This window comes from Sciurus vulgaris, assembly GCF_902686455.1.
Source record: "Sciurus vulgaris genome assembly, chromosome: 17".
Lineage (NCBI taxonomy): Eukaryota > Metazoa > Chordata > Mammalia > Rodentia > Sciuridae > Sciurus > Sciurus vulgaris.
In genome coordinates this window covers 3660171-3789430 of record NC_136478.1, presented here as the reverse complement: position 1 = coordinate 3789430, position 129260 = coordinate 3660171, and the positions used below count along the sequence as shown (strand labels likewise).

The following is a 129260-nucleotide window of genomic DNA, read 5'->3' as shown; positions in this document are numbered from 1 at the left end:
TCCCATCTCTTCTCCCCTGCAGCCCCTTAGCTTAGTCTCCCCCAGCTCTTCTTGCGCATCCCCACTCTCAGCCCCTTCTGCCGCCCCTCCCCTCCCCCTCCCCCTCCCCTTTTCTGCTTTTCCTTTCCTCCCCCTCTCCTCACCCCTCCGCAGCCTCCTTCCCCCTCACTCCTCCTGCCCTCATTCTCTCCATCCCCTGCCCCCAAGACCGCAGGGCCCTAGAGCTCCCCCGCCCCGCCCCGGGGGACCTCCAAGTGGATGACATAATGCAGCCAACCAGAGGAGACAAGCTGGCCACTGCCCCCACCCCAGTGTTTAGTTCTGTGGGTTCTGGTGGGGAGGAATTGGAAAGAACTAAGCATTTTAAATAGGAGGGGTAGAAAATGGACTGCTTCCAAAATGCTGGTGGGATCACTGTTTACTTTGTATTCTGGTCATTTGCATTCATGACTTACCTCCCTCTCTGGCGCAAGAGCTGACTCATCCTCTCTTCCTCATTCCTTCACTGACTTGTTCATTCACTCCCTCACCCCGCCATTCCAAGAAGACCACTCACAGCCTGCCGGCAGGTGAAAACTGCACCTGGAGACCAGGCTCTTGAAGTGCACCCAGCGCTGGTAATTTCCGGCTCTGGCCGCGGGTCAGGCTTGATACCTCTCTGGGTACTTGCCTGGAATGGGAAGAAGAGCAGAACCACTATCACTGGTGCGTTTTAGGGTTAACTGAAGTGACACAGGTAAAATATATTAGAAATTCATTTTTAAAAATCATTTTGTTATTGTTACTAAGTAATTAAAATAAATCCCAGAGATCCAGAAGGTTAGGGACAACATGCAAATGAATATTATAATTCTGAGGACTGGGGGTGCAGCTCAGTAGTAGAACACCTGCCTACCCAGCACCACAAGAAGAGAGGGAGGGCGGCGAGCTCAAAGCAGCAAAATGTTCACCACTCAAATGGCAGCATATTGATCTTTCCATCATAGAGATAGATCAACCTAAAAAAGGAAAATGGGCACAAGATGTGAGCAGACAGACCTAAACAACTCCTAAACACATGAAAAGATGCTCAGCTTCGGGCTGGGGTTGTGGCTCAGTGGTTGAGCACCTGTGTAGCATGTGTGAGGTACTGGATTCGATTCTCAGCACCTTGTATAAACAAATGAATAAAATAAAGGCTCATCAACAACTAAAAATAAGTTGATTTTTTGAGAAAGTTGTTCCACTTTATCCCTTAGAAGAGAAATGAAAAGTAAGCAAGACTGAGATAACTTGAAGATAATTCTAGGGCTGGGGTGCAACTCAGTGGTAGAGCACTCGCCTTCCATGTGTGAGGCCCTGCGTTCTTTCCCCAGTTATAAAAATAATAATAATTATAAGTTTGGCAAAAACCAAACTCTGACAAGTCTTGCTGGCGAAGAGGCTGTGAAGACCCAGACCCTGGTGGACGCTTCTGGTGGGAGTGTGAGTGAACACAAGCCCATGTGGAGGCCATTTGGCAATTTTGGGCCCATTGTTAAATCTCTATGGCCTCAAGCAATCATTTTGCCTCAGGGGTCAGTGCCACCCAGCCCCGGCTGGACACTGGAATCACCAGGATACTCTGGTCCCGTGCTCAGAGATTCTGATGGTCTGAGGTGTGCCCTGGCTGGTGGGCCATTGTCATGCACACTTGAAGCTGAAGATGCCTTGGCACACGTGCAGAATGCATCCAAGGTTTGCTTTAGCTCTAAGAGCAGAAAGGGAGGACTAACCCAACTGCCCATCAATGGCAGATGGATGAGTGCCATTCTGGCACAACATGGACGAGTATGCAGCTGGGGACCCTCTCCATATGCCAATATGGAATGTTCCGCGGGATCTCGCACATAAACAATGCCAGGTACAGAACGGAGTGTTCAGAACACTGCTACTTTGGAGTAAAATGGAGCAAGGGAAAAAAGATATTCATACCTCTTTATATGTAAAAATTCATACCTCCCGGAGGGCACTCGAGAAAAATCACAACTGTACCTGCGTAGGACGTGAAGCAAAAAGCCCACGGAGGGGGGCGGGAATGTTACTAGTTATCTTTTTATTTTATTTTGTTTGGAATCTTGTGAATGCATTCTCTCTTAAGAACACCAAATTGCCACCAAAAAAAAAAAAAAAAAAAAAAAAAAGCTTGTATCGTGAATTTGACACCCCCAGTATCTGGGCGGGTCAGCATCCCTGGAAGACCACTGTGAACCGGACAACCGGAAAGCCTGGCTTCTGCCCCACCTTCCGTTGTTCTTTCTACTCGTTGTTGCCGGCGCCCTCTACTGGACTGAATATGTAAAAGCGTCAGTTTTTGTTTAGTGGGGGTAGTACTGGGGATTGAACCCAGGGGTGCTTTACTACTGAGCTATTTCCCCAGCCCTTTTTATTATTATTATTTTTTTTATTTTGAAACAGGTTCTTTCTTTCAGCCTCTCTAAGTTGCTGAGGCTGGCCTGCAACTTGTGATCCTCCTACCTCAGCCTCCCAAATCTCTAGGATTATAGGCGTGCAACCACCCCACACACAGCAAAATCATTGATTTTAAACAGAAACCTGCTTTTGAGCATCTTCCTGTCAATTTGCCCAACTAAGGTAAAAGAGAAAGAGAAGAGAGAGAAAAGGAAAGAGGGAAGGGAAGATAGAGGGAGGAAAGAAGGAAGTCACCAAGGAACTGCACACTAGCAATAAATACTATGGCCACACATGGTGGTTCTTGCCTGTAACCCAAGTTACTCAGGAGGCTGAGGCAGGAGGATCATAAGTTTGAGTCCAGCCTTGAGTCCAGTAACTTAGCAAAAGCCTGTTTCAAAATAAAAAAATAAAAAGGTCTGGGGCTATAGCTCAAAGGTAGAGCACTTACTTACCATGCATGAGGCCCCAGAGTCAATCCCTTGCACCTCAAAAAGAGAGTTAGTGGGTGAAAAATTCATCTGTGGTCTCATTTCTTCATTTATGTATTCCTGGTACTGGGCCTATGATGCCCAAGCAACTCACAGGCTCACACACCTGTAAGGACAGGCATGTCAGGTAAATGAACCAGATACATAGCCTGTAAGAAAGACTTTTCTGGAAAAGGTGGTCCTCTCTGTTCTGCCTCCCTCTGGGGGGTAAATTCCCCTTCAAAGCAGTTTCCACACCCAAAGGGGGATTCTAATTCAGTTCTGCCCTGGCTACCATGCACAATGGCACCAAGCCTTCCAGCTGGGGTCCTAAGCAACTTAGCGACACCCTGTCTCAAAAGAAAAAGTAAAAAGGGCTGGGGATGCGACTCAGTGGGTATGTGCCCGAGCCTGATTCCCCGTACAAAATTTAAAAAAAAAAAAAAAGAAAGAAAAAAGAAAAGAAAGAGAAAGCAGCCTGACAGTTTCTTAGAATATTAAGCAGTTATCATATGCCTGAGGATTTCACTCTGAGGCATATGCCCAAGAGAAATGGAGACGTCCATGTAAAAGCTTACATGTAAATATTCATAGTGACACTCTTCATAATAGCCCATGGGGGAAAGCCCAAATGCTATCCGCTGAAGCGGATGAACCAAATGTGACACGCCCACACAATGGGATATTGCTGGGCCACAGGAAAAATGTACAGATGGCACTACGAGGCAAGGAACCTTGAAATCGTGACACTGGACACAGAAAGCCCAGCGTGGTCTGTCGATCTGAAACTCCCAGAACCAGCAAGTTCGTAGGGACAGAAAGCAGATTGGCAGCTGCCGCTGACTGCGGGAGGGTCAGGAGTGACTTCCCACGAGTGTGGCGCTTCTCCGGGGGTCGGTAAGAACCTCCCGGGACTAGGCAGAGGTGCTGCTTGCACAACTTCGTACGCTTGAAAATGAATGTTCGACCTAAAAAAAGGGGTCAAGGAAAGGTCCCAGGTTTGGGGCCTGAACCTCTGGGTGAGGGAGAGAGGGACAAGGTAGAGGGGGCACTTGAGCCACTCCTGGGACCTGGAAGTGGACATGTCCAGCAGGTTGAGACCCAAGACAGAGACTGTGCCCAAGGACAGAGTTGGATGCCAGGTCTGCAGTGGGGAACAGTTGAGATGGCCAAGGGTGGTCCCTCAGGTGGAGGAGGAAGGTCACAGCATTGGTGGGAAGCAGAGAGGGAACCCAGGAGGGGTGGTGCTTTGTCTGAACATGGTCTGTCCCCTCAAGGCTCATGCTGGAACGGGGTCCCCAACGAAATGGTGTTGGGGGGTGGAGTCCTTAAGAGGTGATTAGGTCATTAAGAGGATTCATGCTCTGCTGGCAGGACTAGGCTCGTTCTCCTGGGACAGGATTAGTTCTCACCAGGGCGGCTGTAATGAGGCAAGGCTGCCCCCAGTGTCCCGGCTCTTCCCGGCCTGCCCGCTTCCCCTCTGCTTTCCAACAGAAGCCAGGCAGCGCCAGGCCCTCAGGCCACTGCAGACACTGAGCAGGTGCCAGCGCCCTGCTCTGGACTTCCCATCCCCCAGCACTGGGAGCCGCAGTAAACCTCTTCCCTTTGTAAATCACCCGGTCTCAGGTATCTACCGCCATAACAACAGAAAGTAGACAAGACAGGCAGTATTTCAGGCAGGGGGAGGTGATTAGCATCGGTCAAGATATGACCCAGGCGTGCATGGGTAGGCCAAGAGGAGGGGGCTGGGGAGTGGCCCTGGGACGTCATAGAGCACCTCCAGAAATCCTGCGTGCACACGCAAGTGTGCGTGTGAGAGAGAGGGAGAGATGCTGGCATGAGCCCGGGCCCTGTGGATGCCGAGCACACATGGTACCACAGAGCTGCACCTCCAGCCCCCAAATTTAAAAATCTGCTCTTGACCCAGGAAGTGCACAGCGAGCAGAGACTGGGCATGCTAGCTCACCTGAGCGCTCTTACACTTACCTCCTCTCTAAGCCCCATGACCACACCAGATGGACCAGACACTACGTGTAATCAAGAGCGATGGGAGGTTCTGTGTCCTGTGTGTGGTGCAGCAGCTGTATTGCAGACAGCGATAGGAGGCTCCCTGCGCACTGCCAAACGCTCGCTTGCACCAGCCGGGGTGGCCCTGCTCCTGGGCCGCAGGGACAGGAACTGCCATTTGAACCCAGGGGTTTGGGCTCCACGCCAAGCAGCTGAGTTCAGACACCTTGCGGTAGCTCACGGCAAGCTCTGAGCCACCCCTGCCCTGACTTTCTCAGGATGCTGTTTTTGCACAGGTGCAAAGACCTTGCCGTGAATGTCCTAGTTCCCATATTTTCCTTGCAACTACGAATTTAAAGATAAATAAATAAATAAAATCCAGGCTCAGCTATAAATAGAGATAGAATAAAACGTAACCCTGAAATTTGCTTTCTCAGCAAGGCGGGTGTCGCTCGGAAGCAGGTGCCTCACCCGGAGTGGATATTTATAGAAAACACTGTTTATAATCAGAGTTGATCTCTGAGAAGACGCTCCTTGAAAGATCAAGCTTCGGCGCGGCAGACCTGAGGCACGTGAAAGGGCCTGACCTGGGATCCAGCTGCCAGGTGGGGCCCCAGGGCCAAGGGGCTGGGCAGGCAGCATGATCTAGGGTCATGATCTAGGGCGCTCCCCGAGCCCTGGCTCTGCCGCACCTTCCTGAGCTTCAGTGTCTCTCCTGGGAAATGGCTGCCCACGAGAGCGTGTTCGGGACCACACGCGGCGATCCACGTGGCAGTTACAGTGGCAACTGGTATTTTAAATGCCAAAAGCCCCGAATCTGTACATCTGTGCACCATCTGAAACTGCGTTGCTAGACGCGGCTTGCACAGTGTGAGCCGCAGACTACAAAGCAAGCTATTGATATGCATTCAAGTGTATAAAAGTGGAGAGAAATCAATGCAGAGTATTGGCCACCCCAGGATGAGAGGACTGAGAGACAGGCACAGATTAGCCACCAGTCCTGGGCTGGAGGAAAGAGGCGACGCCACAGTCCAAGGTGTGTCACCTGGGAGAGCTCCGGCACAGGCAAGGCTGCTGGAAGTTGCTCCTGAGAAGGGTAGAAACACCTTGGCCTTTTCTTTCCTCCTTCCCACCAGTCTCCACCAGTGTAACCCATTGGCCAGACCCTACAGGAAGCCATTGACAGGGAGCCCCTGAAATGTAGCCCGCAGCGGCCAGAACTTCCCCACCCAGCCCCCAGCAACTCCGAGCTGGCACAGCAAGGGGAGGGAAGCTCTCGCAGGTTCCAGAGGACCCTCGTCCAGAATGAGGGAAGAAAACATATGCTCTGGGAGCTTCGAGAGGAATCCAGGAGGGGACAGGAACCTGTGGGGCCAGCCATGCTGAGGACTGAGGTGTTGGGAGGGGCCTGAGTCGTGGGAACTTTCACTCTGTTCCACGGGAGGCTGTCTTGCAGCAGAGGTGACCCTCCAGGGGCTCCACGGGGCGGTCACAGGAGCTGGGAGATGGCGTTGGCTCAATAGAAAGTCCTCCCCAGCGGCGACAGCATGGGCTCCGCTGGGAGGCAATAAGCTCTCCACCACAGCCAGGGGCTCAGGAGAGTCCGTTCTTGACCCAGGTCTGCTGCCATTCTGAACCAGCTTCTGCTCTGGCCATGACAAAGAAGGCCCAGTAACACAGAGGGTCTTGTGTTTCTCCTAACAGGCTGTGAATTCCTCCCAGGCAGAAACGCGTTGGTGCATCTGCCTGAGTTTAAGCAAACAATTCCTTTTTGTTTTATAGAAACCAAACAAAAAACAACAACAAACAACAACGACAACAACAGAAACCTATTGCCGAAGCCCTTTAAACAGTAATTTTCGCTAGAACACTTAAAATATGATTGCAGGCACACACGATTTTCTCTGAAATGTTTATTTTCTAGTAGAGAAGGGAGAGAGAGATACTAGGAAGGCCCACAGCAAGGAGAAATCAGTGGGGTGATATGTGAATAGAAAGCTGTGCAGGTCTGCAGCGTTTGCTCAAGAGGACCGCCCACGGCTCTGAGCGGCTCGTGACCGTAGCACACAACGAAAGGAATATCCTCAATTAAAAGAGGACACCGCGTCATCCAATGACCATACTCAGGCGGAGTCTCTGGCTGCACGTGGGGACACCATTCCCCACGTTACGCTTTCCCTGGCACACACGAGGGCCCACTCCTTCCTGGAGAGTGAGCCCACGGAAATGGGCTTTCTAGCTTTCTTCAGATCACACCCGTCAACTCTGCTGCAACTTCCTTTTCCTGGTCTCCACAGGAGTTGGCCCGAGAACGACACTTCCAAGGGAGGAATGACTCTCCCTGGGATTCACAAGCCCCACCCCCACCCCACCCAAGCCACCAGTTCCCACTGCTAATTCCACCTCCGTGTTCCAAGGAAACTTCTTCAAGTCTTCTCATTTATCTGAGCCTCATAAGGACAACGTTCGCTCTTTGCAACCTCACGTTCCATGACGTGTGTGCCATTAATTAAATCAATGGATGATGATAATAAGCCCAGCAGCCTTCATCTGAAGGGAGCTCTGGAGTATGAGGAATGGCACAAGATTGGGGGCCAGGAGCCAGTCCTTTGCACCCTGGTATTGGCTGCAGGCTGCCCTCAAAGGGAAGGGACTGGAAACATCCAGGCTTCTCCAGGATAGGAGGTCACTTTCCCAGGGCCCTGGTATCACAGCAGCTGGGGACCAGTGTGCGCGCCCAGGACTGAGGCTCGGACGGTACATTCTACTCGTGGATTGCGGTTTACTGGACAAGGAGCTGGAAAGCTACAGAGACTTTGGAGGCTGACCACGGTCCCCCGAGTGCGAGAGCCAGGACTCCCGAGCTTCACCTTGACAAAGGATCCACTTGTGGAATTCAAAATCTAACTATTTCAATCCCCCACACCAGATACCCGGCTCAGGGATAAGCACTTTCTGCCTCCTGGTGTCCACGGTCACCCCATGTTCCGGTCAGCCGGCTCTTCCTGGACTCAGAAGCCTTCCCTCCTCCAGACCTCCGCACACGCTGTTCTCTCTGCCCGGGTCTCCTTCCCTCCTTCCTGGCAGGCTCCCACTCATCCTTTCCCATGTCCCTCTCTATAGTTATGTATCCCGAGCAAATATGTTTTATCCCAGGGATGCCAAGGTGGCTTATCATGGAAAAAAAAAGAAAGAAAGAGAAGAAAAACTTCATGGAATTTACCACACCCATCGAGTACAAGTGAAGTCTCTGGTGTGTGTGAAGCTGATAGTAGCTGCTAGCCTGGGTCAAGCACTTATTTACAGTACCCCAGTCACGTGCTAAGTCCTCTCCAGGGAATAACTGACTCTCAAGGTAGGCTCCATTGTAACCGCATTTCAGAGAGGAGGAAAGGGAGGCACAGAGAGGATGTGTGAGTTACTCAAGGTGGCACAGCTGGTAAGTGGCAGAAGCAAGAGTTGCCCTCAGACTGTTCTTGCAGCGCGCGTTGTTTCAGCATGCTGTGCTGAATGAATGGTGGAAGGAGCAAAGCGAAACCAAGATGATCCAACATGCGGACGGGGCAGCTCCTCTCAGCCCCTCCCTGGGTGTAGGCTAGTCAGGGGCGGGGACGGGCAATTCAAAGGGTCTGGCTGTGGATGGTAGGGACCAGGTCTGGGACAGGCACCTCCTTGGGAAGCAGACTCCCAGGATCCTGTGTTCCTCCCTCCTCTGGGTTCCCACGCTGGAGGCCAGCCTCTGCCCCCACCCCTTTATCTGACTATATTGCAATCACGGGCTCAGCGTTGTCTCTCCCACTTCAGACCAGGGGTTGGGCTCCACTCAGACCTTTTTGGCCAGAACTGTTTTCCCAGCCTAGAAACAACCCGTTTTTCCTGAATAAAGAAGGACAGGATTGGAGACAGCGGGAGCCCTGGTGAGAACCCGGCCAGAGTCCACTTTGGAGGCAGCCAAGCAAGAAGCCAGCTCCTGGCAGGAGCAGCAACTCAGCTGACAGGTACTGAGCATGCTCTGACTATGTCCCCTCGGAGAGGCAGGGAGGCAGGAGTCTGAGCTTGAACCCTGCAGACAGGATCTCAAGGGTCCTGCTTCTGGGGTTCCGTGGGCCGCAGCTTGTCAAGGAGGAGGTGAGAAGTGTGCAACTGAGGTCTGAGAGCAGCATCTGTTGCTGCTGACCCCTGTGCAGCTCCCAGAATGCTATAGTGGCCTCTGAGCTAGGCAGTGGCCAACCAGCAATCTCTGCCGTGGGTCCAGGGTTGGGACTGGTGCTATGCATGTTATGCATTTACCATCCTGAGAGAGATGGACTGGGCAGAGTACTAGTCAGGTTAGCAGCTACTCTTTCCTGAGCTCTGAATGTGCCAGGCACCACAGTAAATACCTTTCCTGCTCTTTCTCCTTGAATCCTGGAAAGAACCCTCAGAGATAAATGCTCTTGTCCCTTCCCTAGAAGGTCAGCTCCATGAAGGTCATGATTTAAAATCTGTGTTGTTTGGTGTTGTGTCCTGAAAGAGGACGGAGCCACGGCAAATACTCACCAATATTGGCTAATGAGTTGATGGCACTCCCATTTTGAAGGTGAGGAAACTGAGGCTCACAGCAGTAAGTAGCTCGCTCATGGCCACACAGCTGGTAAGTGCTGCCCTAAGGGCAGGGTGCTCAGGGGAATGTTCTGTGATGAGAGAAATGTTCCACCGTCTGAACTACCCAAGGCGGCAGTCTCTGGTGGCCCGGGGTGGCTGCCGAGGACTTGAAATAGGCTAGCACAGCTGAGAAACTGAGTTTATAACTTTATGTGGATCTTGACCAAAATTAAAGTTGAGAGCTGGGGTTGTGGCTCGGTGACGGAGCACTTGCCTAGCACGCATGAGGCACTGGGTTCCATCCTCAGCACCACGTAAAAGTTCATAAGTAAAACAAAGGTATCATGTTGAACTGCAACTAAAAAAGAAAAATTTAAAAATTGAAATAGCCACGTATGACGGGTGGTGACCATTTTGCGTAGTGCACTTCTTTTCTGGAGACGGTGAGCTCTATCACCCTAGACTAATGCATGATCCTGGATAGAGAGAACGCGTGGTCAAGGTTTCCCACAGAGTCACACAAATACTTTGGGACATTTACTTTTTTATTTATCTATTGCCATACTGAGAATTAAACCCAGGAGTGCTCTACCACTGAGCTATATCCGCAGAGGGTTTTTTGTTTTTTTTTTTTTTTGTTTTTTTGTTTTTTTTTTTAATTTTGAGGCAGGGTCTTGCTAAGTTGCCCAGGCTGGCCTTGTACTTGTGAGCCTCCTGCCTCAGCCTCCAGATTACAGGCCACCTTGCCCTGCAGGACTTTTACATTACTGTACCAGAAAGGAGCAGAGGGGTGGGGAAGATGGGGGACCCCAGCGAATGGATCTACAGCAATTGCATTTGCATTTGTGTTGTGCCCCTGGGCTCTGGGGAGCTTCTGTGCATTTGTCCATGTCCTCTCATTTTAAGTATGAAGAGATTTGAGGATTCCAGAGCAGGCAGGCTCACACACTGTTGAGCTTGGAACGCCTGTTGAGCTTGGAATGCCCAGCTTGCAACCTCCAGAGCCTAAGTCTCTGAGTCACTTCACCTCTTCAGTTGGCAGAAAGGGAAGTGTGAAGTCCCCAACTGGGGATCAACCTGGTGGTGGCAGTGCCGCAGGTTAAGGACCTCAGTAGTGACTCTGCTCTCAAGAGCAATTCTGAGCAGAGGCCCCAGGGACAAGACACAGGTGCACGAGCCCCCTGCCCAATGCCTGTCCCCTCCCCGCCCCTAGCCCCTGTCCTGCTGGTGGCTTCCTTTCCCGCTCACCAATGCGTGGTCTGAGAAAGTGACCACCGCCGCTGACCACTGCAGTGTAAATGACTACCTGGGAGCTTCCATTCCCAAAGGATGTCTATTTTAACAGGATCGAGAACTTAAGCCAGGGCTGGGGTGCAGCTCAGTCGAACTTAAGGCAAAGAACACCCTCTAACCGCCGGTGCCCGCCTCGTCAGCACAAAGCTAATGCTTCTGGAACTGCGTAGCAGGCAGTTTGAAGAGGTGATCACGTGTTCATTCATTTACCTCTTCAAACAACACCAGGAGGGAGGAACAGGTGCTGCCCACTTGGAGGCGGGGAAACCACGGCACCAGGAAGCTAGGTCCTAGTAGGCGAAGTTCAAACAGCAAGGGGCTAGGCGGCCAGGGCTCAGATTCCCAGGGCAGAAGGAAGGAGGAGGCAAGTGCCACCAGAGCGAGGTCTTTTTCTCTCATGAGATAAGGGGACCACCCAAGGACTGGCCCAGACACCACCCTGGCTCTGCTCATTTGCTGGTCTGCCCTCTGGAGGCATCTGTGGTGCGCTGACCTCTGGTCTAACAGTTACCACTTACAGAACTGTGCAGGCCAAGAATTCTACGTGTGGACGTGATCTGGGTTGCCCTGCGGGCCTGCTCCTTGGTGTCAGCTGCGAATTTTCTAGATTACTCAGCCTTTGGAGGCAAGCTGGGCCAAGGACAAACCTCTGGCTGTCAGGAAGTGGTGTTGAGAGCGCAGCTCCGCCCTCTGGACTCAGCCTCCTGCAGGAGCTAAGGGGAGGCCAATAGGGCCCAGAGCTGCAGCACCGGGTCGGGAGCATTGGCGTGGGCCTTGCTCCTTGCACCCGCTGGTCTTGGGGAGCCTCCCTGGCGCTGCTCTCTGGCCTCCACTCAGTGATCACAGCACCCTCCCTGCACCAGTGCAGGCACAGCCCAGGGGTCCTTCCAAGGTGCCGTGAACTGTTCCCTGGGACTGACTGGGTCCCTTGTCCTGGTCTTATGCAGTTACCAGCTCAGTGTCCTCATGTGGAAAGTGGGGGTAACAGCACTAAGCCACCAGGTCACCTTGAGGGTTGCAGCGGTCTGCATGGGGCTTGCATGTCAATCATTACCTGGGCTCACCTTGCCCACCTTCCCCCACTGACTGTTCCATGCATCCAGCTGACAGGCTTCTTTACCCCAGGTCCTCTTCTGTGACTTTGTGTGCGTGTGTTGCTGGAAATGGAACCCAGTGCCCTGAACATGCCCGGCTAGCACTCTACTGCTGAGCTGCACCCCCAGCCCCAGCATTCATTTTTGAACTTTTGAGCCTAAAAATAGCATGCACCTCTCTAGAGTGAGCCTCTCCAAGGACAGTCCTGGGCCATTACAAAGAGCCCCCCACTTGGAAAGGCCCTGACTTGGGGTTTAGCACCGGGAGATGGGTGTCTTGGGATTTGGAATGATCTGACCTTGAATTTGTGCAGCGTATGGAAAACAGGATGGCATTGCGGACCATGTTTTGGGGGCTGGAAGCTTCAGCTCACACTGGGCCCCACCTCCCATCAGTTCTCTGTTTCCCCAGGATGGTTCCCTTGTCCCCTCTAGCAATCGCTGTCACCTGGTGGGACCTAGGCATGGGGTTGGGCCTATGCCTGCTGCCCACCAATCGCAGGGTACAGACCAGGTGCCAGTGGGTGTGTTCAAAGAAGCCGAGCATAAAATGGGAGCAAAAATGACTGGAAAGAGGGAGGCTGCAGAAGAGAGGAGAGGCCTTTCCTTGCCTTCTTATTTCTTTCACGGCACTAAGGCTAGAACGCAGGGCTGTGGCCTGTGTGCTAGGTGGGTGTTCTGCTGCTGAGCTACATCCCCAGTCCCTTTTCCAGCCCTTGAATGGGAGGCAGGGCACAGTTTCATTCTGCACTGCAAATTGTGGAACTAGCCCTGGTTCCATCTGACAGTTCCTGCATCTCTAAAGTGGCAGTGTGGAGCCGCTGTCAGTGGGCACCCATGAGGACCCTGCTTTAGGGAAGGAGCATGGTTTAGAGCCTCAGAGATATATCCTCCTTCTGACCCAGCAATTCCACTCCACCGTCGGAGAGGTGGGAAAGGAAGCATGTGCAAGGACGCTTACCTCAGTGTTGTTACGACAGTGGGGCTAGCTGGATGCCCAACGAGGGAAGGTCACGTGCAAGATCCATGTTGAACGATAGGCCCAGTCACCAAGACCATAGCATAGACGCCTAGTGACGTGAGAAAAGCTCACATTTGCTAAGAGGGGTCGGCCATCAAAGAGCACGTAGCCCCAGATACGTGCACGATGAGGCGTAGGGAATGTACGAATGGGAAAAATATGGCATGGTTTACCCTCGGGCACTGGGAGCTGCTCTCCCCAGGGGCCATGTGTTCCCAGCCCTCGGCACAGAGCACGCATGCCTTTCGCCAATGTACAGAGGCACTGATGCAGGTGCTGTTGACTGCTGACAGGTCAAAGCCCAGCTCTGTTCCTCAGGAACTCTGTGACCTCAGGCAAGGCATTTAACTTCTCCGGGACTCAGCGACCCCATCTGCAAACAGGGAAGGCTCCCTCCATCACAGGGTGGAGGAGACGGAAGGAGGTAATAAGGGCAGGGAACTCAAGGTGATGCCCAGTGCACAGTACACGTTACGTACCTACCAGTATCATTGTCATCATTAAATCATGTAAGGGACCATGTGCGGTGGCACAAGCCTGTAATCCCAATAACTCAGGAGGCCAAGCCAGGAGGATTGCATGTCTGAGGCCAGCTTCAGAAACGTAGCAAGGCCCTAAGCAACTCAGCAAGATTCTGTCTCAAAATAAAAAAATAAAAAGGGCCTGGGATGTGGCTCAGTGGTTAAGCCCCCTTGGGTTTAATCCATGGTACCAAAAGAAAAAATATTATGTAAGGGGAAAATATTGAGAGACAGCATTAACCACTTTTCCTTTGGATGATGTAGAAATAGGTAGGGTGTTTTTCTTATGGACTCTTCCATATTTTCCAAGTCAAGTGAAGCATGCATTACTTTTATAAGTAGGAAGAAATATTACTGAAAGAAAAAAGTGAAGGGCTATTTACTAAGTGTTGGGGAAAACAGGATGAAGTCAGGTGGATGGAGGCTGCATGCTTTTTAGGCCAAGGTCATGTGTGGATTCCTGAACTTGTCCTAGGTCTGTCTCTATTCCCTACCTGGGCTACATGTCTTCTCCTTCATTAACAACTTACACCAACTAGGTGCAGTGGCTCAGACCTGTAATCCCAGAGGCTTGGGAGGATAAGGCAGGAGGATCCAGGTTCAAGGCCAGCTTCAGCAACTTAGCGAGGCCCTAAACAACTTAGCAAGACCCTATCCCAAAATAAAAAAATAAATAAAAATTGCTGGGAATGTGGCTCAGTGGTAGAGTGTCCCTGGATTCATCCCCAGTACCAAATTTAAAAAACAAAATCAACACTTTTAAGGCAGATATCAATACCGAGTTATAAGCTCTTAAGATACCTTCAGCAAATATATATGGACACACATGCAATGTGTACATATATGAACTTCAGCTAAATCTTGATAGACTTCCATATAAAGAGATTCACATATTTATATCTATTAATGAATCTATGCTTACATATATGTGTGAATATACAAACATATGTATCTTTACATAAATATGGGGGGAGGGGAGAATCTTTAGCCATAAACAGATTAGGTCCCATTCATAGCACTGAGACTAATCTTATCAATTGCTAAGTCACTCGTTTGCCTCTCTTCTTCATATCCCTGGCACCTACCACCGTGCCTGGAATACAGCAGGCGTACTCTAAAAGTCTGTTGAAAGAACGAAGTATGTGAATTCACGTAACCACGGAGACGCATACGTGGGGTGTTGTGCTGTGGAGATAGAACAACATGGGGTGACTTTGTTTGGAGGGGCGTCAAGGAAGGGCCCAGTTGGGCAAGGAAGGCTCAGAGAGGGTGCCTGAGTAAGGTTTCCCAGGGAGAGAAGAGGGGAGCATTCGTCCAGTCAGGGATAGCATCACTAGAAGGGTCCTCTGTGAAGTTCCAGGGTTAGTTTTACCCTAACTTGTCTTAATTTAAAGAGGTGATTTTGAGATTTGATATCCGGCACCAAGAAAGAAGAGAAAGAAAGGAAAGGAAAGGAAAAAAATCATAAAGAGATCACATCTAGGGCTGGGGTTGTAGCTCAGTGGCAGAGCGCTTGCCTAGCATGTGTGAGGCACTGGGTTCGATCTTCAGCACCACATTAAAAAATAAGTAAATAAAATAAAGGTATTATATCCATCTACAACTAAAAAAATATTAAGAAAAAAGAGATCACTTCTATACCTTTGTCTTTGTTTTTGAGGCAGGGTCTCTCAGTGTTGCTTAGGCTGACCTTGAACTCCTGTGCCCAAGCAATCCTTCTGCCTCAGCCTCCCCAGGGGCCCAGATGACAAACACATGCCACCAGTTCTGTTTCTAAACAAATTAATGATAATTTAATAAAAATCCCAATCATCAAAAGTGAAAAAACAAAAAGTCCCATAAGTGCAAGGTTTTACAGAGAGAAGGAGGGTGTGATGGACAGTGAGCAAACCAGGAATCAGAAGACCAGAGCAGGCTGGCCCTGCTCTTACTGACCCCATTCACAGATGAGTATGCTGAGGCACAGGAGGCAAAACCACTTGGAAGAGAGCCACTGAGCTTGCGCCAGGCCACCCTGCTGTCCCCAGCACTAGAGATCATGATGATGTGTCCACCCTGGCAGTGCAGGAGGCAGCCTCTGGGCAGAGGTGGCCTCTGGGGGGAGAGGCTCAGGCTGCCCACTGCATCTGGAACAGCAGGGACAAAGGGAGGCTTTGCAGGGTGCCTGCCTGTGCTTGCTCCCCTCGTCTCTTCCTTTCTGGCCCACACTCTGTGGCTGCATCCGGCCATGTTTTATGCAATCCTGAAAGAAGCTCTGAACCCTTTCCAGAGAACACAGGGTATCAGAGAACAGGCAGAAATACATTTTGTTTTGTTTTTATAATAGCCTTGAGTCATATAATTCACACACCATAAAATTCACTCTCTCATACCATTCAATGGTTTTAGGACAGTATGTCAGAACTGTGCAATTATGAATACTACCTAATTTCAGAACACCTTTATCACGCCCCCCAAAAGAAATCCCTTATGTTCACCCACAAAGAAGAATGAAATTATGTCATTGTCAGGAAAATGGATGAAACTCGAGAGCATTACGTTAAGCAAAATAAGCCAAACTTAGGAAGTCAAAGGTCGTATGTTTTCTCTCCTAAGTTGAAGCTAGAGAGGAAAAGGAAAAGAAAGGGGGGGGGGGGATCTCATGACAATGGAAGGAGATCAGTAGAGGAAAAGGATGGGGGGAGGAAAGGAAAAGGGGAAATACTGGGGAATGATATGGACCAACTTATATTGTAATATCATGTGCATGTGTGAATATGTAACAACAAACCCCACCATTATGTATTGCTATAATGCACCCATTAAAAATGTGGGGGGAAATCCCTTATTCTTTAGCAGTATCCCCCACTAACCCCAACTTCCCACCCTGGCAACCACTAACATACTTCCTGGCTTTAGGGATGTGCCTGTGCTGGACACTCCACACAGGCAGGATCACGTGATATGTGCCCTTTTTGTCTGCTCTTTCACTTAGTATATTGTCTTCAAAGTCATCCAGGCTGAAGCATGAGAGAAGTCTGACAATTGACAGATGGATGATGATGGAATTGCTTTATTCAACAAATATTTACCTAGTCCTATGTGCCTGCCTTCGGAGGACGCAGCTAGGAATAAAATCACTGTAAACCCTGCCGGGAGGGTTTCAAATGGGGATGAGAGACAAAAACACACATGAGTAATTTATGCAAAAATATTAGCGGTCTGGGGATATAACTCAGTGGGTAGAGCCCTTGAGGCCTTGGGTTCAATACCCAGTCCTGCAAAAATAAATTAATTAATAAATAATAATAGTCACTGGTAAGAAAGAGCTAAAGTAAAGGAGAAGCTGGACAAAGGGCTAAAGGAGGGGATATGACTCCTACAAAATGGTCAGCAAAGACCTCCCCACAGGTGGGCGCGTGAACGTTCCTACTGGAAGGAGGCGAGGGAGCCCAGTGATCATCGCGCTGCCCCTCGAACGCAGTCTGTCCCATGAGGCCCAGGACCTGCATGCAACCGTCCACACCGTGACCTAGCGCCCAGGACGCTGGTGACACCGAAGGCATTCTGCGACGCTAGTCCGCGGGTGGCCCTGGTAGGCCCTGCGAGCAAATGCCAGGATCGCGACTGGTGGGTGTCACAAGCTGGCCCCCAGCTCCCGCGGACCCTCTGTGCACAGGCCGCGCCCGGCCCCCGCGAGGTCCCGCCCCCGAGCAGGCCCCGCCCCGGCGCTCCCCCGCCCGCCGCGCAGGCCTCGCTCCGCCCTCTCGGAGGCCCCGCAGCGTAGGCCCCGCCCCCGCGCTCCCCGCCCGCCGCCATTGGCTGCGCTGCTCCGCCCCGATTCGCACTTCCTGGCGGAGCTATGGCCGCGCAGCGGGCCAGCCCGGGGTCTCCCGCGCCCGCGCCCCGCCGCGCCGCGCGCCCGTCGCCGCCGCCGCCCGCGCCCTAGCGCCTCCAGGTGGGCCGGCGCCCGCGGGCTGCCGGGCCGCGCGCCGTCCGGGAGCCGGGAGGGCGGGGTCCCGGCGCCGCTCTGTGCGGGGTACGGCGCGCGCTGCTGGCCCGGGCTCCGCGCGGGGCAGGAGCTGCCGCCCCCGCTGGTGCGGCTCGTGCGACAGGTGCGGCCTGCGCGCCGGCCCGCGCGGCGCAGGTGAGTGTCCGCGGCCCGCCGCGGCCCCCGCGCGTCGCGACTCCGCCTCCTCGCAGCCGGCCGGAGCCTGCGGGAAGGCGGTTGTGTGGCGGGTGCCGGGTCCGAGCGAGCGACAGCGGCGGCTCCGCAGGCCCCCAGGAGACCCCGCACGGTGAGTGCCGCCGGCGCCGAGCCATTCCGGCTCGCGGTATTTCCTCCGGCGCTGCGGCTCCCCCGGGACCTGGCCGTCCCGGACGTGGGCTCCGCTCCCTTGTTTACTGAAAAGACCTTTCACACGTAATGAGATCCTCGCTGGGAGTGCGGATGGCCTTGACCCTTCACCCGCTTCCAAAACGCTTGGGAGACTGTGGACGTCCAGCACCCTGGTAGAAATGGGCCCCAAACCTCTTGCACGGAGACAAAAGGGAGCCTCCAACGCCGGGAACTCTCTCTAGATATCTTGGCCTAGAAAAGAAAACTGCTGGCTTTTGAGGGCAAAACTGAGCCTTGGTTGGCTGCCCGCGGTGGGGGCCAAGGGAGTGTTGGTGTAGAGAGGCACCTGTGTTTTCTGCTCTGTCACCTTGCGTGAGCCCCTCAGCCACCTGGGCACCGGTGTCTTACTGTGGAAACCATGTCGCAGAGAGCCAAGGTGGCACGAAGTCAGAGATTTGCAGGAGACACTGTAGGAACGCTGGTCGTTCTCTCAGCCTCCCAGCCTAGGAGCATCAGGAAGACAGGGTATGATCACAAAGTTGCTAGTTTGTGCAGAGAGGTGTAGTTGCCCCTTCCTTACCCCCAGGGCATTTGGACAGGATGGAATGGGTCTGAATTCATGAACGCCTCCTCCCATGGAACAGGCAGCCCCCTCCTGTGTCCCCATTTATCTTGGAATAATGCTGACTTCTTGATACATTGTTCTTTATTAGCAAAAACTGTTCAATAGGTAACAAAATTGATTCCTTAAAAATTCCTCCTTAAACCCACAACCCCATTATGTGACAGAGTTCCCACATGGTTGACTTAGTCTTCCTCATTGTGCCCTCCCAATCCCCCAAGGTCCTCCCGAAACCTGGCTCTGGGCTGTCAATGAGTCGTTTGGCATTTCAGCACCGGTAGAAACCTCAAGGCAGTGTGGTGCACCAGCCCATTCGGAGTTCGATCACCAGCACACTTGCTCAAGTTTATGTTCAAGACAGGGCAGAGGCCCTAGCCGAGGTTTCCTGCCTGGGAACTTACTTTCCCCCATTTCCAAGCAGTATAATGGTGCTGGCTTCATGGGGCTGTATGGGGACCGAGTGAGCAGAGACAAAAGTCCAGAGAACAGTGTGTGTCTAGAATGTGCTTTATACATGCTCATCATCACGTCTTCCACGTCATTGTGACGTTTGAAAGTGTGATCCTTGAGTTGGGGGCCTCGTTCAGCATGCTCCCATGAAGGACCTAGGTTTTGATGATGATTGTCAGCTGTTAGCTTTGTGACCACGTCTCAGTATTATCTGCAAAATGGGATAAGTGACATCATCCTGACCAAGTACGTCTGGGAGTTCAGTGTGAGATGGCATGTGAAGGTCCCTTGGTTTGGTTCAGGGCCATGGTCTGGGCTCTGAAATGACAGCTGTTATCATTGTAATTTTTATCTAGCCAAAAGACTCTAGTTCAGATTAAAGATCAGAAAGTGGAGGCTGGGAACATACCTAGCTCAGTGGTCATGTGCTTGCCTAGCATGCGTGAGGCCCTGAGTTCAATCCCCAGCACTCCAAAACAAAAAGAAAAAGATCAGAAGGTGGGTATTAGCAGGACATGGGCTAAGTGACATGACGTCAGATTTTAGATGCCATAGGAACACTGTCAAACAATGCTGACAACCTGATTCTTTGAACTTGTATGTCGGGGAGTTCTGTGTATTGCTCTGCTCTCTCCTGCATTTCTCCCTGAGACAGTTTCTGCACTTGTTGTCCTTGGTATCTGCCAGCAGGGACTGTAATGAATGAATGACCTAGAGCTAATGCTGTACACTCAGGAATCCTGTTCTTGTTGTAGGGCTGCAATCTCTCGTGATGGAGGGAAGCCGGCCGACACGAGTGTCTCGGCCCTACAAGATCAGCGAGTCTTCCAAGGTCTGTGAACGGTGGCTGTGTCATGTCCCCCCTCCCCCGTGCGAGTTGCCTCAGAAGTGTGGTGGTGGTTCTGACCAACTCTCCCACGTGGTGTTGGTGTCAACCATAAGCTGAGGTAGAAACGGGCAAGGAGCAGAGCGCACCCCAACACCAGACTGCTGAGGGCACAAGGGTGTCCACACTGTGGTGTTATTCTTCTCAAGGGTAGTGTCCTGGGTCGTCCCTCCTGTGTCACAGCCTGACTCACTTATTCATGTACCAGTGCTAGGAGGCAGATGGGCAGCACAAGAACTATGGGGTTTCTGTCCCTGTGTGGGACTCAGCACCTCCAGGGACAGGTGCATAGAAAACCCAGCCACTAGGGTGGAGACTCATTGGGACCCCAAGAGCGAGCCCAAGAGCGAGCAAGGGTGTGTTCCACAGGGCCAGGCTCCAGCCCTGGATCAGAATCAGCCTTGCTGGGGAGTGTGGAGAGTCTTTAAAGTGCCTTCCTGGCCCCACCTGGGACCTGCTCAGATAAGGTCTGAGGGCAGGACTGGGCACTGTGCCTGGTTCCTTGGGTGGATGAGCAGGCTCTGCCCCATAGCTGCTGTAGAGGGAGAGCGGGTACTCATCTGCAGGGTAGTCCCTGTTCGCACTTGCCTCCTAGCTACAAATACTATTACCACCCTCTTTTCTTTTAAAATGTCCCTTTTGGAGATTAAATTTTATGGTTACTTTAGCTTGTGCATTGTGGGGGTGACTGGTTCTTGGGGTGCAGAAAACTGTACAGAGCAAACCTCACCCGGGCAGTCGACAGGGTGCCAGTGGTGTGGAGCTCCTGGGGGGCTTTGGGACCAAATTTCTAAAAAGGCTTCTTAGTGGGAAAAAATGGAGAGATTCTGCATCAGCTACAGGGGGGTGAGAAGGGAGAGGAGGTTCTGCAGAGGCCCTGAAGGGAACGGGCTGCGGGCAAGGGGTTGGTTCCCCTGAGCAATGGTCTCCTGTGGCCATCCGAGTTGCCAAGAAAGCTCCTGCCTGCCTGCTTTCTCTCTGTGAGCACAGAGCTCTTGCTGCTCTCAAAAGGGCTTTGTTCCTGACCTTGACTGCGAGGACAGTGTTGCTTTCTAAGTTTGATAGCACTGGAAATGTGCGTCCGTTAAAGTCGGATTCTGAGTCCTTTCCTGTCTGAATGGAAGCTTTTAGGAACAGGAGTCTCCATCCTTTAGTTGATTACGTTTCTAAATTTTCTATTTTAAAAAAAGCGTCCAAGTCATACCTTGCATTTATGGACATGAATTTAACCCACTAGCCAGCCCTGAGATGGGGACAAAAGCATGGGACCACACCCTTCCTGCTGCCGTGCTGAGCACAGCTGCTCCCAGGTTCTCAGACTGGTTTTTCCTACTCTGAACTTGACCAAAGTGGAGTCATGATGGGCCACTGCTATGTGTCTGGAGGTGTCACTCAGCCTAAGGCCTCTGAGTCTGGCAGCCAATAGATGGCATGGGTCACTCGTGCTCAGTTAGAGTCTGCCTGCGTGTGACCACTGCCATTCACTTAGCCACCCTGAGAGGGGACAGAACACAGTGAAGCAGACCCTACACCTGGTGTGTCCTCGGCAACACTGGCACCACCACCTGTGTCTCTTCCACATATGGCCTTGTGCTCAGTGGTGCACTAAGAGGGGCGAGTAGAGTGGGAGCTCTGGGTACCTGAAGTGCCACAATTCTGCTGTCTCTTTAAAATCGGGGGATTGTGTGTGTGGTTTGAAAATTGTCATCTGTGCAGCTGTGCAGAATGCCAGAAACAGGCTGCACAGAGGCCCAGGTACAACAACCTGTGTGCCTCTCCCCTGCACTGCCCCTCTGCGACAGATGGTCCCCTCGTGGCTATGCCTGTCCCCAGGGCTGTGTCCCTTTCGTACCACAGCCAGCCTGTGTGTGCCCATCTGAGTGCTAGGTCCTACACCCTCAGCACCTGAGAGCTGTCAGGCTGGGTGCCCCTGCACCTCTCACTTGCTTCTCTTGGACACCAAGGCTTGGCACCCTTCAGTCACCTGCTATTGTACTTCTTAATTTCCTTCCTGCAGTCTACAGGGGCCCCAGGCCAGTGTCTGTAGGAGCCCAGACTGTTCCTGCTTAATTAGAAGCCAAAACTAGGCCAGCCCGCCTCTCTCTGTAAGCAGCCAGATAAATAGCCACTCGGGAGGCTATGCAGAGCTGTCCTGTGGAGGAGCAGCAGGGCCTGGCCCTCTGAGCTGGCAGGGAGGGAGCCTCAGGTAGTGTCTGCTGGGCACCCTCAGCAGGTTAGGAGGACACTGTCTGCTCCGAGACGTTGACAGGGTGATTGATGCTGCAGCTGGCCAGACCCAGAAGGACCACAGGGAAGCATGCTTACAATTACAGCAGCAGCAGCAGCAGCAGCAGTAAGAGCAGACTTGAAAGGGAAGAAAAAGGAAATGCCCCGCCACTGGACATGTCCAGAGGGCCTCCCGAGAGCCCAGGGAGGTGGTGCCAGCACGCTTGCAGTCTGGTGCCCTCTCTGCACCCTTGCACAGCTCCTCACGCCCCTTCTCAGGGGTACCGCCATCCAGTTCTTTCCTCAGTTCCCCTTGAGTACACCAGCTACTGCGTGATATTTTTGAATGGTCTGTTTTCCCTATGTTGAATTTTTTTTTTCTTTTTTTTTTTTTAAATGGTAAATAAAAGAGTGTGTGTACGATATCCCTAAAGTAAGGCTGGTCGGTCCTGCAAGGACTCAGAAGCCGGTCTAGGTCTGATGCATGGTTGTGTCCTCAAGAGCATGTGGCAGGTGCTTGGCACTCTGTCCGCCAACTTGGATTGATCAAACGGATTGATTGGAGTCGTTCACATTAAATGTGTTAATTCTAGGATAGTATGGTAATTAAAACTGACTAAGTCAGGCCTAGGTTCAAGTCTCAGTGCTGCTGCGCTGTCCCTGTGGGATTTGGGCAGGTTTTCTGGTCTCCACCTCCACCTTCCTCACCTGGAAAAGGGGGATTGTCAGCGGGTGTGTTTGGTGCTCAGAGGAGAGCATGTATGTCAGGTACACAGCACAGCATAGCGCACCCTGAGCACCAGGGCAGGACAGCTCCTGTGCTTCCACACTAGTGTCCCTTCCACCCTGGAGTGGGTGGAAGCCACGCTTCCCAAGAGGATCGCAGAGCATCTAGTGGCATGCAGTAAGTCAGCCACCACCCTGGACCAAAGCATGAAAATGGGAGCCACGCCGTGGCATGACAGTGTGGCAGGCGCTGCGTCTGAGTAGAGCGCCTCGGCAGGCGCTGACAGCCCCGTGGCGTACCCTGCTCGGGCATGGCTGGGCCAGTGCTTTGCCCTGTTCTGTTTCCCTACCTCCCCAAACCTGGGTGGTAACACCCTCGTCCTCATTGCCAGACCAGAAGGCGGAGCCTCAAGTTCCCTGGCTTAACCAGGAACCCAGCAAGCCAAACCGCAGAGTGACTTAAGCAGATCCCACCTGGTTTTAGGGCTTTGTGCACAGCGGCCTTCTAGACCTCTGTCATGGACCTGGAAGGAGGGGAGGGGAGGGAGAGAAGGAAGGGACAGACAGGAGCTCCCAGCACTGTATTAGAAAGGAAGAAAATGAGGGAGGGAGAGACAGAATGCTCATAAAAACGAGGAAGGACGGACGATGGACGCACAGGAGGCGTCCTCTGGTCTCCTTCTTCTTGTTCCGGGTCTGGTTGCCACTGTGGGCGCTGCGATGGGGTGCTGCCTCCCTGACACACCACCTCTGTCACAGGTGTACCGCTGGGCTGGCCACTCGGCCACGGTGCTGCAGCGGCTGAACGAGCAGCGGCTCCGCGGCCTCTTCTGTGACGTGGTCCTGGTGGCGGATGAGCAGCGCGTGCCAGCCCACCGCAACCTGCTGGCCGTCTGCAGCGACTACTTCAACTCCATGTTCACCCTGGGCATGCGGGAGGCTTTCCAGAAGGAGGTGGAGCTGATTGGCGCCTCCTACATTGGGCTCAAGGCTGTGGTGGACTTCCTGTACAGTGGGGAGCTGGCGCTGGACGGCGGCAACATTGACCACATCCTGGAGACGGCGCACCTGCTGCAGATCTGGACGGTGGTGGACTTCTGCTGCGAGTACCTGGAGCAGGAGGTGAGCGAGGACAACTACCTGTACCTGCAGGAGCTGGCCTCCATCTACAGCCTCAAGCGGCTGGACGCTTTCATCGACGGCTTCGTGCTGAGCCACTTCGGCACGCTGTCCTTCACGCCTGACTTCCTTCAGAATGTCTCCATGCAGAAGCTGTGTGTGTACCTGAGCAGCAGCCAGGTCCAGCGGGAGTGCGAGCACGACCTGCTGCAGGCCGCCCTGCAGTGGCTGACGCAGCAGCCCGAGCGGGAGGCCCACGCCTACCGGGTGCTGGAGAACATCCACTTCCCGCTCATCCCCAAGAACGACCTGCTGCACCGCGTCAAGCCGGCCGTGTGCTCGCTGCTGCCCCGCGAGGCCGATTGCGAGGGCTTCATCGAGGAGGCCGTGCACTACCACAACAGCCTGGCCGCCCAGCCCGTCCTGCAGACCAAGCGCACCGCGCTGCGCACCGACGAGGAGCGCCTGCTCGTCGTGGGCGGCGAGGTCTCGGAGCGGTGTCTGGAGCTCAGCGATGACACCTGCTACCTGGACGCCAAGCGCCAGCAGTGGGTCAAGGAGACGCCCCTGCCGGCCCGGCGGAGCCACCACTGCGTCGCGGTGCTGGGGGGTTTCATCTTCATCGCGGGTGGCAGCTTCTCGCGGGACAACGGAGGGGACGCAGCCTCCAACCTGCTTTATAGGTATGACCCCCGCTGTAAACAGTGGATCAAGGTGAGACTAAAGCCAGATTATCTCTTTTCTCTTGAGGCCTCTTTTCTTTGCCCTAACCGAGCCTTGACTTCCCTCCTCTCTGGGCCTTGGCGACGGTCCTGCTCTGATCGAGGTGTGACGATAAAGAGATGAGCCACCTCCCTACCCGTGCCCCCGGGAGCACGAGGGCGGTCCCCACAGCGCTGTCCCGGGACTTTCTGCCCTGGTGGAACATCCCACTCAGGCTGCTGGCACGAGGCCCCAGCCCCAGGCAGCAGTTGAGTGCCTGGGTTGTGACCAGCACAACTGAAGAACCAAATTATCAATTTAATTGAGTTTTAATGAATTTACTTGTAAGCGTAAGTGGCCACACGAGGCACCTCACTACCAGCCATTGCTTCAGACAAGGCTCCCGCATCTCAGAGCCTCCACCAGGCTCCGCGTTTGGAGACGCTTGAGAACAGCTTTAAGGAGGCCACAGAGCCCACACCTGGCCCTTTGGCAGGTACCAAGGCCAACTTCTGAGAGGAGCGTGAACCTGGACGTCACACCTGAGATCCCACTCCAGTCTGGCCACCGTGTGACCAGGGATCTCAGATTCGTTTTTCACCCTCAGAATTTCACATTTCTCTCTGGAAGTGCATGTGGCCTTCCAGGGCAAGGGGGTGTGGCCTACATGCACCTGGCTCTGGGAAGGTACCCCTTTCTGCTAGTGGTTGGGGTGTGCCCTCTCCTGACCGTCACCCATGAAAATCTGTCTCCGTCTTTATACTCACACCTCTGTATTACTACTTAACTCTGTGTTTTTCTGAGCTTTAACACTCAGAATATCGGATTTGAGATATCCTTTTGATTTTATTCTCAAAAATTTAAAACTAAACCCGTGTGGCAGAGCATGCCCATAGTCCCAGGCACTGGGGAGGTTGAAGCAGGGGGGTGGCAAGTTTGAAGCCAGTCTGGACAGTGTAGTGAGATTCTGTCTAAAAATAGAAATTTTAAAGCAGCATAGTTCAGTAGAACCTTTGCTTAGCATGTTTTAGGCCCTGGGTTCAGTCCCCAGTATCAGAAGAAAAAAGTCCGAGACTGAGGGCCAAGTCGGACCGCTAGGAGGAGGCTCCGACCTTGGAGGCGGCCCTCAACACTTCGCGACAGCGGGTGTGTCGTCTGCAGGACCGTGCTCATTCCCCTGTGCTGCTGGGCTTACTTAAAACAACAGAAAAAGGTGGGGTCTTCTGCTGCTTGACGTCCTGTCAAGCTCTACTCGCTTCTCATAACTTGGATGGCAGGCAGCGTTTGTTTCTAAAGATAGCCGATGGAGGAGCAGGGGAGGTGACTTCCTGTTTCAGAAGACCGCCAGGAGGCCATGCCTGCTGCTCCTGCAGAGCCCAGTCCACGAGTCTGCCACGTGGTCAGACGGGTCTGGGAAACTGAGTGCCCCTCCTCTCCTGAGGATCCCAGGCTGTGTCTTAAGGGGATCCAGGGGCTCCAAGAGCCCCACCAGAGGACCCCCTCCAGCCCCCAAGCTCACTGGCCACACCACACCTCCTGGGCTGGGCACTCTGTAGACGTAGTTGGAGAGCACAGTGCTAGATAATGATGCTGTCTGGCGTTTAGGGAAGGGAAGTACAGGTGTGTCACTTCCGTAGGTGGCCTCCATGAACCAGCGACGCGTGGACTTCTACCTTGCCTCCATCGGGGACGTGCTGGTGGCTGTTGGCGGCCGGAATGAGAATGGAGCGCTCTCTTCGGTGGAGACCTACAGCCCCAAGACTGACTCCTGGTCCTACGTGGCCGGCTTGCCAAGGTGCCTGGGGTCTTGAGGCCTGTTCTTCCAGCGTGACTTTTCATGGGCCGACGTTTGGTTGTTCACTCTGGGCATTCCCGTTCTTGGGGAAATCTGGCTCACGAGCAGCAGAGGTGGATCTCGAGGTGCCCAGGGCATGGGGGAGTCTGGGCTCTCGCTCTACACTGTCAGTGAGTGTCAGCCGTGCTGACCAGACAGGCCTCCTGGTTTCCAGGTCCCTGTGGTTCCTGAGCCTCAGGAGTCTTGGGTTGCGACAGAAGGAATTTATTGGAAGTCCCCACCACGGTCAGTCTTGTTTCCTCACCTGAGCAGAGAGTGTGGTGATAAAATCTGCCCAATGGTGGGGTGGGAAGGTTAGGGAGAGTCTGTTGACCATCCCTCGGCACAGCCAGTGTACAGGAGCTGTCTGGGTGCGCAGAGCCTGGCACCCCAGACCTCCCTGCACCCAGGCATGCCTGCTGAGCCTGTGCCACTGTCATGGGTCTAGCAGAAGACACAGGCCTGCCTTAGATATTCCATGGTGTCCCTGAACACTGCTGTCTAAGCCAGGCACCTCGGGGACCTTGTCCCCGAAAGTTCGCAGGGGGCGTAGGCAGGCAGAGCTGTGTTCCAGAGTCACGTGGGGTGAGAGTCCCAGCCCCTTCCACTCTTCGATGGCCCCCTTCACTGGAGGCTCCGAGACACCAGTGCAGCAAGCAGTGATGACTGACAGGCACTGCTGACCCCGTCACAAGTAGCTGGCCCTCACAGTTGTCATGGTGGCCAGGACTGCTCTTCCTAACTCAGGCCAGGTGCCATGTGTGACTTGTCACCTGCTCCAGGTAACAGAACAGGACAGGTCAGTGGACAGGTCCAGCCAGCCAGGTCCCATGGTCTCCCCAAGCTGAGGTATGTCCCCAACCCATCTTCCTAGTGGAGACATGAAGCCTAGAACGTGCTCAGAGTGTCTGTTGTCCCCACTGTCCCAGCCAGCCGGCCAGCACAGGCTGTGCAGTGTAGATGCTGTAGGGACTGCATTTTTATTTCTGAGCTTTGCGTGCCCCATGGACCGCAGCAGTCCACAGCGCTGTGGCGTCAGAGTGTGTCCCCTGGCCAGTCACTGACGCGTCTCTCTCACATGTCCTTGTTGGTGTGGTGGGGCCTGCGTGAGCCACACCCACATCAGCACAGAACCCGCCACCGTTGCCCTCTGGGCCCGTGCTGTGAGCACAGCCCCGCGCCTGCTCTGCTGGGCTCCCAGCTGCCACCCGGCTGCAGGCTCGTCACCCTGTCCTCTGGGCTCCTTTCCTTGCTGGCTCCCTTGGCCGCACTTCATCTTGTCTCTGCTCTGGCCTGTCCGGAGCTCTCAGCAGTGGGCCAGCGTTGGGGAAGGCGTGGGTGCCTCTCGGCCAGCCCTGAGCCCGTCTGCTTGCCTCGCAGGTTCACCTATGGCCATGCCGGCACCATCTACAAGGGCTTCGTGTACATCTCGGGGGGCCACGACTACCAGATCGGCCCGTATCGCAAGAACCTGCTGTGCTACGACCGGCGCACGGACGTGTGGGAGGAGCGGCGGCCCATGACCACGGCGCGCGGCTGGCACAGCATGTGCAGCCTGGGTGACAGCATCTACTCCATCGGGGGCAGCGACGACAACGTGGAGTCCATGGAGCGCTTCGATGTGCTGGGCGTGGAGGCCTACAGCCCGCAGTGCAACCAGTGGACACGCGTGGCGCCCCTGCTGCACGCCAACAGCGAGTCGGGCGTGGCCGTGTGGGAGGGCCGCATCTACATCCTGGGCGGCTACAGCTGGGAGAACACCGCCTTCTCCAAGACCGTGCAGGTGTACGACTGCCAGGCCGACAAGTGGAGCCGTGGCCCTGACCTGCCCAAGGCCATCGCGGGCGTGTCCGCCTGCGTCTGTGCCCTGAGGCCACAGCTGGAGGACAGGAAGAAGAAGGGCAAGGGCAAGCGGCCGTAGGGCCAGGGCCAGGGCCATCCTGCTGCCCACCTCCCGGCCGCCCCTCAGACCCTGGAAACCTGTACTCCTTAGTACCTTTTTTACTTTTATGATTCTTGGTATTTCTATGATATCACATAACCAATTAAATATGATATATCACTTTACATGGTATCTTGCCTGAATAATTAAGCGTGGGCCCAGGCAGTGACCCTCCCTTGGATCCGTGCAGGCCTTCTTCCCAGGGAGGTCCCCACAGGTCCCCTTGACTGTGCCCCAAGAGTTCAGCAAACCCGTTGCACAGAAATGTTCATAGAGAGGCTCGGGCCTCACAGGCTGTCTCAGGCCCCTAGTCTGAGCATCCCAAACCTGGCCCATTTCTTAAAGTACAGGTTCCAGGCCACCTCAGAATCATCAGCTCCAAAGCTACCAGGGCTGCTGGAACCAGCCTTCGAATCGCGAGCAACAGCCACAGCCAGGGGTCGCTGGCCAGGTCAGGCACCCACCAGGGTGAGTGAGTGGCCAAGGCTACCACTGCCTGGATAGCCGGGTTGGGCACGGGGACTGCCTGCTGCAGAGCTGTCCTTGTGGGCGTTCTGTAACAGCTCTTCCTGGCTGGTAAGCTCTGCATCTGGAAAGTCACAGGTAACCCAGAGGAGAGGGACACGAGCATGACGCTCCCTGGAAGCGTCCTGTGATTGTGCTTTCCCCCTGGACCCAGGGTCCCTTACGTTACTATAAGAAATCTGCGTTTCTCAGGAAGGAGAGTCACTCTGCAGGACCTGCCGTTGTCTGCGATGGCTGCAGCCCTGGGGAACCATTGGGAGCGTGGCACATATGAGCTCGCGGGTGCCTGAGGTGGTCGAGTGCTCACTCGACTCAGGTGACGCAGTGCGTCATTGTGCCTGCTGGGCAGGTCCTTCAGCAGGTGGTCATCCGTGCCCGTGTTCCTTGGATGGTGGCTCGAGGAGATGGCCTGTCTGTGTGAACTGCATGTAAGGCTTCTAGAGGGCACCTACCCTGCACCAGTCTGTGCGGGTGCAGGTCTCGCGTGCCTCTCAGTTGTCAGACTGCAGCCCAGCCCAGTGACACAAAGCCCTACAGGAGGCCAGGAGGCCAGGGTTTGGATCCTGAGCCAGGAGGGCGGGGCTGAGGGCTGGCAGTCCTTGCTGACGCCACAGTCAGCAGAAGAAGGGCCTCGGTGCTCTGTGCCCCCCTCCAGGGTTTCCCGTGGTTTCCATCCTCTGTTCCCCTTCAGTCCAGGAGAGGGGAGTGTGGACCCGGGAATGGACACCAGTGCTCGTCTCTGTCTGTGCTGCTGGCAAGCAGGCTTCGGGTTAGTAACTGTGGAAGTCTTGCCAGGCCTGTGGGCTGTCAGGCGGGGCAGGGCGGAGCGTGCAGCGTGCCCACAGCTGTCCTCGCTGGGCTCTGCAACTCCGTGGTGTGCTGAAGGCTCTAGAAGTCCTTAACTCTTAACCTTCAACCCAGCATCCAAACTTCTTTGAGCCCGAGACATTTTGTCTCATTCCTAGTCCCAGACTTCTGTGAAGCACACCCCGCAGAGCCCCTGCCAGCTCTGGGACAGCTCGCCTCTGCCATCCCAAGAAAGGTTTTATTGTGAGCGCCTTTGTGTGGTCTTCTCTCCCCAGCTCAGCCCAGGTCATGAACAAAGAAGAGGTGATTCTAGCAGAATCCGGTCAGGCTGGGGAAAACGTGTTGGAGATTCTGAGTGGTTTAGCGAGCAGGTGGCTTTGACAGTGGGGAGGGAAGAGCCACTGAGGGTCAGCTAAGCCAGCTCTTAGTTTTTGCTGCTGGGATAAGAATGACATGCTGACCCTGGCTTTGTTGGGTCTTGTGGGTGACATACCATGTCCTGCACTTTGCATCTTGTAATGTCTCTCTTGAGGTGGTTGATGTGATTTGTCATTTTCTTGGCACAGATGCTAACGTTACTGAGGCTGAGAGCCTTCCATTGTGGGGAGGACTGAGAGGCGAATGTCATCCTGGGTCCACCACAGAGCTGGCGGCCACTACCCTGTGCTGGGCTTTTGTGCTTGATGGGGAAGGCTCCGTACCAGGTGCTGGGACAGGGCCAGGTTTTTGTCACATGTTTTTAAGTTGGGGATGCAGAGCTTGGAGCTGTGTGTAAGTAGGCGGCCTTTGGACCTGCGTTGGGATACCATGGTATCAAACTGATCTTGATGTGGATGACATGCACCTCGGCCATCATGTTGGCCACTGTCCAGGCATCAACTGTTTGGAGCTTTGAGAACATCTGGATTTTTTTTTTAATCTTGATGTTTCAAAATAATCATGACAGGCTTTTATTCAATAGGTTTTGATTGTCCTCATTTTAAAGAGGCAGGGTTTTAACTATATGAGTTGTAGGCTTGGGGTTTGGTCCTCACCCAAGCTGGAACCCTGTTAAGACACAAAGGTAATGACAGCAGAGGAGAGAGAAAGCTGGAGGATGCTTGCTGTTCCCGTGGTCTCTCTGTTTCTGATGGTACACAGATGGCCAGGCACCTGTTGCCCCCATAGTCCCAACTGCTCTGGAGGCTAAGGCAGGAAACTTGCAGGAGATGCCGGGAGCATGAGGTCAGCTGCACTGGGCTTGGCCTCAGCGGGCGGGGTCCACCTCCCACACCCTCAGGATCCAGAGAGCTGATCAAGCAGAACCTCAGGTGTGTATTACCTTCTGAATGCCCCTCTGCTTCCCCTTAATGAGAAGGTGACCTCAGGGGTCTTAGCAGGGACCCCAGAAGCTCTAGGGGTGCTCACTTTGGGGGTGGTAGGGTCCTGTTCTCTGCTTTTAGGTGGTCAGCCTGTGTTGCCAAGCACCTGTCCTCTAAGCAAGAGGGGCCTATCGGTGTGCAGCAGTGCTGGATGTGAACGTCCCCTCTGCCCTGGTGACCCCTCAGAGAGTCCCCACCCGCACTCTTTACCCTGGTCCCCATGATGTTAGCTGGGCTGGCAGCAGCCCAAGCAGTAGTTCATGGGCCAGGGGCCCAGGCCCGCAGGGGAATCTGCAGCCATGGTCTGGGCCTCCTGGTGTCTGTGGTTCTGAGCATATGACAGGAGAGCCAATGGCATCTGCCTCCAGGATGAACCTCTGGCCGTAGGAATAGGGCACTTCCTCCACACCAGAGGGTCCTGACCTTGCATCTACCAAGCCAGTTGGTTTTACAGTTCTCTGTTTTTGTACTTTTTGATACAGTTTGATAAACCATTTTGTAGGATGCCTGCAGGCAGGCACTGGTTATCCATCTGGTCTCTGCCCTTTGGCTCCTTGATTTGTCTGGACAACAAGCCCTGAGGTGGCCCCAGGACCTTGCCCAGCATGGCTTCTCCTTCCGTATTTCCCTCTCCAGTGGCCTGTGAGAAGAATTGTCCTAAGTCCCAGCTGAGCCAGAGGGCACCCCTCTGTGCGGGCATGTCTCTCCTGGAGCTCCTACCTCAGTTGTGTGGAGGATCAGGGGACCCCACGGCTGATGATCCCCATGTCACCTTTATTACCTGGGCCTTTTCTGCACCAGATGTGTGGCTGGGGTCCTGGTCCATCCCATCCACCTCTGATGACATCTTAGTCGGGCACAAAGGTGCACACCTGCATCCCCAGCAACTCAGAGACTCCGAAGGAGGAGGCGGGAGGATTGCAAGTTCCAGGCAGCCTCAGCGACTTAGCATGACCCTGTCTCAAAAGAAAAGAGAAAAAGGACTGGGGATGCGGCTCAGCGGCTAAATGCCCCTGGGTTCAATTCCTAGTACCTGCCCCCAATAAATAAATAACACATCTTAACATGACATCCACAGAAGTGGAACCAGCACGTCCCTGCCCTTCAGAGAACCTCTGTTCTCACCTCCACAGGTCATTTCTTGGTTGTTGATTTTATACTTTGGTAGACTTTGGTGGCTTCTGAGGGTTTGGGAAACTCAAGACATGGTCCTTTGGGGAAAAAAAAGAAAGAAAAGGTCCTTTTGTTGCCTTAGTTAAAAGGGTTGAATGAGCATACTGGTTTTGGTGATAGAGGGGCCGAGGGGTGGGCGGGGCTTGTCAGTTTCCTTTGAGGAGACGTCCCTGGCAGCTGCTGGGCGCAGGCTTACAGGCCGCCTGCAAGCCCCTTCCACCAGATCTCGGATCTCTGAGGATTAAGGGATCCGTTGGGTACGTCCTACCTACTGATGTTGCTGAAATCTGTAATCGCATGTTTTTAATTTGTTGCTTTTGTATTTGTGACTTTATGACATTTGAAGTTTTCCTCTTACCTCTTTTTAATTGATTTTCTTCAACTGCTTTCTTTTTTGGTTTATAGTTCCATACAGAGTATTCAATTCTTGAAAGACATTAAAATAATCTGCCTGCTAGGTATCGTTATTTCATGATTACGTCCCAGTCTCGTGTGGTTATTCAGTGATCTCTTTCTCTGTTTTCCCCTTGCACGTTCAGCCGAGTGTGACTTGGAGATGAGCCAGCCTTCCTGTGAGAGTCGAGGGAAGCTGGGACTTTTCCACCCTGCCTTTATTATGCCTCTGATGGCTGTGTGTATCCAGGAATTTCATTCAGATCTTTGATTGCAGCACTAAGTCCTGGTGACCTGAAATGAAACTATTTGCTTAAATTTGTGTCAACTGGGGTAATTTGATTAGAAAAGAAGAGTAGACACCAAGGGAAGCTTAGCCTGTGAGAAGCACTTTGTTATTTTTAGAGGCTGCCTTTTCCTCTGACTGAGGAGAGGAGACTGGCTCCCAGCCTGGGGTTTAGCAAGGCCACCTGCAGAGGAGCCCAGTCCTGCGTGATGGCTGGCCCTTCAGCACCAGGATGAGGGAGGGAGGCACTTGCACCCCATCACCTGCAAAAGCTGCTCAGAACCCGTCTGAGCCAACGCACTGCACAGATAGGACGCAGCCAGCTGGTGGCTCAGCGCCTCCCACCGCTCATTCCTTTCCTCTTCTGAAGACTCAGGAAGGATTCTTCCCCACTTCCCAGATGAAGACTCCAAATCTCAGGGTAATGGCCTTGCCCAGGTTGGGTTACCTGGCCACCAGGCAGCGGTCCCCTTGGAGTGTCAGGTATTTGGCCGAGCTGGCCACACAGGAAGGAGGAATAGCTGAGGAGAAGGTACTTTACCTCCTGCTGAGTCACGACTCCATTCCCAGCAGTGCCTGGGGCAGCAACAACCCTTCCCCTGCGGGAGAGTCTGGGCGTTGACTGGGCTCAGCCTCCCTCTGAGAGGCTGGATGAGTAGCTGAGGTTCTCCAGCTGCCCCCTCTCTGCACCTGCTGCTGTCCCCTCCTCCTCCCCACCTCTGGTGCACGAGTTGAGGCCTCACCCAGACCTCTCAGGGCAGCCAGAGCTCCTAGAGCAAATGCCCAGGTGTGATCAGCAGAGGCCACGGGCTTTTCCCGCGCGGCCCGAGAAGCCGGGGACTGTCCCCGCGCTGCAGTCCTCAGGGCCGTCACAGGGAGGAGACAAGGTGGCGCCTCCTGGCGGGAAGGGGGGCAAGTGACCTGGCAGATCTGCCTCCCGACTGCAGGGGAGGGTATGTCCAGCGAGGGCTGGACGTGGTCCTGCCAGGGGGCCTGCTGCCTCTGCCCCACACGGCCGCCCTGAGGTCTACCACGCCCACTTCTGCTGCTCTCGGAGCCCGTGACATAGAGTCAGCCTGTGACCACAGTCTGCTGTTGCAATGGCTAGAATCAGAGCGGGGACTCCAGAGGCACCTCGTACATTACCCAAACCAGGTGGTGACCCAGGTCTGCTGGCCCAGACAGGCTCCCACACCTCTGAAACAACCAAGTCACTGGTGGGTTCAGTCTTGTTTCCCCAGAGCTTCCACCGGACAACAGGAGGTGAACAGGGAAGTTCTTTTAGTCAGTCAGCAAGATTGCTGTCACCTAAGCCACAGGCAGTAGCGAGGCCATTGTTATGGGACGGGGGACAGGGAACGGATACCCAGCCTTGTCTTTAGAACTCTCCATGTGTGAGCTGAAGCCATGCCCATTTTCCCAAGGACACGCCCACCTCTTTACAGCCGACTCAGCTCACTGCTACCTGGGGCCTGAGGGCAGGTGCTGCTCTAGACACAGGGGACACCTGCCCAGGTTCAAGGTCCATGGGCAGAGTGGTACTGACCAAGACGCGGGTCCAGCAGGGGCCAGGGAAGCAAATGTGCCACCCTGAGGGACAGTGCCCGGGGTAGAGAAGGTAGGCGTGGGAATTCTGGCTGGCAGAGCTCCTTAGCTCTGCCTGGGAGCGTGCCAGGATGGAGACGCAGCAGGTGGGAGGGGCGGGTGACACCGCCGGCAGCAGGAAGGACGCAGCCAGAGCCCCTCTTCACAGGAGAGCTGCGCCTGCTGCACGAAGGAGTGTGGCGACGAGGGCCTGCAGCCTCTCGTGGGCCATGGCCGCTGACCGGGGACAGTAACCGATGCCTTTGCAACGTGAAGCGAGCTGCACTGAGACGTGGAAAAGGGCTGAGAGCAAGACCCAGGGAGCTTCCCTCCTGGGGGCGGGCTGAGCCACCCCCTGGTGTGGCTCCCCTCCTGGGCTGCTCCAGAGGGCAAAGCAGGCCTGTGGGACTGGACGCCTCGGAGTACATGCAGTCGTGCTCAGCTGGCAGCCAGGGGACCGTTCCAGCAGATAGGGAGTAGAATCCTGCTGTGCTTGGGACAAGGGTCCCCCAAAGGCCCAGGTGTTAAGGCCTGGCCCCAGCATGGCGCTGTCGGGAGGTGGCGGAGTCTTTAAGAGGCGGGGCCCTGTGGCGGTCTTAGGTAATTGGGAGTGGGCCTGGAAGAGGACTGTCTCTCACTTTCTCTCTTTTGCACCCCATCATGAGGCAAAAAGGACTCCTCCACCACTTGTTCCTCACCACACCACACACCAGCTAATCAGCCAGCCAAAGTAAACCTTTCGTCTCTCTTTTTAAGTTTATTTATCTCAGGAATTTGTTATAATAATAGAAAGATAAAGCTGCTATGTTCTTTCAAAATATCAACAGTGAAACTTATTCTTTGTGTGTAAGTGAGTGTGTGTAGGTGTGTGTCCATGAATTTTAACAAATAACAGTCATTTACTGCTAATGTGAGAGACCATAGATTCACAATGGATACACAAAACCTGGTCCCTCCACTCAGTGGCTTAGATGTGAGGTGTCCTCCCAAAGCCCATGTGTGAGACAACGCATCAAAGTTTAGAGGTGAAATGGCTGGATTCTTAGAGCCTTAATCCACTAATAGGGATCAACTGGGTGGTGACTGAAAGTAGGTAGGGTGTGGCTGGAGGAGGTGGGCCACCTGGGGTGTGGCTTTGTGGTATATATCTTGTCCCTGCTGAGCAGAGCTCTCTGTTTCCCGGTGCCATGTCCTGAGCAGCTTTCCCCTGCCACGGCTTTCCACCATGATGCTCTGCCTCACCTTGGGCCCAGAGTCATGGAGTCAGCCAACCACGAACTAAAACCTCTGAAACTATGGGCCAGAATGAGCTTTCCTTCTCTACACGGTTCTTGTCCGTTCTCCTGGTCACAGGGACTGGGAAAAGCTAACTGCACAGTGGACTATTACTTGGCCATCAAGAGGAGCGAGCTCTGACACACGCTACAATATGGATGAAGTTGGAACGCTGCACCGAGTGAGAGAAGCCAGACGAAGGGCCACTGGACGACCTGGTCATAGGAAGTGTCCTGAACTAGCAGATCCCTGGGGACAGGAAGCACAGTAGTGATTGCCAGGGATGGGGAGGGGGTGGGAGGGGAGAGGGAACAATGGCAGAAGGGCTCGGGTGCCCTCGGTAAGGACGCTTGAGCACTTCTGTGGCTCTGAAGAATCCCTGGGTTACGCACTTGCCAAGGACGTATGGCACGTGAAGTGCATCTCAGCAAGACTGCCGCAACATTAGAAAGGACTTCACCCCGTTCCTCAAGGTCTGTTGCTCTCTCAAGAGCTGCAGGTTGTGAGCCAGGATTCAACTCCCTGCTTGGAACCTGGAACTGGTTCTAAACCGGGGGACTGGAGACCTGGTGGGCGCAGAGCTCAGGGCTTCCTCCAGAGGGGGCTCCGGAGCCGCAGGCCTGCCGCCCCCCATTCCCAGGAGCCCTCGGGATGCCATGCGAGCCCTCCCAGGCACCTGCCTCCTTTCCCCATCCCCCCGCCGTCCCGGTTGGGCAAAGTCCCTGCCCAACAGCCAACCACTGTTCCTGGTTTGACCTGGCCAGACCTGAACCCCGCTTCACCCCAGCTAAGCACAGATGTAGCCCAAGGTCCGCGACGCCTCTGCAAGGACACAATGGGCACCCCTCCTGTGGACAGCCCCAGAAGCACTGGGTGCCCCCGCCAGTGGATAGGCTTCCGCATCCGTCTGCGGTCAGAGACCCAGCCTCCTCCAGCGGGTGGGTTACCGGGCACACCGTGGTAGTGGTTCGCTCCCCACGGGCCCTGGGCCCCCCTTCCCAGTCTTCCAAAGACGCTGAGGGTACGTGCCTCCTATACGCAACTCTCCGTGCCTGAACGCCATGCTGAGGGCCCCCTGTTTCCCTGCGCCAGGAGACGTGGCTTCCCATGCCTTGCTGTCAGTCACTGGCGTCAGCAAGGCCCTACTTGGTGTCCCCTGCCTTCAGAGTCAGGGCTGATCACCTCTCTGCGACATGGTCAGAGCTCAGGGCTGCAAGTCAGGTGTCACTTTTAGCCGTGGCTGGGTGGCAGACCCCTGAGCAGGATGCTTCATCTCTTTGCATTTCTGTTCTTCACACCTGGGGGTGAGACAGAGAGAGACTAGTGTCCATCAGAGAGTGACCTGTGGAGCCCTGTGTGCTAGGCTAGGAGTTTGTGCTCACAAAATGTTTGGGGTACTCTGGAGGCAATGTCTCCCCTCAGAGAGAGGACACGGCCTCTGAAAGTCCGGTAGATAATGCCAATTTAACTTTACTGAGACCAGGATGCCCCACACTGGCTGTCCTTGATGCCCTCCCGCTCTCTGGCTCTGTGAACAGAGAGGGCGCCTACCCAGCACTCCTTGAGAAATGGGAAGTCAGCAGATGCTGACACCCTCAGCACTAAGGGTCCAAGACTCAGTAATCATCCTGCCATGGAGGTATCCAGGAGGACAGTTGGCTGACTGCTGGGGATGTTCCCCCTGGAGGACAGTGGTTTGATAGGTCCACTATGTGTGAAGGTCTGGCTTTTGATTTTGCAGGTCTAGAATCTTGATTTGGTCAATGCACCCGTGATGGTTGATGTTGCGTGTCAACTTGATTGGGCCACAGCACCCAACTTTGTGGTCAGAAGCTTTTCCAAATGTTTCTCAGAAAGTGTTTTAGTTGTGGTTAAATTTAAATTGGTGGACGTGGAGTGGATTGCCCTCCATGTTGTGGGTGGGCCTCATTCAATCAGTTGAAGGCCTTAGAAAACAAAGACTCACCTCCCCTGATGAGGGAATTCTGTCAGCAGGCAGGCTTTGGACTTGAACTGCGACATTTGCTCTTCCCTGGGTCTCCAGCCAATGGGTCTACCCTGCATATGTTGGGCATGCCAGTAGCTTCAGAATCCTGGGAACCAATTACTTGCAATCAGTGTATCTCTCTCCATATGTCTACCTCTGTGTTAGTGTTTTGTCACTGTGACACAACACCTGAGATAAACAACTTATAAGAAAGAAAGGTTTAGGGATTTAGCTTAGTGGTAGAATGTTTGCCTTGCATGTACAAAGCACTGCAAAAAGAAAATAGGAAGGAAGGAAGGAAGGAAGGGGGTTTGGGGCTCAGTTTTGGAGGTTTCAGTCCATGGTCAGTTGGCCCATTGCCTTTGGGCCTGAGGTGACACAGTCCATCAGGGTGGGAGCACATGCAGAGGAGGACTGCTCACCTCATGGAACTGGGAGGTGAAGAGTGAAGGAGGGGGGCTCAGGGTCCCAATCTTGCAGCCAAGCCCCCATGACCTTGCTTCCTTCCACTAGGCCCCACCTCCTGAAGGCTCCACCACCCTGCGGTCGGTGCCACCCCAGCCAGGCACCAAGCCTGCAATGCATGGGTTTGGGGGAATATTCAAGATCCAAACTGTAGGGCTGGGGTGTGGCTCGGTGGTAGAGCACTTGCCTAGCGCTGGAGGCCCTGGGCTCCATCTCCAGCACTTAAAAAAAAAACAAGCTATATTCACATCTGCCAGGGGCAATGCCACACATAATCCCAGCAGCTCAAGAGGCTGGGGCCGGAGGCTGGCAAATTCGAGGCCAACCTCAGCAACTTAATGAGACCCTAAGCAATTTAGCAAGACCCTGTCTCAAAATCAAAAGTAAAAAGGGCTGGGGATGTGACTTACTGGAAAATCACCCCTGGGTTCAAGCCCCGGCTCCAAAAGAAAGAAAAAACTATATCTACATCCTTCTGTTTCTGCTTTTCTGGAAACCCTGACTAATGAAATGTCCACAAGAGGACCCACTTGGAGACCCCACCGCACAAGCCGGATCCTGGAAGACGGCAGTGAGGGGGACACCCCCAAGGCCAGGCTGTGCCCTATGCACCTGGTCACCCACTGTGGGCAGAAAAAGAAGTGGGCCGAGGTACAAGGGTGGAGTCCGCCGAGCCACGACTTCAGTCACCTGTCAACGGCGACCTGGAAAGGCTAAATGAGATTGGCGAGTGGCGGCTGACGGCGGGCGAGGTTCTAAGGGAGCTAACTGCTCTAGCTGCTGCCGACCTCTCACTGAGCCGGGGCTGCCAGCTAGGCTTCCTCGCAGGCCGGCAGGAGAGCGCAGCGGGCTCCCGTGTGGAGGCCCCGGCCCCTGCTGTGGGTCTGGCCGCCAGGGGCGCACACACCTGCAGAGGACGGCGAGGAGGCCTGGCGGCGGGCCTAGCGCCCACGGGCCATCCCCGAGAACAGGCCTCCGCGCTCGGCAGCCTTCCAGACAGCGGCTCGCGCCTGCCTGCGGGCCACCCTGTGAGCGTGCCCTCAGCAGCACTGTGGTCACCTGCGCGGAGCAGCCGTGGTGGCCGGGAGGGCGTCGGGGAGCAATCTGCCAGCGTGGGCTGCTGTGACCGCAGGTCCCCCGCTGCCGCCAGCCCCCCACACAGACGGAAGCGATCTCTACGCCCTCTCCTTTGGGTCTCTCTCTGTGACCAGTGCAGTGTGGCTGCCTGGACAGGAGATGTCCACGGACGCCCCAAGGAAGGCCAGGGACGACGTGCCCCCGCACGCAGCAGGACCAGCCCCGGCCCTCGGGTCGACCTCCTGGAGTTGTCCAGCCTCTCCAGGACTGACCGGCCTTCCTTTCTAGCTCAGTGGGAGGACGCCGCTGTCCTGGGGTGGGGACGGCCGGGGCAGCTGGGGGGCGCTGCGGGCGCGGTGGCCCAGCAGGGACGCAGCTTCCAGGCAGCCTGGCTACCCAGGAGCTGCACACCTGCCTGGTGTGCAGTAGCCCTGGCCAGCCCAGCTCAGCAGTGTGTGTGTGTGGTGTGTGTGTGTGTGTGGTGTGTGTGTGTGTGTGTGTGTGTGCGTGGTGGGTGTGTGTGGGGTGTGGTGTGTGTGTGTGGTGTGTGTGTGTGCACATGGTGTGTGTGTGTGGTGTGTGTGTATGTGTGTGTGTGCACGTGGTGTGTGTGGTGTGTGTGTATGTGTGTGTATGTGTGTGTGGTGTGTGTGTGTGGTGTGTATGTGTGTGTGGTGTGGTGTGTGTATGTGTGTGTGCGTGGTGGGTGTGTGTGGGGTGTGGTGTGTGTGTGTGGTGTGTGTGTGTGCACATGGTGTGTGTGTGTGGTGTGTGTGTATGTGTGTGTGTGTGCACGTGATGTGTGTGCATGTGTGCGTGTGTGTAAGTGTGTGTGTGTGGTGTGTGGTGTGTGTGTGTATGCGCGCGTGGTGTGTGTGGTGTGGTGTGGTGTGTGGTGTGTGGGTGTGTGTGTGGTGTGTGTGTATATGTGTGTATGTGTGTGTGTATGTGTGTGTGGTGTGTGGTGTGGTGTGTGGGTGGTGTGTGTGGTGTATGTGTGTGTGTGGTGGGTATGTGTGGTATGTGGTGTGGTGTGTGGTGTGTGGTGTGTGGGTGTGGTGTGTGGGTGTGGTATGTGTGTGGTGTGGTGTGTGTATGTGTGTGCGTGGTGGGTGTGTGTGTGCACATGGTGTGTGTGTGTGTGGTGTGGTGTGTGTGTGCATGGTGTGTGTGGTGTGTGTGGTGTGTGTGTGTGTGGTGTGTGGTGTGGTGTGTGTGTTTGTATGTGTGTGTGCGTGGTGTGTGTGTGCGTGTGTGTAAGTGTGTGTGTGGTGTGTGGTGTGTGTGTGGTGTGTGTATATGTGTGTGTGTTGTGTTGTGTGTGGTATGTGTGTGTATGTGTGTGTGTGGTGTGTGGTGTGTGTGGGTGGTGTGTGCGTGGTGTGTGTGTGGTGTGTGTGTGTGCGTGGTGTGTGTGTGTGGTGTGTGTGTATGTGTGTGTGCGTGGTGTGTGGATGGTGTGTGTGTGTATGTGTGTGTGCATGGTGTGTGTGTGTGGTGTGTGGATGGTGTGTGTGTATGTGTGTGTGCGTGGTATGTGTGTGCATGGTGTGTGTGTGTGGTGTGTGTGTGTGGTGTGTGTGTGGTATGTGGTGTGGTGTGTGTGTGCGTGGTGTGTGGTGTGGTGTTGTGGTGTGGTGTGGTGTGTGTGTGGTGTGTGTGTGTGCGTGGTGTGTGTGTGTGCGTGGTGTGGTGTGTATGTGTGTGTGGTGTGTGTGTTTGTATGTGTGTGCGCATGGTGTGTGTGTGTGTGGTTTGTGGTGTGTGTGTGTGGTGTGTGTGTGTGGTGTGTGGATGGTGTGTGTGTTCTGTTGTGTGTGGGATGTGTGTGTATGTGTGTGTGTGGTGTGGTGTGTGTGTGGTGTGTGTGGTGTGTGTGGTGTGTGTGTGTGCATGTTTGTGTGTGTGGTGTGTTGTGTGTGTGCGGTGTGTGTGTGCGTGGTGTGTGTGTGCATGTTTGTGTGTGTGGTGTGTTGTGTGTGTGCGGTGTGTGTGTGCGTGGTGTGGTGTGTATGTGTGCACGTGGTGTGTGTGGTGTGTGTGTGTGTTTGGTGTGTGGTGTGTGTGGTGTGTGGTGTGTGTGTGTGGTGTGTGTGGTGTGTGGTGTGGTGTGGTGTGTGTGTGGTGTGTTGTGGTGTGTGTGTGGTGTGTGTGTGTGCGTGGTGTGGTGTGTATGTGTGCACGTGGTGTGTGTGGTGTATGTGTGTGTTTGGTGTGTGGTGTGTGGTGTTTGTGGTGTGTGTGTGGTGTGTGTGGTGTGTGGTGTGGTATGGTGTGTGTGTGTGGTGTGTGGTGTGTGTGTGTGCACGTGGTGTATGTGTGTGTGCATGTCGTGTGTGTGTGTGGTGTGTGTGGTGTGTGGTGTGGTGTGTGTGTGTGTGTGGTGTGTGGCGTGGTGTGGTGTGGTGTGTGTGTGTGTGTGTGGTGTGTGGCGTGGTGTGGTGTGGTGTGTGTGTGTGTGTGTGGTGTGTGCCAGGCCCCGTCTGGGCAGCTCCCTGCGCCCTGGAGCTGGATGAAAGTCTGCTTGTCCCCTCAGCTCCCGAGGGAGAAGACCTGGGCGGTGGCTGAGAGTGGACAGTGGGGGCCGCCTCTTCTTTCCAGGTCGCTCCTCCCTGGCAGCGGCTCGTGGCCACGTGGAGCTTGCACTGCTTCAGAACTAAACCCTGCTGGGATTTTAGGTAGGATGAGCCTTGGTCCCCTGCGTCTGACCTTCGTCCAGCCTGTTCGAGGTCGTGGCACTCATCAGGGTAGCCCATGAAAGGTGGCCGGTGCCCCCTGCCAGTCCAGAGGCCAGCCCCCTAGAGCCCGTCCAGGAAGTTAAGTTGGAAACCACTGGGACGCGGACGTGGGACCCCGCTAGCTGCAGCAGCGGCTTGTGTGCAGATCCACAGCACAGCCATTACCTATCACATGGTAAGCAGGCCTTTTGGTTTTTAAACTTCCATTAAAACAAAGCATCTGAAGTGGGAGAGAAACAGCCCACATCACAAGCCTGTGGGTCAAAGTGTGTGTCTGCTCGGCAGCCCAGCACCTCACGGTCAGCCCGGCCCAACTAAGCCGGGGCCGCCCCAGGCGCCTTGCGAAGTCAGGGCTCGGCAGGTCAGGACTGCAGATGGGAAGACTCATTGCTGGTTGTGGGCAGGGCAGGAACCCTGCGGCTCCTTCAGCACAGAGCCGGCGCTGGGGTGGGGAAGGGCAGGACTGGGCAGGTCCCTGCAGCTACCCACAGAGGAGCAGCCTTCCCTGGGCTTGAGGTTGCTGGCGTCTTCTCAGACGGAGGGCACGCCGAGACTCTCTGTGGAGTCCAACACTCCTCAGGGCCTGCCCACAACAGGCCAGAAATGTGCCCTTGGGAGGACGCGTCCTCCCCCACCTGTGGCACTGCAGTCCCACGGTGTCCTCCCATTCTCCTCCCGGTCACCAGGCTCCTCCACGGCACCTGATCCAGGATGGCTTATTTGGCATGGCTGTGACTCCCTAGCTTTGTGCATCCAGGAGCTCAACGAGCACCTCCAGGCTGGGACTAGGCCCCACCCCGGGGCGCCGGCTGCGTTGGCTTCTTGGGGGCTGGGCCTCTCCACGTTCCTGTTCACACTGCTATGGTGGACAGTCCCCATCTGGTTCCTCCCGGAACCACCGCCAGCACCATCACAGAAGGGGACACTGGGGCCTGCACCAGTGGACTTGCTCCCGGGTACCTGCTGCTGAGTGGGAGCGGAACAAGTGCAGACCCCTGGACTCCAAGGTCCTTGCCCTGGACTCCCCTCGCTTCCCCCGTACCGCCAGCTTGACGGAGCTGAGCATCGCCACACGCTGGGGTGCCCGGTCATGGATCTTTCTCACACTAGTCATCTTGCCGCTGGAGTAGAAAACGATGCATTTGTGTAGCTAATGGAGACAGAACGAACGCTTCCCCCGCGGTGTCTGTCTGGCAGAAAAGAAAATCCCATGGCAGACGGAAATCGATGGAAAATAAGAATTTCTTTATGAGTGGGAAAAGGAAGGTTTGAGGGTGACCCGACCAAGAAGAACGAGCTCCAGGCGGCAGCGCCGCCGCCTCAGCTTGTGGATGACCAAGCGCGTGGCCCCGAATGGCTGCTTCTCAAGTCACTCTGTCATCTCGGTTCATCTCGGTCTCTACCCCACGAGGTGAGCAAGGCAGATGGCTCCCTCGTTACGCAGGAGACAAAGTCACAAAAAATTAGCAGTTTCTCCAGGGTCTTAGGCTGAGCTGGGGGCTGAATTAAGAATGGTGCAGGTGCCTGCAATCCCAGAACTTGGGAGGCTGAGGCAGGAGGATCGCAGGTCCAAGGCCAGCCTCGGCAACTTAGCGAGGCCCTGTCTCAAAAGGGCCGGGATGGGGCTCAGAGGTTAAGTGCCCCAGGGATCAAAAAAAATGAATCCAGACCAAGGCTGTGCCCTCCGTTTTTATTTCCGTCTGCAGTGGTTTTCCCCTGGCTGGCTTCCTTTAGGATGGTGGTGCCTGAATTCCACCATCTTGTCCCTGCTGCTGAAGGGGGACAAGACGGGGAGATAAGCACCGTGTGCAGAAGAGGAGCTGTGTGACAGGGACAGTTGACCAAGAACAGACGTCAGCTACATGAATTCTGCCACTGGGGAGGGGGGGGAGGGAGGGGGAGGGGGGGAGACGGAGAGAAGACAAGGAAAACCGAGCAGGGAAGCAGGTCCAAACACAGCACCGTCAAGGCGTGAGCAGGTCACAGCCCAGAGGAGACCAGAGGCCAGAAGCCGGCTCCCTCTCTGTCCCCACTTCCTCCCGGGCAGGCTGAATTTGATGTTTAAAGACCAACGAATTCAGATAACGCTGTCCAGCAGGGCAAGCCATAATTTGGGGCTCTAAATGTCACCAAGATTGCTGGTGACATTGGAAGCTGGGAGAGAGGCTGGGAACACCTCCCTGTGCTCTGGTTTCAGTGTCCCCCAGATTTCACCTGATCCTGATGTTGGTATTGCCGGCGTCCAGTGGGGTCCAGTGGGGTCCTTGGCACTCCAAACGGAGAACGGAGTAAGGCTGGCACCAGAGGCAGGCGAAGTGCAGGCCTCCGGGAAGCGAAGGCGACGGGGGACGCGGCACTCTGTGCGGAGAGCGGTGGGTGAGCAGGAGAGACTCCAGGTCTGGGAACCAGTGTCCCGCCTGCTGTGGCGCGTCCTCTCCCTGGACGGAGAGAAGAGCCCCCCACTGCGCCCACTGCTTACCTCAGGATACTCGATCAGAACATTGTCCAGGTCCCCCCACTGGTTTCTTTAGAAAACCTACCCCCACTGGTCATTTTAAAATATTGAATCTGTGGTGGGAGTTGTCATGGTGATAAGTCCTCAGTGGCCGGAGTCGTCATGGTGATGGGACTTGTTGTAAACAGGGACGGGACATGACTTGTCTCCCTGTCTTGTCCTCCAAAGGCATCTTTTTTGTACTCTGCCTCCACCATATTGGTGTCCCGGAACTCCTACCTGATAATCTGGCTCTGGATGGAGGACCGTCTGTGTTGGTTTTATTAAGTGGCACAGGGACAAAGCCAAACAAGAGGTAGCCACCCCGTGAGGGACACAGAGATCGGAGCAATGATTCTATGAGCCAGCGGACACCAAGACTGCTGGTGACACTGGAAGCTGGGAGAGAGGCTGGGAACAGCCCCCTCTGCTGTGGCTTCAGTGACCCCCAGATCTCACAGCAAGAAACCTGATCCCCAGATCCATGTGTCAATGGCATTTGGAGGTAGGCCCTTGGGCGGTAGTTAGGATTCGATGACGTCATGAGGGTGGGCCCCTTGATGGCATTAGTGGCCTTATGAGAAGAGGAGGAGAGACCTCAGCTGGCTTCCCTCTGGCCCTGCGATGCACTCCGCCATGTTGTGATGTAGGGAGGCCTCTGCAGATGCCGGAGCTGTGGCCTTGGACGTCCAGCCTCCAGGAGTGCAAGCTGAATAGACCTTTCTTCTCATAAGTTATGTGGTCTCGTGTATTCTGTTAGAACAACGGATAATGAGCCCGAGAGCTTCCAGAGGGGGCAAGCTCCTGCCGTTACCTGCATTTTGGAATTCCGGCCTCCAGAATTGTAAGAAAATGGATTTTTGTTGCTGTAAGCCATCTAATGTGTGGTCACTTGTTGCAGCAGCTACAGGAAACTACTGCGGCTGGTAGGCGGGTGGTCTTCTGGGATGCCTAGGGTGGCGGGAGACTCCCGGATGGCCTCGCTGAGACTTTGGAGACTTGCTTCCCTGGAAGTCCCTTCCTGCCTGGCCCTCCCGCCTCAGCCAGCTCCCTTCTCTGCTCCCTCGTGGCCCTTCCCCCGCTCCTCTTGGCTCCTGCTCCTGACAGGGCTCTCAAGTTCCATCGTCATCAAGACTTTGCCATGTTTGCTTTGTCTACTCCTTTTTCCTCTCTGTTTTGCCCTCAGATATTTTAAGGCAGATCCCACACAAGATGCCACTTGTTCTCTACATCTCCCAGAGCACACAAGACCATAAGACTGCGGTCACTCCAGACACACTTACTGGTCAGCAGGTCTTGTTGTCCTCAAGGCTGTGCCCAGCACACCTCAGGTTGTCTCAGACATCTTTTTATGGTGCTTGGTTTCACTCAATTTTCAAATAAGATCTAAACTCTGCATTTGGCAAATCTATTTTTGATCTGGATCTGTACCAGGTATGAGCTGTGTGTCCTTAAACAAGTCACTTGCTTTCTGCAGACTCCCAGCCCTGAAAGAGGACACCAGTAGTTATCTGCCCCAGGTTGCCAAAAGCTCAGTCCTTGTCCCCTGTGCAAATTCAATAACGAGGACACGGTTTTAAGAAAAAGGAAAAAGAAGGTTTATTGCTTTCTTAGCAAAGGAGAAACACAGGGGACTCCTGTCCCAAAGGCTGTGATTCTCCCCATCAGCAGAACAGGGGGATTTTAAAGGGTGATTCAGAGGGAATAAGATTAGAGGGGAGAGATCTGGAAGGAGATCAGGGAAAAGAGGACAGGGAGGAGGATTTCAGGGAAAAGAAGATCAGAGAGAAGGTATCTACGTCTCAAAGCCATGAGGGATATAGTGGAAGCATCAAGTGAACCCGTTACACTATTGGGTTTGGGGGATCAAATGAGGCCCTCTGTTCATTCATTCAGCACATGTTCTAGGAGCAGCTTCTTCTGAGCGCTGGAACTCCCTGGTCTTGGCGCTGCAGGAACGTGGAGAAGGAGGCCACGTGGCAGCTTCCTGGAGCTTGGGTCCTGGTGGAGGACCAGACAGCACACATGAAGGACACCTGGCACAGAAGGGCAGCGAGGGACCAGAGCCGGTGGGGAGAGCAAAGCGGGAGGACGGAGGGAAGGCAGAGGGACAGCCACGTGGTCCAGGAGTCCTTCTGGAGCAAGTAAAGGGCTGCGAACCCTGGTGGAAAGAAAGTCGCAGGCAGGCAGGATGGGCAGTGGCATGAAGTGGAGCTGGCCAGGGCCGGGAGCTGGCGCCCCCACGTCCATGGTCTCTTTCCATCCTTACAATTACCGCCGCAAGCCCCAGGTGTGTCTCAGCAGTGGAGGCTTGCCTCATGCATGTGAGGCCCTGGGTTCCATCCCCAGCAATGCAACAATAAAATGTAAAACTCTAGATAGACTGAAAGATAGATATAGATACATAGATGATTTCAAAATGCTTTGGTTTTTGCCAGTTATATCTATTGCTGTTTACTGTATAAAAAATAAAACTGGACTAGGTGTGGTGGTGCATGTCTATAGTCCCAGTGACTTGGGAGGCTGAGGCAGGAGGATCTCAAACTAGAGGCCAACCTCGCCAAATTAGTGAGATTCTGTCTCAAAACAAAGACCAAAAAGGTCTGGGGATGGAGCTCAGGAGTAGAGCACCCCTGAGTTCAATCCCCACTGTAGCAAAACAAAACAAGCAGAAAAAAAAAAACCAAAAAAACAAAAAAACTAAAAAAAACCTGCTGAGATATTTAAAAATATGTATAAAATTTTTTAAAGAAAATAACAAGTTTGTATGTCAACAGAAATAGCATATTTTGTTGTGAAAAATAACTACTTCCTAAAACAAAGCAGTTTAGTGAGAAGAGCAGCATTATTTTGTGTTTTTGCAAATTACTTTAGTATCTGAATTAATAAGAAAAACAGCTGGGTTTTCATATCGGCTGCTGTGTCCAATCTGGCTCTACATAGTTGTTTTGGTTGAAGTATATGAAGAAATCCAGCTCTCACAGATAATGTGGTTAGGAAAAGGAGGAAGAGGGCTTTTCCTAAAATGTACAGGGACTAAGCCAGGCGTGGTAGTGCACACCTGTAATCCCTGGGCTCAGGAGGCTGAGGCAGGGGGATCCTGAGTTCAAAGCAGCCTCAGCAACTTAGAGAGACCCTGTCTCTAAATAAAATATAAAATATAAAAAGTGGGTGTGGCTCAGTAGTTAAGTGCCCCTGGTTTCAATCCCTGAACCGAAAAAACAAAAACAACACAATGGTATAAAAAGTACAGGAAATAACCATTTTAGTTAAGTGGGAGGTAGTTTTCTTTGTTGATGCCAAAAGCAGATACATTTCTTTTTTTTTTTAATTTTTCTTTTCAGTGCTGGGGAGGGAACCCAGGCCCCATGTGTGCCAGGCAAGTGCTCTTCCCTTGAAACACATCTCAGGCAGATACCTTTCCTAAAGGAAAATTACAAGGTGGTATGTGGAATCATATCAGTTAATTTTTCGCACTGTTAGATTAAAATCCACCGGCCTGTCTTGTGTTTTGAATGGTTCTTTTACTTCGGCCTGATTTTTGAAAAAAGTCTTACACAGTTGCCCAGCCCGGTTTGGAAATCCTGAGCTCAAGTGATTCTCCTGTCACAGCCTGTGAGTAGCTGGGACCACGGGCGTGCACCACCACGCCCAGCTCACGCATGTGCATGATTTTATAACATCCTGAACTGGTCATTTGGAAAAAAACTGACTCATTCAGTTATGCAGATCTTCCAAATGTTCAAACTTTCCATTATTTGTTATTTTTTAAAAATCACATTTGTTACTATCACACCAATCTCGCCAGAAAATCTTTACTTACTGGGACTCCATCTAGCTCATGTGGTGGATTGGGTTTCTGATTTCCGTTTGAAGGCTTGAGTTTCATCCTTGGTAATAAATATCACATGTGCTGATCCCTTCCTGTGACAATGTCACCTTTCTTTCTAAGGTTTCTGGAAATATTGATAATTTCCACCTTTTTTTTTTTTCAGTATTGGAGATGAAACCCAAGACTTTCTGCATGCTGGGCATAAAGGATGTACCTCTGAACTACATCTCCACTTTTTAAGAATGATTTTATTTTGAGACAGGGTCTCACTAAGTTGCCCAGGCTGACTTGGAACTTTAGATACTGTTGCCTCATCCTCCTCAGTTCCTGGGATGACGTATGTGCCACTGGGCCCAGGCAGATTCCACCATTTATGCCAGACATCTTGCTGAGCAACTTACGTGTTATTTCCTACCATAATTTTTTCACTACATCCCTGGGAGGTATTATTTCTCCCAATTTTACAGATGAGGAAATTGAGGTCCAGAGAGGTTAGGAACCTGCCAGGGTCATGCAGCTATGGTACGCTTCTGTATTATCAGAGTTCCAGAGAAAACATTTCCATGTAGGAAAACTGAAATACTCTGCCCCCTTGGGTCAACAACCAACTGCTGTGTACCAGACCAGTTTCCCCTGGTGTATATGGGAAATAGGATCCCCATGACCCTCTTGCAAGACCCAACTACTCGGCAGACCCAACTCAAGGTGACCTCCTTGGGGGAGGCCCATGCCCTCTCTGGAAACAATAATGAAAACTCCCTGACCACTGTTAAACAGACGGTAGAGGGGTCACACCCTGTGTGCTGGGGTCTGCACTCACTTCCTCCTGGCATGAGCGTGCAGGGCGGGGATATTACCCGGCATCAGTTCTTATTGCTGCTGTAACAAATTATCACACAATTCACTGGCTTAAACCCACACTGAAGGCTTGTTTTATGGTTCTGCAGGTCAGAAGACTCGCTGGGCTAAATCCAGGCACAGGCAGTGAGCCTGCCCTGCGTTCCCTCTGGAGGGGTGTATCTTGCCCTTTCCAGCTTCCAGAGGCACCTGCCCTCCTTGGTTCCCCTGTCTCCTCCACCTTCAAAGCCAGCATCAACAGCCCCTTCCAAGTCCTCCCTCTCTCCAGCTCTGCTGGGGCACATCTCCTTGTCTTCCGTCCCTCTTGTGCCCCGTTTCCCTTGGTGACATGAACCCAGCTGGATGCTCCAGGGCGCGCCCCCATCTCAAGGTTCTGGCATAGCCACGTCTGCAGTACCCCTTCCACCAGGGAAGGCCACGCAGGCACAGGGTCCCAAGGTCGGGATGTGCACAGCTTTGGGGTGTGGTGAGGGGCTTATTCTGCCCACCATATCTCATACAGGATCCTCATAGAAAGGCTAGGCCATTTGCTAAAGTTCATGCAGCCAATGGGGAGTCTGCTTTGAATCCCAGCTTCCTCCATTGACCCTAGATTCATGGCAAGTACCTGGGCCTATATTCCATTTATCTCTTTGTTTTAAAACCATGTATTAACATTTCTGTGAATTATTTGGAAGTGAAGATTGAGTGTCATTTATTAAAATTTTATTTTTGCTCTAGCAACATTATGACACAAATTACAGACGCCTACTGTGAATCACCGGTAGGATTTCATATTCCATGCAGGTGCTCTCTCCATGTGCAGGCAGGGTTTTCACACGGTGTCTTCAAAGCAGGGATGCATAATGATATACTGTCTTCCCCATCTTTTTGTTATCAAAAATTTCAAACAGAAAAGTTGAAATACAGCACCACATAGTTTCAATAATTATTAATATTTACTACATTTTCTGTCTCTTCATATGTATCTGTGTGATATGGATTTTTTTTTTTTTTTTTGGTACCAGGGATTGAACCCATAGGTGCCAAACCACTGAGCCACATGCCCAGTCCTTCAATTTTTTTTTTTTTTTTTTTTTTTATTAATTTTGAGACAGGGTCTTGCTAAGTTGTTTCAGGTCTCGCTAAGTTGCTGATTCGGGCCTTGATTGCTGAGGCAATCCTCTCAGCCTTCCAAGCCACTGGGATTAAAGGTATGTGTCACTGCCCCTGCCCCCAGATTGTCCTTTCTGTTGAGCTGTTAAAAAAAAATTGACAGGCATTTATATTCACCCCTAACTTCTTCAGAATGCATCTTCTAACAGTGAGGACATTCTCTCCATGAGAATGGATGGAGAGAATCATTTTTTACACTGTGAAAATCACCAATAATTCACTAATCATCTATATCCAATGCAAGTTCAAATTTCTCCAATCGTCAGAAAGTAAATAGTGAAACAGGCTTAAAAAGCACCGTGGTCCAATTAAGGCTGATGCATCGTATTTGGCTGCTGTCCTTTAGCTCTTTTATTTCAGAACAATCCTTCCCTACCACTTAATGTTCGTCACGGCTTCCCACCTCGGGTCCACCGTTTCATGGCACGTGGGGCTGGGTCCTATCCTCATCTGTAGATACTCGTTGACAAGGAAACCAGCCTCGTGGGTGAATAATAACCCGTCTTTACCGAGAGCTCTCCTGGCCAGTGAGCTCACAGAGGTCGCGAGTGAGGCATTTCAACCGTCTCAACCACAGGTGAGGAAACCGAGGCTCAGGAGAGCCAGGGCACCGGTCCCAGCGCAGAGTGGGAAGCGGGCGCGGGGCCGGGGTGCGGCCGGGAGCCGTGCGCGGGCGACGCGGCGCTCGCCACTCGCAGCCCCGGCCCCGCGCCCCACCCTCCGACGCCCACCTAGCAAGGCGGCACGCGTGGAGCCGACGCGAGGGAACGGATGGGCGGAAGCGTGGTCTCCATAAACCAGGCGTCCCCGGGCACCTCGAGCGCCCACTCCGAGCCCCGCCGCGAAGGGCGGGGAGGCGCGAGGTCCCGGGCTCCCGCAGGCGACGCGCGACCCGGACTGCCGCGCCTCCGCCCTCCCGCCTCCACGCGCCCTCAGCCGGCCCTGCCCGACGCTGCGGGGTAGGGCGGACAGCGGGCTCCACTCGAGGCGCGCAGAGCGCGGCGCGGGGCGGGGCCGCGGAGGCGGTGCTGGGGCACGCCCTCCGGAGGGGCGCAGGCGCGCCGCACGCCGCCCCGCCCCGCCCCGCCCCGGCGCGGCAGTGCGCAGGCGCGGCGGCCGCTGCGAGCGTGGACGTGCGGCGAGAAGATGGCGGCGGCGGGGGACGCGGCGTGAGGCGCCGGAGCAGCGCCGAGTCCCATTGAAACGGGCCGCCATGGCCCTCCGCAACCCGCAGGTAGCTCGGTCGCGCCCTCGGCCGGAAGGCAGCGTCCCGGGCGGTGGGGGGGACGGCGCCGCGGCGGGCAGGCGCGGTAGGGGCGGCGCGGGCACGCCGCTGGCCTAGGCCCCGCGCCGCGCCCCTCTGTGCCCGGCCGCCCCCGGGCCGCGGGACGGGCGCGGGGCGCGGGCGCCGCGGGCCGGCGGGCCGGGCAGGGAGGGCTTCCGCGTGCCTGCGGGCCGCGGTCTAGCCCAGACGAAGCGTGGGCCCCGCGGCGGGGGCCGCCTCTGCGTGCCGGTCACCGCGCCCCTGCCGCCCGCGCCCCACGCCCGCATCCAGCCTCCAGCGGCTGGGCCACGCGGGCTGCGCCTGCTCCGGCTTCCAGACCCGAGCCGCTGCGCAGCATCGGGAGGCGCTGCTGCCGAGAAGTCGACTCAAGTCGCGGGGACCGCATTTGCACTTGCCTCTGAGTGACATCTTTTGCACAGATGCACCCCAGCCAGGCTGACAGTAACGCACCCTGTCAGAGCAGAAGCCCCAGCTCGGGGCCGTTCAGAGTAATCCGGAGCAGAGAGAGTAAAAAACCTTGCGGATTGGGGAGATGTGCATTCAGGGTCGAGTTCTGCCCCCACCCCCATGCTGTGCTCCCTTCCCCCAAATTGCAGTTATTCAGGCGAAAAGTCAGCCTGGGTCGTTACTTGTCATGCTTGCCTTAGGCCCCTGATTTGTTGACGTCTAATCCCTAGAAATTGTTGCACACTTTTGTGCCATCTCAGTGTGCTTTTGTATGAAATTTGGGAAATAAAACAAAGTAGCTATTTGGAAAACTGGTGGGGAGTAAAATCATAACTCTTAAGCAATTGGTTTTTGTAGTCTCTGGGCAGATGAAGTCGACCTCTTTTAAACAGTGATTTTAATAACTTGTGATTGATGCATATTGTGGGATTAGAAACTCGAAAACCTATTTTTAAAATTAGATATTATAGGAAACTGCGATTTTAAGTTTGCATCAGAACTTCCCCCGTTTAACTTTCGTTCACTTGTACATTTACTTTTGTAAGTGCTTAGTGCAGTTTCTTGCACCAGAAAGGCACTTAATAGTTGAATAATTTTACAAATTGTGCTATTCAAATATTTTCTTAAGAATTTGTTTTTTGCCTTTTGCTCAGCTTAACTACTGATTAAATAGCTTATTAAGATTAGTATACTTCATTATGAACTAATATTTAATATTCCTTGTGATTTTTGAGGTGAATAAAGTGTGTTCAGGCATAATTCACTTTAATAATCACCAATCACAATGCAAAATTGAAATCTTAATAGTGATAAGATGTAAGCTTAATTGTATTTTCATTTGTGTTCATTGTCGCAGTATTTGAGTTTTATCTGACCATAATGCCTGTACACATCTTTAATATATTGGATTTGCAAACTTTTGCTAAACATGAATATTAGTAGTGTTTTGGATTTATTCTTTCACACTGTGGTTTAAGTTCTTTTAATGTCTCTCAAGGAGAAGGGAGCAGAGGCAGTAGTTCGATTTTGTGCAATTTTATTTTTGAAAAAAAAAAATAGAACCATATATGACAGGTTTAATTATTGGATCCTGCTTGAGTTGTTCTGAGTATTTTAAGAAATGTGTTTTATTCGGTCACCTGCTGTCTTCATGGTCTTTTAGTCTTAATGGTTTGTTAATTCATTAATTCGGGAATATCGGCTTTCCATGTGTTAAGTGCCATGGTTTGCAGACCACTTATTTACTGTTGGAAGTAACAACCAGAAGCCAAAGTTGAAGGTCCCATTTGCACATTGACTTGTTAGGTTAGAATTTAAACTTTTAATATAGATTATAGCCTTCCATATTATTGGAAAGAATTGGTTGAACCCTGTTCCCTAGATTGAAGTGCAGTGATGAGAAACTCATAAGCATTTCAAATGCCATTTTCATCTTTAACAAATACAAGTGATGAACTTTGACAATTGGAATGTAAGTACATTTCTAATTTGTGAATATTTGTTGTCACAAGTGAACTGATTAAATGATTTAGTTAATTTGAAGCTACTTGTTCTATCTTAATACTTGAAGAAATCCTTGTGACCATCAAAGTTATGTCTAGTGAAGTCTCCACAGTAATGCTTCCTCACCCAGTTGGGGTATCATACTTCAGTTTCTGTCCTCTGCCTTTGCATGCAGAGACCCACCCCATTCTTTCTGAATTCAACCTGAAGAAAGTGGGGCCCCTACAATTTACATGTTGGAATTTCTTAGGTCTACCTTAAAGCATATGGCATAGTGTTACTGTGTCACCAGATTTGTTTATAACTGACAGGTGGATTAGTGGGATTCTCAAAGAGATACATTTTGATTGGAATCTCATGTAATGAGCTACTGAAGCAAATGAAATTATTTGAAATACTGAAAAGATAGTTGAAGATAGTTTTCCTTTGTACAGTGACAGCAGAACATTTAAACGTGTCCTTTTTTAGTTTTTGTGGTGCTGGGCTGTGGGCATGCTGAGCAAGTGATTTGCCACCGAGCCACTCCCCCAGCACTTAAGGCTATAGATGATAAAAGTTTCTAAGTTGATGGTTGCCTGAGTGGTTTCTACAGATTGGCTGTGCCAGGTGCATCGTATCCAGGGCCTTGCCTTCGTGTTCTGCAGCCCATGGGTCCACTGGATTCTAAACTGTTCTCCTGAGCAAAAGTTTCAGTTTCTGTTATGTGAAACTAACATGATTTTTAAATGTGTTTCACATAAGAAAACTTAAAGAAAAGGATTCCAAAGTTTGGTGATTGTTATTTAATGCCAGACCTGTGTCAGTCATGTTTACTTTTTGCTGTGTTTAGAGTACAATATTCAAATAATGGGAAAACGTTGTATCATCTCCACTCAAATTAGTTATATAAGGTTATTTTTACTTATTTATTTATTTTTTAAGCACATCTTCTTAATGGATCAGAGTTTTCAAGTGGCACATTTACCATGGTACTCAGGACACTTGTCTCTGATACTGTAGCAAAGAATGAAAAATAATAGGAAGAACTTGGTTTCAAATTTGTAATTAGGCCGTTATTGCTGCTTACTGCCACACATAGGAGAATCACTGTCACACAAAACAGACAAATCTGTTTGCAGTGGAATGTGCTGGCGTTGGTCCATTGGATTACTGTCATTTGTCACTTTAGTGCCACTTCAGCAGTGTAGAAGTCCATTTCCAAAGACTTGCATGTGCTTGGACTGCAGTTTTCCTGTCTGTTGATGTGATCTCCTAAAAGGTTTTTCTATGCCCATTTCTGTCAGTCCAGGCTGGGTTAAGAACTAGTGTGGGATCAGAGAGGGAGCCCATAGAGTATGTTCACAGTATTTGTTTCAATGATCAGAAAATGTACAGCTTATTTAGACTTTCATGAGCTAGTTTTTTTCTAGCTACTAGAAAGCTCCTTGATTATGACCCATTTTCATTTGAAGACCTGGGAAATCAGAAGCTACCCTCTCCGTTTGGCCCTGTATTGGTACTTTTACTGTCCCAGCTGCCTCTTCCTGGGAAAAGGGCAGGTGAGATGTGCAGCAGAAGTGTGGGTTGGGGCTTGGAAGAGAAGGGTAATGTCCAGGAGGATTCAAGCCTGCCTACCTGTACTTTTTCTCCTCAACGGTAATACTTGCATGAGAATGATGGCTGCTCTTATTAAGACCCTTGGGCCCCTGCCCTTTGGTCTTGAATCTGCAGCTTTATTTGGTTGTCTTTCTTCACATCAATTCTCCATTTATTTTTCTTGTATCAGCTCAAGGGCCATCTAAGTCCATACTCTATAATTCAAGAGTTCCACAATCAGTGCATTAAATAAAAGTATCTCTTCATAAAAAGGCAGGTGCTACTCTTGTGCCTTTGGTCTCTCGTTTTAATATCTGGCTACCTCGGTGCACACATCTCTTTCTCTCCTCTGATGGTGGTAGTGTTTGGTTTTCTCTTTGTCCCTAAAAAGAAATGCTTTTCATCTTTGTATTGGTTCATATTGGTAGGTCTTTGCCCCCCCCCCCCCAAGTAGTTTTAAAAGTATCAAAAACCTTACTATGACAGCTCCAAACTTACAGCCTCATTGGAGCTATTGTAGGAAAAAAATAGGTCTGTGTAAATGTTAATTGAATAATATTAGATGTATCAGGTGTTGCTGCTGTAAGAAACCGAGTATTGCTGCTGTAAGAAACCAAGTGCTGCAAAACAACAACAAAACTCAAGCATTAAAACCGTGAAATGCAGGCTAGGGATGTAGCTTCGTGGTAGAGGGTTTGGTTAGGGTGCTGAGCCCTGGGTTCAATCCCCAGAACTAAAAAAGCAAAACAAAACTGCACAAAATAGAGGATCACATGCTAGACCTGATATTGTGGGTGATATGTAGACCTTGGCTGGGGTGGAAACGGAGCTGTCCCATGGGTAGCGCACCCCATTAGGTCTGCTGGCTGGGTGGGATATGGTAAGGACAGCTTCACAACCACAAGAATAGAAGTTTTCCATCATTGTGAGTGCATGTCAGAAATACTCATTTTTGTTTTAAAATGCATGGAATAGGGTAGGGGATATAGCTCAGTGATAGGGTGCTTGCCTAGCATGTGTGAGGCCCTGGGTTAAATTCCCAAACAAAACACATGGAATAAAGCCAAATTTCGGTATAAATTACATTTTGCAAGCATGGACATTGTCAAATAGAACTGGCTAAGAGCATTTAATATATAATTCTATGTAGAAAATTATGATTTACCTCATCAGTGTAAGGAGTTGACAATCTGCATTGTTCAGTTCTCACATAAACATAGTATTAGCATCCTTTGCCATGGCTCTAAGCTTTGTATTTTAGCTTTATTACAATTTGTTTGAATTTAGTCAGGACTAATTAACTTGTGAATTTATTTGTTATTTTAATAACTGTCAAGAGGCTTTCTAGCATTCATCCCCCCCCCCATTTCTCCTATGTTAGAAGTTTTGTAACTGTGAAGTAGTGTCCCTCTTGAGAGACATCATTATATCATTAAAATACAAATTCTTTCTAACCTTTCAGAAGATGTCAACCTTTTCCCTTTTGAAAGGGCAGGCTGAAGCTTTAGGGTATCTAGAAAAGAGTTTGAAAATAAATTTTAATTCTGGAGTTTTTGGAGATTCCCACCCAATGTTGTGAAAAACTTCTCTGTGTGTGTGTGTATATACATATATGATTCTTTATTTTATATCAAACTCAGGATCTTGCACATGTAGGCAAGCCCTCTACTACTGAGCCTTACCCTGTCAGCCATCTCTTGTTCTATTTAAAAATTTTTTTTCCCTAAGGCTTTTTTTTTTTTTTTTCCACAGCAAAATTGAGAGGAAGAGAGAGAAAATTTTCATGTATGGCTTCTCTTGATATTTTAGGTAATAATTTTCTTTAGATGACTGTCAAGACCATATATATTTATTTAAGACTTGAAATAGTTCTTCTGAGTAGATCTGATCTTGGGACAAGGAAGATCATATTTATTGTAAAACACCAAGCTCTGCATTAATCAGCATTTGAAGAATGTTGCATGGTATGAACTAGTTTATAAAACGATCCTTACAGCAATTCTATTGGTATTGTTATCACCATTTACAGATGAGTAAAGTAAGACCCAGAGGTTGTGACTACAGGTCACATGGCTGATAAGTGAATTATCAGGTACTTAAAAGCAGGTCTTTGGACTTCCAGGTCCTGCGTTTTTCCTGCTTTGCCTAAATTGCCATCCTGGAAGAGATTGATAAAGAGACTGTCTCATGTTGTAACTCCCCATAGAGTTCTTTAATGAAAGTGTGTAGAATGAAAAAGCAAATGCTGAAATGTTTAAGGCTTTTAATATGTTACTAATTTTGTGTAGATTACATTATGATAAAAGTCCTTAATGTTTTTATTTTTAATTACAAAATAAAGATATGTTATTTTTAAACTATGCTAACAATATAGAGCATTTAAAGTGAAAAGTATAAGTCATTCTCTGCTCATCTCCTTAGTCCCCAGTTCCACATTTCTCTTCTGTACTTTTCTTCTGTTGGGGCATTTGTGGTCATTGTTGTATTGATTCAAGATGCAGTCTTTTCTAACCAGATAGTTACTGAACTGAACGTTTTAGAGCAGACCTTGTTTTCATAATTACTAAAGGCATCTGCCCAAGTGAGGTTTTTCTTTTTTACCTGATTTTAGATATTCTGGAGGTTAAAGTGGCTTATCAAGATCCAGTGTAAAGAGTTCTATGGAAGTGGTGTTGAAATTTCTGAGGAATAAAAATGTTGTCCAGGGCTGGGATTGTGGCTTAGTGGTAGAGTGCTTGCCTAGCATGTTTGAGACACTGGGTTCAATCCTTAGCACCCCATGAAAATAAATAAAATTTCTTAAAAAAAAAAAAAATGTTGTCCAAACAAGTTTTTTTCTTGGTAGACATTCAGCCCCTTAATTGCAGCAGCCATGCTCTACTCTGGGTTTTATGTTTTAAAAAGAGGTGACTCCCATTCAGATTCTGGTTGGCTCATTGCCTTTGCATACAGCCTTTCCTTAGATGAAGAGATTGGTAGGTCTCCTGCCTGTGAATAGTGGAGTGGGTAATTCACCCGAGTTTTTCTTCACCATCTCCAAAGTCATCTTTTTTCCTCTCACTTTGCATAGTCAAAGTACTACAACAGGAAAAAAAAAAAAAGAAAAGAAAAGAAAAAGAAATAAAAAGAAATACTCTCCCAACTCAGGTTACTGACCCCAGAGACAACCACACTAAACTGTTTCTGACTGATAAAATACAAAATTAGATCTTCCAGGGTTAGCATCTTATTTTGTTTGGAATTAATTTGTCGGCTGTTAGATGTTTCTATTCAGAACCATATAAAGGGGACTTTGTATATTTTATGATTGTTCAAAGGTTTTTGGTGACTGGACATTAGGAGTGTAGGGTTAAAAGGTAGCTCCTTTAGACTTTAAAATCTCACAGCAGTGTCGAGAGAAACAGGCTAACGCTGGATCCATTTTCAGGGTAGTAGTTCTTGTAGTAGACATGTGAACAGTGTCACATATCAAGAACATACACTTGTTAGTTGGTTTGTTCAACCATTAAATAGTACTGAGACTGGGCCAGGTGGTTCATGTCTGTAATCCTAGCTACTTGGGAGGCTAAAGCAGAAGGATCACAAGTTTGAGGCCAACCTAGGCAACTTGGTGAGCCTATGTCAAAATTAAAAAATTAAAAGGGCTGGGAATGTAGCTCAGATCCCCAGTATAAAGAAAAAAAAGTTACTGAGTGGTTCCTGTGCACCAGGCCTTGAGGCTATACCAGTGAGCATGGGAAACAGACCAGTTTGTGGCTAAAGTGATATGCAGGGTGAAGTGGTGAGGGAAGGGGAGGACCAAGTGTTCTCTTGGAGCAGGTGGGTGGGTGTCTGGGAAATGGCAGGTCTGAGGAGGTCGTGGGTCCCTGCTTGGTCTTGCTTGGTGGGACAACTGGGGGGGTCTGATTAGGGTCCTTCTTGTGTCTAGGGCTGAATTCCTCAGCTCTCTGCAGATCTGGGAATCTACTTTGCTCACCTTTGCACCCCAAGCATCTTAACTGCCATGACTTTGAGGGGGAAGTAGGACATCTTTTTCTTTTTTTCTTTTGGTATGGGGGTTAAACTCAGGGGCACTGACCACTGAGCCACATCCCCAGCCCTGTTATATTTTATTTACAGATAGGGTCTCACTGAGTTACTTAGTGCCTCACTTTTGCTGAGGTTAACTTTGAACTCCCGATCCTCCTATCTGAGCCTCCTGAGCCACTGGGATTACAGGTGTGCGCCACTGTGCCCATCAGGACATTTCTTTTGGGGACATCTAAGGCAGATTGATGCAAGGCGAGTCACCCTTTGAATGTTCTCAATGATAATGGGATGAGTAGTTAGGCGATTTAGAGACAGTATTTCCTGTATTTTTTTGGGGGGGGGTAAATATACCTTTATAAACATTTTTTCCCTGATTATATTTCTAGAAAATAAAGTATTAACAAAGGTGTCACCCATAGCATCCCATGACTCTCCTGAGATTATTTGAGATCTTTAAATGTTACTTTTAATACTTCTGGAAGCAAATTAATAAATTTTGAAGTATTGTATGTAACTTGTGATCCGTGGGCACCCTTTGCTGATTGCAGTCAGGCACCCTGTGAACCGGCCCCCAATCAGTGTTAAGCTCCCCCACCCAGGTTACTCATCTGGGTTCTCATCCCGGAGCCTCTGTACGGGTTTGTGTACAGCTTTGTTCGTTTCACCTGTGAACTGGGGGAAATAAATAAGTCATACTTTAGACACATATTTTACTGTCTTCAGTCTAGGTTACATGTGAACAGCAAAAACTTCAGCTTGTCCTACTGAGAGTGATATCACCCAGTTTTAGCACTGAGAGGAATTATTGTAAGCAGACCCAGAGGGAGAAAGCAAAACTTTGCCGCTTTGATGATTCATCATGTTGGGTCTTCCGAGTGAGATTTCAGTTCTGTTTGAAGTTCATTAAGTGACTGATGAATTAATTCTTTTTGATAAACATTTAGCTAGTGTTTGCTTGCTACCTGGGCCTGTGTTGGGCTTAGGGTCAGGGTTAGGGTTAGGTTAAGGTTAGATGCAAAGCACATTGCTTTTGTTCAGTGTTAAGACCGATTTGTCGCAAAGCTGTAGAGGTTCTCTGACAGGGGCCTCCACCCTTGCCCACCCTGCTCATCACAGCTGCCTTCTAGTTCTTGCTGAAGCCTGTCTGTAGTTAGCCTAGTTGTTTCCAGGAGTTCTTGTTGCTGTTAATGGATTTTTCAGCTAAGGTCATCCCCCCCCCATTTGTTCTTTTTAATTCTACAAGATAGGAGAGTGCATTTTGACATATCATACACACATGGAGTGTAAGTTCCCATAGTTCACTGGTCATGTATGTACATACGAACATAGGAAAGTGATGTCTGATTCATTCTACTGTTTTTCCTATTCCCATCTCCCCCTTCCCTTCATTCCCCTTTGAGGACATTCTTGTCTCTTGTTTTAATTGCTCTTGGTACTACTTTACTTCCAGTCTCTGCTCTTTGTGCCAGGAACATCAACTTCCTTTTTCACCTGTGATTAGAGTTCTACTCAGTCAGACAAACTGTTTTCTTCTTTTTAAGGTGAATAGAAAGTTAAGTATGTTACTGTTATTTTTTCTTTGCTGTGGCTTTTTTACTAATGGAAACAGATTTGAGTTAGTTGTGTTAATTAGTTGATCACTTCTTAAGAAAAAGAAGACACATCTTATGTATTTTGTGTTTATGGCCCTCTTTGTGGTCCCTGTGGACTTCAATTCCCTCAGGGCCCTGTCTTTCCTCCGGAAGGCAGGTAACTTACAGAGGCCTGTGTGACCCCTTTCTGAGCGCAGTGTAAGAGCAGCCTTGCCTGGTGGAGGTGGCATTGTGTGCCTGGTGAGCACTACGAAGCAAGCACTCTAGAGTCTTGCATGGTCTGACTCCTGTAGCACTCACACTGCCTAGCAACTTGGGCACTCGGGTTGTTTGTCCAGACCATGGGCAACTGGACAGAGGGACTAGTGGAAGGAAATAACAGAGAGAACCTCTGGTTGTCATTCAGTGTTTTGAGGAGGGTGTGGTTCTAGTTCCAGGAGTGAAGATGAGGATCCCAGCTTAAACAATGACAAAGGACACATTGACCCTCTGTGGAAGTCCTTTGTAATGATGAGAGCTGATTAACCCAGTGTCCCAGATGTAAAGCAGCTATAAAAACTTAAATCAAGCAACCAGTGTGACCACTATGGTAACTTGGAAATAATTATTATGTTCACAGAATTGGAAACTTGGGACTTAATGGATTAAAAAGGGGTGGCTGCCTGAAGTGTTCAGACTGTCTTTTCTGCACTGAGAATGCATGAGTGGCCCGTAAGTCCCCTTCAGGGATTTAAGTGCTCTCTTTATCTCTCATGCAGTGGCTTGAATCCAGATAACTGACATGCGTATCACTTATAAGCTATCTTGTGAAACTCTTTCCTGTTTCTTGGCAAATGCAACCCTGAGATCTGAGGTGGTGCTAACACAAATAGAGCACCTTTACTGCAGTTCCAGGAGTGCTTGGTGCCAGGGCAGCCCTGTGCTATAGCTCCTCCCTTCCAGTTGGTGGGCATGGCAGTGAACTTTGCTGACCTGGTCAGAGCAGATGCAGTCAGCCCCAGACCTGAGACCTATGAAGAGGTTGTACTTCCCAGTTAGAGGCCTGGTTGTGTTAGTGGTGATTCTCCTTATTTCCATACTTTGACCTTGGACAGCCCAGCCAACGGCTTCACTCCCGCTCCTCGCTGTGTACTGAGCCTACTGTGCACCAGGACAGAAGCAAGGGAGAGCTGGTCACTGCCACATGAGACCTCTGCTTGTAGCCATGTTCCTTCAGTAGTGCGACAGCTCCTGCTCCCTGGAGTCTGCTCCTGCGCCCTGGAGTCTGCTCCTGCGCCATCTCCTGAGGGAGGCCCATTGACCACACCTTGGAAACCAACGGCCTCCTCTGCCTGCCCCTCTCGCCTTGCTTTCTTTACAGAGCACTTGCTGCCCTCTGGTGCTCTGTAGCTCTGACATCCTCATGGAGCTCATCATTTTCTGTCTCCCCAGGAGGCAGTGTCATGTGCCTTGGGACTGGCCCATGGCAAGTGCGCATTAAACGTCTACAGCTCATCATTTTCTGTCTCCCCAGGAGGCAGTGTCATGTGCCTTGGGACTGGCCCATGGCAAGTGCGCATTAAACGTCTACCGAGTGACTGGTTTCTGTGGTGCTGGAGATCAGACGGGCCTCACACATGCTAGGCAAGTGTGCCCCCAAAACCAGTCCCAGCCCGGGTGATTATTTATGTGTGAATGAATGAATGAATGAAAGCTGGGCCCCTGTGGGTGTTTTGGGAAGTGCAGAGTTCAGTAGGCAAGAGCTTAGATAACCAGAGCTGTTCCCAGCCAGAATGAGAAATGCCATCACAGGAAGATTCGAGTGGGGATGCTGCAACTCAGAAGGGTTTTTGGGAAGAGAGTTCACAAACATGAGCCTCTGGGATTGAATTCTGCAGTGTGAGGAGCTGGCCAGGCCAGTGGGGCCCAAATGAAGGCCCTGCACAGAGGGCAGTGGGCAGGGTGCAGGCGAGTCTGGGAAAGCAGCTTCTTGTGAGCTCTGCTGGAACCTTTTCACCTGGAAGGTTCTGGAAGGGCTTTTCCTGTGGACCATCCAGGGTCACTGCTGAGAGAAAGCACTGTGGTAGCCACATACAGTCAGAGGGTGAGGGTGAGCACTCTTGCAGAGACACTTCCAAGGAGCAAGGAAGGCCGCATGAGCAGAGTAGGACCAGTGGGCAGCCTTCCTCCCTGTGCTGGTGTGGTGCCTTTTCTGTTGTAATGAAGTAACCACTTGATGTGCATATTGGGAAAGTCTTTTTCCACTTCTTGTAGTGCAAATATTCTTCCATTAAGCATTTTCCTTTAATATTCTTTTTCTTCATTTGTGCTGGGTGGGAACCCAGAGCTGTGTGCATCCCTAGACTAGCACTCTGTCACTGAGCCACATCCCTGTCCTTCAGTATTGTTTTTAAGGACTGCAGAGTATTCATTCACAAGTTGTATTTAATGCATGCTAAGAACAGTGATGTTTGGCATTTTTTGATGCATCTTTTCATTGTCTGTGATTGTGAATTATCTTATTTCCCAGGGCTTATTAAAGCATATAATTTTAAATCGAAAGGTGAACATGAATTCATTGATCATTTGTTGAGTGAAGGGAAAGGTATATTTTGCTAAGTGATATTAAGATAATAAACTTGGGGATGGGATTGTGACTCAGTGGTAGAATGCTCGCCTAGCATGCGTGAGGCCCTGGGTTCAATTCTCAGCATCACATAAAAATAAAAGTATTGGTTCACCTACAACTAAAACAAATAAATAAAAAGTTAAAAAAAAAAACAACTTGAAGTTTTTATGTTTTGAGATTTTGAAACTGTACTGTACTAAGATCAGGAATGAATTCTTACAAGTGAAGTGCTTAAAATATTGAGAAAGATACACTTATGAAATATTTGTCAGTAAGCTGCCTTCTCAGAGTTTTTGAAGGCCAGCTATTGTAGCTACTGCTGTAGGTATTCCCAAAGGTAACCAGAGCCTCCCTACTCTAGGTAGCAGTAACTGAGGCATAAGACACAACTGGGGCGCACTACAAGATGTATAATTAATTACTGAATTGTATGGCGCACGTGGGAAGTTCTGTAGTTGCACTTGAGATGATGGAGATGGCCAAGGAGAAGCCTTGAGAAGGAGTGGGGTTTGGGTAAATGGAAAGAATAGAGGAGGGCTCTGTAGGTGGGCAGACAGAACGAGCAGGGCTTAGATTTCAGATTAACTTGATTTTAACAAGTGAAGAAGGCCCTGCTCTCTAACTGGCTTATACCATAACCAAGATTTATTGGTGCTTGTAACTAGAAATCCCAGAGGTAGATCAGGCTTCAAAGTTGATTTGATTTAGCCATTCAGTGATTTTGGGGGGCGGTGGGGGAAACCAGATCCCTTTTATCTTTCTTGTGACAGCATCATCCTGAGGCTGCTTCCCCCAAGAAGGCAGAGGGACCCTATCAGCTGTGGGCTTCCCATATGCACGCAGCCCCCATCACACCAGCCAGAACAGGAGGGTGAGTGTGTGTCCTGAGTTTGTGTCCTTGGGTCACCTTAGCAAAATCTGTGTCTAGGAAGATGCCATGCCTGCAGGGTTCCCTCTGGCCTTCTGAGCTGGGTGTCTAGTGTCCAACAGCTAGAAAGAGAGGCCACTCAGTCCTTTTCACTCATTCTAGTGCTGTCCCTCCCTCTCATTTTGTAGGTTTATTCCTTCCTCCTAGGCTCCTTGGCTCCTCAGACTTAATACTCTGTCCTTTCTTCTGGGCAGATCAATATTGTCCTGTGGCACAATTTTTTTTTAAACCAGAACTTCACATCAGTTTGTTTCAGATGTAACAGCAGTGTCAAAATTGACAAGTTTAATTCTTAACTGTACCAAACATAATGCTACCTTACTGTACCTGTACCTTAAATTTTGCTGTGGCTTAATAGTTTGTGTGTCTGTGCCTTGTGGGCAGCACCAGGTTCTGATTCTTGTCTTCAAATTGCTCACAGGATCTGGGGCAAAGGTGGTTTCTCTGAACCTCAGGTTTTTTCATCATCATTTAGTCAGTAGATCTATCTTAGATTCTAAGTCTTGTGCTTAGGTGGACAAGATCCAGAACTAGAAGACAAGGGCTCTCAGAAGTAGATGAGGTTAGCACGAGATGTGAACAGTGCTTTTACAGGTGAGCCTAGGAACATCTGCTGAGGAGGTGGTGTCTGTGTTGAGCTTGGAAGGTCCAGGGGGAGAGATCATCAGAGCCATGGGGGAGGCAAGGGCTGTCTGTGTGAGGCATGAAGGCAGTGAACTAGTAAATATAGACTAACTGGGCCTCAGGCACCCATGGAGATGAGGCTGGATGGTAGGCAGGACAGCGGTTATGCCATGCTAGTTAAGACTCTGTATATCTTGCCACTAGGAGAACCATGTGTTCTGGTTTCACCCATCATCCCGTGTAACTATTAGTGATCCTTTCACTTTGAAATGTACCTCTGGTTTGGATGATAAATGGTCACCCAACTTAAAATAGGAGTTTGGAGGCCTTGGGCAAAATCAGCAGGGAATGTTTAAAATGCTGGCATGAGACCTGGACTCCACCCCAATCCACTGACCCCAGAATTGTTGGGGTGTGGCCTGTGGATGTTCTGATTCCAGTATAGCCAGGGTTTTGGGTTGAGAGTAGTTGTTTGGCCTTTGTCTTGTGGGCTTACCCACCCCCATGGCACCTCTAGGACTTGGTGAACTATTTGGGTGAAGATTCCTCTCTTCAAGGTGTTCAACTTCAGAGCACCACATATTCACCCTCAGGGAGACTTTTTGAAGTCTCAAGTTACATATTTCTAGTAAAAGATTTAAAACCTAATAGTGAACTTAAATAAAGAATGGAGTGCAAACGATTGTAATTTTTGGCTAGTAAACTATATGTGCATAATTAAAACCTTGGGAGGACATTTTCTCAATAACTTGTTGGATGAAAGTTGAAGTCAGTAGTGGACTGCTTCCTTGGGCCTGGGCTAGTTGTGACTCTCAGACCCTTTTTGCATTCCTTTATGTTCAGCAGATGGTGACTTTGCAGCTTTGTGCTTCTTTGACTGACTTGTCAAACTTTGTTTTTTCATTAACAACTGAAGCAACTCATTAAAAGGCAACTATGTGGACTTCTTTTCTAAAATGACAGGAGAAGCAGGGCGAGGACCATCTTCTAAGTGGCCCTTGTCATTGGGCAGATGAGATTGTCCAGGACTAGCATGTTAGCCGAAGAGTTACGGGGTCAGACTTCTTTGTGAATGTCCTCTGATGAAGCTCTGGGTTAGGGATGTACTCTCTTTCTGGCAAGTGGCCCTCAGTAGCCACACTTTTGTTGGTTTGGTTCCAGCATGTTTCATTTAGTGAAGAATCTGTAGCACAGATGGCACACACAAGCTTCTGCAGTGTAGCACTTTGTTTAGTGCAACAGGATAGCTTTGCTTCAGTGTTGTGGCATTAGTTGACTCTGTGTGTAGTGAGGAATTGAGGGCATATGGAGGGTCTTGGTGGTAGTAAAGACTGAGCGGCCAGGAGGAATCAGAGGTGACCAAGTGGTGCTGGGACAGAGGCGTAGGAAAGGGAGCAGTGCATTTTAGGTGGCATCCTGTGCCCTGAGGTCTGTAGACCAAGGAATATGAAATCTTCTTAAAATCCCAGTAAGTGGGTACTTAGTGAAGTATAATTTGATACAATAAATGTACCCATTTTAACTACCATCACAGCCAAGAGCAAGAATATTTCCATTGCCTAAAACTGTTCCTTCATATGCCCTTGCTGTAAATCCCCACCCCTGTCCAGCCACTAGTAAGCTTACTACTCCCCTTTAACCATGGCCCCAGCAAAGACAACTGTTTCTACTATAGTTTCTTTTTAATTGGTCTTTTGCGTCTTTTCCATTTGTTTCTTCCTTCTTAAGATTGGCACCAAGGTGATTGTAATCAATACAAAAATTGATGGAATATTAAACTTCTGCTGGGGCTCTCCCAGGTAGTATTTACTGATTGACTTCCTAGTTTATCATCTGCTCTCTGTGATGAAGATTCTGCATACCAAATTCTTATGTAATTGAGGGCTCTGTATTTTCCTGATGATAAGTGCTAGCAAAACAGTTAAAATTTAACAGCCATTGTGTAATCCAGCTCTACCATAGACATAGGGCAGGAAAATTGTTAAAATTGGATTTCTGTTAAGTGAGTTGTGTTTTCTAACTGGGAGATACAGTCAGTAGAAACAAATTTTAGTTCAATGTCTCCATGAAAGCACTAAGAGAAAATGTAGCCAAGTACATACTTTGAGAATAAGTATTTCAGGTGATAGGACTACTTTGTGTGTGTGTGTGTGTGTGTGTGTATGTGTGTGTGTGTGTGAACGCGCATGTTTTGTTTTGTTTTGGTACTAGGGATTTAACTCAGTTAAGCACTGAACTACTTTCCCAGCTCTTTTTTTTTTTTTTTTTTTTTTTGCGGTGCTGGGGATCGAACCCACGGCCTTGTGTTTGTAAGGCAAGCACTCTACTGACTGAGTTATCTCCCCAGCCCCCAGGCCTTTCTATATTTTATTTTTAGACAGTCTCCCTAAATTGCTGAGGGCCATACTAAGTTGCTCAGGCTGGCTTTGAACTTCTGATCTTCTTTCCTCATCCTTCTGAGTCACTGGGATTACAGGCATGCACCACCACATCCTGCTATGAGAGGACTACTTTGTGATAGGACTTTAACGGTCAAAATAAAATGCACAAACAAATTAAAGTAGCCACTAAACTGCAGTATTTTGAGTCCTAAGAAGGAGAGATGCTGTCTCTGAGAGTGACTTTGTAACATGGTTTGTCTACTTTGTTCCCTTTTTTAGGACTCTTTGTCCTAGGGAAAAGTAAAGCAAATTCAGTGGCAGCTGGGCAGCCACAGTGCATTCAGTGGAGGAGCAAGACTTTGTCTGCCTTCCCGTCCCATGTCCTTTTTTTTTTTGCCACCTGTAACACTGCATCTGGCAGTTCACTTGCACTGTAATAAAACTGTTAAAGTCCTGAGCCCTGTGTTTATTCAAAGACTTACTCTCACAGTTCTACACAGGTCAGTGTGAATAGTTGGTGCTCAGTAAATAGTGAAATTTCTGCTCTGCATTAACTGAACAATGTTGTCTTCAAACATCCCCAGAACCAAATTCAAAAGCACCATGTGGTTGTTCATTAGATTTCAGTCATGCACTGTCGTGTGATCAATAATTTTTCCTTTTGATGCAACCATTGACCTGTTTTTTCTTCTACTTTGAGATATTCACATGCTATGCCATTCACCCCTTTAAGTCAGTGTGCCTTTCAGTGGCTTTTAGTATATTCTCAAGTTATGCAACTATCTCCATGGTCAGTTTTAGAATGTTTTATTTCCCCCACGAACCCTCAGATCTGTGAGTGATTGCTGCTCATTGCTCTTATCCCCTGGCTTTGCACTGCAGTCCACTTGGTCTCCATTGGATTTGCCTGTTCTGGACATTTAAAATGAATGAAGTCTTGCAGTCTGTGGCCCTCTGTACCTGGCTTCTTTCTCTCAGGATTATGTTTTCAAGGTTCATCATGTCATCACATGTATTAGCCCGATGACATTTCCAAAACCATGTTCCTTAATCCTTGTCAGACCCAGGAGATCCTTGTAGAACTGAGAGATTATGAAGTCCAGTGTCACCCATTTTATAGGTGAAATTCAGACTTTCCTCACTCAAAACAGTTTATTTCTCCCTAATGTTTACCCATATCTCCCAGATTCAACTAACTTGAATCAGGAAATGAGGGAGGAGAAGCCCGTACTTCTCAGTTTCTCCTTTGTTGGTGGTGACTTGGTTATGATGGTGGACCCTGCCTGGCTTTGCATCTGTAAATAGGGGATTGTTCTAGAGCCTTTGTGATGGTTGTCTAGCTCACTCGGAAACTGTTAAGAACAGTACAACTGCAAGGTATTACCTGATTACCTCCCGGAGAGCCTGATTAGTTGCCATCATCCTTTTTGAAGGCAAAGAGCGTTAATTTGGGGGCAACCTGCATATATGCTTTTGCCTTTCTGGAGAGGTGAAGCCTTTGGAAGGAAGCTTAGAACTCAGAGTGCTGTGCCCTAGTGCCCTCTAGTGAGGGCTGCAGCACTCACCCTCGGTTTCTGTCCTCAACTTTAAGCCGTTTACCGTGGCTCCGTTTATGTGTGTAGAGGAGCTACAGGTGTGCAGGTGTGATAAACGTGTTTCCTTCTTCCCTTCTTTGACCTTTGGTTGATGAGTTTATTTCTGAACCTTACGTCTTTGCTTTTCGATTAGCACAGACACTGGCGTGTCCAGCTTTGCCCAACCACTTCCCAGGGCCCTCTGATAGCTGAGATAGCCCCCTAGTTTCCTCCAGAAGACAAAACCAAGAGCAGCCAGGCCAGGGGCCTGTGTTTCAGTGAGGCTTCTTTTTGTCTCCATCCCATCTGGTTTGTGGGCTTGCCCTCTCTTTCCTGAAGTATTTCTTATGTTTTTTCATATCCTTTCTAGAAGGGGTTAGAAAATAAGTGCACTTGAACAGTGTGAGTTTTGAAAGCCTGGGATGGTGTGGGACACGCACGTTCCTTCTCCAAAAGAAGAATGTGGGTAGCGGACACCTCGCTGCACAGTCGGCTGGACTCTGGGCGCCACAGCACTTTCAAGAGGAGTGCTAATGTTACTTTCTTGTTCTGCCTTTTGACCCTGATGTGATGCCAGCTCTGGTGGGGGTCCTTCAGACAGAGGCAGCTTCCCAACATTTGCTTACAGCCTTGGTGGAGCTATTGGAAGAGAGAGTTACTGAAGGCAGTGCAGACGTTCTGCAGTGTGTGTGACTTACGAGGGCCTTCAGGTACTGCTTCCATTTTGTCCTTACAGTGACTATTTATTTGTGTGTCCTAGGTCCTGCACTGGATTTTGGAAATACAGGAAAGAATGAACTTGTTTCTACTTTTTAGTCTCCCCTGCTAAATTAATGGTTATTTTATCTTTATACAAAACAAATTCATGTGGCCAGTGGCATTTCCTTCCTCACTAGAGTATAAATGTTATGAAGTCTGGCACATCTTTATTTTATTCAAAGTTCTGTATATCTTTCCTCCTCATTTAACAGACTTTAAATTTATTAATCCTCCACAGAAAGGAAAACATTCCCATTCAGTAAAAGGAGAGGAGTAATGTGGTTTTCAGTTTTAGATTTTTCTCTTTCTTAAATAAGCTTTTTATTTGGAAATAAGTTCAAATTTGCAAAAGTTGCCAAAAGCAAAATTGTAAGAACTTACAGGTTCTCTTTTACCCAGATGCACTTAAGACTTAACTCCATTTGTTGAATCATTTGGGGTGACACACAGGTATCCAGACACACATAATCAGACAATTTTTCCAGAACTCCTTGAAAGAGTAGGTTTCATATGCCATGGCCTTTCATCACTAGATGCCTGAATGTGTCTTTCCTAAGGAGATGGATGTTCTCTTACATCACTGCAGTCTGTCTCCTGCTGCGTAAGCTCACACTGATGCAGGGCCGGCTTCCATACTGCTGTCCAGATCCATGTCTGTCCTGGTACCTAACCCACCCCAGACTCCAGGCTGCTCGGTTACCACATTTAGTTCTTGTTCCTCTTGTGTGTTCTGTGATCTGAAACATTGCCACAGCCTCTCATGACACTGATCTTTTTGAATCGCAAAGCTCCCACTCTTTGCCTTTGGTAACACTCTGTATTTTGCCAAACCTAAAGTAATTTTTATTTTTGAGAGGCAGTGCTGGGGATTGAACCCAGGGCCCAGGGCCTCTCGGATGCTGGGTGATTACTGTACTGCTGAAGCACACCCTCCAGGCCCTAAAAATAATTTTTTTCAATTCTTATTATAATTTTTCAATCCCTATAATAATTTTTTATTGAAAAGTCAGAAGAAGGTGGTGAAAGGTGAACATTTTCATCATAGTTGGCTGTCTAAATTCTTTGATAAACTTCAGGTGTCACAAAACATGCTTCAACCTTTAGTCAAATATCATTTTAGTTAAATAGTTGCCATTGAGATAGCAAGGCAGTGTGATTTTTGTCCTCTTGTTGGAATTTGCTCACTCTTCAATAAATATTTGGCCTCTTCTTTCCCTTTTGTAGTTCCTTTTGTAGGGGATGTTAGGAGTACTCTACCTCTGAGCTACATCTTCAGCCTCCACTTTATTAAATTTTGAGAGGGTCTTGCTAAGTTGCCCAGATTGACCTTGAACTTGCAATCCTCCTGCCTTAGCCTTGGGGATTGCTGGGCTGACACTATGCCCTGTTCAGATCTCTTTTTAAAAGACTTGAGGTTATATATGAACTCAGTAAAGTGTGTTGAGAAGTGTAATTATAAATGAATACTTCATATTCATTTTTAATTTTCTAGAAGAAAACCTGCCCAAAGAAAATACCTAACAATCCTATAGAACATTCCAGTTCTTGTCTGTATGTCTTCTCTACATTATGAATTAAAATAGATCCTTTATCATTAGTTAGATTAAGATGGATAACTTTTAATAAAGCGTGCTCTTAGTGAATCTTAAGATTTAACTTTACAGGCTAGGGCTGTAGCTCAGTGGTAGAGTGCTCGCCTAGCACACGTGAGATACTGGGTCACATAAAAATAAATAAATAAAGGTATCGTGTCCATCTACAACTAAAAAAAAAAAAAATTAAAAAGATTTAACTTTACACCTGTGATATCCACAGTTCCCTGGATTTTACTTCTTGGTCACTATTCTTGTATCTTTTGAATTCATTTTCTGGAATTTATAAGCAGCACTCCCCCTTTCAAGAAATGGGTGTATGGGTGCCAGAGAATGTTATTTTTCTTTCTTTCTTTTCCTCTTCTCTCTTCCACCCTCCCTGCCCAACCTGGGGTTGGACCCAAGGCCTCAGGCCTGCTAGGCACAGTGCCCCACCACTCACCAGAGAATGTTGTTTTTCTTTTGCACTGAGTAATAATCTTAAGAATAAAGTCGAATTTTATGAAAAAAAGTACTCTGGAATTCTAGGAACAAAGTAACTGTTGAACTTTCCAAATACTGTCCCACAGCTTTATAACTTTGTTATTCTGTTGTTAAGACCTGTTGAGTTTTAAATTTATTTACATTTAGTAGCTTAGTTTCCCCACTTCTCTAATAGCTCCTCTTTGATGACCCTGGGTGCTTTTCTACCTACCTCCCCCCTTCACCTCCTTTGCCCTTCCATTGCTTGGTTTGTACCTGAGTGAAATTAATATAAACTTTCCCCCTTGTTGAAGATCACATCTGGGATCACCCCTAAATCATTTTGAGACTTTGCTCCTTTTCACCATTACTGTCAACACACAGTGTCTTTGTGGGCTGTGCAAATATGTGGAGATATTTATTTACATAGGAGCTGACCAGGAGACCTCCCTCATGAGCAGAGCCTTCCCTGTGCAGGGCAGATGCCAGCAGGTGTGAGAGCTGGTCACCACTTTTCTATGTTTATTATGGTAATAAGTATTATCTATTTAATATTTAGTTACAGGTTATTTATTTACTTATTTATTACCAGGGATCAAACCCAGGGGTACTTAACCACTGAGCCACATCCTCAGCCCTTTTTTATTTTTGAGACAGTCTCATCTCACTAAGTTGCTTGGGGCCTCACTGAGTTGCTGAGGCTGGTCTCCAACTTATGATCCTCCTGTCTTAGTCTCTGGAGTTACTGGGATTACAGGTTTGCAACACTGCACCTGGCTAGTTACAGGTTATTTTTGAGACATACATATATAATTTCCCTCTAAGTTATGAGGTTGTAAGCTCTGCAGAGCAGAGGACTACTCTCTTTCCTCCCCCATGTAGTAGATATAAGAAAAATGTGGCTCAGTTCGGGTCCCAAGGCAGCTCAGACTCTTGAATCCAGCAGAGCAAGCACTCTGGGTTGCCTGGTCTGAGTCGCAGACCAGCAACAGCATCTAGAAAGCCACTCCGGACACGGGAGCTCACACCAGAGATTTTATTAGGCAGACAACCAGAGTGTCTCTTCTTGGGGCTGGGAGAGAGAGAGAGAGAATGGCGCAGGAGCTTCTCCTAAGTAGTGGAATTTCAAGGGCTAACAACAATCAGGTCAATTGCTGAGAAGGGGGCTCACAGGCTGACTAGTGGACCAGTAACTGGCTAGGATGTTCAGACTGACAATCTAGGTTGTGAGATGGGAGAGGGAGAAATGGCTGCAGCGTAAAGAGTGGGGGAGCAGCTTTATATTATAGTAGGTTCCAAATAAAGATCAGTTGAAGGAATGAGTGAATGAGTGATTGTTGTAGGAATTACTCAAACGGATTCTTGTCAGTGACTGCCTGCTTGCAACTCCAGGAAGCACAAACTTATGCGCACTGGCTAGGCTCCCATCTGTAGTTTTGCAAGGTATTTTTCCAGAAATCTGTGAAATCAGGCCCCATAACTAGATGCTGTGTTTGTCTACTGTATGTGTATGTGCATCATGTTCAAGTGCATTTTTAAAATAAAGAAATTATATACTTAGAGATCATTAATCAGGATCATACCACTTGTGTCTTTTGGGTTTACCTCTCTTCCCTCTTGAACCTCATTTTCAGCTTTTTGTTGTTTGTTAGGGAAAATTGTAATGGAGGTGGCGACATGAGTCAGCAGAAAGGTAAAAGGAGGTAAAAAGGCAAACCGGAAATACTGGTGGACTGGAAATCTCTCCCATCAGCAGGACTACATTTGCTGTACACAGTTGACATGTGTCACAAGAAGCCTTGTCAATTTTAGAGTGTTCTTTGACAGTTTATGGAAAAGTTTAAGTGTTTTCTTTTTAGTAATTGGCAAATACTACACATAGAAAACTCAGTTTGTTAAATTATAAAAGAATTTTGGGGATTCTGGCACAAATGTTGCTTATGATTGTTACCACATATAGTGGTTTTTGGGAAAATAAATGATTTGTATATTTTATATGATGACTGAGTCTCTCTCTCTCTTTTTTTTTTTTTTTTTCAGTATATTTTTGGAGATTTTAGCCCTGATGAATTCAATCAGTTCTTTGTGACTCCTCGCTCTTCAGTTGAGGTAAGACAAACCTGTTTTAGTGAATAGAAGTATTGATACAATTAATGGTTGTATTTGTTTTTTAATTTTTAATTTGTTTTTTAATGAAGAATTCTAGTCTACACAAGGTATAGACTAATATGAGAAGTGCCTGAACCTACCAGCTGGATTTGATGAATGTTAACATTTTGCTGTATTTGCTTTATACTTTCAAAAAATAATAAATATTGCAGATGCTGTTGGAGCTGTTGCATCCTCCATCTTGTGGCCAGGAAGAACTCTGGTAGGTGCCAAGTGTGGTTCCTGGCTGTGTTGTTCACCTGGGGTACACGCACCGGTGTTATTATCGCCAGGGAGTGAACTGCAGTGTTCTACATGCTTTAAAATGTCATGCAAATGATCCACTGTGTTCTTCTTTTTGTAGTTTATTTTAAGGTACTGTTATATTCTTCAGCATTTCTGTGCTTATTCATTTGTTTTTGTTCATTGGTTTTAATTGCTCAATACCATGGATCTAACGCACCAGTTTATTTACTTGTCCTACTGAGGACCATTTTGGTCTTACGTTCAGCTCTAAAACATGGGCATACTTTGTCCTGTCTCCTCTAACTGCTCTGTAGCATTCTCTGGGATGTGAGGTGGGTAGGGGCTGGACTTAGGCCTCTGTGAGGAATTTCCCATCTTTAGTCTTCCTGGTGATTACCAGTTTACTCTCTGAGAGGTTTTCAGTCTGCATTCCCTTTAAAAAAATGAGTGCAAATTCTCCTATTGGCATACCCGGAACCTTGTTGATCTGGTGTGTCGTAAATGGATTCTCATTGTTTTAATTCACATTTCCCAGATTATAGACAGTTGATTGCTATGTGATTATTTTCACGTCTGTTGACTCTATAGATTTTATCTTTTCCAGTTACTTTGAATTTAATCCCTTTTTTGTGTTTTCAAATCACATCTTTTTCTTTCTGATTTACAGGATGAATAATAATCTTTGATTTTGTACATTGCGGGTATCTCTTCCTAGCATGAGGGCTTTTAAACTTCATATATGACACACTTTGCTGGGAAAGGGGAGTATGTTTTTGACTTTAAAGTCAAATGTGTTGATTTTTTTTTCCTTCATGTTTTTTGTGTATATAATTTTAAAAAAAGAAATCTTGAAGAAAAGTTTGTTTTCCTTCCTGAAGGGATGAAGACATTTGTCTAAGGTTTTAAACTTCTTATCTCCACACTGAGTGTGTCACACAGCTGACACTGGGTCCTTCTTGTGTATGTGTGGCAGTGGGACTCCTGCCCCTTGCCCACTGCAGTCAGACTTGTCTCAGCACATTTGCAGAAAGCCACCCCTCAGGTGTCGTGGCCTCGTTGACCTGTTCTGGCTCTGCCTGCCCCGTTCCATGGTCTTCTAGCTGCCTTACTTTTGACTTGGAGTAGCTTCACACTCAGTCTTCTGGTGGAGTGTATACCCTCTCCTAATTCATGGATGTTTGATCGCCCTGCATCCTTCATTCTGTTATGGCATGTCAGAGATCAGCGTGACAAAGCCTATGGAAAATCTTACCAAAATTTCAATTAGAATTGCATTAAAATTATGGATTAATTTTGTTGTATTTTAACTATTCATTCATTTTTTTTCCAATCCCCAAAAATTGAAACCAGGGTCTCGTGCATGCCCAGCAAGTGCTTTCTCCCTGAATGAAATCCCCCAACTCCAGGCTTCTTTTGAAATGTCTACTCTGTGTGATTAATGATTTCTGTTTTAGTTTAAGAAAAACTTGTCTGTCATCTTTTCAGACTTATATTTTAAGTATGAAGCTGTTGAAGATGGATTGAAAGGGGAAAAGTATATAAGAAGTCAAATCTTTAGCTTTTAATGAAGCTTAACTAGCCCTTTAGGTCCTTATCTGATAAGTATGCACAACTGTATATTTCGTGTACCTTAAATATTCATGCATGGAATTCTTTTATTGGGTAAAGTGGGTGGGGAAAGTTAACTGCTTTGACTAGGGTTCTAAAGACCAGAGGCTGGGATCTGTCTGGGCCACTTGCATTTAACCTTGGCAAGTCTTTCAACTCCTCTTCACCTTGGCTGCTTAAATTCTAAGAATTGCCTTTTAGAGTTGTGGAGGTAAGACTAAACAAGAATATATTGAAAACATTGTATTTAGGCTATAGAGATGTAAGAAAGACTTATGCTTGTTTTCTTCAGTTTCACTTTAGGAAAAAGAAAAGACTTTTATGTCAGATTTCATTTTGGAAATCAAATACATTCAATTCTGAATTATTCCCATCTCTTGTGATTATTGCTACCATTATGTTAAGGAATCGGAAGTCTGAGCCAGGAAAAAGTGAAAATTATATTACATTGCCTGAAGCAGTAAGATGTATCTGTGTGTCTTAGAATTTTGTAGAACAAGCTCTGAAATTTAAGTGTTTTCCAATAATAAACATTTAATTAGGAAAAATTATAACCAGGTTCCATATTCCCTAAGTGTTAGACCCTGCTAATGATTCTACTCTAAATAATTTGTCTTTAAATCATAGGAAGATATGGTGGCACTTGCCAGGAACACCGCAACCTAACTTCTCTTTGTGATGAAGGATCTAAAAAATGATAAAGCCCAACTTCCGTTTGCCATGGCTCCACCACTTAAACAGGCTGGGCTGTCTTGGATACTTCCTTCATCCCCTCATGCTTTCTTTTTCTTTTCTTTCCTCGTGTTTTTAATTTGAAAAAATAGAGAATGCTCATTTACTTCACAGAAATGTGAAATCAGCTAACATCTGGTCTGATACATGATGGTGCAGAGGTTCAGGTCAGGTCAAACCTTCCATTTGCAGGAGCAGTGGCTATCTCTTATCAAAATCAAGGTTAGCCCTAGAAATCTCAGTGTGTCTGCATTTATTTGGACTCTTTTTTCTTCTTTTTGAGCATGCATTAAAGTTTGAGGGGGTGTGACAAATGTTTATTCATCAAAGGGAAATATAGACTAATTAGCATAATCAGATTCAGTTATTCTGAATATTATGATTATTACAATTCAAGAGTCTGCGTTATAGTGACATGTGATTGTGAAGCAGTGACCATTCGTGGGGTTTGTGAGGACTGAGGACTGGCCCCTCACTTTCCCTACACAGCCCTTTGGCCTCTGTCTTATAAGTAAAGTAATTGCACTTCATTCCTGCACTTTTCCCACCACAGCACTGTGGGTGGCACAAATCAGAATCTGCTAATCTTTATACCTGTCTTTTGGCTGTTAGGAGGTTGATGACATGCATTTCTTGCTCAGGACCAAGAACTGAAAAGCCCCAAATTAAGTGATGTCGAGGGGCTGGGGAGATAGCTCAGTTGGTAGAGTGCTTGTCTTGCAAGCACAAGGCCCTGGGTTCAATCCCCAGCACCACAAAAAAAAAAAAAAGAAAAGAAATGTCGATTGTTGTAACATGACAGCGTTCCACCTTCCCTAAGCCATAGTCTTCTCAGTGAGAGCTCTTTTGTCTCTGGTTTGCTTGTTGGAAAACTTACCCCTGGCAAGACAAGGGTAACCATTAGTTTAATAGATGTGGGTGACTTATATATGTGATGCTAAGTATTATTTTAATTCTTTAACAGTAACTGGTAACTTCTAGGGCTCTGCTCTAGTTTATGAACCAGGGTATTAAAAATTAATTTCTCTAGTGGAGAAAATGCCTTCAGCTCATTTAATAAGCACATTTCCACCCCATTTATGATCCTGTTATTGGTGCTTGGAGTAGGGAAGAAATGGTGGTTATTCTCGTAGCTGTCTAGGCTTTCAGTGTGGACACTCAGGTCCTTCACTGAACAAGCCCACAGGAGCCTAGTGCAGCTGTAGGTGCACATGTGTGTAAAGCACAGTTAAGACTGGTGTTCTCAATTTGGTGTCTTCATGCAGTTTTAGAGGGAGTGAGTCCTGGCTCTGAAGGGTCCTTCCAGTGGGGAGCAAAACATTGACTGCCTTAGGAGGAGACTGAAGCATGACCTCTGCTCAGGATCCCTGTCTAGGACTAGAGCATTATTTTCAGACTAAGCTGATATGATGTCGAATCTGAAATAATCATATTTTGGTTTTTCACACTGCTTAGTTTACATTTGTGTGAGGAATTTTGTTTGCTTTGGTTTTTTTTTTTTTTTTTAATTTTGTATACTTATAGTAGCTGTGTAATTAAAGATGAGAACTAGCCATTGCTTCTGCAAATGGAAGGTTTGGCCTAACCTGAACCTCTGCACCATGTTGGGTATCAGGCCAGATGTTAGCTGATTTCACAACATTTCTGTGAAGTAAATGAGCATTTTTTACTACACAAAAATTGCATCAAGAAGCCCAAAGGATCTTCACACCTGTGTTTTGTTCTCTGTGGGGAAGAAAAGACTAAAGGAAACTTCAATCCTCAGAGGCAGCAGGCTGGGAAAACTACCCAGTGACACCAGACTATGTTCCCTGACTGACAGGATGGCCCAGTGACGCTAGGCAATGCTGTCTGAGTGCTCAGGATATGCTGGACATGTATCTTCTGCTGCCTTCAGTGACCTCAGGAAGGGGGACTATTTTTATGGAGTACCAAGAAGAGGAAGCCAGGGCTGGGCGTTCCAGGTCAACTGTACCTCTACTAGGTGGTACAGGAGGGGTCCAGTCACCGACCACTGTCTAGCTCTGGGACAGTACTGCCATTTTCAGTTAATGTATTTAAGCATTTACTTTGATTTGCTGATGTGACAAAACAATGCATTTGTGGGGTACACTTGATGCTGAATGAGTTACAGCACAGCTAAAAAATGTTTCCTTTTTTCTCTTTAGGCATGTGGCACCTTTCATTCTACAAATCCCAACTACACATAAGATACCCTTTAGTCTCTGACAACTGGATACAATAAACACACAGTGAAATAAAACTAAGAGCTGGACAGTGGTCTTGATGGGATTTTTGTGTAGTGATTCAGAATAGTATAGATTTCTGTCTCCAGGGGACGCTGCAGTGTCTTTGGCAGTGGCAGAAGGAGCAGGCATTAGAATGGGAGTTTGCACACTGTCTCTTGTGACTGAAGAGGGCAGGCCATGCTTTGTGGCTTCCCTGACAACTCTGTGCCCACCGCTTTGGGCAGATGCATGCTTCTGCTGACTCTGGGCCAGCCGAAGTGCTGGCATATGAACTGGTCTCTTCTGTACAGGTGCTAGGCACAGTGTCTGGTTCAGCGCTTGTCTGTGTGCTGAGCGTGGTGCCCCCTGGCCATGGAACTGTGTACAGCTACAAGTCCTGAGGTGTCAGCTTCCTTTCTAGTCACCCTGTTTGTTTTGCTTTTTCCCTTCCTTTCCTATTTGTCATTATTTTCTGGTGCAAGATCTTACTAGACAGCTGATCCATTCTCTCTGATTGTTGAATTGTCTTGCTGAGAGTTCTTCAGAGTGGGCAGCCATTCATCAGACAGTAGGGGCAACAGCAGGGGCGTGAGAGCCACCAGGGAGCTTCCACCCCAGTGGCCCCAGTCCCGTCTGGACTTGGTGGGCCACTGTGCTACGTGGATGCGTGAGCAGATTGGAGAGGGCCACCAAGGCAATGGTGTTGTGTTTTCTGTTTGCCTCCAGGTAGCTGCTATTTGTTCACTTACCTGATTCTTCCTCCTAAACTTTGTTTGTCCAAACATGTCATTTGAAGCATTCCCAGCTCTCGGACCAACGTGGGCCAGCCAGGAAGAAGAAGTATGTGAGAGGTTCACGCTGTCATCCTGTTTTTTATAAAGAAGTCTGACCGTACCATTTTGCTTTCTCTCTTTCAAACAAAAAACCTGATGTCTAGCCATTGGTTCATTTATGTGGGGTACACTTACGTGTTAAAAAGGGAGCCACAGTCCCAGGCCCATCTTTCTGCTTTCTGACCACAGACCTGGTCCCAACCTCTGCTACTGTGCTGTACTGTGGTGGCCATGAACAAGAGTGCAGATGATCCAAAGAGTCGCCTTCACTAGTGATCAGAAAGCAGAGGTTCTCTGTGATCAGCTACCAGTAGCCTGAGAAAAGGAAAGAAGTCTGTCAGAGGCTTTATTGTAACTGATTTCCATGTCTGTTAGAATTAATTAAAAAAATTTTTTTTTTTAGTTATAGATGGACACATACCTTTATTTTATTTATTTATTTTTATGTGGTGCTGAGGGTTGAACCTAGTGCCTCACATGTACTAGGCAAGTGCTCTGCCACTGAGCCACAATCCTAGCCTGAGAATTCATTTCAAAATTTTTCTGGCCTCATTTTTGGATGTTTCATAATGATAAATATTTGAAGGCATTTCTGTAATTTTTTTTCCTTTAAGGGGAAATAAAGATGATTTCAGATTTTACAGCCTCACCATGAATGTTATTCTAGTAAAAGTAATGTCAGGAGAAGAAGTTGCATGGATAAAGAGTTTAGTTAAATTAAATGTCTTAATGCAAGTATTGGGTTTTAACATTCTGTTGAATTAAAATTTGTTTTCCAATTCCTCGTGCAGCTCCCTCCATATAGCGGAACAGCTCTGTGCGGCACACAGGCTGCAGATGAACTGCCTGATGGTAAGCTGGTTCTTTCCTTATTTCCTGACTTGGTTCTGGTCAGGTGCCTGGGTGGGCATGCTACCTGCCATCATTGGCGTCCCTCTAGTTCATGCTTCTTGAGTTAACATTTCTTTGCAATGTGACGTTGTTGAGCCACAGTATAGTTCATCACTGAGCTGCTGTGACTGCTGAACTGGCTTTAAGCGTTATGCTGGACCTCAAACTCTGAGACTCAGGATTCAGCCTAGGAGATGGTTGTTTAGTTGTGTTTTTTTCCTTAAGGGTTCTCAGTGCCACAGGTGTGCTATTCTTGATAGCCTTACGCTTAGATTCCAAGGGAGTTTCCTCTTCTTGCTGCTGGGGACCAGCTGGTCTTGGGGGCAGGCTTTGGGCAGCTAGGGGCAGCCTGGAGCTGCTTTTGTTGCACTTCACATCCCTGCCCCAATCTGTGGTTGCCCTCTTGGGAATGCTGGACTTCATTTCCTGGAGTGCCTGTGCCCCTCTTCTGGACTCGGTCACAGACCCTGGGCTGGTTGCCGAGGATAGTGCTTATTGAGATGCATCCATTTCCTGTTGTCAGCACCAGTGTTGAAATGCTAGAAGGTCCTGCAGTCAGCATAGGCTGCTGTCACAGGCTCAAGTCTGTCTAGACCATTTTGGGTTTGGATCACATTAAAGGCCCTTGTTGGCCTCTGAGAAACTGAAAGAAAACCATTTTTGGAGAGCCAGGGATTTGGATTCCCTCTCTAGTTAGTTTGGTCAGACCTGCGAAGGGGTTTTAATGATAATTTAGGCTTATATAGGAACTTTAAAAGACTTACCCAAGGGTTGGGTCTATGGCTTAGTGGTAGAGCGCTGCCTAGCATGTGTAAGGCCCTGGGTTCAATTCTCAGCACCACATATAAGTAAAGTAAAGGTCCGTTGACAACAAAAAAATATTTAAAAAAAAAAAAAAGACTTACCAAGTTAGCCTTTCTTGTTACACAGTAACATCAGAAAGTGATTGTATCTAAAGTTATTATCCATTTAATAAGAAACAGTAACACAGGAGACTCTAAAGGAAAGGGCAGATTTAATATTAGTTGAGGATGCTTAATAAAGCAGATGAAGCTCTGAGGACCCAAAAGCCTGCTGCAGCCTCTGGGCTGCTTTTCCACCTGTGGCATCTGACTGCAGGTGGTGTGGGCCGGCGGCCTTCCCTCTGTGCCTCTGGCGTGCACACCGAGAGCATGCTGCATGTTCTGTGCTTATAGGTGCTCTGTTCTCCTGCCTTGTGCCTTCTTCCTGGTCCCACACCCTCTCATCCTCTCCCCTGTCTAGGCTTTTGTACTTCTTGACTCTTTCCCCCTCTATTCTTTGTTCTGGTTTCTTTAATCCTTCTTTTATTCCACTGGAAACACAACAGGAATCTTGCCACCTGCTTGCATGTTAGCCAGGCTCGCTGATGAGCCCCTTTCTCTGACGTCTCTTTGGTTCTGTGTTTCCATTACTTCTGTTACTCTCACAGGCCTGCCCCCTAGATGGTAATGAGTCTGCCTCCCTTTCGGCATGCCCAACTGTGGGCGGCAGGGACCACATCATTTCTGAGTGCCTGTCCACTGCACAGTGTATATCCAGAAGGCTGAAACTAACAGTGCCTTGGTTGGCTGAATGATTTAAGATGTGCTCCGCTGCTGCCTCCCACCATAGCTCGCTGCAGCAGGCCACCTGCAGACACCTCTTCGTAGCATCACGTTTTAAAGCTCTGCCTTTGTAGACAGTTCCTAAAGCTCGACATAATCTGTCCTCAACCCCAGCCCCATTCAGTTGTCCTTCAGGTTCCACTGACCTCTCTGTAGTTTCTGATTGAAATGATCTTGGCCTATACCCAGAAGCAGTCACAACTTCACCTCACGTTATGCATTGTCCTCCTCAGTTGGCTTGTCTGTCTCCTTAGTTAAGTGTGAACTCCCTGCACAGGGACCTAGCCTTGCTCAGCTCTGGCCTCCTGCCCTCGAGCCTTGCACCAAGGGCCACTGTACTGTATGTACCACACCTACTTTGAGAATCACTGCCCTGGGATGTCATTTCTCCTTCCTTCAACAAATCTGCCTGTAGCACCTGAGTGTGAGTTCCCTCTTCCCAGTTGGACTGTTTAAAGCCCTGTCTGCAGGCCTCCTCGCCTCTCCTGACAGACGGGGCTCTGCCTGAACTCTCACTGTGCAGCACAAGTGTGTCCATTGTGAGCATTCTTGGGAAGAGGAACTGTCTGGCTGCTCTTTTGCCTTCTGGTGATGCCAGCCAAACAGTACTGGGTGAATGTCTTGGTCATATCTGTAGCGTATTGCAACAGTTTTATCTGTCCATGTCACTTCAGTCCAGAATGTAAAATGCTCTAGGATTGAGAATTGAAGTAGGGAAGCCATGCTCTGCTGGAACAGCCTTACCTGAGCAGCATGCTAAGTCTGTGAGGTTTCACAGTGTGCACCAGTGTCCCAGGGGTGCCCCGTATGGGTGTCCTTCACTCCTGGCACACTTACCTGAGTCCACGTAACTTTGCAGCCTCCTCACATGTCATAGGTGATGCTGAAAGCAGAATGAACAGTCAGCCTGTAGACCAAATAACCATTTCTGTTTTCAATATAAGGAAACAAAAAATGAATACCCAGTGAGCAGCGGACTCAGGTTGTTCTGTTGGTAGCTTTATATGTAGACTTGCTGATAGGTATAATTGTGATCAGTGTTCTTTCCCAAGAACTTTCTGTTGTTTTGGACAGGATTGTACCCCTTGCCTGCCCAACTGTGATATTGAAACAGATGAAAATTCAGCTCAGTCATCTAGCTGTTGGGCACCTATCTTCTTCCCTCCCACTAACTGGCACATCATTGGCCTCTCTTGGTCTGTATTTTTCTTTTGGGTACTGGGGATTGAACCCAGGAGTGCTCAACCACTAAGCCACATCCCCATTTATTTATTTTGAGACAGGATCTTGTTAAGTTGCTTAGGTTCTCTCTAAGTTCATGAGGCTGACTTTGAAATTGTGATCCTCCTGCCTAAGCCTCCTGAGCTGCTGGGATGACAGGTGTGTGCCACTGTGCCTGGCTGGTCTGCATTTTTTATTTCTAAAAAAAGACTTCTGAGAGCCAAGGTAAAATATACTCAGTTTTCTGCAGTAGGACACCGTTCTTGGTGCAGTATGATAGTTTTCTTGAAATATGTTCCTTGAAAAAAATTGGCCTCTTAATGCTAAACTCAGTGACATCTTCACTTAGCATTAAAAATGAATTACAAATCATGTTTCCTTTTTTTAGCTTCAAACTTACAACCTTTTAATGAAATAGAGAATAACATTAATGCCTGAAGTCTGTTGAAAGACACAGTTCTCATACTTAACCTAAGTTCAGAGAGATGACCTGTGAAGAAATGTACATCTTGTCATTAATGAATATGTAGATTATGGCTAACAGGGAGGAAGTATTAAAGAATTCCAAAGAGACATTTAGAAGTCCAAATTTATCTTTTGGTATGTTTGGAAGTGTCTTTGCCACTCACGGACTCGATGGAGTATGAATTCATTTATTGGGCACTCCATCTGCTGTCTGAGACCATTTCCACACCTCCATTACGTTGTCCGTGGAGGAGGCCCAGAGACAGTGTGTTCTTCTGCACAGGATTCTTTGTGTACCCCATGTCTCTGCAGCTCTCTGTCACACTAATTAGAGAAACTGACATGACAGTTTTGGTTGCCTTGGTTTCTTTTTTTTCCCCCCTAAAATTAAGTTGTTCAAAGTTCATATTCCCTTAAGTATAAAGTAAGGTATAATCAGGTCAGTTTCCGTCGAGGGGTTCTCTTGTTGTTTTGTGTGTTGTGGTGCTGGGGGTTGACCCCAGGTAAGCATGTACTCTCCACTGAGCTGCCTCCCAGCTGAGGTTGTGTACAAAGACAAAGCATTTTTTTTTTTTTTAATCACAAATTTATTTTAACTTTTGTTTTCTAAAAAAGTCTTCCTTAGTTACCCAAATCGTTGAAGAAAAGTGTAGGCTTCTATTTTTCATGTAACCATTAAATATAATTTTAGATGTTATTTCTTTTCAGCAAATTATTGAGCACAGAAATAAAATATATCATGGCTTTATTAATTAGGGAAACAATTTGAGGTCTTAGTTTTCAAAAATAAAATGAGTAATTATTGGCAGTTTCATAGTTTATAGAGCCATGGTCTTAACTAAGAGGCTATTTACTAATCAGTTTCTCTCCAAACAGGACAAGAATATCAGAGAATTGAGTTTGGTGTTAATGAAGTAATTGAATCCAATGAGACTTTGCCGAGAACCCCCAGCTACAGTATTTCAAGCACATTGAATCCTCAGGCTCCTGAATTTATCCTTGGTTGTACAACTTCCAGAAAGACCCCCGATGGCATCGATAAAGAGGTGAACTACAGCTCTGTTGACTGCCAGTGCCCGGTCTCTGCCCTCACTTTGCATAGCGGTTCTAATGTGGAGACAGAAGTTTTGGAAAACGATGGTGTCTCCAGTGGTCTTGGACAAAGGGAGCGTAAAAAGAAGAAGAAACGGCCACCTGGGTATTACAGCTACTTGAAAGACGGGGGTGAGGAGAATGTTTCCACAGCAGCCCTGGTCAATGGCCACACTACTTCTGCAGGCCCCACCTGCGTGGGTGCTGAGGATGCAGGATTTCTGGGTGATGTGCTCCCACCTGTTACGCCCAGGACTTGTGGCAGCCCTCAGAACTCCATGGACTTCATCAGTGACACTATGCCTGACGGTCCTTTCTCTGGAGCACTGGACGGAGATGCCAGGACTGCTGGGCAGCCTGAGAGCTGCCATGGGACTGATTTTGAGCAGCCTTGCCTCCCTGCAGGCAGCCTGCTAAGGACAGCTGTGGCTCAGCCGTACGCTGGTACTGATACTACTGAAAACCTGGGAGTTGCAAATGGACAAATACTTGAAGCCTCCGGTGAGGGCATGACTGCCAATGGGGTGGAGTTGCACACCGTGGAAAGCATAGACTCGGACCCAGCGAAGCCTGAGAGCGTGTCACCTCCTACCGACAGCACAGTCTCTGCACCTGGCACCATTCCTGTTAGCCAGCCTGCCAAGTCTTGGGCCAGCCTCTTCCACGATTCTAAGCCCTCTTCCTCCTCACCTGTGGCCTATGTGGAAACCAAGTGTTCTCCTCCTATTCCATCTCCCCTCGTCTCTGAAAAGCAGGTTGAAGTCAAAGAAGGGCTTGTTCCAGTTTCAGAGGATCCTGCAGCCATAAAGATCGCAGGTACAGTTAAACAGGTGCAGGTTGAGTGACAATGGGAGCAGATCCCATCGACTGACGAGTGAGAACTAGAAGACAGTGGGCTGGCTGTGCACGCTGGTGATGAATCACCACCCATCGCCACAGTACATGATGAGCATTGGTGGGAATCTAGAAAGAGTGCCTGTCTGAAACATGACCTAATAGGAACACCATGGGAAGAGGGGGATGCCAGACATTTATGTTAAGCATTAAGCAAAAAAAAAAAAAAAAAATATTCATGTCTGTTTTGAGTCTTTTTTCTATTTACAGATTTCATTCCATTTCCTACCTTTTGGTTAGGTAATTCAGCTCCATTCTTGAATGTGTGATGGGCTTGTCCCGTGTCACAGCTGTTCTGCAGCTTCGGTGTGATAACCCCTGACTTGTACTCACTTTGTACTCTTTATTTTTGTATTCTTAGATGTAAAAAGGCATTCGATGAATAACATAGGGTTTTTCCTTTTTTAATGACTAATTTGGTTGAGTAGATGGATTTTATTCAGAGTTTTAGCACGCCTAAGTCAACTGTTGACAAGAAAAGAAAAAGTTTGAGTCCAGCCCAAAGTTAACATTTTTTTCAACTCTCAGTAAAAATATTAAGCACACAGGCATAGTCTCAAATGCCTGTGATCCCAGCTACTTGGGAGGCTGAGGCTGAGGAGGATCACAAGTTCTAGGTCGGTTTTAGCAGCATAGGCCCTATCTCCGAATAAAATGTAAAAAGGACTGGAGATGTAGTTCAGAGGTGGAGCACCCTGGGTTCAATCCCCAGTGTCTTAAGATGAACACACAGTGTGATTTGCAGGTTGAGTTGAAGGGGAATGTGGGAAGTCGGAGCTACCCAGGGGCTGTGTGGTCTTATGTGCCCCAGCAGCACAGGCTGCCTCTCGAGGGGTGAGTCTGCCAAGCTTGGCAGCCAGCTTTTCAGGTCGTTGCCCCATTAGCCAAGTTGTAGTTGGCAGACTGGTTGAGGCTTTTCTTTTAGAACACACTTATTGCAAGGGACTGGTATCACAGTCAGGATAAGGCAATGTAAGCCTTTGTATAGATTAATAAATCAAAAGTTTACTTTTAACCTTTAACAAAATATGTACAGCAGGATGCTTTTTAAAATGTGCATTGTAAGTTCAGGGTCTTAAAAGCATTGTAATTATACTTCATCTTGTAAGTTACTTCACAAAGGAGAACCTTCCATCTCTGGAAATTTCTCATTCTCTATTTAAAATAAGAAAGAGAAGCTTCATTTTTAAAAAAATGGTCTGCCCAGTCATGTGACTTTAAAAGTGGTTTAGTACATAATTTGCTCTGTTCTGTGTATGTCGGAGTCTGATGGCAAACCCACTTTGTCAAACGCTGCAGGTAGGGGCCTGCCAGTTTCTCTGGTCGGCAGCAGAGACTTGCTGGGCACAGTCCAGGTTGTTGCATTTTCTTGGGTGTCATGTATGCCTGTCTCCCCTAGCAGATTTATTTCCCTGATGTCATTTTGATTAGACTCGTTACAGAGATGTGCTGTCTAAGCAGCCTGCTTGTTGAGTGTTGAGCATTGCCTTCTGTGAAAAGACGTGGTGACAGTGTTTCTCTTGGGTTGTGGAGGGCTGAGGTAAAGTGAGACTGTTGGGAATTTTTACACCTTTATCATTTTCTTATGCTCATGGATTTATTTTATCAAAATGATAAATAAGTCAGATTATTGTCCATCTACAACTAGAAAGTATATGCATATTTTTGAATGAAAGTCAGATTCACTACCAAAGAGTTCCTTTAGTGGGCATACTTTTCAGTGTAGGCTTACTCATTTTAAGCAGCATTTAGTTAAGTGAAATGTAGTCCAACTAAATGAGAATTTGACTTGTATTAGAATCTAGCTGGTTCTACTGAGTGGTTTTTTTAAAAAAAGTTTATCATAAAATTATATTCTTTATATGAATTAATATTACTTTTATATAATTTATTACATTATGAATTAAAGTTGATTATAATAACTTGGGAAAGAGAGAGAATGGAACATTTCAGACACCCTGTCTATTCTTTTTTAAATTGTTTGAATAATCACAGTTTTTGATCCCAAGTTCATTCTTTCTGCTGCCCACTCTGCTGGACCATCTCCTCTGTCATTGCTGAGTAAATGCCAGCTGATTTCTGTATAACCAGAAGTCAGATACAGATTAGGAAGGCAAGTCGGTTGTAAAGGAAAACAAGAATCCCGGGAGGCTTGGTGGTGCTGGTGATGGGACCAGGCCTGCCAGGCAGGTGCTCTGCCCTGAGCTCCACCCCACGCCCATGGGAGGCAGTTTAAAGTAAAGGACAACCAGCTCTTGATTATCCACGGACCTTTTAACCACTTGAACGATTTGGCTTTTGTCATCTTTCCTGTGTAGCTTGGCAGCATTTTGCTCCATTGGCTGTTACTCCCCTCGTGTAGATGTGCATTTAAGCGGAGGGGATGTGAGGGAGGGGCAGGTTAACCTGTCTGAACAGAGGAGGCCTGCTGAGGTGGAGGAGGGATCTGTCTCAGTGGTGGTTTATGTCACCCAAGAGAGTTGTCATTTTTCAATAAGAGTAACTCAGGAGGCAACGAAAGGAGCTTGAAAGTCTGAGTAACTTGTGTCTGACAGTGGCCGTGGAACATGACCCAGGCCATGTTCAGGAGGCAGCGTGGTGGGTGCACCAGGTGTGGGGTGATCTGTACCACTGCCCCCTCCATGGCTCACCCACAGTGACTGCACATGGAGCTCGCAGTTAAGCACCTGCTTCAAAGGCTGACTCTCTTCTGGGCTCTTACTAGGGGACATATCTTATCCCAAAGTAAACTATATCAAATGCTTCTATAGTGTAAATAGAACTATTTTGTATTTCATGTTTAAAATCACATCAGTGTAGTTTGTTTTAAAGGAGTATATATAATGCTTGATAATGGGAGAGATGAGTCCATACTCTAAAATAAGATTCCAGTGAAAGAGAATCAGGTAAAATGAGGTCAACCCTAAAAAAATGCTGCTTAAGTCTGGGTCTAGTGGCATTGTTCACTCGGCTTTTTCTGCATGATGCTGCACGGTGCTTTTGAGCATGAAAGCTGTTGCTGAAGAGCAGTCAGCGGCAGTCACTTCAAGTTGGATCTGCATGGAAGGGTTGACGTCTTTGTTCACATGTACATGAATATAAGTGAGTCCTAAGCCACCTCCGTGGCTCCGCCTGTAATCCCAGTGGCTTGGGAGGCTGAGGCAGGAGATTTAGGAGTTCAAAGCCAGCCTCAGCAAAAGTGAGGTGCTGAGCAACTCAGTGAGACTTTGTCTCTAAATAAAATACAAAATAGGGCTGGGGATGTGGCTCAGTGGTTGAGTGCTTCTGAGTTCATTCCCTGAATTCCCGCACCCTCGCCCCCAAAAAAGAAAATATGTCCTAAGACTCTTCTTTGTTTTCATGGTTTATAAATCATACTATATACTTCCCCCCTCTGTGGGAAGTGATTTCTCAAATATTTTGCATTCTTCTTAAAACTCTGAAGTAGTAAGGGCAGTGGTTATGTAATGTGCTTTGAGTTAAGAACTGTGCCCCTCTTGGCAGGATGCCACCCCTGTGGATAGAGAGGCAGCCCCTGGCTGACTGCATGCGCACATGTCCTTGCTCATCTCTGTGACATGTCTCTCTGGTGTAGAAGTGATATGAGACCCTCGACTTAGAGCTGATCTGTGGCCAATTGGTGGTGGGACATTTTGGTTACTTTGTTGTTCTCCACCTGATTAGGCGACCAAAATAACCTGTGACCTTCTAAAGTGCTGGTAATGAGAAGAAGAAAAGCACTGTAAGAATGTTCTAGACAGTTAGGAAGATAGCAGAAAAGCAGGTCAGCATCAGATGGGGATTATGGACCAGTTATTGAACTTGAGAACCAAGTCTGCACCTTGGTTTTTCATGGATGTTAAATGGTAATGTGACCTCTAAATCCTAATTTTAGGAAAGCAAATTTGGATGATATCAAGGTTTATAATGCTAATATTGTCATTGAGTTCATAAATCATTTCAGGTGAATCATTTCTGGTAGAGTGTGAGCTTTTTATGTCTTGAGAAAAAAGAAAGGATGTTAAGCTACTTTTTTTTTCTGTGTGTTGTCAAATTTCATAACATCCTTGAACTTTAAGTCATTCTTTTATATTAATGAAGTGAACACATGAGTTTCAACTTTGTTTCTCTCATGAGTCTCATTTCTTGTCAGTGGGTAGGCATTGTCTTGGGCTGCCCCAGCAACACTTACCAAAAGATGGGAGGGGTGCGGGGGGGGGGGGGTGTGCTAAGTCAGCTGTCTAAAGGGATTTCCATGGTCAATAGCTGGTTAGCCAAGAGCTGAAGCAAGGCTGCTAGAAGGGAGCAGTTTGCTATGAGCCAGCCCAGAATTGTTTGCTCTCAAGGGAGATGCAGTAGATAAAACCAGCAGCCAGGAGTTTGAAACACAGGTCAGATTTAAGATTCAGCTCCAGGGACATTCTCTTGCCTTCTGCTTTGTGGCTTTTCTTCTTCCTTTTGTCTTTCATAATTGTAGTGCTTATTGGATTTAGGCTGAGAATAAAATAGCAAATAGAAATGATGGTGTTGCTACAAGGAGGCACTTAGTTAACCCAAGAGTACTGCTGGAAAATTGAAAGTGGTGCTCACCTCGCTGGTTCCCAAGTCCCCATCTTATCAGAACTCAGTTTCGTGACTGGGTGTTGGCCGTCAGGAACCAGGATTGCCTTTGCTCCCAAATTCTCTGATACTGCCGCTGAGGAGGAGCTCACCAGCCACCTCCATGATGTATTGGCAAAACACTCACTTTATGGCTCTTAAAGTTACTTGGGGGAAAAGGCACAATGTGCAGTGTGCTACAAAACTGGAGCTGCAGAATTTTTGGATATTTGGATTTTTAGAGAATATCCTAGGCAATAAGATAAATAGTCAGAATTTTTTGGAATCGATATCATTCCTTTTGAAATGGAACTTTATTAATATGTTCTCAACATGTTCAAAACCTCCAAGTTTAGGGAATTTAGCTTAACTAGTTCCTCTTGGAATGCTGAAATTGTTTTCTCAGACTCTTGCCTGAGTTCCCTTCTGTTTGTGCCTCTAGTAACCCTTTCGTCTGCAACCTGACCTCTGTGCAGGTCTTGTCTGTACATTTCTTCCTACTCTCACATCCTCCTGGTGCTGTGCACCATGCGTGTGGTTCATTGCAGGTGAGGAGTTATGTGACCTGCTCCAGATTTAAAGTGAATGGAGCGTCAGAGCCTTTGTGTGAATCCAGGTCTTCTGGTTTGGTGCCTGAGCTCTTGCCCAGATCCTCTAGTGGGCTTTTTTTAAACTGAGATAAAATGAGCTTTAAAGTCCGACAGGTCATTTCCAACATGTTGGAATGAGGTCATGTGCGGACACAAGCAACTCAGATCTCCAGATGTTTAATTCACCCTGTATTACTGTCCTGTTGCAGCTTACTGTAAGCTAGGCACTATCTAGGCCAGCAGGTAATGGTCTTCCTTCCTTGAGGCAGTCTAAGGCACAAGATGAGAACACAACAGCACAGCTCTTACAACAAAAAGAGAAGTGAGGCCTCTTGCAACCAATATGGGTCTCATTACCAAACTGGGAATGGCAAAGACTACTAGGTGCTATTGTTACCTTGGACGGGGAAGACTGTGTTGAGCAGGTTAGCCTGAAGGTCTTGTTCTGGAGCAATATCCAGCTGCCTCTAGTTAAGGGCAGGCAGCGCTGTCTCTGCTGCTTGGAGAGCCACGTGGACAGCCTTCCAGGGCTTTCATGGGGAACCATACAGTATCTAGAGAATTGCAGTTTAGGGTCATTAGAAGATACTGATAACAGAACAACACTGTGTTTTAGTTTATGAAAGACCTACTACTAGAGAAAAAGTTCATACAAGAGTAGACTAAGCATTAATAAAATGTAGAACACCAATATCTCTTGTTTTCTGTCTGTAAAGATTTGTTGTGCATAATATTATACCAAGCTGGGTGTGGATGGTGCTCACCTATGTTCCAAGTGAATCAGGAGGCTGAGGGTAAAGGATTCCAAGTTTGAGGCCAGGCTCAGAAACTTGGTGAGACTCTAAGCAACTTAGCGAATCCCAGTTTCAAAATAAAAGATACAAAGGGCTGGAGATGTTGCTCAGTGGTAAAGCATCCCTGGGTTTAGTCCCCAGTACCAAAAACAAACAAACAAAAAACTATTGTACCAGAGGGCTTTTTGAAAGGATATTAAAGGCTTGAAATAAGCTGGCTGAATACCTCTTCAAGCAAATGTACCCAATGGCCTTTTCTTCAGTCTCTGCTCTTTTGATATTGTAGATATGTGACCATGTGGAATGCTTTGTTGGTTACAGTTCTTTTTTTTTTTTTTTAATTCATTTTTATTGTAAACAAATGGGATACATCTTGTTCCTCTGTACATGAAGTAGAGGCATATCGTTTGTGTAATCATACATTTACATAGGGTAATAGTTTTTGATTTGTTTACAGTTCTTGCACAAACCACTAGGTGATGCTAAAAAACTTGAACTTAGTACCATGGAGAAGAACCAGGGAAAGAGCTTTTACCTCCTTAAATAAGCAAACCAGGAATTGGCATGGATTTGAGGGAAGGGTTGGTGTAGAAACTAACAGGGTTCTCTCTGACCTGTATACACTGATTCCCAAGTCTATGCTGGAAAGAAATCCGCTTGCAATTGGCTTCAGGCTGGGTATGCCCTTTGGTCCTGTGGGGCTCCTGGGTCGCTGCCTCCAGGCATTCAGGTAGGTGGGGCCACACCTTACCTGAGAACTTGAAGCAGCCTGCTCCCAGGTGGGCTTAGTACAGCCAGTTGCCAACCTGCTTCCCTTTGAAGGCAGAATTAGCTATATCATAAGTGGACTTTTCTTGTTTTGAGCTGAAACTCTGAATTCAGAGTACTCTCAACCGTATGTGATCAGGTTTTCGTCCTGGGAGGGACATGTCAGACAGGCCTGGCTTAGTTCTTTTTGTTTCTCATCAGTGTCTGCTAAATAAGAACGAATGTCTTCAAGCCCTGTCCCCATCTCCTCTCACACCTTTGCTTCTCGTGTCATCAGGAAAATAGAGGGTTCTGCTCAGAAACACCTGTGCAAACGCCCCCCCCCCCCCCCCCCCTGGTCTTGTCCTGCTCCTCAGCCAGGCCTCCAGCTGAGTGGTCACACTTGCTGTCTCCACTTGGCACTGGGAGCCATTGCTTCTTTTGCATCAGAGTGCAAACTCCCTGCTGTGAATTACAGGAACCTGAGTGTATGTTTGTGGGAGTATAAATAGGAGACTTACTAGTCTGTGCGTGTAAATGCACTACTGTGGTGATATTCCCTCTGTCCACCTCTACAATTGAATTTGCTCTCTCCTCACCACACGAACAAAACACAACCAGCCTGTCCTATTGTGTCCTCCTTGGGGAGCATGGCACCTCACCCCAGCCACGACTGACTTCTGGTGTCTGTCTTTGTTCTTCTGCAGCTTCCATGTGCAGCCATCAGCCCCTGGCCAGCCTCCCCAGTGCTTCTACAGTCCTTAGATGGCACTAAGCATCATCCCCCAGCCCCTACCAGCTGAACCTGCTGTAGGGCTGAGCTGGGAGTCCAGCTCCCTCTTGTCACTGGACTATGAGCTGTCCTAGAGTAGGGCTGCCACTCAGTCATCTGGGCAAGGCAGGGCTCAGCCAGGGTCCCCTGAGCCATCAGCAAAAGGCAGCATGTTGTTTAAATGAAGGCCGCTGTGGAAGGAAGACTGCTCATCTTGAGTCTTACGGTTACGTAAAAACTTATGCTTTTGTTATTGGGTGTAAAAATACTATGCCAGAGATTTTGGGGTATGATGCCGCTTTAAGACCTTGTGCCACTGCAGCAGAGTATCGATGTGTGTTTGGAAACACACAGGTGTTGGGCAAAGCAGTTATTGACTAATTGCTGTGCTCTGGCACACACTGGAGATGAATGACTGTTGGGGTAATGTGACGAAGACAGTTTAAAAATCTAGTCTATCTGAAGCCTGTGGAAAGTCTGAAACCTCCGAGTAAAAGGGATTTTAAGTGGAGCACACTGCATGTTGGAGAGAAGGAAAAAGATTGGCCACTGAAGTCAGGTAGCCCAGGTCTCACAGTTTGGTTCAGTTATGTGACCTTAGTTTTCTTGTCGGTAAAGTGGGGATGATAGTGGTGCCTCTGGGATGGTGTTGTTATGATGATTATGAATAATGTGGATAAAGCTCCCAGCACAGTGTCCCCCACACGACAGGCATCATCTGGGTGTCACCACATGTGATCTTGGGGTTCACTTCTGTAACTGACCTGTTACCCTGTAGTAAGAGAGGTGAGAAGAGCTTTACAAGCTTAGGCTAGTTGAAAACATACCCTTGGGTTCTCTTGGTTCTGCAGGGTTTCACTTTTATTATAGCAAATCTACTGAAAATGGTTCCCTGTGCTTCCTCAGGTAGGGGGAAGGGAAGGAGGGGATGAGATGTGTGTGCTGACATCTGAATTGTGCGTATTCATTTGACTTATGCTTGATTCTGGGACTTGCCAATGCAGCTGTTTCAGAACGGTTTTTCTTTGTGTGGTGCCTGAGATGAATGCTAATGTCAATTTGTGCCCATTTAGTTTTCTTTCCTTTCATGCAATTTAAAAAGTAAAGGAGGCAGTGCCATGTGGCCACAGATCATGGAGTTCAGGCCGTGACTGCATGGCCTAGATCTTTTGAGATCACAGGTGAGTTACGTGAATTTTCTGAGCTTTAGTTTCTTTATAGTGAAAAAAGGATAGTGATGATCCTCTTGGATTACTAAGGCTCACGTCCATCCAGTCAGCATTTACGAGTTGTAAAGAGCATGCTAACTGTAAAAGATGTCCATAAATTGCAGCCATTGCTGTTGTAGGATTTGTAAGGAGATGTGGAGAGATCTCATCTTTTTTCAAAGCATTTTTTTTGGCTAATTGTATGAAAATGGCACTCCCCTTCTGGAACCGGAAAAAGCGTGGTGTCAGGGTGAGTCTCAGGCTCGGAAGCTTGTGAATGGAGTAAGGGTGACATTGTTCATAGAAGTTGTGCAGGTGGACTGCAGTGGAGAACACCACGTAAGTGACAGGACACAGGTGTTCTGAAAGGAGCATCCTGGCTCTGAGCAGTCCTTGAGCCACCTGATGCAGGGTGGGGCATGGCTCTAGGTTCTGGGGTCCAGAGATGGAGCTTTGTATCTAGTCCAAGGGACCAAGGGACCTCATTATTGAGGAGACCTGCCTGACAGCACTGAAGGAAAAAAGCCCGTACCTTTTAATCTTCCTCTAATGCTGACATTGTGTTTTTAATTTTTTTGTTTCTCATTTTAAAAAGGTAGTTCTTGTGCTTTCTGGTTACATTCCCATGAAAAGAAGAATGAGTGTTGGTGTTGGGGGATATTAATTGAGGCCAGTTTCAATCATTAAATACTATACTTGATGTATAAGCTTCAAAAATATGAGTTTCTACTGGATACATGCTCTGTTGAAGGGATTTTCAACACTTTTCCTGGACTAGTGCATATGAATAGATTTACATGTTAATTCACTAGGTGTCATTAATTTCTTAAATATGCTTCTCGCTCTTTCAGAGTTACTGGAGAATGTAACCCTGATACATAAACCAGTGTCATTGCAACCCCGTGGGCTGATCAATAAAGGAAACTGGTGCTACATTAATGCTGTATCCTTCTTGGACACTGTCCCCAGGGTGGACTTCCTGTAATGGTTTCTTCTTTAAGTGCATTTACTTAGTGAAACGTCCTTGAAGACCAAATTTTGAATCTGAAAACTTGGTTCATTGCTAGTCTGCCTGCCTACCTTTTAGGGTTATTCCTGACTCTAGCTTCTCCGTACCTACTGAAAAGAGAATTTGTTGACCTGTGAATGACAGAGTCAGGCAAGTGTTAATCTCATGTAATGGTCCTAAATAATAGGCAGAGTGACTACTTAGAACTGGAAATTTTGTCCTAACTGACCTGATGGTCTTGGTTGAATCAGGTTCTGAACGTGAACCTGACTGCATGGTAGGTCACTACATAAGATCATAAAACAGTTGTCCTCGGGATTATTTGGTCTATGCCTTTTTATGTTTACCTATCTTAAGTAGCTCAATATCCATGGTTTATTTTTATATGCTCTCATGTTTAATGTGCCTTTAGGAAGTTTGCCGTTTCATTTCCTTTACGTTTCCTTACTGCCAATATTTAGACCCTGCAGGCGTTGGTCGCTTGCCCTCCGATGTATCACCTGATGAAGTTTCTTCCTCTGTACTCAAAAGTGCAAAGGCCTTGTACGTCAACGCCTATGATAGACAGCTTGTAAGTAAGGTGTTGTAAAATGTGTTAAGGGGTGGGGTTTTTCCCTCTTCCGATTGTTAGAATTTGAATAGTTGAGCAGAGTTCTTGATTTCCTACAAATGAGTCCTATAGCTCTGTCTTTTTTTGTTCTTTAAAAAAAGGATCTGTTCATGATTTTATATGGAAATTAACCATAAATGGAACATTATGTGTTCTTTAGATTTAGTAGAAAACATTTTTGTTTCTACCAGCTTAAAATACCACTTAAGATTTATAAAACATGTATGTAGAAAAGATTAAGAGATTTGTTACTCTCATTACCTTTGGTTGCCTATGACCTGCTATATTTATCCTAATTAATACTCTACTTAGCCATCAAGGCTCTTTAGTAAAAGTATGTCTTTTGAAAAAATTGCACTGCTTCACTTTCTCTTTTCTCCACGTTTAGTGTTCGACTGATGAATGAGTTCACTAATATGCCAGTACCTCCAAAACCCCGGCAAGGTGAGTGAAGGCGAGAACTTCTGAGACATCGCCTATTGGGAGCATTTGGTTGATTCAGTCTTGCTGAGAAGATGGCGTCTTTGTAAACGCAGGTGGCCACGCCTATGCTTTTAACCACTGGCCTGTGGTGGGGTGGGGCGTTTTGATGATTTGGATTCGTGGTGTCCTTTTAGTCCTGTAACTCTGTGTCCTGTTTGCATTGCAGCTCTTGGGGATAAAGTCACAAGGGACATTCGCCCTGGAGCTGCCTTTGAGCCCACATACATTTATAGACTTCTGACGGTGATCAAGTCGAGCCTGTCTGAAAAGGTCTGGGGTCCTGTCGAGCTGATGCACAATGCTGCCTTTGCTGCACTGTGTCTGCAGTTGAACGGATCAGTGTCTGCCCTCTCTCTCCAGTGCTGTCATGTGGTAGTGTTCAGGGCTAGGTCTACGTTGTGCTGGAGTCAGCGTGTGTTAGATTTAGAGTGTGACGATCACCCATGTGAGCAGGCCTCACTCATCTAGCTTTCGCTGTGCGCCGAGTGCCGTTCCCAGTACTGAACGGTATTGGCTTTGTCAGCCCTGTGAGTTAAGCAGGGTTATCATCGCCTTGTCAGCAGTTGATAGAGCTGCAGCCATTGTCTAGGTCACAGCTGTGATTGCTTGAGCCTGGCTCTCAAGGCAGCTCTCTTAGCCACTGCACTGAACTGTCTTCTAGGTTGAGTGGAGTGTACTCTACCTGGATGACAGTAGTGTTCAGGAGAGCGTCTGTCTTCAGTATACTCAGGCTTTAGCAGCTATCGATGTCCCTGACTCTCTTACCATTAAAAAAGAAGTTTGTAGGGGCTGGGGAGATAGTTCAGTCGGTAGAGTGCTTGCATTGTAAGCACAAGGCCCTGGGTTCGCTCACCAGCACCGCCCCCCCGCCCCCCCCAAAAAAAGTTTGTTTTTGCATTGCTAGGAATTTTGAACCAAGGGCCTCACTCATGCTAGGCACTCACTCACTCTACCACTGAGCTATACAACCTAAAACTTTTTTTTTTTTTTTTTAAGTCTTTTATTGAAATGACAATATTCTTTCAACTTACGGTGAATTTTGTTTATTATTATTATTGTTTTAATATGGTGCTGAGGATCGAACCCAGTGCCTCACACATGTGAGGCAAGTGCGCTACCACTGAGCCACAACCCCAGCCTCAACTTAAAATTTTTTATCGTGTGTTTTGCTACTAAAGGCATGGACCAGGGAAGCAAAGACGCCTTATAAATGGCCCTGACAGCCGTCAAGAGTGAATCAGGGGCACCCTTAGCACAATTAACTGCCACACTCTTTCTTCCCTGACTGAGTTTGTGATGAGTCAGTATGTGTGGTTGAGATGATGTTTAGGAAAACCTTGTTCACAGATGAGAAAATGCTGTTTAAACTGAATAAAGTCAAATTGAAGCTGCATTCTTTGAAGAAGGGTGAGTGTCCAGGGCAGAGTAGTGGAGACGACAGGAGGCAGCACAGAGTTTGAAGCTTTTAAATACCCCTGATATAGCTTTCGGTATTGGCTTGGATTTCTGTTTCCCCAGCAATGAAAATGTACAGAATGTTTGTTAGGGATGTGGAAATGCAGTGTGCCCACTGCCCTGGAAAAGCTCACTACCCATTGGGAGTTGCATTCATAACAGAGTAAACAGATAAAGACAAAGACTGGCTGACATACAACTGCTGTGGAAGCTGGGGGAGGGCCAGTGCAGGTGGAGGCAGGGCAGAGGAGAGGGGTCACTCAGGGAGGGTTTCCTGAGCTCGACCGCTTTAGGATCGTGCTTAGAAGTGATACTTAGGAACAGAAACATCGTTTTCTGATGTTTATTAATACTATGTCAAGGTCCCAAGGCCACTCTTAGGTTTGCTACTTGCTGGCAGGACTCAGAACTCAGAGGCTGTTATGTGCGTTATGCTTTATTGCAGCAGGATTCAAAGCAAGGTCAGGAAGTAAAAGGACACAGGACCAAGTCTGGAGGGATTCCCCAGCTTCTTCCCTAGAGCCTTCACACAGCATGTTTTTAATTCCTCTGCCATCAAACTGTAATGACGCATGTGGCCTGTAGTCTCCCAGGGAGGCTTGCTGGGGTCAGAGGGAAGACAGCTGCTCAGCCATAACCACGTTGCTTACACAGAAGCTAGGCACCGTCCTTATCAATACTTGGGATAGTGGGTTGAAATTGAAGTTCCCAGACATCATCCAGGGGCCAGCCTGGCAAGCAGGCCTTTCCTGGAAAAGCTGCCTGCCCATGTGACTATGTTGAGAACCGTGGGTAGTGCCCATTTTGCCCTTTGCTACACACATCAGAGGGTGCTGATACCAGCAGTGCTGCCTGTGTCTTGTGGTCTGTTTGGGGAGAGTGGGCAAACCCAAGTACAGTCTACCCAGAGACTTTATGCAGAAGAGCTTGCAGATCCATGGGGTAGGCAGTTATGCTCTAAGAACATGGTAGGAACCAATTCTGACCAATTACAGAATCACACAAAGCCAGGATGGGATTTTGAGATTAAAATGTGAGCACATTGTGTGCCTCACGCACGAGTGGTCTTGCTGATGTGTATATGGGCATAAAACAGCCAGCCTCACTCTGAGTCAGTACCAATTTTTGCGTATGATTTGGGTCCTTTCCCAGATAGTTGCTCATCAGAAGGAGACACAGAGACGCACAGGCTGCTGATTCCATACCTCCCAGAGTAGTGATAACCCCTGGACTCAGCCAGTATTGTGGCCCTAGACATCTTATTTTTGGTCTTATTTAAGCAACAATGCAACTTTAAAATAACCTCATTTGACTGTAAGATGATGTGTATCTATTGTAAAAAATTTTTTAAACACAGGAAAACATAAATAAGTATACAAAAATTCCATGGGATCTCAGTTACCCAAAGAAAAACTCATGTCAGTTTTTAAAACTCCTATGTATTTAATCTTGAAACTGTCAGCAGAGGTGTAGTTTGAACATGCAGGTCTTTGGACTCTGTAGGCCTGGATAGCAGTCACCTGAAGATGGTGAGCATGATCATGCCTCCCCTTCCAGGGTCGACAGGAAGATGCCGAGGAATACTTGGGCTTTATTCTGAATGGACTTCACGAGGAAATGCTGAGCCTCAAGAAGCTTCTCTCGCCAAATGATGAAAGTAGGTCATGATCTTTTTCCTACAAAATGGGTGAGGATATTTTCCTGAGAATTAGTTTTTTAATATTTTTTACTGTGCTGGCAATTGAACCAGGGTCTCATGCATGCTAGGGAAACACTCTACATCTGGGCTACCTGCCCAGCCCCAGGGTACATTTTTAAACAAATCCTGCATGCTCCTGCCTCAAACTACCATTAATAATGTTATATTTAGATAAATTGAAATTTAGCCAGAATCTCTGCTGTTGTCCTATACTTGTACTTAGGAAAATGGTCAAGCACACAGAAAATCAAAGAATAGTTTGATAAATAGCTGTATAACTGCTGGAGTCTGCAGTCGTTAGCATGTCATTGTTTATCTTTTTCTGTACAAGCATGATGTGCACCCACACTGTTTGTTTTTCCTGAATGATTTAAAATCAAGTGGCAGATAACAGTTTCATTCATTCCTCAGTACTAAAGCACACATCCCCTAGGATAAGGGTCCTTTCCTACATACCCACTGCCCCTGGTCTCATGAAAAAACCAACTGTGGTTATAAAATTCCATCTGCTTTCCAATGCACCTGCAGATTTTTCTAGTTGTCCCAACAATGTCTTTTACTGTGGTTAATGTAAATGGCGATCTGGTAAATCCATGAAGCTGCACGTTGGCATTTGGTTACTGTGGCTCTTGAGGTAGACATACCCTGATTTCATTTTTTAAAGTACAAGTGACAAGTCTGTTGTCTGATGAGGTGCTTCACATAGAACCTTTCTTTGTTTTTGGCTTTCGCTGCTATAAATCGTAGCCTAAGCAGACCCTCTGCTTTTCAGAACTTACAGTTTCCAATGGGCCCAGAAGCCACTTGGCAGACGACGAGGAGCAGGAGGAGCAAGGCGGAGGAAGCGAGGAGGAATGGGAACAAGTGGGCCCCCGGAATAAGTCTTCCGTCACCCGCCAGGCAGATTTCGTTCAGACTCCAATCACTGGCATTTTTGGTGGACACATCAGGTTTATGCTTTTCTGGAAATGTTTAGTGTTTGTCTGTTTCAGGGTCTATTCGTTTTGCTCACGGGGAAGGCGTGAGCATTGTCCTGGCACCTTTCGCTGCCCATGGTTTGCTTTTGTACTCCCTGCCTACTCTTTGCTTGTCCACCCAATGCCTCTCCTGTCAACCTCCAGAGCTGTCCTCCTGCACACTGGCCCTTCTGTAGGGCACTGTCCCCAGAGGGCCTGTCTGCCATAATGTTCCATCAGGTATTGCTGCTCACTGCCATATAGTTTGAGAAGAGCAAACTGATTGGGCTGTTTGTTTTGTTAAGAGAAATTTATGTACCTGATTGGAGGCATTTTATTTATTTATTATTTGAAATAAAATATATCTGTTATAAAATATAGGTAGTAAAATGGTTAGCTTAGAGATGCAGTAACATATCCATCATCTCATGAGGTTAGCCCTTTGTTGTTGTGGCAAGAACAACTACAGTGTACTTATTTAGCAAAGCTCCTGGATACAGTCACACTGTTCTCTGCTGTCCCTGTCAGCTCTCTTGTCTTCCTCACCTTGCTGGTCTGCTACTTTATACCTCCAGGCTACATCTCCCATGTTCTTTCCTGACCCTACCCCTGGTAATCACGTTTTTATTCTCTGTCTCTGTATATATGGCCTTTTTTAAAAAAATAGATTCCAAGATAGTGTGAGCATATACTATTTTCCTTTCTTTGTTTAGCTTATTTTACTTGGCCTGACATCCTCCAGATCCATCCACGTTTTGGCAGATGGCAGGATCTCCTTTCTTAAGACTGAATAATATTCTGTTGTATGTGTACACCCCAGTTTCTTTAACCATTCATCATCCATGAACGGACATGTAGGTTGTTTCCATATCTTGGCACTGATTGTGAATGGATTGGAGGAGTTTAGACATCAAACCACGTGAGCTAGGAAGTGGAGGAGTGGAGGGAGATACTATCACACAGAGGAAGACACGTGACCCCAGCTCAGCGCCACTTCCCTTAACCAGCTTGCTGCTCATTCTCGACGTCTTTCTAAAAGGTTTTTATTTATTTGCATTAGAGCCTTTCACTGCCACTTGATGTGGGACTGAGTGAGGCACGTCTGTGTCCAGGGAGATTCCCTCGTCAGCAGTGCTCAAGTTCCTCTTGCTAGCAAATTTTCTGCAGAAGGCCTTGCAACATAACTGCCTGGGGTGTACTTAATGAGACTTGGGCTGTGGTTGTCCCCATGCTGAGTATGAGAAAAAGCAGCAGCTTTTCAAGGCATTAAGAGTTGGTTTAGTCTTTTATTCTGAGGTTGAGCAGCTTTGGTTTTTTGTTTGTTTGTTTGTTTGGTTTTTTTGAGAACCTCAGAAAACCTGGACTGATTGCCTCCAAAGCTGGTGTCTGGTCCTGTGTGGAACTGGGCTTCGAAACCAGTCACATGGCTGTGTCCTGCACTGGAGCTTGATGTGCAGACCCCTTTCTCTTCAGGTGTTCTGGAGTCTGTGGAGCTGTGTGGTCATGTGTGGTCTGGGGAATGCCACACACTGACCATTACTGCTGTGACTTGTCTTGGCAGACACATCCTGGGATGTCCCATGTTGACAGGTTGAGGGGACAGAGATCCAAAGTGGCGAGCAGTAGGGACGATGACTGCCCTCTGCTCCACCAGTCAGCAGTGTGGTGTTAGGGGGATGCTCTCTTGAGGACACAGAGATCAGGAGACAGCTCAAATGGAGACAACAAGAGCACTTATTTTTTTTTGGTGTGGAGGTGGAGTATCAAAACCGCAAAGCTGTAGACGGTACCATACCCAGAGAGCCCAGAACAATGAACGGAAATACCGGAACCCACCTTGGCGAAATTGCTGAATGGCTCAAATGGCAGCATGGCTGTTAGCCCAGGCCTTTGTGGGGTCTTTGTGTTGAAGTTGATGCTTGTTTCTTTTTAGAAAAATGATAAAGCAAAGATAAAGAATCCTTATAATCTCGGAATTCTTGAGTCATCATTAAGCATGATTCTCTATTCAGACCAGTTGAGAGAGAGTCTTCTCTAAAATCCGTCCTCGTTCTGGTATTTTCAGCTTCCCCAGAAGATCAGCACCTTTCCCGTCTTTTTTTTTTTTTTGGACAAAATACAGGATCTCTGCGTCAAGAAGATAGCCACCTCTTGACTGCTTCACGAACCGTCACTACTGGTTTCTCCACTGCTCTTTCCTGAGCCTGGACAGCTCGTGTCCGTTAGTGTGTGTTCAGGAGGAGCATGGCCATGTGTCATCGAGCCCTGAACGGCGCAGCCTTCAGTTGGCTCTCAGGAGCCTGAGTGCCTGCACGTTGACTTCATACCCTTTGTGAGCTTGTCCCTTCGACTGCAGAAGAGACTCCCTTATAATGAACTCCTGGGATGTTTCATTGCTGAGCCTAAAGGAGAGACAGCTGAATATCCAATTTCTTCTCAGAAAATTAAAAAAAGAAAAACAAAATGAAAAACCACCTAAGTAAACAAGATGGAATCGGAGCCCTTCTTGGAGGGGAGGAAGTCTCTTCTTGGAATGCTAACTTGTGTTTTATTGTCCACACCCTGTGCCCCTTCTTATGTGTGTCATCTTTACAGGGGAAAAAATACCATTAAAAATATTGCTTACCTTGGGATTTCCTTTATTAGAGCAGGCTGTGATGCTTTGAGAAAATGAAGAGTGTCTGAAGTAAGACCCGAAAAGATGGTCATCCTTACTGACCAGCACATTGAATAGCAGTGGGTGTGGCAGCGAAGACCTGGAGGATGAGATGGGTGTCCTCCCTGAGTGCTTGAGCAAGGCTGGACATGGTTACTGATACCTAGTGTGGGGTGCCAAGTCATTTTTAAGTTCGGTGTGCCATTATCTTTTCTGTGCTCTAAAGTCTCCTGAAAGTGATACTGAGTAATCTTGTTTTTAGTGTTTATTCCTTCTCTTCTGTGGTTAATCTTAAGGGAAAGTGGCAAGGAGTGGGCTCTTACATTTTTGTTTTTTTGCTTTCAATGACTAGGTCTGTGGTTTACCAGCAGAGTTCAAAAGAATCTGCCACTCTCCAGCCATTCTTCACACTGCAGTTGGATATCCAGTCTGACAAGATACGCACAGTCCAGGATGCACTGGAAAGCTTGGTGGCAAGAGAGTCTGTCCAAGGTTATACCACAAAAACCAAACAAGAGGTATCTTCACAGTTGATCTTGAACCTTGGTGGAAGAACACAGAATTGGGGATGAGGGGAAGTGGAATTGTACCTCTCAAATCAGTTGCTTAAATTTTTTGTATTGAGAATTTGCACTTTTTAAGAATGGATCCAGGTATGGTGGCACGTGCCTACAATCCCAGCAACTTGGAAAGCTAAGGTAGGAGGATTGTAAGTTTGAGGCCAGCCTTAGTAACTTAGGGAGACACTGTCTCAAAATTAAAAATAAAAAAAAAAAAAAAGGGCTGGGGACATAGCTCAGTGGTTAAGTGCTCCTGGTTTTAATCTACAGTACCAAAAATAAATGAATAAAGATTATTGGGTCGGGCATGATGTGCATGCCTGTAATCCCAGCATTCTAGGAAACTGAAGCCAGGGTTGTGAGTTCAAGACCAGTCTCAGCAAGTTAGCAAAGCCCTGGGCCAATTCTCTAGATGAAATATAAAGTGCATATTGTTTACTTTATATTTTTATATCATACAAAATAAAATATAAAAAAGGGCTGGGGATGTGGCCCCTGGGTTCAACCCCTGGTACCAAAAAAAAAAGAAAGAAAAAGAAAAAAAAAGTGAAACAGATGATCCTAGCCACCTCTTGACTCTGAATTGTGTAGCACAAGCCGATGATCTCCTTTGGGCCATAGGTCCTGATCTGTGTTTCATTTTCTGGCAGTCTGTCACAGTATCCCAAAATCAGTGCTGCCTCCAGCAGGCTGCATGGCTTGTTAATGTTTGTGGTGTGCAGCACAGTTTTTATCTTTTCTATCTTGCTGACTTAAGAGTAGCGAGTTACAGCTCAGTGGTTTCTGCCAGCTGTTGGGAGTGAGGCATGGGCTCTGCTTTCTGCTTGCTTCCTGGTTCCTGTCTCTCCAGATGTGCCCACTTCCCCTGTTTTCTGCTCCACAGTAGAGAAGGTCTTCCCTGTGTCTCAGAGTTCATAGTAGTGCATTGAGGAGGTGAATACAGGCTGATTAGGGGCAGTACTTTTTTGAGTAGTTGGAGTAAGCCACCTGGTATCCCTGTGAAATGGTGTGTAGATAGGCAGTGTGTAGTAGCTGTAAGGTAAACACCTGTCTCCACATTGTCCTTGTCCTGCACCTTGTGTGCTGAGTGAAAAAGAGCAAAGGAGACCCTGGAGACCATTGCTCGTTTTTTTGTACTGGCCACACCACATTCTTAGGGGACCTGCAGAAGTTAGGCCTGATTCTCCATCAGGAGTTTTCTGACTTCTGATCTGCAGTTTTATTTTACAAATAAGAGAGCTAGGAGCCAGACAGATGTCTGGGCAAGCTGAGGAGCCCGACGGAGGAGCCCACGGAAGAGAGGCTGGCAGGGTGTTTGTCTGTGAGTGACGTCGTCAGCTTGGGCCAGTCCGTGCCAGCTGTGACTCTTCAGAGGTGGATCATGTCCCTGGCCACTGTTGGTTCTGTCCTCACTTCTGTGAGCTAGTGGTGGCTCCTGCTGGGGAGCTCCTCAGCTTCTGCCTGGGTGGCCCTGGAAGACCCTTGCATAACGTGCCTTCTCTGCTCCTCTTGTGCTGCAATTAAAGCTGGTCAGGCCCAGGGCTGGGCAGGGTTGGGGACAGGCAGTGGTCAGCCTGTTGCTGGACTGTGAGGAGGGCAGTCTGTCTCATAGAGTAGGACTGAGGAGGGCTTTGGAGGAGCTGTCCTCGAGGGGAGCCTCGAGGACCAAGGGGACTGCTGCAGCCTGTTGGGGCTCTGTGGTTGTTGCCAGCACAGCCAAGCACACTCAGAGGAGCAGGCAGCCGAGGAGGCAGGTCTGTTTGGACAGCTTGTATGGAAATAGCTACACCAAGCAAAGAATGCATTTTCTTGAATGTGACTTTTTAAAAGTTTCCTTTTAAAAATAATTCCAGATTTAGGGTTGAGGATGTAGCTCAGTGGTAGAGCCCTCTCCTAGCATACATCCAGCATGCCGAGGACCTGGGTTTGATCCCAGCACACCCACACACACACCCTGCAGAGAAAAACCCAATTTTATTTTATTGTACGTTAAGTATCCCCCCCACCCCCGCCCCAGTGAGAGCATAGGAAGGATGATCCATGGAAAAATAATAGCTATGTAGAAAATGCCTGGATTTATTGTGGGTTGGAAATTGTGCCTCACTTTGTCTGGAAACCCAAAACGCACATTCAGAATTGCAAGTTAGGTGTTCAGTGAGTTGACCGAGAGCTTTCAAATGACACTAAGCACTGAAAGGCACCCCAGAGGTCATCTGGTCCTGCTCTCCAGTCATAGGTGGGACCTGGAATCTCACCGTTCTTATCTCCAGGATGAACCGGCAAGCAGTGCTTGCACCTTTGTTGGCTCGTAGATAATTGCTGGACTCACAGATGTTCACTCTTAAGACACAGTGGAGTGTGGGGGAAGTGTGAGGTAGTTTCTGCAACCTGGAATCTTACCAGGGGAAAACATGCTGGAGGAGCCTGGGAGGTCATAAATCCAACCATTGATGGCTCTAGAGCTTGCTTTCTTCCAAAGATACATCCACATCAGACATGTGTACAGTCCTCTGTCTGACAGGTTTGTTTTTCTTAATATGTTGCTACCTTTTGGATTGTTTCTTTAAAAAAGTTTTTTTCTACAAAAGGTATTCTCCAAGTAAATAATAAGCATCAAAGAGTTTGTAAGTTAAAGGAAAATCACAATTAGTTAAAGAAAATTTAGCTTTATACTGGGCACTGTGGCCCATTGCCTGTAATCCCAGCAACTTGGGAGGTTAAGGCAGGAGGACTGTAAGCCCAGGCAGCCAACCTTAGCAACCTAGTGAGACCCTGTCCCCAAATTAAAACAGGCTAGGAGTATAGCTTGGTGGTAAAGCATCCTTGGGTTCTAAACCCCAGTACCCAAAACACAAAACAAAACCTAACTTATTTAAAAGCAGCATTCTTTAGACCTATAAAAATACTTCAGAGACTTATTAAATTGCTAAAACTAAAATGTTATAAAACCAATGGTTAGGATAAATAGCTTTAGGATTATTGAAAACATCGAACTGAGAGAACATACTGACATCAGTGTCGTTGAGACTGTGAACATGGAGCGGACTGGGAGGGGCAGGGGAGGAGATGCACACTTGCAGGGCACATTCCCAGGACCACCTCCTACTCGGCCTCGCCTCCCAGTTTCCACCACCTCCCAGTAACACCATCAGAACATCAGTCCACTGACCAGGTCAGAGCCCCCAACACCCAGTCACTTCCCAAAAGCCCACATCTGGATGCTGCTGCACTGGGGACCAAGCCCTCAACTTGTAAGCCTTTTAGGGGACATTCCAGATCCAAACCATGACACAGAAAATTATGAAAAGCCGGGTTGCCACATACTGAATTCAAGCTGCTGGCCACAGTACAGAGCTGCACTTGGCAGTCACAGAAGGACTGCAGGGCTGGGGATGGGAGGGCTGACACGTCTGTGGCATGGGAAGGATCATAGAGCCCTGCTGTTGGATGCTGGTGAGGACAGGTCAGGTGTCCGGGTGTGTTCTGTGTCCTAGGTTGAGATAAGTCGGAGAGTGACTCTGGAAAAACTCCCTCCTGTCCTTGTCCTGCACCTGAAACGATTTGTTTACGAGAAGACTGGTGGGTGTCAGAAGCTGATCAAAAACATTGACTATCCTGTGGACCTGGAGATCAGTAAAGGTAATGCTGAGTCTGCTCCCCAGGGCTGCGAGCGCCACACTTTGTCACAGCGGGGTAATGTCAATATGAAGGGCACTCTCTTTCTTGGCTTTTTTTAATTTCAAGTTTCTTGACAGACACAAACACACACACACACACACACACACACACACACACACACACAGACTTTGTGTGTTGTGTGTGGTGCTGGGGCTAGAACCCAGGTCCTCCACACATGCTAGGCAAGCGCTCTGCCACTGAACTACATCTCCAGGCCCCTCTTGATGTTAATATTAAAATTCTCAACTGAGCACGGTGGCACATGCCGTAATCCCAGCAGCTTGGGAGACTGAGGCAGGAGGATCACAAGTGGAAAGCCAGCCTCAGCAAAAGCGAGGTGCTAACCAACTCACTGAGACCCCGCCTTTAAATAAAATACAGAGAATAAGGATGAGGGTGTGGCTCGGTGCTGAAGTACCCCTGGGTTCAATCCCTGGTACCCACCCCACCACCCCAAATCTCACTAAAATGTTTTTTGAAAAATAGAGGCCAAGGACTGGTGATGTAACTCAGTGGTAGAGTGCTTGCTTAGCATGTGTGAAACCCTGGGGTTCAGTCCCCCGTGCTGCAGAAGAAATAAAAGTAAACGCAGAGGCAGAAATGAACAAGCCCCATCCTTCAGTGGATGAGAGAAACTCGAGCCTTTGTCCGTTGAAGGAAGTGCGACGGCTGCGTTGAGCAGCCTGGTTGGGCGGCAGTGGGACTCCCTCTAGTTGCAGTGGTGCGTGTGTTAGCTGTGGACTCACGGGCCATGTGAGGCTCCTCGGGCAACCTAGCGCTCAGTGTAGAAGAGCCCTGGATTAAAGCTTCAGCAGACAGCTGAGCACGTAGCTTGAGGGAGAGCTTTTCTTATGCTTCAGAACTTGCAAAAATGTCTTGTACAACATTGAAATTTAGAATGTGACCCCCAAGGAGACTTGGCATGTCATGGCATCTGGGAAACAGGCAGATGCCTTAGCAGCATTGGCCTGAAGGAAGATCATGCTCTTTCCCACCTGCCTCACACACCTGAGTCTCCTCACAGTCAGGTGCCATGTGTAGTCACGTCCTTGGTGTCCAGAGACAGCATGGCACCTTCTGGTTGGGACTTCAGCTCAGAGGTGGGCTGCAGCCAGTCCCCTGTCCCTCCTGCCTCTGCCTTGGCAGCTGCCCCTGCCCTCTACAGCAGCGTGGCTTCTGATCTGGAAGACCAGAGGGGAGGAAAGATGCCAGCAAGGCCTGGTATGTCCCCTCCCACTGTGCCTTGCCTCCTGGAACCCCAGAGGCAGCACTGGCACAGAAGGTGCCTGGACCTACATTCCTGCCCCTTTGGAGCCACCAGTGCTGGCAGTGTGGCTTGCTTGCTTCTCTCTCTTTCCTTTTTCATTCTCTTGTCTCTTTTTTCCTCTTCTTCCTTTCTCTTTCTTTCTGTGTTTCTGTTGTCTTTCTCTTCCTCTCTCTGTCGCTCTTCCTTGGGGGTCTCCTTGTGTTGCCAAGGACAGCCTGGAATTCCCAAGCTCTGCCTTAGCCTCCTGAGCTCCTGGACTTGCACCACTGCTCCTGGGGTGATCTCCTCCACTGATGTGGTCGGCTTATCTCTTCTCACTTGTTACCTGTGCTTTTATGTCTGCTGTCACCTCAAATCCTTTATAGCAAGAGGAATGACATCACAGGGGCCAGAGGACCTTGATTTGGGGGCCGGGGTGGAGAAGGAGGCACAGTGGCTGCCAGGAGTGCCTCTTGGGCTGGGCTCCTTCTGTCCCTGAGCGCTCCTCCTTTCTGCCTGGGAGCTGCATCTAAAGATAGGCACAGGCACCGGGAAAGCATCTCAGCCTCACGTGGTTGGACTTTGATGTGACTCACGTGTGTGAAATGTTCTGATTCTTGGGTTTTCCAGGACTGTTATTTGATTATTTTTGAGCGGGCAGCTTTTTTCTTGTGCATTTTTTAGAGCATCTGTTTGTAAGAGGCGCCCAGCCCGAGCCTCATGGGTTCTGGGTGTCGCTCATGCTACTCACAGGTTGGCTGGGACTGCGTTCTTCACTGCATTGCATGTGGATTCTCCTCATTGCATGGGTTGACGAGGCCGGAGAATTGCTCTTCTGCTCTGCCGCTGGCTTGTGGAGTGCAGACTGCCCCTAGCCATTTGCTTTTGTTACTCTGAACTTCTGTCTAAGAGCTTTTGTAAATTGGAGCTGTTGATGTTTTGTTTTTCAGAACTGCTTTCTCCAGGAGTTAAAAATAAGAATTTTAAATGCCACAGAACCTATAGGCTCTTTGCAGGTAAGTATCATTTTGCATGTTCTTTCCTTGTTAGAGCAGTGGTGGATGAGTTCATACTTAAGTCCAATTTCACTGTGATGTCGTTCAGTGTAGAGCGTGGCCTGCTCTCTGGACAGGGAGCCCTGGGGAGTTAGTCACTTAGGAAGTGACTTCAGAGGTGTTTTACCCGAGATCTGTGCTTGTTATCTGACAAAATACTGCCTGGGCCCTGTGGTAGGCTCAGCAAGAAGCCTCACCTGAAGTGCCTGTCTTCAAGGCAGAGTGAGCTTCCCCTGCTAGCAAGGCACCTGTGGGGCGACTGGCAGTGGAACCTCTGCGATGGCTGGTCACTCACCTAGGTCGGGAGGTGTGTCCCACACAGGCACCTCTGGGCCCTCTGGCGCATGGCACTGCAGAGTGCCTGAGCTTCCTGGCTCTGGGCCACCACCCTTTCCACAGTGAGCTAGGAGATGGCACCTCCATCCCTAGGCCTGCCACAGCTTAGCGCCTCCTACCGTGTCTCCTCCACACTCTTCCCTCCCCCAGCCTCACCTTGACAGCCTCGTCTCTAAGGCCTTGGAGTCTTGATGGTGCCACTTGTAACCACTTTGTTTTTCTGGCTGTTTTTCATAGAACTTTCTAGCTGCTTCTTTGCCTCTCCTTTTGTGTTTCCTCTAATGCACCTGTTTATATTTAAACCAAAGATAGCTTTTTTATGTTGTCTCTTTTATTCCTTGTGACTATCCTGAGAGGTAAGCAGGTCGTTCCTGTTTTATGAGAAAATCATCTGACATTCAAAGCAGAAGAGTTACCACTCTGAAGCCCATAGGGCTGAGCAGGGCTTCCCCTCTAGTCCACCTGAGTTGCTCCTGGGGTTGTAGAAGTCTGATTAACTGTGTCCGAGGGCCAGGACCTGGGCCACACTAGAAGATAGCCTCTGTCTTTCTCCCATGCTTTGTTTTTTGTTTTGTTTTGCTTTTCCTTCTCCCTCAAAATATCTGCTCACAGCCCCTTCCTGACCTTTTGGGTCCTAGTGGAAGTGACAAGTGATAAGGTGCCTTATCTCATAGGGTGTGTCCAGCCTCCTTCCCCTGCCCGGGAGTGGAAGCTCTGAGGTCTGACTGCAGCCAATCAGGGGCCAGCCTGACTCCTTGGAGCCTGCAATGAGGTCTCAGTGGGTGATGGACCCTCTTTGCCTTCTCCCTGCATCTACCCACTTGTGACCTTTTCAGGGGAAGGTTGGTAGTCAAGGGCAGGGTGAATTTCTTATTCCTGGGTCAAGCGTCCCAGTGCGAACGTGTGTGCATTCTCAAGAAGTAAACTTTCAAAAGTCAAAAGCTTTTCAAAAACTGGGTCTCTGTTCTGCCTCTGACAGGTAGGCTCTCCTGGGGTAAGTGACATGTTACCTCGTAGTTACCTGGGCTGCTCTTGAAGATGCTGGAATGTGTGGAGTGCAGTTCTCAATTTTTAGAGTGGAGGTGTCTTATGGGAAGTAGGGTAGTTAAACCCTTAGGGTCTTCAAATTGTACTGACTTGGTTGGTAACTTTGAAAACAAAACTCTTGGTCTTCAAGGTCAAAATCCAGGACAAAAATTCCAAAAAGAATTTGGGGCCCAAGAAACATGCGAGTTGCCCTGTGGTGGTCACTTGGATTCCTGTGACTTGCAGCACAAGAGTCAGCTGGGACCTTCATTGGCTCTGTCCCTGTTTCCCACTGCAAAGCCAAAGAGTCTGGCCAGTGACTGAAGCCACCCCCTTGGTGTCATTATCCTCCAAGCAGTGGTCTTTAACCCAGAGTGGACCTGGACTTCTTCATTCATTCAGCACCTAGACGTGACAGCTGCTGCAGGAACCAGTCATGTTTGGGCTTGTTTATTGCTGACACATCCTGCCAGTGAGACTGTGCCTTTGGACCACTGTTGGGGGAACACTGCTTAGCAGTCCACACTGATGTTCTTTCCCAGAATTTGGTGGGACTGTCCTTCACCCAGGCCGATGTCTCCAGCTAGGTGGGCGGCCTCTGCCCTGCCTTACAGAAGGGGAAGTCCATGTCCTCTGGCTGCCTTCACTGACTGCACTACCTTGCCCAACATTTACGTTTCTCTGGGCTTTGTTGTTGTTCCAGGGATTGAACCTGGGGCATTTAACCTCTGAGCCACATCCCCAGCCCTTTTTTATATTTTATTTAGAGATAGGGCCTTGCTGAGTTGCTTAGGGCCTTGCTAAGTTGCTGATGCTGGCTTTGAACTCACGATCCTCCTGCCTCAGTCTCCCGAGCTGCTGGGATTACCTGTGTGCTCCACTGCGCCCAGCTTGTCTAGGCCTTTGACTGTGGCTTCATGGTTGAACTACAGAATTTTTTTAAAAAGTAAATAACAAATGGTATTTTTATCTATTAAGATAGGCCTATGGGTAGGTTGTGTGGCTGCCAAGGCTCTGTGGGAGTAGGTGTCTTTGTGAGGTGTTAGGTGTTTTAAATATGTTATTAAATGTGTGTGTGTTACGGAATGTGTGCAAGACAGGGATCTTGCCTCTGTGGTGTCGTCCCCACCTAAGCAGCACGTTACACGGGGATGTGGGCTTGAACACAGGGTCTGTCTTGTCTTACTCTTACCTTGCCTTGAAGTTATGTGTGACTTTGTATTATAACTCACTTACATGGTCTGAGCTTAAGAACCCTGTACTAAATGCAGCTCTCTTCCACGGACGTCTCTGGGGGTCAGGTGCTGCCTCTAACAGTGCCCGCCGCTCTCTTGCAGTTGTCTATCATCACGGCAGCAGTGCGACCGGTGGCCATTACACTACGGACGTCTTCCAGATTGGTCTGAACGGCTGGCTGCGCATCGACGACCAGACGGTCAAGGTGGTCACCCAGTACCAGGTGGTGAAGCCAGCTGCTGAGCGCACAGCCTACCTCCTGTACTACCGCCGAGTGGACCTGCTCTGACCCTCTGTGCGCGTGTGTGTGCCTGATGCCCGCTTTTAGAACACCAGTCTCACTCACTTCCTGCCTCTCTTTAGTGGCTCTTTAGAGAGAAACTCTCTCCCTTTTGCGAAAATGGGCTCAAATGAAAAGGAGAAGCCTTGGGGTTTGTGCGCAGCGTAGCTCGTGTTGACTCCTAACTTCCAAATCAAAACCGTTCGGTGGAAACAGACTGTCGCTTGATTTTAAAAAATACACAAAACCCCATATTTCTGAAATAATGCTGATTCCTGAGATAAGAAAGGGGAACTTGCATTTGATTCCCAGTCTAATTGCTTAGTAGAATAAATTCTGCACCAGCAACCTTGTAAATTTGTGAAAATGAATTTTATCTTTCCTTAAAAAATAAATTTTTTAATCCATGACACTTTCCTCCCCCACCCTTTAGTTTTTGATAAAAATGAGCCAGTTATCAGAGAAGAAATAGTTCTTACTTCAGAAGAAAAATAAACATAAAAAATAAGTTGCTGGTTCCTAACAGGAAAAGTACATTTTAATAATTGTGCGATGAGAAACTGCTTACGTACACATTGCCGATCAATACTTGAGGTTAAGATGTTAGTCTATATAGATGGGTGATTGTAACTTTATTGCCATTAAAAGATTTCAAATCGCATTCATGCTTCTGTGTACCCGTGGTGAAGAATGGGCAAGCGACCAAGACCGGCACTCCCGAGGCTGCTCTGTCGGCTCTGCTGTCCGCTCCTCTGTACTGCCGCCTCCCTCCTTGTACACAGTTCAGTGATACCTAGGAGTATAAAGTCTCGCCCATCAATAAAAATCACAAAGTTGGTTTAGAGCTACGTGTGTTTCTTTGAATGCAAAGGCCTTTCCAGTAAGGGTTTCGCGGGGCACAGCTGTACCTGCAGGATACAGTAAGCCCCTCCGTCAGTCAAGTGCTGTGGATCTAGGCCACTGAAGTTCTAGAACCCCAGTTAGCTGGAAAAGGGGAGTCCCCCCTCTCCTCTCCATTGGTGCTGTCTCCCAGTACTTTCCAGTCACCAGTGGTGTCAGTTGGGGCTGAGCACCCTTCTGGTTGAGTGCCACCGGGGCAGCTCAGCAGCACCACCCTCGGGTGCCTAGAAGAGAAGAGAGATCACGGGCAAGGGAGTGGCCAGTGGCAGGGCTCCTACCCCGTGCCCGGTGCAGGATCCACAGAGAAGTGGCTTCAGTGTGGTCCGAATCCTTCTCCAGCTCTCCTACTGTCTGGTATTCCCAGGGCCTGGTGCCATTCTCTGGGGAAAAAGCTTACTTTGTAAAATTACAGTACAGTGTCACCCACTTGGCCTGTTTACCCAGTTGTGACCCTATTCCAGTTTTTGGCTGAATCATGATCTAATTAGCTTCTTATTAGAGTGATGCCTGACTCCTACAGAACACGTGGAGTTGGGCAGCCAGTTAGCTTTGTGGGGAGCAACCCACACCCACAAAGACCCAGAGAGTAATGAAGTGCAACTGATTCTATAGCGTCAGTTTCTGGATGGGGCTACCTGAGCCACTTATGGGCCTCTTGCATCTAGGGCTCTGCCCCCTGTGGATCACTGGCCTGGGCCCTGTGAAATGACCTTGCTGCTGGGTGCTCCCAGGTGCCTGGTGGAGTGCCCTCGGGGCGGGGCCTCTGGGTGGGGTGCTTTTTCCCAGGCAGAAGGAGCGAGAAGGAAGAAGCCAGCCTGGAGTGGGCTGGGCACTCCAGCCCCATCCAGTCTGCAAACACATCACGTGTGCAGATAAGAGCATTTCCCTCAAGTATCATTCATGGCTTTTCTATGGCCTGTGAGTTGATTGGCATCTGCTTGTTAAGCCCAAATGGATTGTGAAGGATGGAAAAGTGAGTCCCTTTGAGGATTGTGAATCTCTTTCAGGAAGCTAGAGATTAATTTGTCCAGTGGGACTTCCAGGTATCTTAGTCAACATGTCCTCTGGCTGTGTGCTCAGGTGGCAGGGTGAGCTCTAGCCTCTTTTTACAAGGACCCTTGTCCTACCCTGGCCTCCACCCCATGACCTCACCCAACCCTAACCACTGCCCTACCTCCTGGTGCCATTCCGTGGAAGGTTTAGGTTTCAGCATCAGCACTGGGAGGTGGCACGAAACAGTCCTAACGGTGGTAGTCCCCACCCCATTCAGCTCCTGAAGTTGCACTTATGGTAGAGATGTAGCTTTCAGATTTGTATTGTCCAAGCAAGGTCAGCACACCATCAGCCACAGGCAGGAGAGCAAAACTCAGGGAGGAGCAGAATATACCAAGGAGAGGCCAGCCTGGAATTAGGAATTACCAGCGTTCAGGTCCTGGTGTTAATTGGCCATACATAGGGAGCTGGATGATTCCAGCAAATCAAAACATTTTCTGAGGTCTGGAGTGCATCATGGGCCCATCCTGGCTCTGGGCATTTATTTACACTTAGGACTTTGCCTGTTAACTTCAGTGTTAGCAGCTACAAAATTAGTGATTTTCCTTCACTAACATTTGGCAGTTCTCTGTCGGTGGCTTGTAAGTCAAAAGTGAAGGCTAAGATATTGTGGCAAGTATTTCACAGGATGGAAGTTCTCAGGAGGAACCTAATGAAGTCCTGCCAGCCAACAAAGTGCCTGAGCCACTGTGCTTTTGATGGCAGGATGGAAAATGGTGACCGCTCTCTGCCCTGCCACCAGGAGTCACTGGGGAGCATACTGCAGTCGTTTCTCAGTGCAGTTGTGTCGTTAGGTCTGCTGTGCGTGACACAAGCAGGAACTGCAGTCAAAGGCATCACGTCATGTCTTCCTCAGTGACATCCCTGGCTGTTACTGTCAGCAGCTCTGGTACTGGCCCAGGGTGCCAGGTAAGAAAGCTGAATGCAGTCAGTGAGTTGCCTCTGAATTAACCAGGCAGTGCCCTGCCGTCGCGTTCAGCTGTGAACTCTTCTGCAGCAGTCAGCGATCTAAGTTGTGCCAGTGGACGTGCGGTCTGTTGTGCTAAGTTCTCTTGTTAGTCCATCAGAAGGAGGAAACGAGAGATGGAGGACCCAGGCTTTCTGTTACTTCTCTGGTTCCAGAAACTGCCTTGTCAACTGTCCCCAGAGTCCTACACACCAATTTCCTGAGCAACAGTGAACCTAAAAACATCACACAAAGTGGTGGTGGTGTTCAATAACCATGCCTGGGATGGCTTGTCTCACCAGCCGAATGCATGTTTTTCTTTTAAAATCAGAAAATGACCCAGTGGACCGGTTTTTCCCCTCTTGCTTCCTGGGAATTGTTTTTATGCTGCTTTCCATCTTTTGGACAACAAACAGTGAGCTAATGTCTTCCTTTTCTGAGCTTTCCTTCTCTTTTCTTATCCCCCATCCCAGCAAGCAATGTTGTGTGATTTTATTTAGCACGTGTGGGGTATTTAGGATTTCGGTGTGAATTTACATGACCATTGCACTGGCTTTGGCATCCCAGACTTGGTCTCACCTCCCCTGTACATGTGGTCCTCAATAGGTTCCAGAGCTCAGCCCTGTCGGTGGCCTTTGGAGATGCTGGCAAGTGTGCTTTGAAATTACTGTATTTGTACTGAAGGAAATTTACCCCATCCTGGCTGCTGTTGTCCACAGAGCACTTGGTTTTGACTCCAGGATTTCACAGTAAAGTGGAAGATATTTTCATGTAGAAGTTTTCACATCCCTCTGTCCCTTATAGCCTCCTTATTTAAGTGCCTGGTATGTCTTACCAGTTGTTTGTGGGGAACATATTTTCCATTAGATGCTATAGAAATATCAGGGCCTCTTTGTGTAGTCCCTCTGTGTCAGGCCAGCACCAGGGAAAGTGGCCGGTGGGTGAGGAGAACTGGTGTGGCCTGCAGGACACCAGGGGACTGGGCACATCTGAGGACTGATAGATAACCTGTCCTTTTAAACAATTTTTATTTTTAATAATTGGAAGGTTGTTTTTCCCCAAACCTCTAAGCCCGTCTGGAGCATGTTTTGGTTTATGTTGTCAGGCGAGACATGGTTTCCAGAGCATTCTGTGGGGTCTGGGGCTCTGGGTTGGGGTTGGAAACACCTGACCTTGAGCTTCTTACCTGGCTTTCAGAGAAAGCTGCTCTCTTTTCCCTGCCACCCCCAAGTAGTTTGACGTTCTCTGAAGAAGTCCTCCTCGCTACGGGGAAACGTACATTAAACGCACATTGATATCTTTGTGTGCGGCCAGCCTCCCCGGAGGGGCGGGTTCTCCTCGCCTGAGTCGTTCTCCTTGTCCTGGGAAGGGAGCAGTTCTGGCCTGTTGCCCCCTGATCTGTCCCTGTGCTGGTGACTTTACTGCTGCTTGGCGCCGCTGAGTCTGTGGGGCTGCAGGGGTCTGGCGTTCTAGTCTTCCTTCGCCGTCTGCAGCCTACAGGAGATGACTCCTGTGCTCCGCAGAGGACGCTGCCTCTCAACGTCAAGTGCAGCACAGGCCTCTGGCATCAGGCAGGCAAGGGGGTGCTCCCAGGGACTGGCCTGTGATAAGTCATTTCCTTGTGTTTGAAGAGGTGTAAGTTAGCTTTGTAATGAATAAAATTCACTTCAGACGACACCTGTTTCTGTGGCTTCCAGCCCTCCCTCCCGTCCGGGCAGGGCACACCTTCTAGCGCTCTACCCTGAGGATGCTGTTCTGCCTGCCGGCTGGCAGCTGTAAAATCCAACCTGGAGCAGCAGTGGGCATCTGGATGCTGAGTGCCCGGCATGGCGGGCAGGTTCAGGGTGTTGTGCCACCGCCCCAGCCTCTCCAGCCTTGCTGCCCCTCCCCTCTCTGGAACACGGCTGCTTCTTTTGCTTCAAGGCCAGGCTTATTGTCTTAAATATTCTGGTGACAGCTGACATTTGGGTTTCCTACAGACAGGCTTGCTCCTGAGCTCTTCCCACCTGAGGGCCTACAAGGAATACTGTCCGTGTTGTGCAACAGGGACTCAGCTCGGCCACCGTGGCCACGCTCAGTGCCACACCGTGCTACAGGCAGATGCTCCACTCCTCGGTTTTATTATTTTGAAACAGACTTGCTTTGCTGCCCAAACTGTCCTGGAACATGAGACCCTCACACCTCAGCCTCCGGGGCTGGGCCTGCAGCCACCACACCCGGCTCTCACACCCCCTCAGACGTGCCACCTGCTCTGCTTGCTGAAGCCAGCCACTGGCACTGGGGAGTGAATGGGGACCAGCAGACAGCAGAGTGCGCTTAGGAGTCAGGATGAACTCGGTTTTTCTTACAGCGTTTAGATGACTTGACAGGCAGGTGGAGTGAGGCCTGAGCCTGGTGCAGAAGCCATTCCGCAGCAGGCCCGACCAACCCTGCCGTTAGCTGGCCATGACCTGGGCTGGTCACCAAGCTCTGCCTGTGAGCCTGTAAATGACAAGGAGTGGCACTGCTACCTGGGCCTGCAGGAAAGAGGAGTGAGGCGATTGGTGTGATCTGGCCCCTGCAGGCCCACGGGAAGGCCTCGCCCTGGAGACTCCCCGTGTTGGTGTGGGGCCCTGCTCCTGCACCCCATGCAATCCCTGCCGGAGTGGGAAGCAGCACCCGTGATTGTGGCTGCTCTCTGAGGTGGGCCTGCACGCGAGCCCTCAGCACCTGGCCCACAGATGCCCTCTGGCGGGAGCGGGAGGCGCACCAGAGCAGTTGCGCTGTGGCCTTCCTCAAGGTAGCACACGGGGGGCCTGGGGCTGGGCCTCTGCTTGGAGCAGATGGCTTTTGTAAGTTTGGTTGTGTGCCTCCTTTGGTCCTGGACCCTGCTTTCCAGCCCCTTCTGTCAGCTCAGTCCAGCCTCTGGGTGGTGTCATCTTCTGGCTGGGGACCACCTGGGCGAATCTCCAATGGAAACAAACCCAAGGGTCCGTGCCTGGCAGTCCCTGGTGGGCGCCAGGTTGAATCCCCCAAGGAGCCAGGGCCTCTCCCTCCCTGTCGTCCTCGTTCCCTGCAGTTTCCGCCATAGCCAGGAGGTGGCAGCACAAGCTGTGCTCTGTTACTTCTTGACAGGAGCATCCTGGACACTGGAAGTCACTGGTGCACAGAATAAACCAGGAAAGGCTGCCTCCACCTGAGATCTGGAGGCAAAGAAACGGATAGCTCCAGCTTGCCCGGTTTACACCCAGGAGAAAACGCCCTTCCGTAAACGCAGTGAGTCTCAAAGGCACTGACTCCTCATGAAGACCTGGTAGGGCATGGGAGGGGCCAGCCCTGGGCAGATCTTCAGGCGAGGACAGCTCTACAGCAATGACCATACTGCAATCCTGGGCCACCTCGGCCACCACAAGTCCCTGGGATATGCTTCCTTTACCCGTGCCCTCTGACCTCCACTGGAAAGTGACTGGTTACCATGTCTCTCCTTAATTTTAAAACAAACTTTACTCTGGAATTCTGGAGGTCTCCATGCACTGAGGGCAGGTTTGTGTTTGAGAAATTCATCTTGGGGATTTGTAAGTGTCTATGTGGACTGTGGGATGCCCTGCTTCCGTCTTTGGGCCTTGGCCTGCTCTGCTTGGAGCCTGAAGCTTGCACTATAAAAACGCCTTTACTGCCACTATGAGTCTTCTCTCAGTACCTGGATCTTGTCAGGTTTTTTTCTTCTTTTTCCTATGGTGCTGGGGATTAGAACCCAGGGCCTGTGTGTGCAAGGCAAGCATTCTACCAACTGCGCTATATCCCAGGCCCTTGATCATGTTAGTTCTAAGTGCAAGAACATGTGAACCTAGCAGAAAACAAAACCCACCAAGCCCCAGGCACTGCTGCCCCTGGGGGCAGCCCGAATCTGCTCCCATGGAGCCGTGCCCAGCGGGACCTCCGGGGCCTGCGATCCACTGCTTCAGCCCGCGTTTACCCTGAGGCGGCTGCAAATTTGAACACAGGTAGCGATCACCACTCTTCCCACTGACCTAGTGCCTCTGAGCTGATGGCCCACATGGTCTGTGAACATGGCCAGCATCGACACCCCAGATGCCCCAGGCAGGCTTGCGGCTGGTGGAGCGAGGGATGGGGCTGAGTGTGACCCCTTTCTCACGGCAGTGGCAAGCTCCGGAAGGTGGGAGCCAGGGCAGTGAGATGGGGGAGCCTTGTGCTGCCCACTTACCGCCACACGTGGTTTGGAAAATATTGTGAAAGGCCCGAGTGGCCACCATGAGTCGGCGTGTTCATGTGGTTGGTATTTGCCTTGGGACACCCAAGAGCCAAACCCCTCATTTCTCTTCAGTAGAAGTGATGCATCGACTCAAATGTCCTGTCCTACTTAAGAGAGGGCTGGCGGGGCCGGCGTGGGTGCCCCTGGGTCTGGCTGTTCCCAGCACCGCTTTCCCGTCCCGCACTCCTGGCACTGGGGCCAGTGCTGCTCTGGTGGGGGCTGTCCTGCACATTGTAGGGTGTCACTTTCCCTGGCCACTGCCCTGGGATGCCAGCAGTACCCCTGCCTTCCAGTGGGGCTACCAACAGTGTCTCCAGACATTGCCAGACGTCCCCGGGGGCCGCCAGCCCTGGTTGGATGGTGTGCAGTTTGCACTGCTATCGGTGGCACCCTGCATGGCTCCCCCGTCTCCTCAGCCTCCCGCCCGACCTAGATCCACGAGGCCGTGTGTGCCGGTGCCGTGTTCTTCCTTCCCCAGCGCCGAGCGCGTGCTGCCGTGAGAAGGGAGGCTGGGTGCACGTCCATCCCGTGCTGATGGCAGTCGGCTTCCGGCTGAGCTATTCTGGATATTCCTGGAGTGTCCTTGAGAGGGACGCTCAGGAGTGGACCCCTGAGGTCTGGGGCAGGCATGTGCTGGGCACGAGTGGACACGTCACACCACGCTCCCAGTGTCCACTCCCAGCAAGCCGTGAAGGGAGCCACTGAGCGCCATGGTGATTCCATAGGGCTGCAGGGTCCGTGCAGACTGCTGGCTTCAAGTCCCTGTATGTTGAAATTCACTGTCAGCGTCTTGAACTCACAGAAGTACACACAGGCTCCGACCGGCTTTGTTTGTTTTTTGAAACCGAGGACTAAACCCAGAGACATTCTACCACCAAGCCACTCTTCAGACCTTTTTGTTTTTTATTTTGAGACATAGTCTCACTACATTGCTGAAGCTGGCTTTGAACTTGCAACCCTCCTACCTCAGCCTCCCTAGTCCTGGGATTATAGGTGCACACCACTGCACCCAGCTTAGATTCTGCCAGTCGTGATAACAGTCTCTCCATTAAGAAGTTATTTTCAAAAGCTCTCATGTTCTGAGCTGTATGACACCCTTTGTCCTGGTCACCACGTGCAGCCAGGCGCCAGGCTGACCAGCTAACGTGAGGCCACCTAAGCCTTCCTGATGCCCCCCCAAGACCTTGGGATGGGGTAGGATGAGTCCCAGGCATAGTGAGGAAATGAGCGCTTGGTGGTGGCATTCAGAGTCACCGCACGGTGTCTGCCAAGGCACGCCACCTCTCCCCCCTCTGGCTTTGCGCTCGGTTTGTTCCATGAGCAGAGCTGGAAGCTGTTTCTGAGGTGTGAGAGAATGCAGGTGCCGCCAGCTCTGCACCAGGCAGCTCACGGGCAGGGCCACCCGCTTCCTTCTCAGTGTCCCCTAAGCTTTGCCAGAGGGGCCCCGGCTGATATTCGGGCGACCACACCTCTCATCCAGCCCCTGCTTGCCACCTTGGGAGGCACACCCAAAGTGCAGGAGGGAAGGACTGAAGGAAAGGCCACAGGGAGCCGTGCCAGGCTGTCCCCTCAGGCTGTGGATTCTTCGCCTTCCCGTTTGTCTGTATTCCAAGATTTCTGCGGTGGGCATTTTTCTCCTTTTAGGTCTGGAAACCTTGTCTGCAGTGTGCCCATTCAAGGGTGGCAGGCCCAGGTAGCTGCTGCAACTTCCCTCTCTGCCCTCCACCTCTCTGAAGACCGGGGTTCGGTTCTCTGAGGTCTGTGGTTTGGCCTTGTTACGGCCTGTGGGCCTTATCTTGATTCCCATAACCCCTGTGCCAAGTTACGCCCTCCTGAAGCCCCAGTGCTGGTTTGAGAATTAGCATTGAGGTTCGGTCGCTTGCGCTGAGACTCGAGGAGTGGAGGCTTCTTGGGCGCCAAGCGCCGTTCCGTTCAGATGAGTTCAGCACAGACAGATCCTAAACCTAAGGATTAAGTTCTCCCTTAAATATTTCTGGGTTTCCAACTTCAGGGGAAAATATGCCTGGGAAAAATGTCTTGGGGTTTCATCAAACACTTGGAAAGTAATCTGAAAACATTTTTCCAAACCCTGCATAGTTCCAACTTGAATCCTAATTGACGCTTAATAATTTCTCAAGTCGATTACTGTCCCTGTAAGAGGGCTGAAGTGAGGTCTATTCTGAGAGGTGCTGGTGGTGCGGGTGGGCCTGGACCCCCGCGGTCTGTTCGCAGCCTCCCTCCAACACACACACAGGCTTTCTGTTTCTACAGATGCCCACCCCAGCCTGCTGTCGGCCATACCAGAAGCAGGTCTTGGCCAGTTTCAAATGTATTTACGTATTCATTCCACAAACCTTTATCGAGCACCAACGGTGCCAGGTTTTGCATGTAGCTGCAGGGACACCAAAAATGAAAGGTAGGTTTTTGACCACTCCTGTCTTGAAGAGCTGGCAGCCAGGGGAGAAAGCAAGGCCAGGGGACCCAGGCTAATGTCAAGCACCCAGCCCGGACCAGGCAGTTGAGCAGGGCTGCTGGGCAGGGGCCTTCACCTATGTCCATTGTATCTACAGAAACTCTGGAATCATGACTTCCTGAGCACATGCCTCAGCCTGGGTAGGACTGGAGTTGAGTCTTCTAGTCCATGGACATGGTATGCTTCTCCATTTATTTAGGTCTTCCTCAATTTCTTCCAAGGCATTTTGATGAAACATACAGATTTACGAACTCCATTAGATTTATACCTGATAATTTCATTTTTGGAAAGCTCTTGTAAATGTTTTTTTTTTTAATTCCATGATCTAATACTTTATGATACTATATAGATATATCATTCATTTTCATATTTTGAACTTGCATTCTGGAATCTTGCTAAAACTCATTGTTTCATAAGCTGTTTAATAGTTTTGTTAGCATGTTCTAGAGATAGTCACATGGTAGATACAGAGAAGTCCCTCTCTCCCTATCCCTCTCTTCCTGTCCCTCCCTGTCCCCCTCTCCTGTCTCTCCCTGTCCCTCTCTCCCTGTCCCCCTCTCCCTGTCCCTCTCTCCCTGTCCCTCTCTCCCTGTTTCTCTCTCCCTGTCCCTCTCTCCCTGTCCCTCTCTCCCTGTTTCTCTCTCCCTGTCCCTCTCTCCCTGTCCCTCTCTCCCTGTCCCTCTCTTCCTGTCCTTCTCTCCCTGTCCCTCTCTCCCTGTTTCTCTCTCCCTGTCCCTCTCTCCCTGTCCCTCTCTCCCTGTTTCTCTCTCCCTGTCCCTCTCTCCCTGTCCCTCTCTTCCTGTCCTTCTCTTCCTGTCCCTCTCTCCCTGTCCCTCTCTCCCTGTCCCTCTCTCCCTGTTCAGGCTGACGTCTTTGTTTTCTTTTTCTTGTGTATTGCACAGGCCAGGCCTCCTGATAATTGTGGAACGGGGCGAGTGTGGGCCTTGCCTGCTCCTGACCTTGGGAGCGGTGCCCCGGAGTGGGCTGCTCATGGTCTGGGTGCCCTCACCGGGCTCCAGCAGTGTTCTTGCACTTCCATTTCTCAGTTCTTCCGGAGTGCTTGTCAGCAAAGGCTGGCGAGTTTTGTCAACTGTTTCTTCCACGTCAGTTGCTATGATCGTGTGGTTTTTCATGGTTAGTCAGTTAGTATGTTGAGTTGCATTGACTGATTTTTGAGATATTCCACCAGCCTTGCACTCCTAGGACAAACCCCACTGGGTTGTGGTGTGTCATACTTTTTATATGCTGCTGGGTTCAGTTGTAATGTTTGGTTGAAGACCTTCCTGTCTGCTTGACAGACCTTGGTCTGTGCGCTCTCGGGCACCTTGTTTGGCTGACTGCGTGGACAACACTGGACTCCTAGATGAATCGGGAAGGACGCCCTCCCTTCTGGTTTCTGGATCTCACTGTGGGGGGTCATCTTTCTCCTGTAGGCATTTGGTAGATTCTGCCAGTGAACCTGAGGGCACCTTTTCTGGGAGGTTCCAGCCAGCTCTGAGCCGAGGCCTGGAGACAAGAGGGAGGGGCATGGACAGCACTGCCCGTCAGCGGCCCCGGCCTGCTGCCTCCCTGACCTGCTGGTTACCTGCACCCTGCCGGGGCTTTGACTGCCTCAGAGGAGAGACAGGCCGCACGGGGCTCGCTCCACCTCGCTAACCAGACCCTGGCAGTGGTCTCATCGCTAACAGTGATAGTTTGCGGGGCACAGTGTTGGGGCCGCTGAGCTCGCGTGTCCAGGTGATTCAGAGGTGCTTGCCCAGCAGATTCAAACATGCCAAGAGTCCGCTCCGCAACTTCAGCTTCTCAGCCACACGTGTGCTCCATGGCTTTGTCACACATTTCCAGTTTTGTGTTTGGGGTGGACTTAATTCTCTATTGGCAAAGTGAGGGTCAGAGCGTAGGGGTCCCTGGAGAGCTGGGCGTGCCCCTTCAAGTTACAGATGGAGAAGCGGAGGCGGAGAGGCACACATGGGCAGAGCGGAGCATCGCTCCTGCCCTGCTGTTGGGGACGGGCATGGTGGAGTCTGGCCCAACACCACAGAGGACCTGCGTGTCTTTAGTAGGTGAGGGACCTCAGCCAGGCACCTGCGTCCTCTGTCCTCCACGCACCTCAGCAGCAGCCCCGTGAGGCCCATGTGTTCCCTGTCCTCCTTACAGAGGATAGCATGAGGCCCAGAGGGGAGCAAGTTTCCCAGGGGCCCAGGCAGGGACTCAACTCCGGCACAGGTTCCCTCGCCGCCTGGCCCCACGGCAGCCACTGTGCCAGCGAGCAGCCACCGAGGCGCGGGAGGATGGGTCACGCCCTTCCGGGGACTGAAGTTTGTTGGTGGGAAAAGTTCTAAAGCACAGTTTCCCTGGAGTGTTCGGGTCCCAGCGTTCTGCCTTGATGAAGAATCTGGGAAGCCAGAGACCTTCTCGGTAGAGAGCTGCCACTGTCCGCCCCTCACACGCTGGCTCCTCCCAAGGACGGAGCAAGATCAAGTCCTGTGGGAACTTTCCAGCCGCCTGCAGTGACCCCATCCTGCCTGTCACGAAGCACTGACGCACAGGCTCCATGGGAAGCACTGGGGAGGAGCGGGAAGCTGCTCCCTGTCGTTCTGGGTCGTCCGTCTCAGAACCAGGCCACGCAGGCTGCCAGGTCGCACATGGGCATCCTGGGCCCTGCTGGGTGCCTGGGAGGCGGGCCACCTGGGTCCCTGTGGCTGCCCTGCCATGCAGGTGCAGGAGGTGGCTTGGTTCTGTCCTCAGCTCTGAAGCAGGTGGTGGCACTTCCAACTGCCCTCGCTCCTCGGGGTACCACGTGGCCACAGGGTGGACCTGTGACAGGTGCCCCACTCCCAGCGCCCCCAGCAGCCCACCTGCCCACTGCGCCTTCCTTCCTTTCCCAACCGCCCCCTGCGTCCCAGTGAGCTCCTGAAGCAATGTGTGTCAGTGCTGAGCCGTTTGTGAGGTGGACAGCAGGCGGCCTCAGCGCCCTCACGGCTTCTTTGTGGCCACGTGGCTGTGTCCTTCCTTCTGGGGACTAGGGTCACACTCCCCTCGCCGCCTGGCCCCTTGCCTGTTACACCAGCTGAGCCCCCCAAGTCTGGGTGTGGGACAGCAGCGGGGTGGCCAGGCCCTGCTCAGGCTGTCCGCTGCCAGCAGTGTGTCCTCTCCACTAACTAGGACGTTAGCCATGGTTTTTTCAAATCAATACCCTTTATCAGGAGGAGACATTTTCTTCCGTTTCTAGTCCTCGGTTTTCTTTTTAATCAGGAGTGGATGAACTCTCAATCTGTATGGTTTTTCTTTAAGCTGTTCATGTTGTGAATCATGTAGATTGATTTCAACAAACTTAGAAAAATTGTAGATTTCACAGAAAAATCACAAAGACAGTACAGAGCCACCGTGTGCACCTCAGTGGTATCTGCTGCTGCGCCCTCACCATGTTGTGTTGTCCCCCAGCCATGCCAGCCTCTTGGTTGGCTCTTGTGTCCTGTGGACATGAGCTGCCTTTTCTCTCTCCTCCCTCCCTCCCTTCCTCCCTCCCTTCCTTCCTCTTTCTTTTTTCTTTTCTGTTCTTCCTTTTCTTTCTTTCTTTTCAGCATTCCCTTACTTTCTGGTCCTCCAGGCCCATCCCATATTCTCCCTGTCACAGCTGGAGGATCGACTGCCTCTCCAAGAAAGCCCTGGTGAATTTGTCACATGGTGGTGGAGGAGGTCCCGGTGTGGTGCTGGCGGGTGGTTTATGTAGCCGCTCCCCTGCTGGGGATCGAAGCCCGGGCCATGCATGCTGAGCATTGGCTCTCTTGCTGAGCGCCACCCTGGCCCAGTTTGCCCGCATCTTGCTCAGGATTTGACAGGTATTCTTGAGGTCTGCTGTATTCCTTATTGACCTCCTCGCCTGGCCTCGGTGTCAGATAACGCGGGCTTCATGGAGCGAGTTGGGAAGAGTCCCTTGCTCCTGCGTCTTCAGGAAGAGTTGCTGTAGAACTGGAATGATTTCTTCTTAGGATTCGGGTTGCAGTCACCAGGGAGAATCGGGAGTCGAGTCTTCTGCAGGATGGGTCCCAACCAGTGGACTAGCCGCTTCAATAGGCACGGGCTGCTAACGGTATGTGCCGCTTCTTGGATGACCGTTGGTAATTTGGTCTTTAGTGGGTTAGTCCATCTCACCTAATGGGTCGGGCTTATTGGCCTGACATTTTCAGGAGATTTCCTGTGATCCTCACTCTTTATGACATCTGTAGGGATTTCTCTTTCTGTGCCGGTCCGTCTTACCACTTCTATTCTTGATCAGTCTGATACATCTATACTCAACCCAAGAACCAGCTTTTGTCTTTGTCGAATTTCTCTATTGATGATTTGATTTGTTTCATGAATTCTTGCTTTTCTTGTTATCATTTCCTTGCTTTGTCTTACTTGAGATTTAATTTGCTCTTTGTTTTCTGCTCTTTTGTTGTCATTGTTTGGAGAAGGGGTGTCACTTAGTTGCCCAGGCTGGCCTGGAATTCTTGGGTTCTAGTGACCCTCCTGCCTTGGCCCACTGGTGTCCACCACACCTGGTCAACTTTTCTGCTTTTTTTTTTTTTTTTTTTTTTTATGCCAGGAATTGAACTCAGGGTCGCTCAACCCCTGTGCACATCCCTAGTCCATTTGTTTGTTTGCTTTTGAGACAGGGTTGCGCTGAGTTGCTTGGGCCTTGCCAAGTTGCTGAGGCTGGCCTTGAACTTGCAATCCTCCTGCCTTAGCCTCCTGAGCCACTGGGTTGTAGGCATGTGCTGCCATGCTTGTCTGTTTTCGGCTTCTTAAGGGGAAATTGGGTCATTGATTTGAGGCTTTTCTCCTTTTCAAATATTGGTGTTTGGTAGCTAATTTCCCAGTGCTGCTTTAGTTGCACCCCACAAACTTTGATATATCATGTTCTTATTTTCATTTAGTCAAAATACTTCTATTTTCCCTTGTGATGTCTTCATTCACCCATGGGTTATTTAGAAGTGTGTTAACTTCCATGTGTTTGAACATTTTTGAGATATTTTTCTTTTATTAATATTTTTATTTGATTTCTATTATCGTTAGAGAACCTGTAAGATTTAAATCTTTTAAATTGGTTGAGCTATGGCTCAGATTATGGCCTGTTGTTTTGTAACAGCCGAGTCCCAGTGTAGACAGAGGCAGAAGATCCAAGCTTGCACAGAGGGCAACTTGGGGACTTAGTGACAGAACCGTGGCCTTAGGTGGCAAGACCAGTTGGATCCCTGCAATCAGGCTCACAAAGAGGAGTTAATACACTGGGTTAGGGAAAAGTGAGCTCATCCTGGATGGAATGTACCTTGTTTATCCTCAGATAATGTTGAAGAGTCAGGTGCATCCCTGGAGCCAGGGTCTCGCAAAGTTCCACACGTGACTGCGGTGTTATCTACTCATGGCTTGCTGAGAAACTGCAGGGAACACCAGGGAGGGCTGCTCTGGAGCCGTCGTGGTGGTCATGACTCAAGGTGGCAGCAGGCATGTCAGGCTGTACCCATACACTATCTTAGTGGATATTTCATGCGTTTGAGAAGAATATAGGTTCTGCCGATTGGTGGAGTATTCTATAAATGTTAAGCCAGTAACTTCGCTTAAGCTTTGGTAACCCTACTGGTTTTCTGTTTATTTGTTCCATCCATCAGTGAGAGAAAAATGTGAAATTTCCAACTATAATCTGTATTCGTCTAGCTCTTCTTTCAGTTTGACCAGATTTTGCTTTATGTATTTTAAGCTCTGTTATTAGGCACATATGCATTTAGGAATTTTACACCTTCCTGAGGTGGTGGCCTTTTCATCGTCATGGTAAGCCCCTCTTACCTCTGGCACTGTCCTTGTCCTGAAGTCTGCTTTGCTTGGTACTAACCATCACGCCAGCTTTCTTGTCGTAAGTGTAACACGCTTGCTGCACGGTCCCCATTTTTCCATCTCTGTGTTTTTATCCTATCTAGATCTTTGTATTTAAAGTTGGTTTCTTGTAGACAGCATATGGTTAAGCCTTGATTTTTTATTTTTTTGGTACTAGTGGTTGAACTCAGGGGCACTCGACCACGGGGCCACATCCCCAGCCCTATTTTGTATCTTATTTAGAGACAGGGTCTCACTGAGTTGCTTAGCACCTTGCTTTTGCTGAGGCTGGCTTTGAATTCACAACCCTCCTGCCTTGGCCTCCCGAGTCACCGGGATTACAGGCGTGTGCCACCATGTGCAGCTAGGCCTGGACTTTTCATGTAGACTGACAACCTATACATTTTAGTTAAAGCGCTTAGAACATTTAAACTTAATATATATGTCCATGTAATTGGGTTTAAATCGTAATGTTGTTTTTTCAATTCGCCTTTACCTTTTTTCTATTTTTTGTGTCTTCGTTTAGATTAACTGCATATCATGTCTGATCCCAATTTAATCTACATTATTTGCTTGCAGATGTTTTAAAGTTGAAGTTTCATTAGAGAGAATAGAGGATTTTCTGAAAATGATCAGACCAGTCATGAGGTGATTGGTTACGACCAATCATAAAAATGCATATTGGGACTCAGCTCTGGGCACCAGGGACACAGAATGAACCTGGACTTGGGGCGGAATGCCTTTATCCAGCTCAGGATGGTGATTTCTGTGACGAGCTGCCACAGGAGCCTCCCAGAGTCCTGGCACTTGGGAGACAGGGGTCCTGGAGAGAGCCCGGCCAGCAGGCTTCCCTGCCGCCCTAAGGCTCGGCCCTCTCCCCAAGCAGAGCCTCTGTCCCCCAGCTTCCTGGCCAGAGGTGTCTTTCTTCAGTGAGTGCCGTCCAGAGCTGGTCGTGGCTGCGTGCGGGTCGTGGGTGGCGTGCGGGTCGTGGGTGGCGTGCAGGTCCCGCCAACGTGCTGGTTTCGGGAGTACGTAGGATGCCGGGCCCCCGTGCAGAGCCGGCCCTAGTGAGCTGTCGGATCTCCTCACAGACACGTGAGGTCAGCACTGCTGTCGGCCGCACGGTGGCTGATGACAGGAAGGCTCAGTGACCTGAAGCACTTTGCTGGAATTTCCTCCTGTGCTGTCCAG

General features: G+C 49.0%; 2 protein-coding genes across 5 annotated transcripts; both read left to right on the top strand.

Moving 5' to 3' along the window:
- Positions 1-17229: 17229 nt before the first annotated feature.
- KLHL36 (kelch like family member 36) lies at positions 17230-28370 on the top strand. Of its 3 annotated transcripts, none has more exons than XM_079117570.1 (5): positions 17230-17357; positions 19566-19642; positions 23408-24481; positions 26107-26264; positions 27684-28370. In XM_079117570.1, the coding sequence occupies exons 2-5, from the start codon at positions 19583-19585 to the stop codon at positions 28222-28224; spliced, it is 1833 nt and encodes a 610-aa protein (XP_078973696.1). In that variant the 5' UTR covers positions 17230-17357; positions 19566-19582; the 3' UTR covers positions 28225-28370. The 3 variants fall into 3 exon arrangements, with proteins under 3 accessions (XP_078973696.1, XP_078973695.1, XP_078973697.1); XM_079117569.1 differs by having other exon boundaries at positions 17232-17546; XM_079117571.1 differs by lacking the exon at positions 17230-17357 and adding an exon at positions 17553-17697.
- Positions 28371-51367: 22997 nt separating this feature from the next.
- On the top strand, positions 51368-113455 carry USP10 (ubiquitin specific peptidase 10). Of its 2 annotated transcripts, XM_079118278.1 has the most exons (14): positions 51368-51489; positions 73655-73723; positions 80201-80261; positions 84488-85519; positions 95159-95250; positions 95778-95887; positions 96315-96370; positions 96576-96679; positions 99422-99521; positions 100336-100513; positions 103528-103693; positions 107230-107374; positions 109610-109675; positions 112414-113455. In XM_079118278.1, exons 1-14 carry the CDS (start codon positions 51469-51471, stop codon positions 112599-112601), a joined length of 2388 nt encoding a protein of 795 aa, XP_078974404.1. In that variant the 5' UTR covers positions 51368-51468; the 3' UTR covers positions 112602-113455. The 2 variants fall into 2 exon arrangements, 1 of the variants encoding a protein (XP_078974404.1); XR_013760349.1 differs by lacking the exons at positions 107230-107374; positions 109610-109675; positions 112414-113455 and having other exon boundaries at positions 100336-101558; positions 103528-103650.
- The last annotated feature ends 15805 nt before the right edge of the window (positions 113456-129260 follow it).

Coding starts and splice junctions, on each gene's coding strand:
- KLHL36 (XM_079117570.1), top strand. CDS start 19,583: ATGGAGGGAAGCCGGCCGACACGAGTGTCTCGGCCCTACAAGATCAGC. Junction 19,643..23,407: donor AGATCAGCGAGTCTTCCAAG/GTCTGTGAACGG, acceptor CCTCTGTCACAG/GTGTACCGCTGGGCTGGCCA. Junction 24,482..26,106: donor GCTGTAAACAGTGGATCAAG/GTGAGACTAAAG, acceptor TCACTTCCGTAG/GTGGCCTCCATGAACCAGCG.
- USP10 (XM_079118278.1), top strand. CDS start 51,469: ATGGCCCTCCGCAACCCGCAG. Junction 51,490..73,654: donor TGGCCCTCCGCAACCCGCAG/GTAGCTCGGTCG, acceptor TTTTTTTTTCAG/TATATTTTTGGAGATTTTAG. Junction 96,371..96,575: donor ACCTCCAAAACCCCGGCAAG/GTGAGTGAAGGC, acceptor TTTGCATTGCAG/CTCTTGGGGATAAAGTCACA.